Source organism: Drosophila subpulchrella, chromosome 3L (assembly GCF_014743375.2).
Source record: "Drosophila subpulchrella strain 33 F10 #4 breed RU33 chromosome 3L, RU_Dsub_v1.1 Primary Assembly, whole genome shotgun sequence".
In the NCBI taxonomy this organism is placed as follows: Eukaryota; Metazoa; Arthropoda; class Insecta; order Diptera; family Drosophilidae; genus Drosophila; species Drosophila subpulchrella.
Genome location: NC_050612.1, coordinates 704,769 through 848,947, shown reverse-complemented (window position 1 = coordinate 848,947; position 144,179 = coordinate 704,769). Strand labels below are relative to the sequence as shown.

At 40.7% G+C, this 144,179-nt stretch overlaps 1 protein-coding gene and 1 long non-coding RNA gene across 13 annotated transcripts; one reads left to right on the top strand and one right to left on the bottom strand.

Annotated features, from left to right (window-relative positions):
• Positions 1-38,906: 38,906 nt before the first annotated feature.
• LOC119553225 (poly [ADP-ribose] polymerase) lies at positions 38,907-127,337 on the bottom strand. Of its 10 annotated transcripts, none has more exons than XM_037863485.1 (6): positions 127,161-127,337; positions 107,431-107,572; positions 107,044-107,377; positions 84,420-84,950; positions 44,515-45,084; positions 38,907-40,208 (listed from the first exon to the last, which is right to left on the bottom strand). In XM_037863485.1, exons 1-6 carry the CDS (start codon positions 127,272-127,274, stop codon positions 38,918-38,920), a joined length of 2,982 nt encoding a protein of 993 aa, XP_037719413.1. In that variant the 5' UTR covers positions 127,275-127,337; the 3' UTR covers positions 38,907-38,917. The 10 variants fall into 10 exon arrangements, with proteins under 10 accessions (XP_037719413.1, XP_037719414.1, XP_037719416.1 ...); XM_037863486.1 differs by having other exon boundaries at positions 107,044-107,368; XM_037863488.1 differs by lacking the exon at positions 84,420-84,950.
• Positions 127,338-129,493: 2,156 nt separating this feature from the next.
• On the top strand, positions 129,494-131,210 carry LOC119553484. Of its 3 annotated transcripts, XR_005219770.1 has the most exons (4): positions 129,494-129,553; positions 129,610-129,854; positions 130,285-130,611; positions 130,671-131,210. It is a non-coding gene; the product is annotated as an uncharacterized LOC119553484 (long non-coding RNA). The 3 variants fall into 3 exon arrangements; XR_005219769.1 differs by having other exon boundaries at positions 129,610-130,611; XR_005219771.1 differs by having other exon boundaries at positions 129,495-129,553; positions 129,613-130,611.
• The last annotated feature ends 12,969 nt before the right edge of the window (positions 131,211-144,179 follow it).

Here is a 144,179-nt window from a genome sequence, read left to right as displayed (position 1 = left end):
CACCTGGATCCGACTTAACAATTTAAAAGCAACATTTGTCTGCAATAAAAACTGTTTTATCTCATCTTTCCGAAAGGGATCTTTTGATTGTTTTGGGTGATTTCAATCTCCCTGACATTTCTTGGTCCCTTTCCACTGACTCACTTGTCTCTACCCCCTTATCTGACCATGAATTCGTTGACGGTCTGTTAGAATTATCATTACAGCAAGTTAGCTTTATACGTAATTCTCTAAACAGACAATTAGATCTTGTATTTGCTTTAGATCCGTCTGAAGTCACGGTATCTAGAATTGACCCACTAGTTATGCCAGAAGACCGGTATCATCCCACATTAGAACTTACAATTTGTCTTCCCTGCGTTGACACCCTTTCTTCTTCTCTTTCACCAACTAAAAGTAGATGCTTTCGTAAATGTGACTTTAGTAAACTCAATAACTTGATTTCACAATATAACTGGACAAATTTATATAATTGCTTGGATATTGAAAGTGCTACGGAACTATTTTATAGTGTCCTAAACTCTTTTTTCTGTGAATGTGTTCCTGATAGTTTTGCTCCTAAGTTAGACAGGCCTCCTTGGTTTACCAATCAGTTGCAAAGACTTAGAAACCTAAAAACAAACTTCTATAAAAAGTACAAAAAGTCGGGTAGGCCATCCGATTTTTCAAGATATGTGGTGGCTCGTACTAATTTTAATGTACTTAACAGTCATTGCTATTCCATGTATTTGAACCGATGTAAATTTGAATTTTCAAAGGATCCAAGGCAGTTTTATAACTTTGTCAATGCTAAGCGAAAGTCTTTAGCATTGCCATCATCTGTACGATTAAACTCTATTGAGGCATCTACGGATCCCGAAATTGCAGATTTATTTGCTGAATTCTTCCAATCTACTTATAGTTCGGTTTCTTGGTCTAATTCTAGCTACCCTAATCACTTAAACAGGGCAAATTGTATTTTTTCTCCTGTAATCACCGAAAGTTCTCTCTTAACTGATTTAGAAACTATAACGCCAACCTATTCTCCGGGGCCAGATGGACTCCCTGGGTGTGTTCTTAAGTTTTGTGCCCGAACTATTTGTAAACCCATTCTTAAACTTTTCAATTTGTCTATCTCATCACCTGTTTTTCCTACTATCTGGAAAGATTCTTTTATTATTCCACTCCACAAAAAGGGTGCGAAGGTTAATGTTCAGAACTATAGAGGAATCTCCAAATTGTCTGCAATTCCTAAAATATTTGAACGCATTATTACCTCTCAGTTGCAACATTTGTGCTCCTCTTTAATATCGCCGTGTCAACATGGTTTTGTTAAGCGAAGATCGACCACCACTAACCTGCTCGAATTGACATCTTTTGTAATAGATGGGTTTAACGAAAAATTGCAGACAGACCTTATATATACAGATTTTAGTAAAGCCTTTGACTCTGTAAACCACTCTCTTCTTTTATTCAAATTAGATCAGCTCGGGTTTCCAAATAATCTGTTAACTTGGATTTCAAGTTATTTGAATGGTAGATCTCAGAGGGTTTTATTCAAAAACGCTGTTTCCAAGATGATCAACGTGACATCTGGAGTGCCTCAGGGCAGTCATTTAGGCCCTTTGCTGTTTACTCTGTTTATAAATGATCTTCCCTCTATAGTAACTCACTCTCGTATACTAATGTATGCTGATGATGTTAAGCTTTGTTTTTCATATAATAATATTGAGTCTGGTTTCTGCTTGCAGTCAGACATTAATAGATTCCAGGAATGGTGTTAGTACAACCTTTTGAATTTAAACTATCTTAAATGCAACGTTATGACTTTTTATAGGGGTACGCCAACGTTCATAAGTTACTCTCTTCAGAACATGTCCCTGGACCGAATATACTCAGTAAACGATTTAGGTGTTCTCCTAGATCCTAAACTTAAATTTGACTCCCACATAACCTCTACTGTAAATAAAGCTATGAGTGTTCTTGGGTTTATAAAGCGTTGGTCTAAGGAATTTGATGATCCATACACTACCAAATTATTATTTACCTCCCTTGTCCGTCCTAATTTGGAATACTGTTCTTCCGTTTGGAGTCCTCAGTATCAAGTGCACATTGACCGTATAGAGTCCGTACAGAAACAATTTCTTCTTTTTGCCTTACGTGGTTTGAACTGGGATCAAAACGTCAGGTTGCCTTCTTACTCGAGTAGATTGCTTTTAATTAATTTGCCTAGTCTAGTAAGCCGTAGAACTATGCTTGGTACTATTTTTATGAATAATCTTATCAGAGGCGATTTTGATTCTGTAGATTTGGTAAGCCGCCTTACTTTCAATGTTCCTGTTAGACTAATGCGAAACTACTATCCTATAAACTTGCCACGATGTTCATCTAATTTTAGTCAGCATGAGCCTTTTCGCGTTCTTTGTAATAATTATAACAACCTATATCATTTAATTTGTTCCTCAACCTCTATCCCTGTATTAAAAACTAAAATCTTAGCTCATTTGCTTTAGTCTTGTTGATCTATGTTTTGTCCTGTCCTTGTTTGTTCTATGTACCTTCCTCGCGAACCGTATTTGCCCGAAATAAAAATGGGCCCGCGCGTAACAAGCACGTGCTTGGTGTCGATTGGGCCACTTGTTTGTACTGCTCTTAGTGCATCAACGTTCAACAAATATTGATTCCAAATCAAGAAATTAAGCATGGTATTTATATAGCAAGTACCATAGCAACATCTAAAAACGCGTTCATAAGACTACTCAATACCACAAATAAAGATCAAGTAGTCAGTACAAATAATTTAGCTTATGAATCACTTTCGAACTACGATGTAGTCAAAACTCGAAAATAGAGAAAAGTCTGTATTATCTCAACTTTCAAAAAACTTTCCTCCACAATTCAAATCACAGCTTTCAAGTCTATGCATCCAATATATTGGTATATTCGGATTGGAAACCGAACCAATAAACACAAATAATTTTTATAAACAAAAACTGAGATTAAAGGATGATGAACCAGAAGCCCACACAGTCAGGTGAACGAAATACAGAAATAAGTCGGAAAATTGATCACCGACGGGATTGTTGAACCATCTGTATCTGAATATAATAGCCCATTGTTACTTGTTCCTAAAAAACCATCCCCAGGTTCAGAACAAAAGAAATGGCGATTAGTGATTGACTATCGTCAAATTAATAAAAAATTACTGTCCGATAAATTCCCACTCCCAAGAATTGATGATATTTTGGATCAACAGGGACGAGCAAAATATTTTTCATGCCTTGACTTAATGTCAGGATTTCATCAAATTGAACTCGAAAAAAGTTCAAGGGATATAACGTCATTTTCAACGAGCAATGGCTCGTATCGCTTCACGGGATTACCTTTCGGATTAAAAATAGCGCCTAATTCATTTCAAAGAATGATGACTATTGCATTCTCTGTATTAGAACCTACACAAGCATTCCTTTATATGGATGACCTAATAGTTATAGGTTGTTCCGAGAAACATATGCTTAAAAACTTAACAGACGTTTTTGAGAAATGCAGGAAATACAATCTAAAGTTACATCCAGAAAAGGTTCATTTCTTATGCATGAAGTGACTTTTCTCGGTCATAGATGCACAGATAAAGGAATACTTGCAGACGACAAGAAATATGACGTCATTATGAATTACCCTGCGCCGCACAATGCGGACAGCGATTTGTAGCATTTTGCAATTATTATAGACGCTTCATAAAAAATTTCGCCGAATATTCACGGCACATAACAAGATTATGTAAAAAGAATGTTCCTTTTGAATGGACAGATGAATGCCAAAACGCATTCCAATATTTAAAAACAAAACTCATGGAACCTACTTTGCTACAATATCCCGATTTCAGCAAAGAATTTTGTATAATTACTGATGCAAGTAAGCAAGCGTGTGGAGCGGTTTTAACTCAAAACCATAACGAACTCCAACTTCCCATTGCATATGCATCAAGAGCTTTCACTAAGGGAGAAAGTAATAAGTTTACAACTGAGCAGGAATTAGCTGCAATTCACTGGGGAATATTACATTTTCGACCATATATTTATGGAAATCACTTTACAATCAAAACAGATCACAGAAAATTAATATATCTATTTTCAATGATAAATCCGAGTTCCAAACTGACACGTATGAGGCTAGAGTTAGAAGAGTATGATTTCACAATTGAATACCTAAAGGGAAAAGGAAATTATGTAGCTGATGCCTTATCAAGAATAACCATTAAAGATCTACAAAACATTACTGGAAATATAAAGAAAGTCACTCTTAGATATCAAAATAGACAGAAATTCCGCGCGGAAAACAAACAAATAGACTGCCTACGCAATCTATAGAGAAAGCTTCTAAGCCCAACGTATATGAACTGTTTTGGACGTATGGCTTCAATATTTCGTTTTTTGTTTTAACACGACCCCTTCAATGGCACATAATTATTGTCCATACGAGCTAGTATTTGGTAAAACAAATAATTTACAAAAACAATTTAATAGTATAGAAAATATAGAACCCATATATAATATAGATGACTATACTAAAGGAAGTAAATATAGATTAGAAGTAGCATATAAAAGAGCTAGAATAATGATAGAAAAAAAGAAGGAAAATAATAAGATACTATATGATCAGAAAATAAACCACATAGATATATCAGTAGGTGATCAAGTTCTTTTAAGAAATGAAACAGGTCATAAGTTAGATTGTCAATATACCGGTCCTTATAAAGTAACGGAAATAGGAGAAAGAAATAACATTATAATAACGAATAACAAGAACAAAAAACGAACAGTTCATAAGGATAGATTAAAAACGTTTATTTCATAATTGCATTTAGCATGGCCATGCTTAGAAATACTTCTTCTTTAAATACGAATATTATTCCCAAATTCATTCTCTTTGTATCTAAAAAAATGTAAAAAAAATAAAAGTTAAAAAAAAAAATATTTATTCCTTTAAGTAAAATATACTAATAAAATAACTTAATAATACTACTTTATTTTTCAAAAGGAGGGAGATGTAGTATGCGCATATATTGAATATCTACTGTAGAATATCTACTGTAGATAGCCGGCTCAAGCAAAAGGTGGCGGACACAGTGGTGTGCGTGCAAAACGACAACCGTTTCTTTGCCAAAACGAAGGTCGATGGAGAAGAAATACTCGCATTACTGGACACAGGCGCCAGTGCGAACTGTATTGGCAGAGGGGCGAATGCATTCTTAAAGTACCGGACGCGGCCGATAAGGAAGCTAAGTGAAGAATGTGTACGCACAGCCAGCGGTGGTGAGACCCAAGTAACCGGAGCCATAACGTACCTGTAGAATGGGAAGGAGAAACCAAGGACCTAGAGTTTTTGATAGTGCCAGGTCTGACACAACGATTTTATTTTGGAATTAATTTCTGGGATACATTCGGCCTCACCTTCCTCGGCAAAGGTGGACGCGAAGTTGCCGTTGTCGAAACAACACCGGATTTCGACGTTATGACCGGAGACCTAGACATAAACAATACACTCAAGCCCGAGATCGCCTACACCCCACATCAGCTTACTCCAGAACAACAATCCAAGCTGCAGCAAGTGATAGACACATATCCCTCTTGTATAGAAAAAGGATTAGGAAAGACGAGCTTAGAACAACATGTAATTGAAGTGACCAACGAGGGCCTACCAATCAAACAGCTACATTACCCGATATCCCCAGCTAAACAGAAGCTGGTGTACGCCGAGCTAAATCGCATGTTAGGTCTAGGCGTGATCGAGGAGAGCAATAGTAGCTGGAGTTCACCGGTAACTCTGGTGCAAAAAGGGCCGAAAAATCGCCTTTGCCTCGATGCGCGTAAAGTAAATTATTGACTTACTGGTCTGTTCACCTACATTTGAAGCCCACATGGATATGTTGAGCCAGGTCAGTGCCTGCTTACAGCGGGCAGAGCTAACGATAAATGTAGACGAGCAAGTTTTGCTACAGCCAGGCAAGATATTTGGGATATGTAGTTGGGGGAGGATGCATCCGAACGGAAGACGCGAAAATATAATCGATCCAGGAATTTCCCCAGCCTAGTTCCACCAAACAGATGCGGAGGTTCCTGGGAATGACAGGCTGGTACAGGAGGTTCATCCAAAACTACGCCCAGACAGCGGCACCGCTTCACGATTGTTTGAAGAAAGACCGCATAAAGAAATTTGAGTTGGCCAGCATGGCCACAGCATCGTACTCGTCACCCCAGATTTTAAGAAACCATTTACCATCCAATGTGATGCCTCTACCACTGGAGTGGGGGGAGTTTTGTTCCAAACCGATGACGAGGGCGGAGAACATCCCATTGCCTATATGTCACCCAAATTGAACAAAGCACAGCGGAATTACAATTACCGAGTTGGAATGCTATGCCGCTATCTCTCAGCATTAACAAATTTCGTGCCTACGTAGATGGGATGCCCTTCAAAGTGATCACTGACCACGCTAGTCTAAAATGGGTGATGGGTCAGAAAGACTTATCAGGCAGACTCGCGATGGAGTCTGAAGCTACAAGCGTTTGACTTCACCATAGAACACAGGAAAGGGTCACTAAATGTAGTCCTAGATGCTCTCTCACGAGTTCATATGGACGAGCTACAGAAGGCTGGTGCGGAAGAACTAGACATACACATCAACCTCGATTCGACAGCGTTCCAGTCATCGGGTTATGTCAACCTAGTGCAGGCGGTGGACCAAAATTGAGGTAAAAGTCCAGACCTTCACACATCGGAAGGCTACGTCTATAAACGGATGGGATTCTGCCTAAACGACGCCGTGGATGAAACCCGAGCATAGAAGCTCTGGGTTCCCGCCGAGCTGCGACCCGATTTAGTCTGGAGAGCACATCATGCCATAACCGCAGGACATGGGGGGTTACACAAATCACTAGCCAAATTAAGAAAGTTTTACTATTGGCCAGGGATGGCTGTAGATGTCCAAAAAGTAGTGAAGGAATGCGAGGTCTGTAAGATCACCAACAAAAATAACCGGCCACCCGTGAGAGAACAGCGGGTTACGGAGCGGGCTGGCCAAAGGTTGTTCATCGACTTTATGGGACCATACCCGAGGACCAAAGCTGGGAATTCGGTGAATTTTGTATGCCTAGACCATTTCTCCAAGTTTGTCTGGCTGCAGCCGATGAGACATGCAGTAGCTGCAGAAGTCATCAAATTCCTTGAGACCAAAATTTTCCATCAACTTGGGGTCCCCGAGTTTGTACACTCGAGCGAGCTAATGACCCGCTACGGTATTCGACACGTAAGGACTGGACTTTACTCCCCGCAAGCGAACGCGGCTGAGAGGGTAAACCGATCTGTACTCCAAATTTTGCGAGCAACAATTGCCACTGATCAGCGAAATTGGGATACCCAACTAAGTCGAATAGAGTGTGCCCTTAGGAATGGCCTACACGAGTCGAAGGCATGGAACCATATTACGCAATGTTCGGAACGCGGATGGTTACCCATGGAACAGCCTATCCGATTCTACGGAAACTGGGGGGAATACAGGCAGGAGATCCACAGATAAGTCTCCCAGACAAGATGAAACTTATCCGACAAAAAGTGACCCAAGGATTAAACCGAACTCATGAACGCGCGGAAAAGGCATATAACACCCGTAGTAAGCTCGTATAGTTTTCCGTAGGACAAGTTGTCTATGGGAAAAACTACAGGCAGAGTAACAAAGCTGACGGATGTAATGCCTAGCTTGGCCCGAATCGAATTCGCTGTGTTGTACCCCAGCGTAAGGGCAAAGCGCTATATGAGCTGGGCAATGCAGTAGGGAAAAGTGTCGGGGTATTCCATGCTAAAGACCTGTATGTCGCCTGAACCTCTGAACGTAATCCGATGACTCCAAAAGGCGACAAACTCAGAACTGCGGGATTGCACGAATTGATAAAAGCTGCCGATCACATGATGGGTAGAACAGTCATCAGAACTACCCCGATTCTGCTATAAAAGCCACAACCAGGGACCGACCAGTCACCAGACATGATGCAGTCCTCAAACACGTACAACCAAGCCATCCGAGCTGCCCGCCGGCTTCGTCGGCTCATATCTGGCGCTCCTCGTCGAGTGGATGAACGGGCTTTGCCATAGCATCCACTTGAACGAGGACCATATCCAGCAATGCTGGATACAAAGATACCAGACAGAAGATGAAGAACTGGCAGCTGAACACGAGCGAGAGATCCGGAGCCGAGATCAGGAGGAGGACCAGAACCAGTTGCTCCGAGTCCAGGAGCAACTACAAAGGAGCCAAACACGCATCGCCCGGATACAACGGGAAACGTGGAAAATGAGCCGGCGCATGAACCGCGCGGTCAGAAGACTTTACATTCGAAGCCCTCAACTTGGTATCCAGGCGAGGGGAGAAGTAGCAGCCATCGTGAAAGAGCCGCAAAACTTAGTAGATTAAATCATTGTAATTAATATAAAATGTTAAACAAATAAAAATAAAAAATAAAAAAAAAACAAAATAAATTCTTATACTTTTAATATTTTTTTCTTCGGGAAATGGGAAAACTTTTCACTTTTCAGCTGAGTAGCCCCCGGTCGAAGACCGTGGTTACGGCACACTCAGCAATTTTATTCTCAACTTTTTAGCTTTTACTCACTTTTGCATTTTTTTTAACATATTATTTTTCATTTATGCTATATTATATATTTTATTATGAGTCATAACTTTTGTTTAAAGGTATAAATATGTATGTATGTACGTTTCCGTGCGAGGCCGGAAAGCTTTTTCGTTTTCAGCAATAAATATCTTTCACAAAAAAAAATAATAATAACATAATAAATAAGTACAATAATTAAATAATAAAGTAACAAGCCCGACTAGATCATCTGAGACTGGGTTAAAGTAGTGGGTCGAAGCCTCACGTAAATGGGCGCCTAAGAGAAAAAAAAGAGAAGAAAAATACATAGAAGAATGGCCGTACGAAGATTTCTTTTGCGAAGTCATTCCATGCGTAGCCACATCGATCACTTCGAGCCTGTTACGTACGTCCTCCCCATACAAAGATTAACAACTGTAGGGGCCCTAATGACTAACCACACTCCGATTGATAAGGGCAAAACAGCAAAAACAATTCGACAACTCATGGGTGTCGCGTGGCCAGAAAAACGACCACGATCGACCTGCTCGTAACCGTACTCCAGTAAGGTGGCAAAGTGCACCAGTCGGCCATTGACTCCTAAAATAGGGGAAATGGAGAAACAGTACCCCTAGGTGGGAACACCTAGTTAATTCATCCAATATGGGGGCTAGCGAAAGCTCTAGTCCGGTATAAAAGACCCCAGCCAAATAAAGAAGTCAGACAGAAATTGTTCTGATCTCTCCCTGACGGTGGTCTAGAAGTACAACTCCCATCGACACAGACCACGACTGGAAGAAAGCTGGTGTCCAGAAGGATGTCTTGACGTTTCCCTAGGATCAACTTCACCCAGGAGAAAGTCCCGATAACCGGTCCTGCGATCGACCACAATCTGGAGGAATTCAACAAGCAAAATCCCGAAGGACGAAACGAACTAGTGAACCAAGTGAATGGCCTAAGGACCCCAAGATGGGCGGCGAAACTTCCAAAGTGGCCGACAGCACCGCCAATGTGATTAATCACGTAGAGATCGTTGACCACAGGGATGATATTCAAGATGTCAACAAGACCTTGAAGCTCATAGCTGGACTACTACTGGTTATAGTGATCCTTAAAGTGGTCAAGATGTACAAGCGCTCTGTTCAGAGAAGCCGCGACCAACATCACACTCTGGAGAAAGTGGTGACCCACATCGGAGCGTAAGCCGAGCAGATACAGTGAAGTGAAACCACAAAAAGACAATAAAAGCAGAAAAAAGACAATAGAAACAATAAAATAATAATAAATAAATTGCACTCCAATTTTATAAACAAAAAGTGAATCGCCAAAACAATCAAAAACAAGGAAGAACGCTATAGTCGAGTACCTCGACTATCAGATACCCGTTACTCAGCTAAAGGGACCAAAGGGAAATGGAGATATGCAAGCAGCAAAACGAGATTTAAATGCGCCACCTACCGGCGGAAGACAGATTTAAGCATTGTGGGCGTTAGGGTAGGCGTGGCAAATTTTTTTTTGGATCAATCGATAGGCATTGACGAGACCAATACATTTCAGTTAAAATTTTTAATCCAGCATAAAAATTGTGGGCGCCACAGGCTTGGGCGGTTTGTGGGCGTTAGAGTGGGCGTGGCATATTCGCATAACAAACTTGCGCTGCGTACAAGGCTACGGAATCTAAATCTGAAATCCCAATACTCTATCTTTGATAGTTTCCGAGATATCCGCGTTCATATTTACGATTTTTTGAAGTTTGTAGGCGGTTTGTGGGCGTTAAAGTGGGCGTGGTAAACTTTTTTTTGGGTCAATCGATAGGTATTGATGAGAACAATTCATTTCAGTTTAAATTTTTACTCTAGCATCAAAACTGTAGAAGCCACAGTTTTGGGCGGTTTGTGGGCGTTAGAGTGGGCGTGGCACTCTACTGAAACAAACTTGCGCTGCGTAAGAAGCTCAGGAATCTGCTCGCCAAATCTCAATAGCCTAGCTCTCATAGTTTCCAAGATCTCAGCGTTCATCCGGACAGACGGACAGACGGACAGACGGACAGACGGACATGGCTAGATCGACTCGGCTAGTGATCCTGATCAAGAATATATATACTTTATGGGGTCGGAAACGCTTCCTTCTGCCTGTTACATACTTTCCGACGAATCTAGTATACCCTTTTAATCTACGAGTAACGGGTATAACAATTTGCGAGTACATGCAATTCTGAATGCAAGTGTAAACAGAATCCCCAATTACATACGCTGAACAAGAAATTGGAGCTGCACCGACCAGCCCCAGCCCGAGCATTGGAACTGACGTGTGCCGCAGTGGAACTCTCATACAATGCATACATACATACATATCTATACAGCGATAGTGTTTTTTTTTTGTGTAACGTAATTTTTGTGATTTGTTTTTGTAAACCGTCATCAAGTCTTGCACGTATATATATGTATAAACCAATTCTAAAATCTCCCAAAGCCCAGGATCCGGAGCGTCGAGATCTCATCGTCCAGGATTAAAAGGAGGGTAAGTTCGTCGGAACACGGTTCCTTTCTTATAATTAATATATATATATATCCGTGCACCATGATTACTTCAGAAGCTTTGGCCAAAACTATAAACAACGATCCACAGTTTAACGTAAGAATTCTATACTTGTTATCCAAAGCCAAACTGCCAATAACAGTGAGTGAATTAGAGTACTTATATATTGAGACCTTCCGTCTAGATTTCTCACCACTGGCCCATTGTAATAAAAAGGCAATCATCATCTCCACCGTACCAACGGTCATTGTCCTTTCCCGTCTGGATAGGAATTTATTTTTGGGCAATGTTAATACTTTCCTAGTTAAGACAAAGAACTAATTTGTTAGGAATACATGTAATAATATATAATATCCACATATAATAATTGTTTCATATATATAATCATTTAGATATAATTTTCTTTTTATACCTTTTTTATACATAATAATTAAATGTTAATTTTTCAGCGGCGAGTATCAGCCTTGTAATTGTATGACAATTGCAAGATCCCTCTGAGCGACGTTTGTAGTCGTGAATAGTCAGCATTTTCCTGATGTGTGCACCTTCACAGGTGGTCAAATCGATACTCTCCGCTAAAACAATAATTGTCAATTAATTTAACACCCATATGAATTAGCCAATATTATGTTACTCGACACCGGCACACGCCGCCCTAAATATTATTTAATAAATTTGTAATGTGAAAAAGTATTCGAAATCATGGTGTGCTAAAGCTTTATTAAAGGGGTGTGCTGACGCGAAAAGTGGAGTAGGTCAAGAACAATGACATAACTTCTGACGGACAACCTTGACAATAGGGGATCGTATTGCGCGGCCCGCGACGATCCATTGGCACACGAACGTGTGAAGGGGAGGGAATATGGCCAAAACACAGCCCGATCGTATTGCGATCAAGCTACAGCTAAGCTTGTGGGGCAGTGTGGACTGACGACTGACGAACTTTATGATCTAATATTATTTTCCAGGCACTTTTAATATTTATTCTCGTTATGTTGGAGAGGAGAGAGGCTTACCAAGATCCCACGACCCGAATACGACGTAGCTTATGCCGGCAAATGGTGCCAGACGCCTATCCCTCGGCCCAAGTCCCAGTCAGGACGCGGGCACTAATATGCCCACGTAACAGAATGCTAGACTTGAATTTTGGAGTCGCCCTCCCACTCGCAGCACCTTAGTATTGTCCAGAAACGGATCTTACGACCGGTAAGGATCTGATACTGCCACACAACCGTTCTTCTGCAACTGAGTTATAGTCGCCTGGAATGCTATTCCTTGTATCTGTCGCACTATTCGTTGTAACGCCTTTGTACCTTGATCTGGCGTTATTGGTCCTGATTCTTTCTGAGTGTCTGATAGACAATTGTTTCTACGGGTGGAATAAGGTAACGTGTGTTATGAGTGCTTAAATGGTCTGGCCATTTATTGTATATTGTATAATGTTTTGTACATATGATTCCTTTATCAGTTCAAAAACTATGTCGGAAGGGAGAAATGCATGCAACCTATTGGGCGTTAAGGTTTCTTTAAATAACTTTGTTATATTTTGTAGATCAAAACTTACTTTCGACCCAGTGCGTCTAAATTAATTTTTAAACAAAATACAATTTATAACTTTGTCTTTGCAAACAAATTTGAAAATGTAGTGGATTTAAGTTCGTTTAATGGTCGGATGTACTTATTGGGTCAGTATTTGTGGGTTGAGCAGGTAAATACTTAGAAATTTGTTCTTGCCTAGTTTAGCTGGACAAGGTACGGGTCACTCGCAGGACGAGGGGGTTATGGATTCTCGTCGCGGACACGGGGACGCTATGTGTTACAGTAGGATCGCGTCGCGACACGGATGACTACGAGGTAGTACGGTGCCGGACCACAGGCGGTATAGGACTGTTTGGGGGTTTTTTTGTATTCCCTTTTTTAACTTTATTACTACAACTAATAAATATACATTTAGAAAATAAATGGGCGTAAACTGCAGATGTTGTGCGGTACGGCCGCAAAGCAATGCTTCGCACAACCGCGGCAGCTTACGTGTCCAGGCCTCTCCTCTCTCTCTCAGCTATCCTGAGTTTTCGCATTACAGACGCAGCGAATTTGGTCGTCGCGTCCCACTCCGTTTGGCCTCTTAGCATGGTTGGCACTAGCGTGCTGGGGCTAGTGCTGACACCGGTCGCTATTTCCAGGGCGGTCCTGTCCTCTACGAACCGCACGCACTCGAACAAGACGTGGCGTGCGTTCTCCTCGATTCCAGAGCCGCAGGATGGGCATCCGTCACTTGTGTCTTGACCGTACTTCTTCAGGTACGACCGGAAGCATCCGTGCCCACTCAAGATCTGGGTCAGGTAGAAGTCCACCTGCCCGTGCCTCCTTTCCAGCCACGGACTCAAGACGGGAATCAGATCGTGGGTCCAGCGTCCAGAGGTTGCGGAATCCCACCTCTCCTGCCACCGAGAGATGGATCTCTCTCTAGCGGGCCGTCTTGCCTCGCGCCTAGTTTGGTCGTCCGTGGTCGTGACCGTTTCCTCCACTTCTACTGCCTCTCTTACCAGTTCTTTCACCGGAACTAGACCAGCTATGACCAGCGCAGCTTCCTCAGGGATTGTCCGGAAGGCACACGATATCCTAGTCTGTGCGTGCGAGCCACGCCACTCATGTACGAGGGCGTCGTGGCGGCTTTAGCCCATACCGGGGCGGCATAAAGTACTTGGGACGTGACGACGCTCGCTATGAGTTTCCTCCGTTCCTGCTTTGGGCCCCTTGTGTTCAGGAGAATCCGCGCGAGCGATCTGGCGGTCGCAGCGGCCTTCTTATTGGCGTACTCTAGGTGCTCTTTGTAGGACAGCCTGGTGTCTATCATGACGCCTAGGTATTTTATGGCTCTTTGAGAGACTATGTCAACCCCTCCGACCGTCAGCTTGGCCGTCTCGACGAGTTGCCAGCTGCTTATAAGAACGGCTTCTGTTTTATGTGCCGCGAGTTGGAGCCCGGAAAGTGACAGCCATGACTCCACCTTCCTCACCGCAGTGTTTGCCATGTCCTCCACTTCGGCTATCGTCTTGGCCACGATCGTGATGGCGACGTCGTCCGCGAAGCCAGTGACGTGGACGTTTGCAGGCATGGGAAGCCTCAGCACTCCGTCGTACATAGTGTTCCACAACAGGGGGCTCAGGACCGATCCTTGTGGAACCCCAGCAGTTACGAAGTACTCTTTCGGGCCGTCGCTCGTATCGAAAAGCAGCACCCTTTCGCCGAGGTTGCTGTCGACTATCCTGGTGAGGTACTCCGGAATCCGTAGCCGCCTTAGTGTCTGCATGATCCTCGTCCAGTTCGCCGTGTTGAACGCGTTTTTGATGTCGAGCGTGACCAGAAGGCAGTACTTCTTCGTGCCGCCTTTCCAACGCTTCCCGCGTATGGCTTCCGCAGCTGTCCCGGTGACCATTCGGATCGCGTCCAGCGTTGACTTTCCTGTCCGGAAACCAAACTGGGTGGTGGATAGGCCACCAGCCGCATCTACGGCCAGGTTTAGCCGTTTCGAGATGAGCTTCTCGAACACTTTGCCAACAGTGTCAAGCAGACAAATTGGCCTGTAGGAGGAAGCTTCACCAGGCGGTTTCCCAGGTTTGTTGAGTAGAAGCAGCTTCTGTACTTTCCATCTCCGGGGAAATGTTCCCTCGCGCAGGCAGGCGTTGTAGAGGTCCGCGAATGTGCCCGGCCGAAGCCCAAGCGCCAGCTTCATTGCTCTGTTGGGCACTGCGTCGGGACCTGGGGCTTTGTTGTTCTGCAGGCTGCGTCCTGCTTCAGCAACCTCGGCCTCCGTGACTTCCTCGATCTCCCACGTAGGCGCCGTTTCGTGCTGTACGCTTTCCTTGGCGCTACCCGAAGGAAACAGTGTGCGAACAATATCGCTAAGTGTTTCAGGGTCCGTTGGAGAGCGGCTGCCTGCGCTTACTCGCTTTACCACGAGTCTGTAGGCCCCACCCCACGGATCCTGTTCGGCTGCGTCGCACAGCTTCAGGAAACATTCCCGTTTGCTGTCCAGGATGGCGTGCTTCAGGGTCCTCCTGGCTTGCTTGAAGGCGATGTGTGCGGCCTCGGCCCTGTCGGTCCTTCTTGACCGTTGAAGAGCCCTTCTGGCTCTGAGGCAGATCCTTCTGAGGGTCGCTATCTCCGAGTTCCACCAAGGTACCGGCTCGTGGTCTCTACTGTATGGTTTGCGCATCAGCATCCCTGTCCTGCACGCATCCTCCAAGCTGGCTGCTATCGCGTCCGCGTTGGTGTTCGCGTCTGCTTCAGTGGAGCAGTGCATGTCGGCGAGGCACCTGCTCATCGCCTCGGCGTTTAGCGTCTCCTGGCGGTAGCCCTTGACTGCTCTGTTACGAGTTTCTGGTCCTGGCCGTGTGCCCACTGTGCATAAGATTGCTTCGTGGTCGCTGGCCGTGAAGAAGTCGCCGATTTTCCAGTGAGAGCGCCGGGCTAACGCGGAGCTCACAAATGTGAGGTCTATGATAGACCCAGCTCCAGACCGATTGAACGTCTCCTGGGTCCCTTCGTTTAGCAGCGTGACGTCTAGCGTTGCAAAGGCATTGAGTAGGGTGTGCCCCCTTATGTTGCTGCTGGGGCACCCCCATTCTTCGGCCCACTCGTTGAAGTCGCCTGCGATGATAGCGGGGTAACGGCCCCTTGCGTCAAAGGCGATCGTGTCCAAGGCATGGCTAAAGTCCGTCGTGGAGAGGCTAGGTGCTAGATAGCAGCTGTATACCCACATTTCGCCTATACGAGCTCGGACGAAACCCGAGCCCTTGTGCACGTCCAGAAAGGATTTACCGTTTCTTCTGCACAGCCATATCGCGGCCTTGCCCGAAGTGTCCGTTATCCAGTCGCCGTCGTCTTTGACTTTGTAGGGTTCACTGATGACAGCCAGGTCCGCCTTGCATTCCCTCACTGACTGCAGGAGTAAGTCCTGCGCAGCCCGGCAGTGATTCAGGTTTATCTGGATCACTTCCATTCGCGGGGCTTGGCTTCGGCTCTTTTTGCGGCGTGAGGACACCGCCTGCTTCCTGCTTGGTGGTTCCTCGACTTCGGTCCTCCTTCGGTGCATATAAAGCATACGCTCTCGTTGGGACACTGAGCGATTTTGTGCCCCGTCTTGCCGCACTTAATGCAGCACCCACTTCTGTCCTGTGTCAATTGATATACGTCGTACTCCTCTTCATCCACTAATGGTATTTTAGTGTGGAATATAAGTGTATCGTCCAATTCCTGGACCTCTGAGACCATTACCTGATAGATATCATGCATAGTCTCATGTGTAACAGGTAGACGTCTCCCCTTGGGAGATGGGCCTGTTTATAAGCTCATTTCGTAGCTGACTTACGGAGATTAATGCTGGGCTGACTATTCCCCTTTTTAATCCGGCTATAATGTTGATGACTGCTGTTTGTTGCCTCTTAATATGCCCTGCTATTAGTGTTAACTCTGATGATACCTGTGCCATGTTCCCAGTTCGTATGGTATTTTCGAGGTCTGTGACGTGTGTTTCCATGTGTCTCACCCTGCGTTCAATTTCATCATTACTGGTTCTCATCACGTTTATTGTACTATCTAAGATCGACGTCCGATTCTTGAGCAGGTGCGTGTTGTACAATTCCTTAGCCTGGATTCTGCGGATGACATCTTCCATATTCTGCGTATACTGAGAGTCTAAAACTCTAAAATTCCTACCAGATTCAGGGCTCCTCTCCGTTGTCGACGATGATTGAATAGCTGTTGACCATCATATAGCTCGCTGGCCTCTTGTTCGAGCATCTGTATTATTGTCGGACAAGACCCGCCTCGAAGGCACCACGTTGATAATTCTTCTATGTTTTTCTTAAATGCAGTGATTTCCTGCGCTAACAACCGTAGATCAAAATATGATATTAGTGTAGATTCTGCTGACATCAGAGCTATTCTATTCTTTAATTCTACATATGTTCCCGTATTGTTGGGTAATGGGCCCACCTTTACAGGAGGTTCTGCCGTGATTGGGACGGCTTGGGTGGCGTTGGCAACGACCAGCCAAACTATGAACTTGAACATAATCTTGGGGACCGTCTCACATTTTCCGTTACTTCTTCGGATGCCTTTTGAGTGTCTGTTAATAAAATCGGTAGCCGGTGAATCGCTCTCGTGCATTCTCCTGCTGAAGTCCGGATGTTAAAGACTCGGATCGCACCGTCCTTTCCTGCGAGTACTGTCACTACTCTCCCTAATGGCCACTGCAACGGTGGGATATTGTCCTTCTTTATCGCCACAAGGTCTCCTACGGCCACCGTCTTTTGTTTTCTTGTCCATTTTGATCGGTTTTGTAATTCCTGCAGGTACTCGTGGCTCCATCTTTTCAAAAAATCCTGTCTGACCTTGTCTACTTGCTTCCATCGTGTCACTAGCCCCGATCGTACCTCCTTGTTATGAATGTCGGGAGATGCGGTTATTGGTCCTCCGATCAAGAAGTGTCCTGGAGTCAATGCAGACAGATCGCGTGGGCTGGAAGAAATAGGAATGAGAGGCCGTGAGTTTAGTATTGCCTCTATGTCGATAACGACTGTTTCTAATTCTTCATATGTCAAATCTGCTGTTGACACCGTAAGGATCAACAAATGTTTTGCCAATTTCACTGCCGCCTCCCACAATCCTCCAAAGTGAGGTGCCCGTGGTGGGATTAAATGGAACTCCGTTCCTAGCTGCGAGCATGTTTTCGAAATTATTTCCCGAGCCTTATCCGAATATATTGTAGTTTTTAACTCTCGTAACTAATTTTTTGCACCGACGAAATTCGTGGCGTTGTCACAATAGATGCTTCTTGCGACTCCTCTCCTTCCATTGAATCTTTTAAGTGCTGCCAAAAACGCTTGGGTGGTTAGATCCGAAACCACTTCTAAGTTTACTGTCTTGGTGGCGAAACAACAAAAAATGGCTAAGTAGACCTTATGGGGTTTCTTTCCTCGGATTTTGTAATGCACCAAGAACGGTCCACAGTAATTCACCCCACTGATATTAAACGGTCTTGCAATTCGTACCCGATCTGTTGGTAGCGGAGTCATGATCTGATTTAATAACCTTGGCCGAGCTCGGCAACAGGTGATACAGTGTCGTACTGTCGTCAATGCAAGTTGTTTTCCCTTGATCGTCCAGAATTGCTGTCGAGTTTTTGGCCTGAGGGCCACAATGCTTAAGCTGGCGATGCTTGTTCTCAAATATGAGCCGCGTTACTTCATGACCTGCTGGCAGCAACATAGGATGTTTTTCATCGAATTGTTACGTACGCCCTCCCCCATACCAAGATTACCCCCGGCAAAACAACTGCCATAAGTTGGGGGTAGGGGCCGTAATGACTAACCACACTCCGATTGATAAAGGCAAAACAGCAAAAACAATTCGACAACTCATGGGTGTCGCGTGGCCAGAAAAACGACCACGATCGACCTGCTCGTAACCGTACTCCAGTAAGGTGGCAAAGTGCACCAGCCGGCCATTGACTCCTAAAATAGGGGAAATGGAGAAACAGTACCCCTAGGTGGGAACACCTAGTTATTTCATCCAATATGGGGGGCTAGCGAAAGCTCTAGTCCGGTATAAAAGACCCCAGCCAAATAAAGAAGTCAGACAGAAATTGTTCTGATCTCTCCCTGACGGTGGTCTAGAAGTACAACTCCCATCGACACAGACCACGACTGGAAGAAAGCTGGTGTCCAGAAGGATGTCTTGACCGTTTTCCTAGGGTCAACTTCACCCCGGGAGAAAGTCCTGATTACTGGTCCTGCGATCGACCACATTCTAGAGGAAGTCAACCTGCAAAAATCCTGAAGGACGAAAAGAACTAGTGAACCAGGTGTATGGCCTAAGGACCCCAAGATGGGTAGCAAAACGTCCAAAGTGGCCGGCAGCACCGCCAATGTGATTAACACAGTAGAGATCGTTGACCACCAAGATGATATTCAAGATGTCAGCAAGACCATCAAGCTCATCGTTGGACAACTCCTGGTTATAGTGATCCTTAAGGTTGTAAAGATCTACAAACGCTCTGTTCAGAGACGCCGCGACCAACATCATGCCCTGGAGAAAGTGGTGACCCACATCGGAGCCCAAGCAGAGCAGTTGCAGTGAAGTGAAACAACAAAAAGACAATAAAAACGAAAAAAAGGGAAATAAACTGCATTCAAAGTTAACAAAAAGTGAACCGCCAAAAACAATTACAAACAATTTGCGAGTACATGCATTTCTGAATGCAAGTGTAAACAGAACCACCAAATACATACGTGAACAAGAAATTGGAGCTGCACCGACCAGCCCCAGCTCGAGCATTGGAACTGACGTGCGCCGCAGTGAAACTCTCATACGATGCATACATACATATCTATACAGCGATAGTGTTATTTTTTTTGTGTAACGTAATTTTTGTGTTTTGTTTTTGTAAACCGCCATCAAGTCTTGCTCGTATATATATATATAAACCAATTATAAAATCTCCCAAAGCCCAGGATCCGGAGCGTCGAGATCTCATCGCCCAAGCTGCTGGCTTTTAGTTTTAGATGTACTTTCTTGTTTTCGATGTGTCTTCTCCAGGTTAGTCGTCTGTCAAGGTGGACGCCGAGATACGTTACATCGTTGACTTGGGGAATCTGCGTATTATTCAATGATAGTGGAGGGCATGTTTGCCTGTTGAGAGTTAACGTTATGTGTTTAAATTTTTGTTCATTTATTTTAATCCGCCAATCAGATAGCCACCTCTATACTACGAGGAGGTGGTTTGCTAGCTGTGTTGTGGCTCGGCCAGGGAGCTCGAATTAAAATTGTGGTGTCGTCAGCGAACGTAGATGCTGTTAGCTGCTCGTTCGTGGGAATATCCGCTGTGTATAGGAGGAACAGAGTAGACACTAGCGGGACTCCACTTTAATAATGTAAACGTTGGATTTTGTTGTGTTGCACCTTACTGCGAAGGTTCTGTTGTATAGATACGACTCAAGAAGCTTGTGAGTGTAATCAGGCAAGTGAGTTTTGATTTTGGGCATGAGGCCATCTAGCCATACTCGATCAAAGGCTTGAGATACATCGAGGAATATTGCGCTGCAGTATTCCCGATGCTCAAAGGCTGTGCGTATTTCTGATGTTATTCTGTTAACTTGTTCGATTGTTCCATGGTTTTGACGAAAGCCAAATTGGTGAGCAGGGATACCTTTGTGTGCTCCTATATAAGGTATTTTGCGAGTTAGAAGGCATTTTTCGAACAACTTAGACAGACACGATAGTAAACTAATTGGTCTGTATGAAGACGGAGTTGTGTGGTCTTTTCCGGGCTTCGGTATCATAATGATAATAGATCTTTTCCATTTTTTCGGATAGTAACCGAGAGTTATGATCACATTGAAGAGCTTACAAATAACCTCAATGGCTGAGTTTGGAAGTTCAATAAACATTTTTGGGGTTATTTGGTCACCGCCAGGGTCCTTTTTTGGTTTCAGTTCCCCAATGACTTTCGCGATCTCCTTTGGCTGAAACAATGGTGATAAGGAAATAGATTCAGATTCGATTTGTGGTAGGACAAATGAACCAGTGGCAGGGTTCGGCTGAAATACGTTTCTGAGATGTAAAGCAAAAGTTTCGGCTCTATCTTCGTCGCTGCGGACCCAGCTGCCAGATGAAATTCTTATCGGAGTGACTGTTTCGATTGGAGAGCTCAGATTTGGGTGAGCCCTCCACAGAGGATGTTTTGCACTGGTTGGCAAAAGTGTTTTAATGTACCGCAGCTGTCCATTTTCTGTTTCTTGCTTTAGAGCTCGATTTAGTGTGCGAGTGGCTTCCTTGATGACGGCGATCTGTTGGTTTGCCAGGCACGTCGCAGGCGCCCCTTTTCTAGGACTAGCCGTTCATTTGCAAATTAGTTTTGAAGTGGTTTGTTTGCACGTCCCTGCCTTGTGGGGTGTTGAGATAGTGGCTGCCTCCACGAATACTTCTTTAAGAGCATCAATAGAGCAGTCGATGTCCGCTTCCATGTTGAAGTGAGGGGTTAATTTGATGTGTGAGCCTACATACTTTTTATATTTTAACCAGTTGGTTCTGTGCGACGACAACCTGAGGGAGTGATCTGTTGTTTTTGTGCTTTGAAGAAGAGTAGAAGTTCATGAATTGTCCTTCACAAATTGTAAAGCGAGGCGGGCAGTAGTAATTAGTTGCAAACCTTTGGTGAAAGTGGTGCTTGATGCGTTCCCTTATTAGGATGCTGGTTCCGCCGTGTGCTTTACCATCTGGATGGTCTGTGCGGCACAAAGTGTAGCCTCTTATTTGGAAGTTGTATTTGTTTGTGAGGTGCGTCTCTACCAGTAGCATAATGTCGATATGAATATCATTCAGGAACTGTTTTACTTCAAGGTTGTGCCGTGAAACGCCATTGGCGTTCCACATTGTTATTCGTAGATTTGCCATCTGTAATTAGCTGCAAGTAGCTGTAACACCATGTTCTGGTTTTGAACCAGTGTTTGCATGGTCGTTTTCATGAATGACATGACTTCCATCATATTTTGTTGCATGGTGACCATCATAGATTCCAGAGTGATTTGTGACTGTACTTGGATCTGCTGAGCGCTTCCTAGATTAGACTGGAGTGGATTTTCCGTCCCTGATCGAAGGGCATCGGCGTATGACAAGCCTTTCTGAGTCATTAGTTGACCAAAATACTTCCGGCGTCGTGCGCGAGTAAATGTACGCATTTCGGGTATTCTGATGACGCGTTGCTGTCACTTTTCGCATGCGGTCCTTCATCTCCTTGTAGATCGGACAGCCCCTGTAGCTTGCCGTGTGGTTACTTTGGCAGTTAACGCATTTTTTCTTTTTGGGGTCTTCTTTGTTGGCAGGGCAGTAAGCCGAATTGTGGAAGTCTCCACAAGCTACACAGACTGTTCGAAGTGAAAAGTATGCCCTGGTGTGTCCATACTCCTGACAATTTGTGCATTGCACTGGGTCCTTCCTTTTATGTGGCTCTTCCACGTTAATTCTTCGGTGCAATAAGTATTGCAGGTTATAAATGGGGTGCACTTCATTTTTCTTCAACACTCTGCTGTCTGGCTCCAGCTCGACCCTGAAGAGTGGTTGCGGCTCTTTTTATAGCCGTTACTCGTAGAGTAAAAGGGTATACTAGATTCGTCGGAAAGTATGTAACAGGCAGAAGAAAGCGTTTCCGACCCCATAAAGTATATATACAAGGTGAGTTCCAAAGTAAACAGGACTTTAAAAAAAAAACAGAACAAATAGTTTTTTCGGCAAAATCAATTTATTTTATTCAAAATAGTCTCCTTCTGCTTTAATACTGCGTTTTGCACGGTCCAAAAGCATGTCGAACGAGTGTTTTAGCTCGTTGCCCGGTATGGCCGCCAGTATGCCGGTGCAAGCCTTTTGAATGACCTCTACGTCTGCATAACGCTTTCCTTTCATCGGCAAATGCATTTTTCCGAAGAGGTAGAAGTCGCACGGAGCCATATCAGGTGAATACGGGGAGTGGTTGATGGATAAAATGTGATCTTTGGTCAAATAGTCGGACACAAGCGTCGATCAATGAGACGGCGCATTATCGTGCAACAAACGACAACTTCCATCTTCGCGATATTCGGGCCGAACACGTCGAATACGGCGCACCAAACGCTTCAAAACTCCAAGGTAGAATACCGCATTAACGTTTTGGCCGGGTGGAACAAATTCTTTGTGGAATCATAAAAACAAATCAGCATTGTCTTCACTTTTGACTTCTCCAGGCGCGATTATTTGGGTTTCGGCTCGTCCGGCGCCTTCCATTCAGCACTCTGTCGTTTCGTTTCGGGATCATATTGAAAACACCACGTTTCGTCACCAGTCACAATCTTGTAAAGGAAGTTCGGGTCTTTTTTTGCCTCTTTAATGATGTACCTCGAATGTTGAACTCTGACCAATTTTTGGACGTCAGTCAATTTGTGCGGAACAAACCGTGCACACACCTTTTGTAAGCCCAAATGTTCGGTCAAAATGCGATAAATCGATGTTTTGGAGATGTTCAATTCTATTTCCATGAATTTCAATGATGATTTCGGCTGATTTTTTATGAATTCACGCACAGTTTCGATGGAATTTTCGGTGATCACGGATTTTGGTTGGCCCACATGTTCATCGTCATTTATGTCCTTACGACCACTTTGAAAACGTTGAAACCACTCGTGCACTCTGCTACGGGATAGGCAATCATCGCCATAAACTTGTTTCATCAATTAAAACGTTTCTGTAAAAGTTTTACCAATTTTAAAACAAAATTTAATGTTGGCTCTTTGTTCGAAGCTCATTTTCGCACCGATGACAAAAACATACTGACACTTAAAACGCAATAACCTCACTTCCAATAGATGAAATGTCATGAAATTTTTACTGGAAGTCGATAAACGATAGCACATTCTAACGAACCAGTTGACATATAGATGGCGCCACTAGAGGGCGCTAGATTCAAAAAGTCCTGTTTACTTTGGAACACACCTTGTAAGTTAACACCGGCCAAACGCCCCCTTCCCTTCACCCCCTCTCGACACCGATACCGGACACCGCATCTCTCTCATCACCCCTCTCGGCCACCCGCAAACTAGGGACCTTTGCCCTCACCCCTCTCGGCCACCCAGCAACACCAAAACATTCGAGTGGCTACAATTTCAATCGGCTACAATAATGCATCCGCTAAGTTATGGTACCGGCAGCGATGGAGCAGCAGCGATGCAGCAGCAGAGACAACGTCAGCGACGCAGTGACAGCGACGTCAAATCGACAGCGACGCAGCGGCGAGGGCGTCAGAGTGACAGCACAGCGACAGAACGTCAGCGGGAGAAGTGCAACGGCAGCAGCGCGACAATGCAAGATCGCTGACCGCCCGCTAGCTGCCTCAGCTATAGCCGCCGCTACCCCTACCCATCGCTGCGCCCTAACGGAAATGCAGCGTTAGCATATGGGACTTAGCAACACATTGGGCAAAATACCCAAAACCGCTGCCATCGGCATCGGGTTTCCGGAGCCGCTCTGCCAACGTTATACCGACGGGCAGTACCGTCCAAGCCAACCAGCGACTCGAGGAATGATTTTAGATTTACTTGAATTTGTACCCCTGACCAGCCAAGACCTATCAACTTAAGTAATAAAACCAATCGTAAAATCGTGAAATCAAATACAAAGGCTTAGAAGGAAGTCAAGACGATAAAGTCAACCAAAAGGAAGGAACCGCAATGCAACAGAACTTGACTAGGTAATATCGGGGAGAATCCTCCCCCTCTGGCCATGTCTGGCCATAACTGGCGCCCGAACAGTGTTCACTTTCTCGCGAAAGTAGGACAAAAAGAACCCCCCGAAATTCAAAAAATTAAAAAAAAACAAGGGAGAACGCTATAGTCGAGTACCTCGAATATCAGATACCCGTTACTCAGCTTAAGGGACCAAAGGGAAATGGAGATATGCAAGCAGCAAAGAGAGATTTAAGTGCGCCACCTACCGGCGGTAGACAGATTTAAGCGTTTTGGGCGTTAGAGTGGGCGTATACCAATACATTTCAGTTAAAACTTAGTATCTAGCATACAAATTGTGGGCGCCACAGGTTTGGGCGGTTTGTGGGCGTTATAGTGGGCGTGGCATATTCGCCTGACAAAATTGCGCTGCGCTCAAACCTACGGAATCTAAATCTGAAATCCCGTTTCTCCATCTTTGATATTTTCCGAGATATCCGCGTTCATATTTGGGCGTGGCAAACTTTTTGTATGTGTTGTAGGTATTGATGAGAACAATTCCTTTCAGTTAAAATTTTTACTCTAGCATCACTGTAGGAGCCACAGTTTTGGGCGGTTTGTGGGCGTTATAGTGGGCGTGGCACTCTTCTGAAACAAACTTGCGCTGCGCAGGAATCTCAGGAATCTGCATGCCTAATCCCAGTATTGTAGCTCTTATAGTTTCCGAGATCTCAGCGTTCATACGGACAGACGGATAGACGGACAGACGGACATGGCTAGATCGATTCGGCTAGTGATCCTGATCAAGAATATATATACTTTATGGGGTCGGAAACGCTTCCTTCTGCCTGTTACATACTTTCCGACAAATCTAGTATACCCTTTTACTCTACGAGTAACGGGTATAAAAATTGGTACCATAGAAACAATTTTAAGTTCCCTCTTCTTAGTCAGGGAGATGTACCTTACCGGAAAACCAGGGTCGCCTTCAATGCGTATTTCGTAGATTTTCTTTTGTAAACTGGTGTAATATGCGAGCCGCCGGTGGCAAGGTAAAGTGGTCTAAGCAGATGCAGCTCCTGCTGACCGACATTTGACAGAAAACATCGAGCAGTTGCAGGGAGCCCGGAAAATGCACATGTGTACATGGAGATGGAACAGTCCTTAATGGAAGCTGGGTTTGATGTGTCCTACAAAGATGTCAGGACATAAATTGAAAACCTAACCAAAAAGTGCACGTAACTTATATACGCGCAACAATTTATTGTAAACCTATTTCAGGATATTATTTTTTGCAGGCAGAAAAAGAATAATGTGGGGCTCCTTCCGTGTGGCTTCTTCTGTGTGGCAGCATTACGAGTTGCTCTACTCTTTCCTATGCCGCACCCACAACATGGAGCAGAACACCTTGGAGATCGAGAGTATGTGCCCAGACTTATATTTGCGGTTCAAAATTGCAGCGGAAGTCATCTCTCAGGCAGCATTGCGCCCCCTGCTAAGCGTGCAAAGGTGGACCACAAGGCAAAGCCTGTGGAGATTGCTCGAGAAAGGCTGGAGGGGCAGCGAGCACAGACAGAAAACATGTCAGGGAAGGCAGACAGCCAAGCTTGAATAAAATTGGATTTGTTGGAGTTTTTGAGAAATTCAACGAATTTATAAAATATAGAATATATAGGTTATTTTAAAAATAAAATGAAATGTGATATAACGAAACAAAACAAGGAAGAACGCTATAGTCGAGTACCTCGACTATCAGATACCCGTTACTCAGCTAAAGGGTCCAAAGGAAAATGGGGATATGCAAGCAGCAAATGCGCCACCTACCGGCGGTAGACAGATTTAAGCGTTGTGGGCGTTAGAGTGGGCGTGGCAAAGTTTTTTTTAATCAATCGATAGGTATTGACGATACCAATACATTTCAGTTACAATTTTTTATCTAGCATGAAAATTGTGGGCGCCACAGATTTGGGCGGTTTGTGGGCGTTAGAGTGGGCGTGGCATATTCGCGTAACAAACTTGCGCTGCGCTCAAGCCTACGGAATCTAAATCTGAAATCCCGTTTCTCCATCTTTGATATTTTCCGAGATGTACGCGTTCATATTTACGATTTTTTTAAGTTTGTGGGCGGTTTTTGGGCGTTAAAGTGGGCGTGGCAAACTTTTTTTTAGGTCAATCGGTAGGTATTGATGAGAGCAATACATTTCAGTTAAAATTTTTGTTTTAGCATCAAAACTGTAGAAGCCACAGTTTTGGGCGGTTTGTGAGCGTTAAAGTGGGCGTGGCACTCTTCTGAAACAAACTTGCGCTGCCCAGGAATCTCAGGAATCTGCATGCCTAATCCCAGTATTGTAGCTCTTATAGTTTCCGAGATCTCAGCGTTCATACGGACAGACGGACATGGCTAGATCGACTAGGCTAGTGATCCTGATCAAGAATATATATACTTTATGGGGTCGGAAACGCTTCCTTCTGCCTGTTACATACTTTCCGACGAATCTAGTATACCCTTTTACTCTACGAGTAACGGGTATAACTACGGGCTATGAGCTATTACTGAAATATGTCCACGAATTCAGCATGGAGAACCTGAAAAAAGTATCAGTCATGTCCAATGAGATTTTGATATCCTTCTCAGTGGAACTAGTCATAGCTCTCTCCATCATGACAGCGGTGTACCTCGTCGACCAATAAAATCGTGAAATAAAATACAAAGGCTTAGAAGGAAGTCAAGACGAAGAAGTCAACCAAAAGGAAGGAACCGCAATGCAACAGATCTTGACTAGGTAATATCGGGGAGAATCCTCCCTCCTCTGGCCATGTCTGGCCATAATTTATATTCCTGATCAGGATCACTAGCCGAGTCGATCTAGCCATGTCCGTCTGTCCGTCTGTCTGTCCGGATGAACGCTGAGATCCCGGAAACTATAAGAGCTAGGCTATTGAGATTTGGCGTGCAGATTCCTGAGCTTCTTACGCAGCGCAAGTTTGTTTCAGCAGAGTGCCACGCCAACTCTAACGCCCACAAACCGCCCAAGACTGTGGCTCCTACAGTTTTGATGCTAGAATAAAAATTTTAACTTAAATGTATTGTTCTCATCAATATCTGTCGATTGACCCAAAAAAAAGTATGCCACGCAAAAGTATGCAAAAAGTATGTTGGCGCACAAACCGCCCACAAACTTCAAAAAATCGTAAATATGAACGTGGATATTTCGGAAACTATGAAAGATACAGAATCGGGCTCTCAGATTTAGATTCCGTAGCTTTGTACGCAGCTCAATTTTGTTAAGCGAATATGCCACGCCCACTCTAACGCCCACAAACCGCCCAAGCCTGTGGCGCCCACAGTTTTCCTGCTAGATAAAAAATTTTAACTGAAATGTATTGATCTCGTCAATACCTATCGATTGATCCACTTGATCGACGCCCACTCTAACGCCCACAACGCTTAAATCTGTCTACCGCCGGTAGGTGGCGTATTAAAATCTCGCTTTGCTGCTTGCATATCTCCATTTCCCTTTGGTCCCTTAAGCTGAGTAACGGGTATCAGATAGTCGAGGTACTCGACTATAGCGTTTTCCCTTGTTTTCTGTTTATAATGTTACTGACGTTCTTTGCAGAAACCCTTTTTCCTTGAGAGCATCGATAACTTCCTTGGCGGTTACGTCGGGCTCGATTCCTTTTAGTACCACTTGCAGGCCCTTGCTGCTTTTTAGTTGGTACGTGTAATAGCTTTTCCTAGCTTCCTCCAGGTATTTGGATACTGCTCGGAAATGTTCTCCAGATTTGGTCTGAGGTTTCCGTCCCCGGTCAGCGCAACAATTTTGTTGACCAGGGCGTTCGAGAATATCTCCCTAATGTCAATTGGTGGGGGCTTAGGTTTCGGTTGGGTCTCCTGAGCCTGTTCTGTTTCATTTTATGCTAGAAGCGCAAATCTATTGATGTTGGATCTCCCGGGTAATTTATCTTCTATTTGGCCACGGTTTATTTTTGACTTGTTACCTACCGCGGTATTCTGCGGGCTAAGCTTACGCTTGACATGGATGTACCGATCTAGTCCAGTCTGTATGTCCGGACCCGCTTGCTGAATTTTGTTTTGGTTTTGATTTGTTGTCGTGGTTTTTATTGCCGTTGTATTTAGAGCTGCGGTTGCAGTCGATTCCGAAATAGTAGCCGTAGCTGTGGTTTTTGTTGGTTTTTTTTTGCCGTAGCTGTAGTTGTTGCTGAAAAATTTAGTGCGGATGCAGAAGTTTTACCGTTGCATGTTGTTGGAGCGCCGGGGGTCGAAACTGATGGTGGGCGGGTTTTGCATTGTTGATTCCACGCCGTCGGAGTAGGGGTAGCCGTAACTAAGCATGGTGAGCAAGATCGTGCTCTTTGGCTATCGACTGACAGTAGGGTCGTTTTTTGCACTTCGCTATCACGCGTTGAGACATACGAAAAGTAACCGTCTCTTCGGCCCGCGGAGCTTAGTCGCTCTTTATTTTGTTCGTAGTTCATTGAGCTTTTATTAGCGTGGCACTTATTTATTATTATAAGATATAATAATTATGTGATAGTTTAAGTCATTACACCGATTTTGTGAGTTGAAACCTAAATTTATTTGGGCTTTAGCGTCTTTTCGCTTATTTGATATTAACCAGTTTAGTTTTTGTGTTTTGTTTGCATTTAATTTATCAACTTTCTTGCACTTTTCGCGGAGCTCGCACGAGACACGTCCGCTCTCTTCAGCTGTCGCGAATTTATTTATTTCGATGTGAAGTAAAAACTTACACTCTGATTTTCAATGTGTTTGCTGTGTACGTGAGAAATATCGCACAACCAAAATATGTGAAGATTGATATATAAATCTTAGGGGAACATGTCCGATTATGTTGGGGAAATTGTGATTGTAAAACTAATTAAGAAATTAGTTGTTCACAAGCTGTCTAAAAAAGCTGTTTAGAAGCTGTTTTGATAAGCAATTTCGATTCATGCTGACAGATATTAAGAACATATAATAATATCATCCACTTTAACTAGTATATTGTAAAAATAAAACATTTCCTTTTTTCATATTCCTTAATCTTATGGTAGGTATAATAAGTATATCTTTAACTACAATAGCTAGCCTTCCACCCCATAACTATAGTTATTAGCTACAATAAAATGTCTAGAAATAACAAAATATATGAATGTCAAAAAACGATTTCAAACTAACTACAATTGGGAAAGTAATTTAAAACGCTCCGGCGTTATACAGTAAAAACAAAAAACACTGTGATTATCCCATTTTCTATCACCATAATAATTGTGTATACCCACACCTAAATGACCAATTGTATCTTTTGTCCAAAATGTCTGTGACTTTCACCTATAAATTTGTCACCGATAATTTAAATCCCATTAACCAAGCCACCCATTGCTAACCGTACCATAACACCAGAGTCATGTTGGTTACCTACAATAAGTTCGGCCAAAGAGCTAGTGGGATGGCTCGGAGGGCGCCGAGCTGAAGGCTACCGAACGGGTCGCAGGTTGCGGATAGCGAGCGCCCTGGTTCTCCAGGGTAGCTACGAATAAGCGTGAAAGTTGGACACGGCCCGGCTACCGCCAAGCCCCCAACACGAAGCGTAAATAAGTAGCCCCGGACAGTCAGCTGGTATCTGCGCCGTAGCAGTACCGACGTCGCGGTTGTGCTGCCGCCTCCGACAAATAGCTCACACATACCCCCCTTCCCACACTCTTTGAACCTACCTCTTCCCTACCCACACTACTCATCTCACCCCGGGCTGGACTAAGCTGTCACTCGTACCGTGCCGAGAGTCAATCTGGCTGGGAGCCCGAGTCATCAAAAAACTCAGTCTCAAACGGTGAGCTCAGGCAAGTGGCGACCGCCTTTTCTAAGTCGGCCTTACACGGGTACAGCGGATCTCTGCCCGGGTGGACCTGTCCCTTCTCCGCAGCTCGTGGGAATAAATATGGAGAAATTAATAAATAACAGCAACAAAAAAGATATTGACAACAAAAAAGAGCCCGACACTCTTAAAAAGTCGGAAGACGTAACCAACGACGACAAGAAGAGCAAGATCACGGCTCCGATTACCCTAGTCCCTGTGACGTCCACCCCTGCCAAGGCCAACGAACAACGCAGCCGGCTAAGCCCAGCTCACCACAACGACAAGCCCAAGCCTCCCACCAGCGTAGGTGTGGCTAACCAGCTACTCCAATCTGAGGGGATCGCCAAAGCCGGTCTCGTGGTGAGTACCAGGGCAAAGGAGTTCAAGAGGATACCACATAACCAGGCAGGACCTCTTGAACGAAAGAAAGCTTCTCGGATCCTCAAACGGCTGGCCACCAACCCGATACGTGAGGATCAGACGTCAAAATTGGATTACCTAAAAATCCAAGAGGACATAACCTGGACAAGGGCGGTAATCCCAGACTTCGACATCGCAATGACTACCAGCAACAGCAACAAGCGAGAGAGGTCGATGGAGACAGCTCTACCAGCGAGCAAGAAGGCCAAAGTAACCAACCGCGGCACATGGTCGAGATCCTTTGCTGAAGTGGTAAAGGATCGGAAGATCATTGGAGTCATCGACCAGAGCGTTGAATGGGCCCTTGCGTCAGTGGCCTAAAAAGTGCTGGACGCGAACCCAGGTCCGCCACCCGATTGCACAGATGCAGGGTGGTACCAGGGCAACGTTAAGTTGATCGCCTGTGAAGACGAGAGATCGGAAGCACTTTATAAGGCTGCCATTAACAAGGTCGGCGAGGTCTACCCCGGGGCCAAGCTGGCAGCTTGCGAGGCCGCAGACATCCCGTCTCGGCCGAGACCGAGGGTGTGGCTGCCGTCGGAACCCTCGAAGCCAGTGGCTGTTCTCAGCCTGCTGACCAGGTTCAACCCGAACCTTCCGACAGATGGTTGGAAGGTGGTTAAGGCGGAAAAAACCGAGCGCGTCACTATGAACGTGGTTATCCTCTTGAACCAGGCCTGCTTGGAACCCCTCGCAGCCCAACAAAACCGGGTGAACTACGGGTTCGATAAGGTGCAACTACGCATCTATGACACAGATAAGCTAGCCGCAGACAACCTGGCTGCCTGTGCGTCGTACGATCCCCGAGCGACGACGAATTGGAGCATGAGGAGGCCACCCTCACCGGCTACGTGTCAACCGACTCGGAGCTGACGGAGAACCTGAAGCAGCTGTGCACTCAGGACATAACCCGACCAGAGCGCACTGTTCTCCAGGGCATAGCGGTGGAAGCGGAGGGTACCCAGTCCGACCTCGGTCCCAAAGATGGTGCAGTTTCTGAAGATTAACCTGCACCACAGCAAGGCAGCATCCGCTGCCCTCCTCACCCGCCTGGCAACAGGCAACATAGACGTAGTCCTCATTCAAGAGCCATGGATTGTTGGTAACAACATCTGAATAAGTGGTCGATCCCCACCTTCCACGCTTCTAGCTGGTTAAATAGGGGATCAGATATTAGTGTAATGTCTAAAACTTCCCTCCTATTTCTGGTGATGAAAGTTGGGTCATAACGTTTGTTGCAGATGGATAGATTTGATTGGAGGAGATAGTCGTAGAGTATCTCTACGAAGTTTTAGACATTACACTAATATCTGATCCCCTATTTAACCAGCTAGAAGCGTGGAAGGTGGGGATCGACCACTTATTCTCAGACCACCGATACATAGAATTTACAATAACTCTAGACTGTCCTTCCGCCGAGAACATTACTAATCTAAGATTAACCAACTGGGGATACTACAAAAATCTGCTCAACAGGAACCTACACGCTCCACCGACGCACATACGAAACGGTCAAGAATTAGATAACCTAGTTAACACTTTTACTGACATTTGCGGTGAGGCCTTAAAAAGGGCTTGCCCAAGCAGAACAGTCAAAGCAAAGCACAAACCCCCATGGTGGAACGCAACCCTGGCGAACCTCAAAAGAGAGTGTAGAACTTACTTTAATAGAGCTAAATACAACAATAGCGAATCTTCCTGGAATTTATACCATACAAAATATCAAAACGAAGAGCTTGGGCTTATTTCTGCAGTAGCATAGAATCTACTGTGGAAGCATCCAGACTCAGAAGAATTTTAGCCAAATCTCCAGCAACCATTGGCTACCTAAAAAACAACAGCTTGACGGAAAACAGTCAGGAAACCCTTGAAATTCTGTTAGACACCCACTTCCTTAAAAGCACCCAAGTAGTGGAGGACCTCTACATAGAGGAGAACCTTGACAACCAAAGCATAGACAACATCTCAAACCCTGACCGCATTAAGTGGGCTATTAACTCTTTTAAGCCCTTCAAGTCCCCCGGCCCGTACGGGTTCTTCCCGGCCCAGCTACAACGGGCACTAGATACATCCCTACCCTGGCTGACAGCCATCTTCCACGGCTGCCTTGTTCTAAACTACATTCCAACAAGGTGGCTGGACGTTAAAGTAACCCTCCCACACCAACCCAAAGGAATTCTGCCCGATAAGTCTGTCTTCTATCTTGTTGAAGACCCTAGAAAGGCTAATTGACATCCATATCTAACCATCAACCCAAACCTACTCTCTGACGCACAGTCTGCGCAGATCAACAGATACCGCCACTCCCTAGTATCTAGTATAGAGAGAGGTTTCCGCATTAAGGAATACTGGCTGGCAGCGTTTCTAGACTTAGAAGGCGCCTTCAACAACGTCACCCCAACGGCTATCACTGGCGCTCTGACTGAACTGGGCATTGAGCGACCCATAGTGGGACTCATACACACCATGCTTACAAGCAGAGTAGTGTACTTCATTATGGGATCAGCCCACTCGACCAGGAATGTCAGCAGAGGAACCCCACAAGGGGGTGTACTCTCACCTCTACTATGGGTTATAGTGGTCAACAAACCACTATTACTTCTAGAAGAGGCGGGCACTAAAGTGGTAGCCTACGCGGATGACGTGGTTATCCTACTGCAGGGTAAATTCCCGCAAACTCTTTGCAATCTAATGGAGACAGCCCTATCCACCCTCTCTATGTGGACGGCTGTCTGTGGACTGAGAGTTAGCCCAGAAAAGACCGAACTAGTTCTCTTTACAAGGAAGTATAAGATACCAAATCGAATTCTCCCAAAACTACACCAAACGCGCCTAACCCTTAGCAACCAATCAAAGTACCTAGGTGTCACTAAAGTGGTAGCCTACGCGGATGACGTGGTTATCCTACTGCAGGGTAAATTCCCGCAAACTCTTTGCAATCTAATGGAGACAGCCCTATCCACCCTCTCTATGTGGACGGCTGTCTGTGGACTGAGAGTTAGTCCAGAAAAGACCGAGCTAGTTCTCTTTACAAGGAAGTACATGGACGGACATGGCTAGATCGACTCGGCTAGTGATCCTGATCAAGATTTAGCGTCGCTTGTGAACGGTTGTGTTTACTCTTGTGCTCTGAATTTTTGTCTATTCTGTGATTTTTTGCGAGTGTTTTGTGTTTGTTTATTAACAAAGCTCAGTCTAACCGCTGGGTAAGTGTGTTTAGTGTTTTTTTACTAGATCTCCCAGTGACTATAGTTATTTTAACATTTATATTAGATTTGTTTAATCTCCTAGCTTTGTTAGTGTAATTTTATACTCACTAAACTCTTCGATTTTCACTCTCTCTCCCGCTCTATATTACAACTGTAACTTAAACTCTCTCTGAACCTGCCAAATTTCTGGTAGACTTTTGGTGTGCTATTCTCTTGTCTCTCTCTCTCTCTCTCTCTCTTGCTTGCTTTACATTGTAACTGTTCCTGCGTAAAGTTGTCAGTGTCCCACAAGCAACGCTCAATCGATAAAAGATTTATTCTCTCGTGCTCTCTTACATTTAAAATAATACGCGATCTCGCGCTCTTATTTGTTTTCGTGTTTTGTGCCTTTGTGTATTTGGAATTTGATCCCAGTGCCAAATTTACTTGAGGTATTTTTCATATATTATTTTATTTTATTTCATTTCCTTTAAATGGCTCTTGTTTGCTCAAAGAAAAATTGTACTCTTTCGTGTTCAACTAAAGACCCTTTTATTTTCTGCTGGCTCTGCGAATCGATGATGCACGTTAAGTGCGCAGGATTTACTGGTAGAGTCAAAGACTTCATTGATCAGAATTCTGGGCTCATGTGGTCATGCGGATCCTGCAAGGAAATGGTTGTTGAGATGAGCGGCTTTATGAAGCAGACTCGAGACAGCCTTTTGAATCTCTCTGGTGCTTTTAAACAGCTCAATGAGGGGTTCAATTCCGTTTGTGCCCAATTTAATAATAAAAAATTACTTACTGAGTCGCCTAAACGTAAAAAAACCAGCTTAGCGGCAGTTAATACGGTCACGGTATCCACCCCAAATCCGAACTTGGTGGCTGCAGCAGTCTCTGTTAACACTGTGGTAAGTGAACCTACTGCGCCTATGGATACAGCTGTTCCAGGTGAAGTCACTGCTTCTCGAAGTCGGGTGGTAAAGAAACCCTCAGTGCCGGCTACGGTGCCGACCGTACCTATAGGTACAGAAGTTACCGTTTCTGGCTCTCAGCTTAGTGAGGTGCAATCTGCTGCTGGGGGACGTAAGAAATTATCGGTTGTTCCGCATAGGAAACAATTATTTGTTTCGAGATTCACCCCAGATACCACATCTGAGGATGTTTTGGAATTTATTCGTGAAAAATTCCCATCCGAGAATATTTCAGTTGAACAATTTAGATTTTCATATGCTCGTAGTATATCGTCTTTTAAAATATTTGCTCCGCCTGATGTGTTTAAGGTACTACTTTCTGAAAGCTTTTGGCTTAATGATGATTTAGTAATAAAAGAATTTGTTCCCAATAAACCGAGAACAAATAACAGACCTTCCACTGCGCCAAAAAACTAAAAAGTTTATTTTTGGCTTATCAAAATGTTAGGGGACTAAATATGAAGCTACCCAAGCTTTATGCTGACTCCTCTGCATTTACTGCTGATATTTTGGCTTTTACGGAAACTTGGCTGAAACCAGAGATATCTGACAATGAAGTTCTGTCTAACAATTTTAATGCCTATAGGACCGATCGCTCCTCACGTAGGGGAGGCGGTGTGCTGATTGCCGTTAGCACCAGCCTAACATCCGAGAGAATTCACTCTGATACTCCTAATGAAATTGAATTTGTTAGTGTGAAAGTTTCCTTGCAATCATTCTCAATATTTGTTACATGTTCCTATATTCCACCTGGCTCTGATATACTAATTTATGAGCACCACCTGACTGCGATAAAATCTGTTCTATCCCTTCTTTCTAACCGTGACCTTTTGATTGTTTTGGGTGACTTTAATCTCCCGGATATTTCTTGGTCTCCTCCTACTGACTCACTAGTCGCTATACCTCTATCCGCCCATGATTTTGTAGATGGTCTTCTAGAATTATCGTTACAGCAAGTAAGCTTTATACGGAATTCATTAAATAGACAACTAGATCTCGTGTTTGTTTCAGACCCGTCTGAAGTCACGGTATCTAGAATTGACGCTCTTGTTGTACCTGAAGACCGATATCATCCAACAATGGAATTGACAATCTGCCTCCCATGCGTTGATACCCTCTCTCCTTTAGTTTCTCAAACTAAAATGAGATGTTTCCGAAAATGCAACTATAAAAAACTTAACGACATGATTTCTCAATATAATTGGACAGAATTGTACAATTGTATGGATATTAAAAGTGCCACTGAACACTTCTATATAGTGTTAAATACCTTTTTTAATGAATGCGTTCCTGATAGGTTTCCTTCAAAGACAAACAGGCCACCTTGGTTTACCAATGCGCTTCAAAGACTTAAAAACCTTAAGACAAACACTTATAAAAAGTATAAGAAATCGGGTAAGCCATCTGATTTTTCGAAATATGTGGTGGCTCGATCGGATTTTAATGTTCTCAATAGTCATTGCTATTCTATGTATTTAAGTCGATGTAAATTTGAATTTTCAAATGATCCGAAGCAGTTTTATAACTTTGTCAATGCCAAGCGTAAGTCGTCAGCATTGCCTTCATCGGTACGTTTTAACTCAATGGAGGCATCGACGGATTCTAAAATTGCTGATTTATTTGCCGAGTTTTTCCAAACTACTTATAGTTCGGCTGCTTGGTCAAATTCTAACTACCCTAATCCCTTAAATAAGGCAAATTGTATCTTTACCCCTGAAATTACGGAAATTTCTCTCGTAAGAGACTTAGAAAAAACAACGCCAACTTATTCTCCCGGTCCTGATGGACTCCCCGGGTGTGTGCTTAAGTTTTGTGCGTCAACCATATGTAAACCGATTCTTAAACTTTTTAATTTGTCTATTTCATCGTCAGTTTTTCCTACTATCTGGAAGGACTCTTTTATCATTCCACTTCACAAAAAGGGTGCGAAGGCGGATGCCCAGAATTACAGAGGTATTTCTAAATTGTCGGCAATTCCTAAAGCATTTGAACGTATTATTACTTCTCATTTGCAACATTTATGTTCCTCGCTAATATCACCGTGTCAGCATGGTTTTGTTAAGCGAAGATCGACCACCACCAACCTTCTGGAATTGTCATCTATTGTAATAAATGGATTTAAGAATAAAATGCAGACTGACGTTATATACACAGATTTTAGTAAGGCCTTTGACTCTGTCAACCACTCTCTTCTCTTATTTAAATTAAATCAGCTTGGGTTTCCACGTAATCTATTAACTTGGATTTCAAGTTATTTGAATGGTAGGACTCAGAGGGTTATATTCAAGAACTCTGCCTCAAAACTGATCTATGTGACATCTGGAGTGCCTCAGGGTAGTCATTTGGGGCCTTTGCTGTTTACTTTGTTTATTAACGATCTTCCCTCTATCATAACACACTCTCGTGTACTAATGTATGCTGATGATGTTAAGCTTTGTTTATCACATAATGATATAGCGTCGGGTTTCAACTTACAGTCAGATATTGATTGTTTTCAGGGATGGTGTGAGTATAACCTTTTAAATTTGAACTGCCTTAAATGCAACGTTATGACTTTTCATAGGGGTACTCCTACTTTTGTTAGTTACTCTCTTCAAAATACGCCACTCGACCGCATATATTCAGTTAATGACTTAGGCGTTCTTCTGGACCCAAAACTTAAATTTGACTGCCACATAATGTCCACTGTCAGCAAGGCCATGAGTGTTCTTGGGTTTATAAAGCGTTGGTCAAAAGAATTTGATGACCCTTATACAACCAAATTATTATTTACCTCCCTTGTCCGTCCTATTTTGAAATATTGTTCTTCGGTTTGGAGTCCACAATATCAAGTGCATATTGACCGTATTGAGTCGGTACAAAAAAAATTTCTTCTTTTTGCCCTTCGTAGTTTGAACTGGGATCAAAACATAAGGCTACCTTCCTATCAGAGTAGATTACTATTGCTTAATTTACCTACCCTTGCAAATCGTAGAACAATGCTTGGTACTATTTTTATGCAAAATCTTATAAGAGGTGATATTGATTCTGTAGAACTTGTAAACCGCCTAACTTTCAATGTTCCTGTTAGACTTACACGAAATTATTATCCCCTAAATTTGCCACGATGTACATCTAATTTTTGTCTGCACGAGCCCTTTCGCGTTCTATGTAATAATTATAATAACCTTTATCATTTACTTTGCACTTCAACTTCTATCCCGGTATTAAAAACTAATATTTTAACTCATTTGCTTCTTTCATAGATGCTTCTTTTATTTTCATTTGTGTCCCGTCTCTATTTGTTTTTTGTATCTTCCTCGCGAACTCGTATTTTTGCCCAAATTGATAAAAGGGCCCCGCGCGTAACAAGCACGTGCTTGGTGTCGTTGGGCCACTTGTTTGTACTGCTCGTAGTGCATCAACGTCCATCAATATAAGAATATATACACTTTATGAGGTCGGAAACGCTTCATTTTACCTCTTACATACTTTCCGACGAATCTAGTATACCCTTTTACTCTACGAGTAACGGTTATAATTAAATTCCAATTCAAAGTTAATTAAAATAATTTATTTTAAAGTGACCCTTACACAATTTTTTTAATATGCTAGTTTATGCGTTTATCTATCATCTTTAAAAAAAATTGTATTTTACATTTTTATCAATTCTTTTATAGTAAGATATCCTTTTTTAGTAAGTGCACGCCACCTTTAAAGATGAATGGCGGAGACACTAATATTATTTTGACCACAGCTATATCGGTAGGACTATACCGGCTGTAGCTCAGTTAAAAATCCTAAAATTATTTAGAGTTCGGGGTTCGAAAGATAGGTAGTTTCACTTGTTAAATGTTTTGACCAACTAACAAGCGCTATTAATTTCGAATTAAAAATGGCTTATAACCCACCTGTTTTTGTTTCCAAAATTGCGGTTAATCTCCTTGGAATTTTCGGGTTGAAGAATACTACTAAATAAATAAATAAAATAAAATACAATTTTTTAAGTACATTTTATTTAATAATAACATCAAAATTATTTTTCTTTACACTTATTTAATAATTATACTTGAATTCCATACGAAACAAATACTGAACATTAACCTGCGCAACATCATATACTATATACTCATTGTATAATAATGATGAATCAAAATTTGAATTGGTAACTGCTTCACCTATTGGTATTTCAACACCATCATTTCTAAAATAGCTCTTACTTGGATCTGGCATCGTACGCCCATGACCAAAGCAACTATGTTTATCTTTTGGTAATTTTGTAACGTATTTTGCTGCTGTGCATTCCATCATATCTCCCAAAGCTACTTCAGAAAGAAGCATTAACCCAGTTGAGTTATGTTGATTTGTGCAACAATAATTTGCTGATTTTGACACCATATCAGCAAAATAAATACCTTTGCCAAACATATAGCCCGTTGGTGGCGCTTCTGGAGGAGCGATTTTTAAGCCGTGCGATAAAATACCAACAAAATTGGTTAAACGAGACCCATGCCATAACAACTTTCTATTATGTAGCTTCCTAAATGGTTTAAACCGCCTTGCTTCTCCTTGGCGAGCTACTTTGAACACATCTATAATCTGTAAACCATACGAGCTATGTGTAGATGCATGAGTGTTCTTAACATACTTGCTTAGAATGGAAAACTCTTCACTATTTTTATCCAGTGGGAATAATTGAGTTTTTAACTGTGCATAATGATGATCTAATGGATTAATATTATTAGTTGCATCTTCGGTTTTAATTAAGCTGTAAGCAACTTCAATCTCAGCCAATGAATCAAGCATTTGGCGCAAATCTTCGACTTGATTATGGGTTTCAATTAATGACGGAGATTGAACTCCAAAGTTATGAGGAATTAGCGTATAAAATCTATTTGTAGCATCAATTAGTTTTGCATTTGTAGATCCGGTTTCTATTAATTTAAAAATTTCGTACACCACACTATACGCAGATTTTATCTGATGGGCACTGAGCTTTCCCAACGGCATTTTATCCATATCAATATGAAACTCCATCAATGTTCTTTTCATAGAATCAACATCAAATATCAGCGTTATTAAATTTTGCAATGAAGGGTCTAACTTAGAATTATTAAAAAAGGTGCTATGGGTTAACAACTTTTGGTCTTCATCATATTGAATTTCTATTGGGTACATACATCCAGTTATTTTAACAAAGCTGTCTCGCTTATCGAATTCATTTCCAGATTTGTCGGCATATACTTCCTTAAATTTTCTTTTGGCAGAGTCACTTGTGCCAAACTCCTCGATCTTTGAGCTTCCAATACTAGTCCCGATTCGACCCCATGACCGAAAAATCCAATATCTGAAATTTATAATTCGTAGAAGTTTATTATATAATTAATAAAGAGATATCTATAGTCGAGTGGCTCGACTATCATAAGCCCTTTAAAGGTAAGCAATTTAACTTATTGATTAATGGTCCGATTTTGACGTCAAATTCCAAAGACTTGGACAATGGTATTAGATAGGCACTATTTTTTTTAGCAATGCCGTCATGTATGGAGACTGTGTTGCAGCGAAAATATTTAAGATAAGCCCAAATATGTAGCTCATTCAAAATGTCAGCAAACATCGGCTTTTTGTATTCTTAGCTATACCGCGGAACCTGAAGGAGACGAAAAAAGTTTATATGGGATTTTTTCTAAGGAGCACATAATTATCATGGAAAACTAGAAATGGATATTTCCTAAAGTTCAATTTTGTATTCCTGTGTTATAAGACCAGTTTTTATACCCGTTACTCGTAGAGTAAAAGGGTATACTAGATTCGTCGGAAAGTATGTAACAGGCAGAAGGAAGCGTTTCCGACCCCATAAAGTATATATATTCTTGATCAGGATCACTAGCCGAGTCGATCTAGCCATGTCCGTCTGTCCGTCTGTCCGTCTGTCCGTCTGTCCGTCTGTCCGTATGAACGCTGAGATCTCGGAAACTATAAGAGCTACAATACTAGGATTAGGCATGCAGATTCCTGAGATTCCTGCGCAGCGCAAGTTTGTTTCAGAAGAGTGCCACGGCCACTCTAACGCCCACAAACCGCCCAAAACTGTGGCTCCTACAGTTTTGATGCTAGAACAAAAATTTTAACTGAAATGTATTCTTCTAATCAATACCTACCGATTGACCTAAAAAAAAGTTTGCCACGCCCACTATAACGCCCACAAACCGCCCACAAACTTCAAAAAATCGTAAATATGAACGCGAATATCTCGGAAAATATTAAAGATAGAGAAACGGGATTTCAGATTTAGATTCGGTAGGCTTGAGCGCAGCGCAAGTTTGTTACGCGAATATGCCACGCCCACTCTAACGCCCACAAACCGCCCAAGTCTGTGGCGCCCACAATTTTTATGCTAGATAAAAAATTTTAACTAAAATGTATTGGTCTCTTGAATACCTATCGATTGGTCTAAAAAAAAGTTTGCCACGCCCACTCTAACGCCCACAAACCGCCCAAGCCTGTGGCGCCCACAATTTTCGTGCTAGACAAAAAATTAACTGAAATGTATTGGTCTCGTCAATACCTATCGATTGATTAAAAAAAAATTTTCGCACGCCCACTCTAACGCCCACAACACTTAAATCTGTCTACCGCCGGTAGGTGGCGCATTTGCTGCTTGCATATCTCCATTTTCCTTTGCTCCCTTTAGCTGAGTAACGGGTATCTGATAGTCGAGGTACTCGACTATAGCGTTCTTCCTATTTATTACTATTTTCTTCGGCCAGCACTTCTTAAGAAAGATAGCATTTTTCTTTATCTACTCAGTTTTTCCACATTATTATACCCTTGCAGAGGGTATTATTATTTCAGTCAGAAGTTTGCAACGCAGTGAAGGAAACGTTTCCGACCCCATAAAGTATATATATTCTTGATCAGCATTACTAGACGAGTCGATCTAGCCATGTCCGTCTGTTCGTCTGTCCGTCCGTTTCTACGCAAACTTGTCTCTCAGTTTTAAAGATATCGGGCTGAAACTTTCCCAAAAGTCGGAACCAGCCGGATCGGACAACTATATCTTATAGCTCTCATAGGAACAATCGGAAAAAATTTATATCTTTGGTGTTTTTTAACATATAATTAATCAATTAGTTCTGAATTTCGAATTTAATTTTATCAAAATCGGACGACTATATCATATAGCTGCAATAGGAACGATCGGAAAATTGGTGGGAAAATAATATGAAACAAATTATAGCTTCGGTGTTTTTTGACATATTGTCTTATACTATTCGGAATATCATTGTTTGTATTTGTAAGAATTTCGAATTAAATTTAATAATTATAACTGCAAGGGTATACAAACTTCGGCTTGACGAAGTTAACTTTCTTTCTTGTTCAAATATGAGAATCGAATGTTTCTGATAGATGAAATAAACAAAATCACATATTTTTACTGCGAAATTCTGAACCCCCAAAAATAATTGACAGTATTTTTCGCGCGAAGAGAAGAGATTACTTATCAGCCAGGTTCGTCAGTACCCAGTTCTTCGGAATCTCACGCACAAGAAACATTTAGATGTCAACGCTGTGAAGAAGATGAGTTCACTCATATGCAAGAAACTCAAATATTTAGGGAATCCTGTATTAAATATATTAGACGATCAGCAAACATCAGTTCATAAAGGGGCCTTCCAATACTATTTTAAATAGTAGTGATGACGTCCCCGAAAGGGTTGAACTCGATTTACTGTACTGACTCGCCCACTACCTCGGCATCTATTCTATTAAAGTACTCTTTGCGATCCTCACAAAGATTATAATTTAAAAGCAAGCAACATGCCGTAACATTTATTTAAACTTAAAAGTAAATACATATGTATGTATTTTAAATTCTAAATTTTTATAAGTGAAAACTCATAGGAAATATTCTGAATTTCACAAGTGATTTCACGTGGGACGTGTCACCTGTAGGTGATTTCATAAGTGAAAACTCATTGGAAATATTTTGAATTTCACTAGTGATTTCACGTGGGACGTGTCAAGTGAAGGTGACAAACCATACGACAAATGAGTATAAGAAACAAGTGAAATCAGGAGTGACTTCGAAACATTTTCATTTCAATTATCACTTGTGATAAAGTGGACATGCCATACAATTGTCTATATGGAGTATCACTGACATGTCACGCGATATTCACAAGGTGATTTACGAGTGAAACTTTATTTTCGGGACTGAAGGGACTAAAAAAGTTTTATAATAATTGTATATGGGCATTTCCAGGGGTCGCGAACGTACGTTCGTACGCACAAAGTGCAAATAAAAAAATGAAAAAAAATCTTTTCTGAATTTTTTTTTTTTATTTGATAGCAGTTTGTTAGTTCTTTGCATAGTGTAAATTATGGGATTTATTGAGCTATCGTTTTCATAATATTGGCAAAAAACATGCGGTCGCGAACGTACACAAAATGGAAGTCGACTTTGGCTTAATCTAGTAAAATGCAAATATCTGCGAATTGGGACGGAATATTCTAAAGCAATAACTTTACTTTTAAAATTGATTCATGTAGCTTTCATTCGAGTCTGTTCCCAAGGAAATATATCCATTTTTTTTTTTATTGAATTAAGTACCGGTCGCGAACGTACGATTATTCCATGTTGTTTTATTAACAGTTAATCGAACATTTTTTCGCTCTCCTTGAATTATTATCTTCTTATTAGATTGCAATAAAGAGATTTGGTAGAAAAAGTGAAAACATATCATATGTTTCCCTTGCGAAATAAATAAACATAAAAATGCCTTTAAAAGTAGCTAAAAGTGAAAAAAGTAAATTTTTTCAGTTTTCAGGAATTTTTTTTAACAAAACAAATGAAATATGCTAGGTTCCACTGTATTATAAAAATATGACCACTTATTTATGAAAATACACAAAAAATACGATGATTATGAAGATTTTTTTTCGGTCCTGGTGTACCGTTTGGCGGATATGCCAATATACAAATATAAACTACACATTTAGAAAATTGTGAGTTATGACCACTATTTTGAAAAGTGTAATATATCACACATAACAAATAAGTGCCCCCTATCGTTCATTCCTATAGGCTGTTAAAGAGACTTCACTAGCACGCCATATAACGTGAAACCCGGGCAACGCTAGTAAAATTTCGTAATCAGCCGATTTTCTGTAATATATTTTTATTTATTATTCATGGTTATACCTTTATAATGAATTGTCCAATTTGAATAATTTTTGGCTTGTATATAAGTATTGATAATAAGAACAAAATTTCAGTCAACATTTAGGAAGCATCAAAACTTGTTACTTTCCGACGAATCTAATATACCGCTTTACTCTACGGGTAACGGGTAGAAGCACAAACAATACCTTGATTTATGACTTTAACGGGAATTAGCCAAATTTTCACAAAGCATGCGAACGTTTCTATTATTTTTTCCAATTCCACAAAGGGTTACAAATATAAATATTTTTTGTACTTAAAAAAAATCCTGTCCCTCGATGAATTGAAAGATAATTCCATACACATTAAAAAAAATTAAAACAAAAAAAATATATATTTTTGATAATTTTGTTCGACTGAACGTTGATTAAGACAAGCATTTTCATATCGATGAGAAAATAGAATATAACTTCGTTGGAGTACTTACTTTGTCATTTTATCTGCCTCCAAAAGTTGCAATTTGTAGTAGGAATTTTTATTTCGCTGAATGTCAGTCAAGCCAAGCACAATACTGTAATTGTTGTTACCCTCTACATACACATGGGCAATGTCCTCTAGCCCACTATCAGGATCAACGGCAAGTCCATCTTTTACTTTTAACGTTCTTGATAATGGAATAGATTTTGTATATATACTTTTAAATTTCGAGCTTTTCCCCGTATCTTGAGGAATTCTTGATGTTGGATTTGTTCCCCAATTACAAATACTTGTGCTATTTATATAATTAATAGCTCCTTCTGCGTCAGCTTCCACAAAATCCAAATATTCAACAGGAACAATATGTATGCCAAGCTCCTGTGCAGACTCCATACGTTTCGATTTTTTGTTGACTTCTTGCTCTGTTGATATTATTGCTATTGTGTTTGCAGAGATTTTAGTTTCGCATTTTCCACCAAATTTTTCAATTCGCATTTTTAACTCAATCTTCTGATCCTTCAAGCCTATAATTGAAAAATTTAGGTTGTGTAGTGGGGGTTTTTTACGGGTAAGTTTCGGCCTGAAATCAAATATATAAAAAAAATTGTATTAATCAAGCAATTTTTGTTCATAAAAATACTATTTTTAGTCTTCTTTTTTATATAGCTAAAAACTAGAAGAATATTCACGCTTTTAGATAGTCATTGTGTAAACCGTGTAAACAATATATTTTTTTTGGTGAACCATCTCCGAAAGCAAATACGCCGTTTATTTTTTAGCGGTTTCGTGACTAATATGTTCAGGGTATTCCCCAAACTGTTGAATTGTTGAAAATTCAACAGAAAATTTCAGCAATTAAGGGAACGACCCTAAAAGTTCCCTGTTGAATTTTCAATTTTAACATGTCAGCTTATTGTCAGATTGTCAAATAGGCAGGATGTGTTTACTAAAGATTATGTTTAAAACTAAGGAAAACGCCGTAAATAAAACAAAAAACCTAGCAGATATTTATACCCGTTACTCATAGAGTAAAAGGGTATACTAGATTCGTCGGAAAGTATGTAACAGGCAGAAGGAAGCGTTTCCGACCCCATAAAGTATATATATTCTTGATCAAGACCACTAGCCGAGTCGATCTAGCGATGTCCGTCTGTCCGTCTGACCGTCTGTCAGTCCGTCCGGATGAACGCTGAGATCTCGGAAACTATAAGAGCTAGGCTACTGAGATTTGGCGTGCAGATTCCTGAGCTTCTTACGCAGCGCAAGTTTGTTTCAGCAGAGTGCCACGCCCACTCTAACGCCCACAAGCCGCCCAAAACTGTGGACAAAGCTGATCAACTCCTCTACAGCAAAAATATAAATTATTATTCGTTCCGTTCATTATATTAAGGAACTTATACTAAAAACTGTACAATAAAACGTAACAGATACACACCAATCGCAGAATTATATATAATTAAATATTTATATATCAAAAAATATTTTTTTCTGCAGAAAACATCATTATGCCCATTCTTCTCTTGAAAGATGATACGGCAAAAGACTACAGCAGCATCATCGAATTTATGTAAAAGATAGATCCTATGCACTCAGTTTGCATTTATGCCTCTGCGATGAACATAAAAAGAGTGAAACCACAGAAAAAATTACATTTGCCGTAATTTGTGCAGAACATTGCATACGGAAACCCACAGGTAAGTAAACGTTAAATAAAACAAGAAATAAAGCTAACTTCGGCAAGTCGAAGATTCTATACCCATGCAGGTCGTTCCCTTTTTATGCATTGTATGTACAGAGCTTTCTTATTTGTAGAAAACTTAAAACTAATTATATAAATATTAATTTAAAGTTCCATTTCAATTTACTACCGTATATGTTTACCAAAAACTAAGTAAAACGGTCATTGTATTATTTTGACATTAATTATCCGATTGTTGCTATGACAGTTATATGATAAGGTCGTCCGATTTTTTTTTAAATTTTTTTTTAAATTTCTTAATGTTAAAAGAATAATATTCCCAAGAGTAGAAGTTAATATTTCAAAAAAAACATTAACGTTATGTTCTTTCTTTATTAGGACATCGGCGCTGGCGACAACCGAATATTAAGATACAAGCGAGGCTGACTGCGAGGCGGATGACGAGACGGACAGTGAGTCTTATGGCGAGGCAAATGACGAGACGGCCATAACGGAACTACGTTGAAAAATCATATGACTTGAACCTGGTGTTTGATTTTCCGATGGACAACGCTCCTGAACTGATTGATTGATGGAGATAAGTGTGATGCTTCGATTGACAGGCATGGCAAGGACCTGGCGAAAAGTCTCGCGCATGATGGTCCATTTTTAGACAGTTAATGCATAATAACAATCTTTTCGCTTTCTTATGGCGAGCCCTGGGCGATAACCTCACAAAACGGGGGCATTAAAATATCACATGATCTGCGCTGTGACAACGAACGCATTACGCCGATTCAGCTCTAGTTGCAAATGCTCTTCTTTGATTTGTACTCACGGCCCTTCCAGACTTGCTAATTTGATAGCTATTGCCTTGCATTGCTCAACATTTTTCAGTGTGCAACATCTAAAGGTGGATAATTCTTCCCACGATGGTAGCACCTGATTTGATGAACCAGAACGCACCCAGAAATTTCCTCCTTAGTGGCAAGAGAATCCATTGCCCGAAGATGTGAGGTTATGTGATCCGTGTAAGCCGGCAACCGTGCCACCGAAGAGTTCACTCTCCCAAAACCAAATATCTATCTTATATAGCCTTTATAATAAGACTTTTGTTATCAAATCGTTTCTTTAGAATATCCAATGCAACTAGGTAGTTATCATCCTTATTTTTCAACATATTTATGGTCTCCAATGCTGTATCAGATAAACAGGAGGGCAAATGCTGAAACTTTTCGATTGAAGTCAACTCTTTTGCCTTATCAATGACTCCCACAAACATTGAGTAATAACTGGAGCAACCAGTGTAAGCCCCGGCGAATTTAGGAAGATTCAATTGAGGCAAGCGGGATCTTTTGAAAAATACCATAATTGACGGCGCATAAGCACCGTTCGATCCCATCGTTGAACAATGATGCTTTTCTGCTTGCCTGCCGAGCTCCCTTTGCAAAGTAGATCGCAGGGTTATTAAGATGGATTCAAACTTGATTAATATTTCGGAGCCTATGGAATTAAAATCCTGTTTCTCCAAGCTAGATTAAGCGTTGCCAGAACAAGAAGAATCTTGAGGGATTCCAGGTGAACTTTCAAATCGTTCTCATCCATCGACTGCAACCGCCATATGTCATATGCGAGCATAGGGACTTAAGTTTATTGAAGATGTCACTGATCTTGAGTGTAAGAAATTCAGCCGTAGATGGTGTCCGAGAAGTGTTAAAAACTTCTTCCGAATCTTCTCCTTGCGTTGCTGGTGTTGCTGGGAGGATACCAGATCCGCCTCCCTGAGTTTTACTATTCCCATCAGCCTTTTTTTTTTTTAAATTTATTAATTTAAGGCTCGATTGAGAAACACTCAAATCGAGAGTGAACTATTTTTGTGTCCACTGGTGTGCTACTGTTTTAAAAATCTTTTAAATCAGTTGCGATGCCTATTCCTCTTTTAATGTGAAATTCACCAACTGCAACGGCCCTTCTCCTAAGCACATTGACTTCTAGGCTGCAAAACGAACGTCCATATGTATGTGCAAGAGGGGTTGCCTTTATTTGTTACGTGAGACTGTGTATATTTATTGTTCACTTTGTACGCTAAATAACTTTTCAAATAGCTGCAAAGCTCCACGGAGATCACGTCGGGGTCAACAAAATGTTTTAAGCTACCGAGCCTTATCGACAACAATTAATTTATAAACTAACACACTCTAGGTAGTAATTTAAATTTATTCTTTATCCTCGTTAATTTACCAAATGTTTTTGTGGTAAACCGTAGAATTTCCTTTATTACGCGATAGCAGCTTCTGCGATCGCTGGAGTTCGATTTGCAACTGCTCTGCAACAGAACTTTCGATAGTAAGAAGGAGAGAGAGAGAGACTTAACAGATGATTTCGAAGGAGTGGTAGGAAGAGCGAGTTGATGCACAGAATTGGATCAGCTGCTGCTCCGAACACCTTGATTTCAGCGAATTGTGATGGAATATTTTAGTGGAACGATCTCTTTAAAATAGATTTGGATTAAACAAGAAATGGCTACAAGTTTTTTAATTTTGTTTTTAATTTACCGTTTTGGTAAGTGGTTTTCTTTGCCCTTAGACACAAATTGATGGTTGTTTTACTTTAACATGGAAATGCGGCATTGAGTATACAAATTTGTCACATATTAACGTTTCTATTGGATAAAATAACAACAGAAGTGAGGTCTGCAAAAAAACCAACCAAGTAAAAGCACTTTTTGGGTATACTGATAGGATTTGATATTAAAACAAGGAAGAACGCTATAGTCGAGTATCTCGACTATCAGATACCCGTTACTTAGCTAAGGGGACCAAAGGAATATGGAGATATGCAAGCAGCAAAGCGATATTGAAATGCGCCACCAACCGGCGGTAGACAGATTTCAGCGTTATGGGCGTTAGAGTGGGCGTGGCAACATTTTTTGGGATCAATCGATAGGTATTGACGAGACCAATACATTTCAGTTAAAATTTTTTATCTAGCATTAAAATTGTGGGCGCTATAGTCGATGACCTCGACTATTACATACCCGTTACTCAGCTAAAAAGAGTGCGAGAGGGATGCAGATATGATTGCATGTGGCTAGCGCCAGCTAGACCATAACACCAGCTAGTCTATAGCGCATCTAGCGCCTTGGTGGCGTATTAGTGGCGTTTTTATCTGATTATAAATTTTTAATGAATGTAATTATACCCGTTACTCGTAGAGTAAAAGGTTATACTAGATTCGTCGGAAAGTATGTAACAGGCAGAAGGAAGCGTTTCCGACCCCATAAAGTACATATATTCTTGATCAGGATCATTAGCCGAGTCGATCTAGCCATGTCCGTCTGTCTGTCCGGATGAACGCTGAGATCTTGGAAACTATGAGAGCTAGGCTATTGAGATTTGGCGTGCAGATTCCTGAGCTTCTTACGCAGCGCAAGTTTGTTTCAGTAGAGTGCCACGCTCACTCTAACGCCCACAAGCCGCCCAAAGCTGTGGCTCCTACAGTTTTGATGCTAGAATAAAAATTTTAACTGAAATGTATTGTTCTCATCAATACCTATCGATTGATAAGAAAAAAATGTTTGCCACGCCCACTTTAACGCCCACAAACCGCCCACAAACTTCAAAAAATCGTAAATATGAACGTAGATTTCTCGGAAACTATCAAGGGTAGAGAATTGGGATCTCAGATTTAGATTCCGTAGCCTTGTGCGCAGCGCAAGTTTGTTACGCAAATATGCCACGCCCACTCTAACGCCCACAAACCGCCCAATCCTGTGGCGCCCACAATTTTCATGCTAGATACAAAATTTTAACTGAACTGTATTGGTCTCGACCAGACCTATGAATTGACCCAACAAAAAATTTGCCACGCCCACTCTAACGCCCATAACGACGCATTTCAATCTCGCTTTGCTGCTTGCATATCTCCATTTCCCTTTGGTCCCTTTAGATGAGTAAGGGGTATCTGAAAGTCGAGGTACTCGACTATAGCGTTCTTCCTTGTTGTAATTTTAATTTTTTACATGTAAGTGGGAATTGATAATAAGAACGAACTCTCATTTTTACAAAATATTAAAATCGTGGGAGCTGGGCGGGTTTTAGTGTTATGGTGTTTTGTGGGCGTTAGAGTGGGCGTGACACCTGCCACGCTGCGCAGGAAGCCCAAGAATCTGCATGCCAAGTTCCAATATTCTAACTTGTATAGTTTCCGAGATCTCAGCGTTCATACGGACAAACGGACATGGCTAGATCGACTCGGCTAGTGATGCTGATCAAGAATATATATACCTTTTAGAGTTGGAAACTCTTTCTTCTACCTGTTACATACTTTCCGACGAATCTAGTATACCCTTTTACTCTACGAGTGACGGGTATAATTAGTAGGTGAAATCTTAGGAAAATAAACTTTTAAAAGTAAAATTTTAGATGATGAAAAGTTAGGAAAGGAAAAATTTTTTTACAATTACTAACAACAAATATTTGAAATAAATATTTAAGCAGTCGCGAAAAAGGAGAGTGTCTATAATATTGGTGAACAAGTTGGCTGTAAGGATCAAAAGAAATTAATTGAGTTAGTGGATAAAAGTTATGTCCAGGTAAAGCGACCTAAATTTCCGGGAATAAAATGTGATAATAACTGAGAGACAAGTTTGACAAGAAACGTACAGACAGACATGGCTAGATCGACTCTTCTAGTAAATACACAAACCTTATGGGGTCACTTCGTTGCAATATACTGACTAAAGTTATTATACCCTCTGCAAGGGTATAATATATAATTAAATTTAGAAGAATATTAAATGGCTTTGCTTCCTTTTTCAGACATTTATTACCCAGACGTACGCTAATAGAGGGCAAAAATGAGACTTACATTTTACTGTTCCCAAGCTCTATATTATATTTTTATATTCATTTTGCGTCATTTTTATACCCGCTACTCGTAGAGCAAAATGGTAAACTAAATTCGTCGGAAAGTATGTAACAGGTATAAGAAAGCGTTTCGACCCTACGAAGCATATGGGCATTTCCAGGGGCCGCGAACGTACGTTCGTACGCTTTTAGTGCAAATAAAAAAAAGAAAAAAAATCTTTTCTGAATTTTTTTTTTGGTATTCGATAGCATTCTGTTAGTTCTTTGCTTAGTGTAAATGATGGTATTTATTGATCTATCGTTTTCATAATATTGGCAAAAAACAAGCGGTCGCGAACGTACACAAAATGGAAGTCGACTTTGGATTAATCTAGAAAAAATCAAATATCTGCGAATTGGCACGGAATATTTTTATGCAATCTTTAATTTTAAAATGTATTCTTGTAGCTTTCTATTGAGTCTGTTCCCAAGGAAATATCTCCATTTGTTTTTTTTTATTGAATTAAGTACCGGTCGCGAACGTACGGGTCGCGATCGTACGATTTTTCCATGTTGTTTTTTTAACAGTTTATTGACCATTTGTTCGCCCTCTTTGGATTTTTATCTACTTATTAGATTGCAATAAAGAGATTTGGTACAAAAAGTGCAAACAAATCATATGTTTTCATTGCGAAATAATTAATCATAAAAATGCCTTTATAAGTAGCTAAAAATGAAAAAAAGATCCTTTTTTCAGTTTTCAGGGAAATTTCTTCAACAAAACAAATGAAATATGCTTTGGTTCCACTGTGCTAAGAAAATATGGCCATTAATTTGTGAAAATACGCCAAAAATTCGATGATTTTTAAGATTTTCTTGTTTCGGGCCTGGTTGACCATTTTCCGGATTTGCCCATATATTCTTCTTGATCGGGATCACAAGCTGAGTCGATCTAGCCATGTCCGTCTGTCTGTCTGTCCGTACGAACGCTGGGATTTCGAAAATTATAAAAGCTAGCAAGTTTGAATAAGACATGCAAATTCGGGAGATTCCTACAGCTTGAATCTTTTTTAATAAATATAAAGACCACTTAAAAATGGCAAGTAGCTCCTGCAGCAAAATCGGCTTTTAAAATATGCTTTTTATAATCCTAAGCCATACCCGCATATAAGTGAATTTAAATTTTTGAAAAGTAAGCCTGCTTAACCATTCCCATAATTTTTTTCCTATTCCGCTCTGCCCATTGTGACGTCACATCACATTTTGCTGTCTCGCTCTATGGCATATTGAAATAGGCCTGCTATACCACAAAATACCACATGGACTATTACAGTATTTTTTTTTTATTTAAATAAATGTATTTATCGAAAAATTTAAAAAGGCCTTTAATTGAACAAAGAAAATGTGCGAAAATATCTAATCCAGGTGGAAAACTAATACAAATATAAATACTGAAAACAAGATATGCTTGCGTGTGTGTGTGTGTGTGAATATATGCATTTTTAGCTGATACAAACACAAAAAATATAAATTATTATTCGTTCCGTTCATTATATTAAGGAACTTATACTAAAAACTGTACAATAAAACGTAACAGATACACACCAATCGCAGAATTATATATAATTAAATATTTATATATCAAAAAATATTTTTTTCTGCAGAAAACATCATTATGCCCATTCTTCTCTTGAAAGATGATACGGCAAAAGACTACAGCAGCATCATCGAATTTATGTAAAAGATAGATCCTATGCACTCAGTTTGCATTTATGCCTCTGCGATGAACATAAAAAGAGTGAAACCACAGAAAAAATTACATTTGCCGTAATTTGTGCAGAACATTGCATACGGAAACCCACAGGTAAGTAAACGTTAAATAATACAAGAAATGAAGCTAACTTCGGCAAGTCGAAGATTCTATACCCATGCAGGTCGTTCCCTTTTTATGCATTGTATGTACAGAGCTTTCTTATTTGTAGAAAACTTAAAACTAATTATATAAATATTAATTTAAAGTTCCATTTCAATTTACTACCGTATATGTTTACCAAAAACTAAGTAAAACGGTCATTGTATTATTTTGACATTAATTATCCGATTGTTGCTATGACAGTTATATGATAAGGTCGTCCGATTTTTTTTAAAATTTTTTTTTAAATTTCTTAATGTTAAAAGAATAATATTCCCAAGAGTAGAAGTTAATATTTCAAAAAAAAACATTAACGTTATGTTCTTTCTTTATTAGGACATCGGCGCTGGCGACAACCGAATATTAAGATACAAGCGAGGCTGACTGCGAGGCGGATGACGAGACGGACAGTGAGTCTTATGGCGAGGCAAATGACGAGACGGCCATAACGGAACTACGTTGAAAAATCATATGACTTGAACCTGGTGTTTGATTTTCCGATGGACAACGCTCCTGAACTGATTGATTGATGGAGATAAGTGTGATGCTTCGATTGACAGGCATGGCAAGGACCTGGCGAAAAGTCTCGCGCATGATGGTCCATTTTTAGACAGTTAATGCATAATAACAATCTTTTCGCTTTCTTATGGCGAGCCCTGGGCGATAACCTCACAAAACGGGGGCATTAAAATATCACATGATCTGCGCTGTGACAACGAACGCATTACGCCGATTCAGCTCTAGTTGCAAATGCTCTTCTTTGATTTGTACTCACGGCCCTTCCAGACTTGCTAATTTGATAGCTATTGCCTTGCATTGCTCAACATTTTTCAGTGTGCAACATCTAAAGGTGGATAATTCTTCCCACGATGGTAGCACCTGATTTGATGAACCAGAACGCACCCAGAAATTTCCTCCTTAGTGGCAAGAGAATCCATTGCCCGAAGATGTGAGGTTATGTGATCCGTGTAAGCCGGCAACCGTGCCACCGAAGAGTTCACTCTCCCAAAACCAAATATCTATCTTATATAGCCTTTATAATAAGACTTTTGTTATCAAATCGTTTCTTTAGAATATCCAATGCAACTAGGTAGTTATCATCCTTATTTTTCAACATATTTATGGTCTCCAATGCTGTATCAGATAAACAGGAGGGCAAATGCTGAAACTTTTCGATTGAAGTCAACTCTTTTGCCTTATCAATGACTCCCACAAACATTGAGTAATAACTGGAGCAACCAGTGTAAGCCCCGGCGAATTTAGGAAGATTCAATTGAGGCAAGCGGGATCTTTTGAAAAATACCATAATTGACGGCGCATAAGCACCGTTCGATCCCATCGTTGAACAATGATGCTTTTCTGCTTGCCTGCCGAGCTCCCTTTGCAAAGTAGATCGCAGGGTTATTAAGATGGATTCAAACTTGATTAATATTTCGGAGCCTATGGAATTAAAATCCTGTTTCTCCAAGCTAGATTAAGCGTTGCCAGAACAAGAAGAATCTTGAGGGATTCCAGGTGAACTTTCAAATCGTTCTCATCCATCGACTGCAACCGCCATATGTCATATGCGAGCATAGGGACTTAAGTTTATTGAAGATGTCACTGATCTTGAGTGTAAGAAATTCAGCCGTAGATGGTGTCCGAGAAGTGTTAAAAACTTCTTCCGAATCTTCTCCTTGCGTTGCTGGTGTTGCTGGGAGGATACCAGATCCGCCTCCCTGAGTTTTACTATTCCCATCAGCCTTTTTTTTTTTTAAATTTATTAATTTAAGGCTCGATTGAGAAACACTCAAATCGAGAGTGAACTATTTTTGTGTCCACTGGTGTGCTACTGTTTTAAAAATCTTTTAAATCAGTTGCGATGCCTATTCCTCTTTTAATGTGAAATTCACCAACTGCAACGGCCCTTCTCCTAAGCACATTGACTTCTAGGCTGCAAAACGAACGTCCATATGTATGTGCAAGAGGGGTTGCCTTTATTTGTTACGTGAGACTGTGTATATTTATTGTTCACTTTGTACGCTAAATAACTTTTCAAATAGCTGCAAAGCTCCACGGAGATCACGTCGGGGTCAACAAAATGTTTTAAGCTACCGAGCCTTATCGACAACAATTAATTTATAAACTAACACACTCTAGGTAGTAATTTAAATTTATTCTTTATCCTCGTTAATTTACCAAATGTTTTTGTGGTAAACCGTAGAATTTCCTTTATTACGCGATAGCAGCTTCTGCGATCGCTGGAGTTCGATTTGCAACTGCTCTGCGACAGAACTTTCGATAGTAAGAAGGAGAGAGAGAGAGACTTAACAGATGATTTCGAAGGAGTGGTAGGAAGAGCGAGTTGATGCACAGAATTGGATCAGCTGCTGCTCCGAACACCTTGATTTCAGCGAATTGTGATGGAATATTTTAGTGGAACGATCTCTTTAAAATAGATTTGTATTAAACAAGAAATGGCTACAAGTTTTTTAATTTTGTTTTTAATTTACCGTTTTGGTAAGTGGTTTTCTTTGCCCTTAGACACAAATTGATGGTTGTTTTACTTTAACATGGAAATGCGGCATTGAGTATACAAATTTGTCACATATTAACGTTTCTATTGGATAAAATAACAACAGAAGTAAGGTCTGCAAAAAAACCAACCAAGTAAAAGCACTTTTTGGGTATACTGATAGGATTTGATACTAAAACAAGGAAGAACGCTATAGTCGAGTATCTCGACTATCAGATACCCGTTACTTAGCTAAGGGGACCAAAGGAATATAGAGATATGCAAGCAGCAAAGCGATATTGAAATGCGCCACCAACCGGCGGTAGACAGATTTCAGCGTTATGGGCGTTAGAGTGGGCGTGGCAACATTTTTTGGGATCAATCGATAGGTATTGACGAGACCAATACATTTCAGTTAAAATTTTTTATCTAGCATTAAAATTGTGGGCGCCACAGGCTTAGGCGGTTTGTGGGCGTAACGGGTATAACAAGAAAAAACGCTATAGACGATGACCTCGACTATTACATACCCGTTACTCAGCTAAAAAGAGTGCGAGAGGGATGCAGATATGCTTGCATGTGGCTAGCGCCAGCTAGACCATAACACCAGCTAGTCTATAGCGCATCTAGCGCCTTGGTGGCGTATTAGTGGCGTTTTTATCTGATTATAAATTTTTAATGAATGTAATTATACCCGTTACTCGTAGAGTAAAAGGGTATACTAGATTCGTCGGAAAGTATGTAACAGGCAGAAGGAAGCGTTTCCGACCCCATAAAGTACATATATTCTTGATCAGGATCATTAGCCGAGTCGATCTAGCCATGTCCGTCTGTCCGTCTGTCTGTCCGGATGAACGCTGAGATCTTGGAAACTATGAGAGCTAGGCTATTGAGATTTGGCGTGCAGATTCCTGAGCTTCTTACGCAGCGCAAGTTTGTTTCAGTAGAGTGCCACGCTCACTCTAACGCCCACAAGCCGCCCAAAGCTGTGGCTCCTACAGTTTTGATGCTAGAATAAAAATTTTAACTGAAATGTATTGTTCTCATCAATACCTATCGATTGATAAGAAAAAAATGTTTGCCACGCCCACTTTTACGCCCACAAACCGCCCACAAACTTCAAAAAATCGTAAATATGAACGTAGATTTCTCGGAAACTATCAAGGGTAGAGAATTGGGATCTCAGATTTTGATTCCGTAGCCTTGTGCGCAGCGCAAGTTTGTTACGCAAATATGCCACGCCCACTCTAACGCCCACAAACCGCCCAATCCTGTGGCGCCCACAATTTTCATGCTTGATACAAAATTTTAACTGAACTGTATTGGTCTCGACCAGACCTATGGATTGACCCAACATATGCTTGCATATCTCCATTTCCCTTTGGTCCCTTTAGCTGAGTAAGGGGTATCTGAAAGTCGAGGTACTCGACTATAGCGTTCTTCCTTGTTGTAATTTTAATTTTGTACATGTAAGTGGGTATTGATAATAAGAACGAACTCTCATTTTTACAAAATATTAAAATCGTGGGAGCTGGGCGGGTTTTAGTGTTATGGTGTTTTGTGGGCGTTAGAGTGGGCGTGACACCTGCCACGCTGCGCAGGAAGCCCAAGAATCTGCATGCCAAGTTCCAATATTCTAACTTGTATAGTTTCCGAGATCTCAGCGTTCATACGGACAAACGGACATGGCTAGATCGACTCGGCTAGTGATGCTGATCAAGAATATATATACCTTTTAGAGTTGGAAACTCTTTCTTCTACCTGTTACATACTTTCCGACGAATCTAGTATACCCTTTTACTCTACGAGTGACGGGTATAATTAGTAGGTGAAATCTTAGGAAAATAAACTTTTAAAAGTAAAATTTTAGATGATGAAAAGTTAGGAAGGAAAATTTTTTTTACAATTACTAACAACAAATATTTGAAATAAATATTTAAGCAGTCGCAAAAAAGGAGAGTGTCTATAATATTGGTGAACAAGTTGGCTGTAAGGATCAAAAGAAATTAATTGAGTTAGTGGATAAAAGTTATGTCCAGGTAAAGCGACCTAAATTTCCGGGAATAAAATGTGATAATAACTGAGAGACAAGTTTGACAAGAAACGTACAGACAGACATGGCTAGATCGACTCTTCTAGTAAATACACAAACCTTATGGGGTCACTTCGTTGCAATATACTGACTAAAGTTTTTATACCCTCTGCAACGGTATAATATATAATTAAATTTAGAAGAATATTAAATGGCTTTGCTTCCTTTTTCAGACATTTATTACCCAGACGTACGCTAATAGAGGGCAAAAATGAGCCTTACATTTTACTGTTCCCAAGCTCTATATTATATTTTTATATTCATTTTGCGTCATTTTTATACCCGCTACTCGTAGAGCAAAATGGTAAACTAAATTCGTCGGAAAGTATGTAACAGGTATAAGAAAGCGTTTCGACCCTACGAAGCATATGGGCATTTCCAGGGGTCGCGAACGTACGTTCGTACGCTTTTAGTGCAAATAAAACAAGAAAGGAAGTTAGCTTCGGCAAGCCGAAGCTTATATACCCTTGCAGCTATAATTATTAAATTTAAAAACACAAAAAATGATATTCCCAATAGTATAAGATAATATGTCAAAAAACACCGAAGCTATAATTTGTTTCATATTATTTTCCTACCAATTTTCCGATCGTTCCTATGGCAGCTATATGATATAGTCGTCCGATTTTGATAAAATTAAATTCGAAACTCAGAACTAATTAAAAAATGTTATTTCCAAGCGTAGGAGGTTATATGTTAAAAAACACCGAAGCTATAATTTGTTTCATATTATTTTCCTACCAATTTTGCGATCGTTCCTATGGCAGCTATATGACATAGTCGTCCGATTTTGATAAAATTTAATTCGAAATTCAGAACTAATTAAAAAATGTTATTTCCAAGCGTTGGAGGTTATATGTTGAAAAACACAGAAGCTATAATTTTTTTCATATTATTTTTCCACAAATTTTCCGATCGTTCCTATGGCAGCTATAAGATATAGTCGTCCGATTTCGATAAAATTTAATTCAAAATTCAAAATTATTTAAAAATTGTTATTTCCAAGCTTAGGAGTTTATATGCTAACAAGAAAGGAAGTTAGCTTCGGCAAGGCGAAGCTTATATACCCTTGCAGCTATAATTATTAAATTTAAAAACACAAAAAATGATATTCCCAATAGTGTAAGATAATATGTCAAAAAACACCGAAGCTATAATTTGTTTCATATTATTTTCCTACCAATTTTCCGATCGTTCCTATGGCAGCTATATGATATAGTCGTCCGATTTTGATAAAATTAAATTCGAAACTCAGAACTAATTAAAAAATGTTATTTCCAAGCGTAGGAGGTTATATGTTAAAAAACACCGAAGCTATAATTTGTTTCATATTATTTTCCTACCAATTTTGCGATCGTTACTATGGCAGCTATATGACATAGTCGTCCGATTTTGATAAAATTTAATTCGAAATTCAGAACTAATTAAAAAATGTTATTTCCAAGCGTTGGAGGTTATATGTTGAAAAACACAGAAGCTATAATTTTTTTCATATTATTTTTCCACAAATTTTCCGATCGTTCCTATGGCAGCTATATGATATAGTCGTCCGATTTCGATAAAATTTAATTCAAAATTCAAAATTATTTAAAAATTGTTATTTCCAAGCTTAGGAGTTTATATGCTAAAAAACACCAAAGATATAATTTTTTTTCATTTTTTTGTCCGATTATTCCTATGGGAGCTATAAGATATAGTTGTCCGATCCGGCTGGTTCCGACTTATATACTACCTGCAAAAGATATAAGACTTTTGGGAAAGTTTCAGCCGGATAGCTTTAAAACTGAGAGACTAGTTTGCGTAGAAACGGACGGACAGACGGACAGACGGACAGACGGACAGACGGACAGACGGACATGGCTAGATCGACTCGTCTAGTCATGCTGATCAAGAATATATATACTTTATGGGGTCGGAAACGTCTCCTTCACTGCGTTGCAAACTTCTGACTGAAATCAATATACCCTCTGCAAGGGTATAAAAAAGAAAAAAAATCTTTTCTGAATTTTTTTTTTGGTATTCGATAGCATTCTGTTAGTTCTTTGCTTAGTGTAAATGATGGTATTTATTGATCTATCGTTTTCATAATATTGGCAAAAAACAAGCGGTCGCGAACGTACACAAAATGGAAGTCGACTTTGGATTAATCTAGAAAAAATCAAATATCTGCGAATTGGCACGGAATATTTTTATGCAATCTTTAATTTTAAAATGTATTCTTGTAGCTTTCTATTGAGTCTGTTCCCAAGGAAATATCTCCATTTGTTTTTTTTTTATTGAATTAAGTACCGGTCGCGAACGTACGGGTCGCGATCGTACGATTTTTCCATGTTTTTTTTTTAACAGTTTACTGACCATTTTTTCGCCCTCTTTGGATTTTTATCTACTTATTAGATTGCAATAAAGAGATTTGGTACAAAAAGTGCAAACAAATCATATGTTTTCCTTGCGAAATAATTAATCATAAAAATGCCTTTATAAGTAGCTAAAAATGAAAAAAAGAGCCTTTTTTCAGTTTTCAGGGAAATTTCTTCAACAAAACAAATGAAATATGCTTTGGTTCCACTGTGCTAAGAAAATATGGCCATTGATTTGTGAAAATACGCCAAAAAATTCGATGATTTTTAAGATTTTCTTGTTTCGGGCCTGGTTGACCATTTTCCGGATTTGCCCATATATTCTTCTTGATCGGGATCACAAGCTGAGTCGATCTAGCCATGTCCGTCTGTCTGTCTGTCCGTACGAACGCTGGGATTTCGAAAATTATAAAAGCTAGCAAGTTTGAATAAGACATGCAGATTCGGGAGATTCCTACAGCTTGAATCTTTTTTAATAAATATAAAGACCACTTAAAAATGGCAAGTAGCTCCTGCAGCAAAATCGGCTTTTAAAATATGCTTTTTATAATCCTAAGCCATACCCGCATATAAGTGAATTTAAATTTTTGAAAAGTAAGCCTGCTTAACCATTCCCATAATTTTTTTCCTATTCCGCTCTGCCCATTGTGACGTCACATCACATTTTGCTGTCTCGCTCTATGGCATATTGAAATAGGCCTGCTATACCACAAAATACCACATGGACTATTACAGTATTTTTTTTTTATTTAAATATATGTATTTATCGAAAAATTTAAAAAGGCCTTTAATTGAACAAAGAAAATGTGCGAAAATATCTAATCCAGGTGGAAAACTAATACAAATATAAATACTGAAAACAAGATATGCTTGCGTGTGTGTGTGTGTGTGAATATATGCATTTTTAGCTGATACAAACACTTTATATTACCCACTGACATCCTTGTTAAAAAAATTTTCATTTACAAGTTCCTATGCTTAAAGAAATACAATTAAATGTTTAAACAAATATATTCACCGTCTCCCCTAACACCTATCCGCTACATTGTTATTAAAAAAAAAGGAAGAACGCTATAGTCGAGTACGTCGACTATCAGATACCCGTTACTCAGCTAAAGGGACCAAAGGGAAATGAAGATATGCACGCAGCAAAGCGAGATTGAAATGCGCCACTTACCGGCGGTAGACAGATTTGGGCGTAAGTGTGGGCGTGGAAATTTCTTTTTTGGATCAATCGATAGGTATTGACGATACATTTCAATACATTTCAGTTAAAATTGTTTATCTAGCATGAAAATTGTGGTCGTCGCAGGCTTGGGCGGTTTGTGGGCGTTAGAGTGGGCGTGGCATAATCGCGTAACAAACTTGCGCTGCGTACAAGGCTACGGAATCTAAATCTGAGATCCCAATTCTCTATCTTTGATAGTTTCCGAGATATCCGCGTTCATATTTACGATTTTTTTTAAGTTTGAGGGCGGTTTGTGGGCGTGGCAATCTTTTTTTTTGGGTCAATCGACAGGTATTGATCAGAACAACACATTTCAGTTAACATTTTTATTCTAGCATCAAAACTATAGGAGCCACAGTTTTGGGTGGTTTGTGGGCGTGGCACTCTGCTGAAACAAACTTGTGCTGCGTAAGAAGCTCAGGAATCAGCACGCCAAATCTCAATAGTCTAGCTCTTATGTTTCCGAGATCTCAGCGTTCATCCGGACGGACAGACAGACGGATAGACGGACATGGCTAGATCGACTCGGCTATCTAGTATACCCTTTTACTCTACGAGTAACGGGTATAATTATTAAGTAGCACTAGTGGGAAAATCCAAAAAAAAATCGGTTATAGGAAAGTCTTGCAGAAATATTTGCATTGTGGATTAGGTCTTTGGGGAAAGGACAAAAAAAACGCTCCTAAACCTCTACCTCTTTGGTGGTGTGGAAATGAGGAATGTTTTAAATTTTGTTTAAGTTTGTTTAGCAAAGATAAAAAGAAGTAAAAGTTATTATATAACGATTTATTTACAAAATTTTCGCATCTGCGGTCAATACCTATCGATTGACCCAAAAAAAATTTGCCACGCCCACTCAAACCGCCTTACTAAGAAGTTAAGAAGAGCAATGACGTCAAACCCAGGCAATGACGTATGGTTTTGGGCAAGTGTCTGTGTAAGTAATTGCAAGCCAAAAAGCGCGGCAAATAACTCTTTCAAATAAAGCTATTCGACCCACTATTTAATAAAGCAACTAATACAAACGTTTAGATTTAAATATACATAATTCGCTTAAAGATTGTTATTTTGGGGAATGGAAATTTCACCGCAGGAATTAAGGCCGCGTGGTATTTTCGTCGACGGCCTAAATTCGTTTTCTTAAATGATTTATGCCGCGCGGTCTTTCTTTGCGCTACCAGATTCATAATCAGGTTCAGAAAAATTAGAGCTAAGAGAGAGCAGAGTGCGTAGCTATCTTGTTCTATTGAATAATAAACAATTTAAACTATTTGTCCTTTTTGTCTTTCTCTGTCCTCTACCAAATAAACTTATTGGTTGTTGATCGTTTATGTTTAGCAAACATAAAATAAATGTTATTAGTCTATTTTACTTATCGCGCCCTGTTTCTTGGCGCTGCCAGAAACATATGTAAAGAGGTTGACCGATTTTCAGCACTTTGTGGTCAACGTCATAGTCAAGAAATGGATTTTCACGACCATTGGGTCGGTGAGTTCTTTTTATTTCCGTGGAATTAGAGGCTCGCGGCTGCGCTGCCTACAAAATTTCGGCAGCGGCCATATATGTACATTGTACATAGGAATATCTATGCTCATACATAAGGGTGGTAAGCAGGGAGAGCGCGAGAGAAGTTGTACATGCATACATCGGCTGCTTATGCGGTCAGTTCATGTGAATATGCTTACACTTGCTTTTTCCGTATGTCTGGCTCTGAGGCGTGTTTGGGTATTAGTATTTCAGCGGGCCGCTTGAGTTCAACGGCCGGGACTTTGTGTTTACGTAAGTAAACTGTAACACAATGTTGTCATTGGTACAGTGGGTGCTCGGTATATGCATACTACATCTCCCTCCTTTTGAAAAATTACGTAATAAAATGAAGTTTTTTTAAAATTATTATGTATAATATGTGAGGTTTTTATTATTTTTAAAGTATATAAGTTTAAGTATTTATTTAAATGATTAAATATGGTATATCTTAATGTGAGTATAATTAAGACCGTCGTCGCGTCGTTTTGCTGTTCACACAAGCACGTCTTCTTTGGATCAGATCTCGTCAAATACTGTCTCTACTCGTCGTTCTCGTCTTATCGTCGTTGTTTTCGTCCTTTACTTCTTTTGGGTCGTGTTCTTATGGAATGTGTGTTTCTGCTCGTCCTTCTCGTTGTCACATTCGGCCATTCTGATCAAACATTCGCCTTGAATGTTTCGTCGTTGTCATCGTGGGTGGGCCATGGCTTGAGATATTCGGCACAGGTTGAAGAAAGTTTTGGAGTTCTGAGTTGCCGACTTTCTGGACACCGTAGGCGTTGTTGTGCTTGACTTTCGTGATTTGGTAAGGAACCAAAAACTTCGCCTTTAATTTGAGACCTCCGCCAAATTGTGTGCGCTTTATGGCTACCATGTCGCCAACGTTGCAAAGCCTTGCTGGTTTGCGGCGCAGATTGTACGTCTTTTTGTTTTCCGATTGAAGCTTTAAAATTTGTGATTTTGCTTTCAGCCTTAGATCGTTTCGAGAGTCCTGAAACAGCGCTATGGTTTCGTTGTTGATAAGCTCACGGAGCTGTTGGTCATCCTTGTTTCTCATTTTGACACCGATTAGAAGCTCAAAAGGTGTGGCGTTGATGCTTCTCGAGAAAGTAGAGTTGATGGCTTATTGAACTCGATCAACGTGTCTGTACCATTTTGTACGATCATCCACACTGAGTTTTGACAAAACTGGGATAATTATTTCATTGAGTCGCTCCACTTGTCCGTTAACCCGTGGTAGACCTGTCGTAGACTTGACTACCTTTATATTTTCATCGTCGCAATACTGGAGAAAATCTTGGCATCTATGTTTGTTTTCCGATTGAAGCTTTAAAATTTGTGATTTTGCTTTCAGCCTTAGATCGTTTCGAGAGTCCTGAAACAGCGCTATGGTTTCGTTGTTGATAAGCTCACGGAGCTGTTGGTCATCTTTGTTTCTCATTTTGACACCGATTAGAAGCTCAAAAGGTGTGGCGTTGATGCTTCTCGAGAAAGTAGAGTTGATGGCTTATTGAACTCGATCAACGTGTCTGTACCCTTTTGTACGATCATCCACACTGAGTTTTGACAAAACTGGGATAATTATGGCATTGAGTCGCTCCACTTGTCCGTTAACCCGTGGTAGGCCTGTCGTAGACTTGACTACCTTTATATATTCATCGTCGCAATACTGGAGAAAATCTTGGACTAAGAAAGCTGAACCTCGATCCGAAATGATACAAGCTGGGTTACCAAACACATTACTTTGTCCTCGTAGCTTTGTAATGACTTCGCTTGCGGTCGTGCTTTAGGTTCTGTGGCGTCTTTAATTTCGAAACTGCGTCGATCTTCTGAGGAGTCTGAGAAATGGTTTTGTTTTCGATAATATGACCTAAGAACTGGATACGGGTCTGCAGAAAATGGCATTTCTTTAGGTTAAGCTCGAGACCATATTCGCTGCAAGTTGATATAACTTCGTCCTTCGCTGAAGGAAGAGCGATTCCTCTACAGGACAGAGTTCGGAAAATCGCATTTATGTGTCTCTGAAACATACCTGGTGAGTTTGACAAACCAAAAGGCTCCTTTAGGAATTGGTATTGCCCACTCTGCGTCACGAATGAGGTGTACTTCCTGCTAGATTCGGCGACTGGCACATGGAAAAAGCCATTTCGCAAATCGATTGTGCTGAATACCAACGCTTTTTGCAGGCGGTCGAACTGGTCGTCAATCAGGGGCAACGGAAAATGATCTTCTACGATTACCTTGTTTATACGCCTGAAATCTACGCAGAGTCGTTGCGATCCGTCGTTTTTCTTCGCAAGCACTACCGGGCTTGTGAATTCGGTGTCGGACTCCTGAATTATACCGTTATCCAACCATTGGTCTGTTCGTCGATAACGTTCGTTTCAGCAAAAGCGAATCTGTGCGGGCGCGAGAAAATTGGCGATTCGTCGTTTAGAAGGATTTTCATTTCAATGTTTGTCGACTTCGATTTAAGCGGCTTGCAATTCATTATTAGTTCACTCACTTTTTGCTTCGCGCACTCACCAGCTGATTCGTTTATATCAAGTTCATCGTTGTTAATAACCGTGTCAATTTTCAGCAAGTTAGATGGGATGTTCTCTTCGCAAAAATTATTTAAATTTCGCACACGCAAACCACTTGGACCGAACGATATTTCTGCTTACAAGCACAATTCCTCGCCGATGATCATACGAGTGTCCATACAATCGAGCGGAACTATGAAGAAGTTCAATTCGTAGGCACTGCTGTCGATCCACACTGCTTGCTTGCACTGTCCAATTGGCTTGATCTTATTGGCATTGCGTTATTTTCCAAATCCAATTAGGTATACACAGCACTCCTTCAGCTTTGGCAAAGCTAGCTCATCGTAAATGTCTTCGCACAAAATATTATATTTACTGCCTGTGTCGAATAGAGCATTACAATTTTGGTTTTTGATTCAAACAACTTTGCTCGTCATGTTGCTGTGCTCACTTAAAACACGCGCGTTTGGCTTGCACTCTTCGACTGATTTGTCGCCTTGGGGGCAGTTTTTGGAGATGTGACCGAATTTATTGCATTTAAAACACTTCCTGCCTTTCTATTTGTTGTTGCAGCCACTAGACAGATGACCCTTCTCGCCACAATTGTAGCAAACGATTTCTTTCTTGCCAGTTTTCGAACCACCGTGCACCTCTTGAGCTTTCTTTTCTTTAGCACTGTTTTCGCCAAAATGGGATTTTGCACTGATCGTTTGGTAGTCCTTCAATTTGTATTTGAATTCGGTCATGTTTCTAGCTCCATAAAGCATAGACTTGTTAATTGAGAGTTCATCAATACCGTCAATCACGTATTGGATGAGAGCGTCTTCTTCAACATTTCCCCGTGAGGCAATATCTTTCATACGGTAAAAATATTCCTGTACACTTTCGTTTGCGCGTCGTTTTCTCTCTCGAAGTTGCTTGTGAATTTGTTTGCTGCTCACTCTCGATCTGAACTCGCTCAACAAACAGGATTTCAATGCACTCCACGAATTTATTCCTTTCTCGCTCAACACAAACAATTTCGCGACACCTTTGAGCGATTTTTTGGCAAAGATTAGCTTTTGCATATCGTTTCAACCCATAAGTACAGCTTGGTCTTCAAAATCACTTATCCAGACGTCGACTGGAATTTCGTCTGTGCCCTCGAATTGTTTTATAGATTCCTCTATATCGCGAAAACTTAAAGCGAAACGCGGCATTTCATTGTATTGAATTGGTACTGGTTGCGAGTTATTCTTTTGGTCTCTTTCACTCGTTGGATTTGTTCCTGCGGAATTTGCAACCATACTCTCGATCTCGTCGTCGCTTTGGTTCTCTTCGTCATCATCTCTGTCTTCATCAGATTCCTCTGGATCTTCCACTTCGTTGCCACCGAGAAGTTGGTCAAATCGAAGATTTTGAAAAATATGGAATTGCATGTTTTCGACGTCGTGGGTTATATTCAAAATTAGGCATATTGAAATTAAATCTCTTTCACGTATACACTTTTGGCTTTATAAACTGCGTCATTTTCGTCGAATTGGAAACCAGAAAATTCGCGAAGTCGTTTGCGATTATTCCTGTCTCCCTCTTTTTCAAAGACAAATTTGTGCAAAGCACAAATGCTTCCCTTTGAGGCATTTTTCAAATTGTTAGAAATTAAATCGTTTAGACACGCCATAATTGAAAAAATGAATGTTTCACGAAGGGTTTATGTGTCCACCCTTTCACCTCGTACAAAGTTTTCACTGATCACTTTCACCTTTCTCGGGTACTTCCCGGACGAGCACCCAAATGTGGGGTTTTTATTATTTTTAAGGTATATAAGTTTAAGTATTTATTTAAATGATATGATAAATATGGGGTATGTAACAATGTGAGTATAATTAAGACCGTCGTCGCGTCGTTTTGCTTTTCACATAAGCACGTCTTCTTTGAATCAGATCTCGTCAATTACTGCCTCTTCTCGTCGTTATCGTCGTTGTTCTCGTCCTTTACTTCTTTTGGGTCGTCTTCTTCTGGAATGTGTGTTACTGCTCGTCGTTCTCGTTGTCTAGATCGGGATTGTTAGGGTGCTTCTCGTAATATCACTCCCACATGTATATGTTCTGTCTGATGTTTCTTTCCCCCTTTTCTCTGATCGCGATATGCCAGTTTTAAACTATCTGACATAGTCGTCGGCTACTTTCTGTCTCAGTCTTATTAATTTATTTCTAATACTCATCATTTATATTTTATATCCATACTTAAATATGGCTATATCACAGACTTAAATCACATAAGATTTATTGTTCTTTATATCACAGATCGCAAGTCAACCCCTTTCCTAATTCGGGCTGACGTCGTGTTTGTGTTTCAAAAACATATACCCTAAATGATATGGGCTTGCCCGCCACTTCAACATTTTTGACTTTAGGGCCATCTATTAGATATCAATTTTTCGAGCAACTGCTCCCCTCTAAATTTGACCCAATAACCAGAAATATCCTTCTCTCCTTGTGGAGACTATAGTGTTGCTATTAACATTGGGCGCCATACTGTTATGATCCTTGCTGGGACCTGTGTGGATTCAATTGTTTTGGTCTCTCCGATGTCCTGGAGACCATGCATTGCCCTGCCGACCTTGCAGCCTGCTCACATTATCTTTTCCTTCTTTTTTTTTTCATTTGCAGCCGTCCCTTAAACATTAACCGGTTCAAATTTCTCCTATAAAAAATTGTCTACTCCATATTCATGTCTACTTAATTTATTTAACAATCGGTTTCATGTATGCGTTTGTATTCCTGCGTATATGTAGTTTAATTTTGCATATTCCAATTTGAATTGAAATGAATATGTAAATAAATAAAGCACAAAGAAATATAGAAAAAATAAATAAATACTCTGTTTGTGCCTAACCGAAGTAGACACTTCTGGGTCACACCGCGGGACAAGGGGGTAATGAGCACTTGTCGCTGGCACGGGGACGCTTTGCTGGCAGGACGATCGCGTCGCGGCAATGGTAACGATGGTTACTGCGATGCCGGACCACAGGCGACGCTGAGGTTGAGCTAACGTGGTTAGCTGCTAGTTGAGATAGTGTATTACGAGCCCTATTCGCAAAGGTAGGAAGTAGAACCGCGGAGTTATGGGGTGCGTTTATAACTGATTTATTCTTCATTTGATACCTGCTTATATTCTACTTGGAACACGGAAGTTTAGTGTAAGGGTTAGTGAAATAAGCTATATTCTAAAGTAGGTCAGGGAATTATGATTATGGTAGCAGTTTGCGTAGTTGGCTCGGCTGACACCGCAAATGTGCTGACTGCATTGAGGGTCAGCGTACCGTTGTGACGGTGAGACATATAATATGCTGATCAGCAATTCTCATCAGCAGTGGGTGCTACTGAGCGCCTGGTATTGTTTCCAACTTCGCTACTGCTTGATTTGTTGGGTGCTGGTCATGTTGAGCACCCTTGGGTACGAACATACTCCAATAAATGATTAAAAAAAGCAATATTATTAAAATCCTTAAAATTACAAAAAAAATTATTGAAGCCTACTGGCTCCCGGTGTCGCCAGTTGGGAGGCGTGTCGGTCTTCCACGACGAAAACCAAGACCGGATTATGCAACCGTCTTGCCAAGAAAAACTGAGGCTGCCAAGTTAGGGCCACTCCTCGTGAGACCTCGCTAATCCCTTCCAGAATTTACTGGGTCTGGTCGAGCCTTGAAGGAAAAGCCAATAAGCACGGCCTCACCCCTGGCCGTCGACCCCTATCCTCAAGGGTTTCTCGTTCCAGCTTCCCAGCTAATTAATTAATCTTCCCTGGCGCGCTGCTGCAACTGCGCAACCGACTTTGTCGTTGCAAAATAAAATTAGAATTACTCTTATTAAACTTCTAGAAAAAACTGATATAAAAAAAATGTGCAGCGCAGCAGCCAAAACGCCCTTCCTCGACTTTCAACTTCTTCGATCTGTTCTCTCTTTATCTCTTCGCTAAGCCATGGAGTCAAAACTCCGTTGTTCCAGACTCGAAAATTCCGGGACGTTGACCAAGAAGATACCCGGGAGACCATAATTCCTTGCCCCATGGATAAGTTGGAAGGTCTACAGGCACTGCTTGCAGGTCAGTTAAAAAAATGTTGGCAGGACCTAATGGATTGTTGATAACCCAATCGATTACCTAAAAGTGGCCACAACAACCACACTGATACGAATTGACCACGAAAACATTGAATTGGCAGTGAAAAACTGGCCTAAAAACAAATATAGGGCCTTATTGGATGCCTTAAGAAGCGTCCCACGAGGGAAACCGCCCACGAACCTGACCTGGAAGGACGAACATCCGTGCTGACGCTTGCCCTGTAGGAAGATTTTTACTTGTTTATGTTCATCAGAAATTCTGCGTGAGCTGCAGAACAATGCACATTATTGGTTTCGGACTTATATTTATTTTCCCTACCAGATTTTCATCGATGGTTAAACATTTCTTCCTATCCTTTCGTGTTCTGTCCTTGTTCGCCTCGGTTTCCTTTGTCATTGCTTTAGGTCCTTTGCATGTAGCACTCCTCACTACTTCCCGTTCATGTCCTCGACCTCGTACATATTGTTTCCAATCGGTCTACGGATCCTATACTTCAAAAACTTTCCAGCACATTTAACGTTAAGGTTCTTTCTAAAATCGCTCAAAACAAAGTTTCTTCGGAAAACCTCTTGTCTTGGCTTGAACTTTTCCTCTCGCGTCCTCGGGTTGAAGTATCGTGTGCTTTATGCAATTTTTCCCGGATCGTGTCTCTCAGCAAAGCAAACTAATCTTCCTGCCGTAGTGAGATACACTGTCCTCCAAGGATTGCAGCTTCCTTGCCAGTTGATAATACATGTATATATACACTTGTATACATGTGCTGTCCAAACAGTGCGAAATACAATGAAACCACTGTAGACTGATAAATCTTATCAGAGCTACTTCGATCTCCGGCAGGAACAAATTCCAGTCGCGATGATCCTCCTCCGAGTGTGCTCGTATCGCTTTGAGCACGGACTGATTCACTCTTTCCGCTGTGTTCGATGAAGGGGAATAAATCGCTGTTTTCATGTGCCTGATTTGGAATTTCACAAACTTCTTCGACATGAATTGCTTGCCATTGTCTTATTGGATTATCTCAGGGACTCCAATTGTGTTAAAGACTTCCTTAGTCAGGAATTTGATTACCGCAGCAGTCGCGGCCTCCTTCCAACACACGAATTTTGAGAAACGATCCACCGCTACAAAGATATAGGTTTCCCACACTTTGACCTGGGGTATTTTCCCAGAAAATCTATATAAATTTTCTGGAACGGGCGATACGTAACCGTTTCATCTACTATGCCGGGTCGTGGTCCCTTATTAGTGGATTTTGTCTCCGCGCACACCTTGCAATCCCTCACAAACCTACGGACTTGACCCACCATTCCGGGACAATAAAATCGCTGCCTCAAGAAATGTAGAGTTTTCGCTATCCCTCCGTGAGCTTTTGTATGGGGCGAATGTGCTTGCTCGATCAACATCGTAGTCAACGAGCTCGGCACCATCCACCACTTTTATATCCGGCAATTGCTCCTTGTTGGACTACATGTCTTTTAGCAACTCCACGTAGTCATACGATTCGAACTCAATAGTCTCAAATCCCAGTAACCAACCAATCGTCATCCTGTTCAACCCCCACTCCGTAATCCAAAGCATCGCATTGGACGAAAAATCTCTTGGTGAAGTCCGGATGTCACGCGCAGTTATAAGCGCTTTCTGCAGCCACCTCATAGCTTCATTGGCCTCCTTGGTCATCTCAAACGTTTTTCCCTTTTAAAGTGTGTCTGTCAATGGGGTTGCCATTTCTGCAAAGTTTTGGACGAACCTCCGATACCAACCTGCTGTTCCTAGGAATCGTCTAACCTCCTTGGCACTTTTGGGAATGGGCATGTTTTGGGATATCACTTTGTCCATCAGCCGACAAAGGCGCTGAGCGGCATTGGTGAGACCGAAAGGCATCACGACAAAATGATACAGAGGACCACCTGGCACGGTAAAGGCTGTATATCTCCGGCTGCTTCCTTTCATTTCGATTTGCCAGAAAGCATGCTTGAGGTTGACGCTAGATATAAATTTTGTCGTGTTTATCCTGCTCAAAATTCCCACTATGTTCTGCTGCGGATATGCATCCTTGACGGTCCTCTGATTGAGCTTCGTAGCATCCAAACATAGGCGATTTTTTCCAGGCTTCCTTACTAGTGTAATTGTATTACTCCATGGGCTGTCGCTCTCTTTTACGACCCCTAGGCGGAGCATCTCATCGATTTCCTCGTAGATTAGCTGTTGGACTGCTGGAGAAGCCGGATAGCGGCGATCTTTGAGGGGCGTGGTGCCTGGCACCAACTCTTTGGTCTGCTTCATTTTCCCAGTTCGCCACAGTCCATACTCCTCAAACGACAGAAATGATTTCCGGACCACATCCAGTTGCTGTTGTTGCTCTGCATTCGGCTACGTCGATACTTTTCCAAAAGTCCAATCCCAGATACAATTCTTGTTTCAATGTAGAACACAGGAATAAAACCATCTTCACTGTGGTGTTTTTCAACGTGATTCTTCCCAGAATATTCTGTGTAAATCCGCTTGCTGTTCTTACTTTTGCGTGGAATGGTAGCCAGGAGATGTTCAACTTATTGACCAGCTCCCTACATCCTTTTCCCAGTACATTCAGTGATGCTTCCGAGTCCAGCAATCCTCTCTCCGCGCATTCCGCCACTTCGACTACCGCATACGGACTAAGATCTTTATTGCCGTTATCCTGTGATTCGATTGCCGTCACCGTTTATTGTAGTTTTCACTTGTCCTGTTTACGCCTCCTAAATCGCTCTCTGGCCTTTCTTACCCTCCTTGTGATGACCCTCATCCCAGCCAGCTGATTCTCACCAAACAAACGATCCCGTACTTCTTTATATCGCCGTACTCTCACCTTTCGGGGCATATAAGCTTTGTTACTTGGATTTTCCTGGCCTGAATCGTTCGTTGCTGGAATCCTTTTCGCTATATTAAGCTTGGTAGACGTTTCTCTGTCTCCGCGGACTCCCTCATGGAACGCTGATTGTCCGATGACCCTTTCGTCCACCGGCAAGCCTCGGATCTCGTCGACTCTTCCAATTCTGGTTCTTGTCTTGGTCGAGGTACCGTAGGGACTCAGTCGTATCGCCTTCCATATTCCGGACCAAATGCCCTTTCCGCTTCCTTGCATTCCGCCAGCAAGTGCTCCAAAGTAAATACTCGAACCGGATATACCCATTGCTTAACTGGCTCAGCTAGATTCCTCTTTACGGTACTAATAATCCAGTCCTGATCTACCATATTGTAAACTCTGGCCACCAATCGTCTTATTGCTGCAAAATAGTCCTCAAGTAACTCACCGGGTCTCTGCTTCCGCTCGGCAATGTCCTGGATACGGTCATAGTCGCTCCGCTTGTCTCTGAAACGACGCTCCATGGCCTGCCTCAACTCTTTGACTTTGGCGGCCTGGTACGGATTAACAACCATACCATTCCGAAGCATCCTCAGTAAAGAGTCGATAAAAATCCCTCATCAGCTCCGGTCTAGGCATTGCGCATTGTTGCTGTAAAGGCTCTACCCTAAAAAGGAAGAAGGAAAAGAACTAAAGCCCCACTTCTGCCGATGTAGCATATTGACGATTGACAATTGCGGGTCGTCCATCTGGTAACTCTGGCTGGCTACCCCTGCAATGACCGTACTTAAACGGGGCTCCTGGATGGGCGCATTGTGATCGACGTCGTTAAAGCTGCATCCCAAATGTCTAATTTCTTAATCAAGTCCGCGAATACGGCCATGCATTAGTCGATCCGGAGGCCTGGATCATACCTTGGAATTCCCTGCGACTTTGGGGTCGGTGTGCTTCGGCGTTCTTCAGACTGTATTGCTTTTGAATGGGATCAAGTTGGACATGTGAAAAGGTCCCACACGGTATAGCTGTTGGGTCCAGACTTGGACTCCTCGGAACGATGTCCCGTTGCTGAACGCTCAATCGCCCCCTTTGCGACCCTGGTATCAATCCTTCAGCTCCTAGCTCTGCCTGGTTCGCCTCAAAATTATTTCCATCCGCCATGTTCGACAGAAAGATGACAAACTAAATTATTCTTGTACTCCAACGAGATAAAGAGACCGCAAGGTGAAAGCTAGTAGAATTACAAATAATTAGGGTGCTTTTAAATGACTGGCCCCTTCCAACAAATTTTATTTATAAGTATATTTATATCTACCTAAAAAAAGATGCAATGTATATTTTAACTGTGTAGATTTCCTAACCGTCCGTATGTATGTGGGGTTTTTATGATTTTTAAAGTATATAAGTTTAAGTATTTATTTAAATGATATGATAAATATGGGGTATGTAACAATGTGAGTATAATTAAGACCGTCGTCGCGTCGTTTTGCTTTTCACATAAGCACGTCTTTTTTGGATCAGATCTCGTCAAATACTGCCTCTACTCGTCGTTACCGTCTTATCGTCGTTGTTCTCGTCCTTTACTTCTTTTTGGTCGTCTTCTTCTGGAATGTGTGTTACTGCTCGTCGTTCTCGTTGTCTAGATCGGGATTGTTAGGGTGATTCTCGTAATATCACTCCCACATTCGGCCATTCTGATCAAACATTCGCCTCGAATGTTTCTTCGTTGTCATCGTGGGTGGGCCATGGCTTGAGATATTCGGCACAGGTTGAAGAAATTTTTGGACCGTCTGAGTTGCCGACTTTCTGGACATCGTAGGCGTTGTTGTGCTTGACTTTCGTAATTTGGTAAGGACCCAAAAACTTCGGCTTTAATTTGAGACCTCCGCCAAATTGTGTGCGCTTTATGGCTACCTGGTTTGCGTCGCAGATTATACGTCTTTTTGTTTTCCGTTTGAAGCTTTAAAATTTGTGATTTTGCTTTTAGCCTTAGATCGTTTCGAGAGTCCTGAAACAGCGCTATGGTTTTGTTGTTGATTAGCTCACGGAGCTGTTGGTCATCTTTGTTTCTCATTTTGACACCGATTATAAGCTTAAAAGGTGTGGCGTTGATGCTTCTCGAGAAAGTAGAGTTGATGGCTTATTGAACTCGATCAACGTGTCTGTACCATTTTGTAGGATCATCCACACTGAGTTTTGACAAAACTGGGATAATTATGGCATTGAGTCGTTAACCCGTAGTAGGCCTGTCGTAGACTTGACTACCTTTATATTTTCATCGTCGCAATACTGGAGAAAATCTTGGGCTAAGAAAGCTAAACCTCGATCCGAAATGATACAAGCTGGGTTACCAAACACATTACTTTGTCCTCGTAGCTTTGTAATGACTTCGCTTGCGGTCGTTGACTTTGTAGGATAAAGCCAGCAGAGCTTCGGGAAAGAATCGATGACGGCGAGTATGTGTTTGTAATTCTTGCTTGTAGAATCTAGTGGACCTAAGAAGTCGATGTGGTAGGTGTGCAATGGAAAGTCTTCTTTGTGCAATGGATGCAGCCAGCCCTCCTGCTTGCCACGCTTGCGGTTGCTTAAAATGCACGGAATACAGCAGTCGATGAATTTCTTGATTTTTTCGTCAATGTTTTGGATGAAATATTCATTGCAAATCATCTCCTTCGTCTTTTTGACGGCGAAATGTCCTCGGTCGTGTGCACTGGCTATGATCTGTCTTTCCATGTCTCTGGGAACAACAAGAAGTTCTGCGTCGTTGACTATCTTGTATAAGATTCCGGACTTAAGAAAATAGTCGTCATAGGGTAAGTCAGAGTCTTCGATTATTTTGCAGATAGCCTTCAAGTGTTCGTCCTTTTCTTGAGCTTGTTTAAAACCAAGGGCTACAGAGTCGTCAACGATAGTCATTATTGGGTATCTGTAGAGAGCGTCAACGTGCTTCATACGTGTACCTGAACGGTGTTCGACTTTGTAGTCGTACTCTTGAAGCAATAATACCCAACGTGCCACTCTAGTGCACAGACTTTGCTTGTCCAGCTTCTTGGTGAATGCATTGCAATCGGTGACAATCTTGAATGGGATGCCAAGGAGATAAACTCTGAACTTGGTTAAAGCTTCGATGATCGCTAGCACCTCTAACACGTAGCTGGAATATTTACGCTGCGCATCCGTGGTTTTCCTACTCATAAAGTAGACTGGGTGAAATTTGCCGTCGTCAGCTGATTTCTGCAAAAGCACGGCGCCAAACCCGTCTATGGAGGAGTCAGTGTGTACCTCGGTTTCGTACTTCGGGTTGTAAATAGCTAAAGCAGGTGTGGAAGTCAGGCATTTCCTTAGGGATTCAATAGCGTTCTCTTCACCAGGGCCAATAACAAATTCAGCTTTATTTTTGGTAAGGTCAGTCAAGGGTTTCGAAATCAGAGCATAATTTTGGATAAACTTTCTAAAGTATCCTGTGAGACCTAGAAAACTTTTTAGCTGCTTTAGGTTCCGTGGCGTCTTTAATTTCGAAACTGCGTCGATCTTCTGAGGAGTCGGAGAAATGGTTTTGTTTTCGATAATGTGACCTAAGAACTGGATACGGGTCTGCAGAAAATGGCATTTCTTTAGGTTAAGCTCGAGACCATATTCGCTGCAAGTTGATATAACTTCGGTGAGATTCGACACCGCCTCCTTTTTGTCCTTCGCTGGGATAATTATGTCGGCTACATAGGGGAGAGCGATTCCTCTACGGGACAGAGTTCGGAAAATCGCATTTATGTGTCTCTGAAACACACCTGGTGAGTTTGACAAACCAAAAGGCACCTTTAGGAATTGGTATTGCCCACTCTGCGTCACGAATGAGGTGTACTTCCTGCTAGATTCGGCAACTGGCACATGGAAAAAGCCATTTCGCAAATCGATTGTGCTGAATACCAACGCTTTTTGCAGGCGGTCGAGCTGGTCGTCAATCAGGGGCAACGGAAAATGATCTTTTACGATTGACTTGTTTATACGCCTGAAATCTACGCAGAGTCGTTGCGATCCGTCGTTTTTCTTCGCAAGCACTACCGGGCTTGTGAACTCGGAGTCGGACTCTTCGATTATACCGTTATCCAACCATTGCTCGATCTGTTCGTCGATAACGTTCGATTCAGCAAAAGCGATTCGTCGTTTAGAAGGATTTTCATTTCAATGTTTGTCGACTTCGATTTAAGCGGCTTGTAATTCGTTATTAGTTCACTCACTTCTTGCTTCGCGCACTCACCAGCTTATTCGTTTATATCAAGTTCATCGTTGTTAATAACCGTGTCAATTTTCAGCAAGTTAGATGGGATGTTCTCTTCGCAAAGATTATTAAAATTTCGCACACGCAAACCTCTTGGACCGAACGATAATTCTGCTTGCAAACACAATTCCTCGCCGATGATCATACGAGTGTCCATACAATCGAGCGGAACTATGAAGAAATTCAATTCGTACACAGAGAAAAAAACGAAACAATACCAGTTTGATATTGTCTCCTCAATTTTCACATATCACCTTTTACATATCAAATTGATACGAATTCATATCAACATGATACGGATTCAACATTTCTAATTGATATGATTTTGCATCATATTAATATAAATTCGTATTAATTTGATACGTTTTTCATATCAAACGTAACATCAAAAAGTTTTCTAAAAAAAGTATGACTGTGCTTTCGTATTTTTTGTGTATTTATGGTATTTAGTATGGTACTACGGATATTTTTTGACTGAATTGCCGCGGTCACTCTAACATTCGACGAAAAGTGAAAGTGTACAAAAGTGAAACATTTACATATGTTGTTTATTTTTTTTTGGCAAATGGTAAGCATCTCATTTTCAATTGTACTTACTTATTTATTTACTTATTTACAGCGATCTTATGGGTTGTCAATTTGTTATTTGTTTATAAGATGCAAAAAAGTTAAAACAAAATTGATTAATATTGATATAACAAACATATCAATCTGATATAAAAATATATTAGTTTGATATGAAAGCATATCAGTTTGATATGAAAGCATATCAGTTTGATATGAAAGCATATCAGTTTGATATGAAAGCATATCAGTTGGATATTAAAAAATATCACAATTTGGTCACAACTTTGATATGTGCGCATATTAATTTGGTATGAAAAATACCAAATTGACATGTTCAAAAATATTAATTTCATATGTTCGAAAGTATGAATATGATATGGCAACATAAGCGATCAAAATTGATATGCAAAAATACTCGATTGATGACCAGTTTTGGTATTTTATTTTCTCTGTTTAGGCACTGCTGTCGATCAACACTGCTTGCTTGCACTGTCCAATTGGCTTGATCTTATTGGCATTGGGATTTTTTCCAAATCCAATTAGGAATACGCTGCAATCCTTTAGCTTCGGCAAAGCTAGCTGATCGTAAATGTCTTCGCGCAAAATATTATATTTACTGTCTGTGTCGAACAGAGCAATACAATTTCTGTTTTTTGATTGAAACAACTTTGCTCGTCATGTTGTTGTGCTCACTTAAAACACGCGCGTTTGGCTTGCACTCTTCTTTTTGGAGATGTGACCGAATTTGTTGCATTTAAAACACTTTCTTCCTTTCTCTTTGTTGTTGCAGCCACTAGACAGATGTCCCTTCTCGCCACAATTGTAGCAAACGATTTCTTTCTTTCTTTTCTTTAGCACTGTTTTCGCCAAATGGGATTTTGCACTGATCGTTTGGTAGTCCTTCAATTTGTATTTGAATTCGGTCATGTTTCTAGCTCCATAAAGCATTGATCGGTTAATTGAGAGTTCATCAATACCGTCGATCACATTTCCCCGCGAGGCAATATCTTTCATACGGTAAAAATATTCCAGTACACTTTCGTTTGCGCGTCGTTTTCTCTCTCCAAGTTGCTTGTGTATTTGTTTGCTGCTCACTCTCGATCTGAACTCGCTCAACAAACACGATTTCAAAGCACTCCACGAATTTATTCCTTTCTCGTTCAACTCAAACAATTTCGCGACACCTTTGAGCGATTTTTTGGCAAGGATTAGCTTTTGCATATAGTTCCAACCCATAAGTACAGCTTGGTCTTCAAAATCACTTATCCAGACGTCGACTGGAATTTCGTCTGTGGCCTCGAATTGTTTTATAGATTCCTCTATATATATATATATATAAGCGAAACGCGGCATTTCATTGTATTGAATTGGTACTGGTTGTGAATTATTCTTTTGGTCTCTTTCACTCGTTGGATATGTTACTGCGGAATTTGCAACCATACTCTCGATTTCGTCGTCGCTTTGTTTCTCTTCGTCTGGATCTTCCACTGCGTTGCCACCGAGAAGTTGGTCAAATCGAGGATTTCGAAAAATAGGCATTTGCATGTTTTCGACGTCGTGGCTTATATTCAAAATAAGGCATGTTGAAAATAAATATCTTTCAGTCAGTTTGGCCTACACGTATACACTTTTGGCTTTATAAACTGCGTCATTCTCGTCGTATTGGAAACCAGAAAATTCGCGAAGTCTTTTGCGATTACTCCTGTCTCCCTCTTTTTCAAAGACAAATTTGTGCAAAGCACAAATGCTTCCCTTTGAAGCATTTTTCAAATTGTTAGAAATTAAATCGTTTAGACACGCCATAATTGAAAAAATTAATGTTTAACGAAGGGTTTATGTGTCCACCCTTTCACCTCGTACAAAGTTTTCACTGATCACTTTCACCTTTCTCGGATACCTCCCGGACGAGCACCCAAATGTGGGGTTTTTATTATTATACCCGTTACTCGTAGAGTAAAAGGGTATACTAGATTCGTCGGAAAGTATGTAACAGGCAGAAGGAAGCGTTTCCGACCCCATAAAGTAAATATATTCTTGATCAGGATCACTAGCCGAGTCGATCTAGCCATGTCCGTCTGTCCGTCTGTCCGTATGAACGCTGAGATCTCGGAAACTATGAGAGCTAGGCTATTGAGATTTGGCGTGCAGATTCCTGAGCTTCTTACGCAGCGCAAGTTTGTTTCAGTAGACTGCCACGCCCACTCTAACGCCCACAAACCGCCCAAAACTGTGGCTCCTACAGTTTTGATGCTAGATAGAAAATTTTAACTGAAATGTATTAGTCTTTTGCTACGCCCACTCTAACGCCCACAAACATCCCAAGAAAAAAAGCTATGACGTCAGAGCCAGACAATGCGAAATGTTTTTACACATGTATGTGTGTGTATGTAAATAGTTACCGGCCGAACTTAGCGGCAAAGAAAAAAGCATTGCCGGCGCTCAGAGAGGGCAAAATGCGCGGCTAACTTATTCTATTGAATTGAATGAATTTTTCACGCCACCCTAACGCCCACAACGCTTAAATCTGTCTTCCGCCGGTAGGTGACGCATTTAGATCTCGCTTTGCTGCTTGCATATCTCCATTTCCCTTTGGTTCCTTAAGCTGAGTAACGGGTATCTGATAGTCGAGGTACTCGACTATAGCTTTGTCCCTTGTTTTTTTTTGTTTATTAGTATTTAGCATTATTCTAGCTGTTTTATATGCCTGTTCTAATCTGAATTTGGATTATTTAGCATAATCTTCTTTATTATATAATGTATTTAATATTATATCTGTACCATTAAAATGTTTTGGCAAATTTAAAGTTTTACCAAAAACTAAATCTTATGGACAATAATCAGAGGGGGTTGAGTTAAAGCTATATACATACAATGTATTTTAGCCATACATCCCAATTTGTTTTTTCAACAAAGATTTATGAGCGGATGAACTCGTTAAGAGTTCTGAATTTTTATATTTTGTTCCCATGTCCAAAGTCAACGTCTTCATTGGGCCGTACAAATATAGCTTTCGCTAATGATTTTACACTTTGGTTCTCTATTGGGATTGCTACGAGATATTTGGTCAAATCGCAGATTAAGGTAACAGCATATTCGTTTCCTCGTTCAGATTTGGGTAGCGGACCGATCGTGTCGTCTATTACCTTTTTTTTTTTTTTGTATTCCCTTTTTTAACTTTATTACTACAACTAATAAATATACATTTAGAAAATAAATGGGCGTAAACTGCAGATGTTGTGCGGTACGGCCGCAAAGCAATGCTTCGCAACCGCGGCAGCTTACGTGTCCAGGCCTCTCCTCTCTCTCTCAGCTATCCTGAGTTTTCGCATTACATACGCAGCGAATTTGGTCGTCGCGTCCCACTCCGTTTGGCCTCTTAGCATGGTTGGCACTAGCGTGCTGGGGCTAGTGCTGACACCGGTCGCTATTTCCGCACCGCACGCACTCGAACAGGACGTGGCGTGCGTTCTCCTCGATTCCAGGGCCGCAGGATGGGCATCCGTCACTCGTGTCGTGACCGTACTTCTTCAGGTACGACCGGAAGCATCCGTGCCCACTCAAGATCTGGGTCAGGTAGAAGTCCACCTGCCCGTGCCTCCTTTCCAGCCACGGACTCAAGACGGGAATCAGATCGTGGGTCCAGCGTCCAGAGGTTGCGGAATCCCACCTCTCCTGCCACCGAGAGATGGATCTCTCTCTCGGGGGCCGTCTTGCCTCGCGCTTAGTTTGGTCGTCCGTGGTCGTGACCGTTTCCTCCACTTCTACTATTACCCTGTCAAAAGCTGTTTGGGTGTCACCGTTATTGTCAATGGAGTCTTAGTATGTTTAGTGGTTTTCGACTTGTGACAGTTTGGACACTATTTCATAATTTTTGCTTTTGTTCTAGCCATGCCTGTTTGACCTCCTTGAATTGGATCGTCATAGAATGTAAACAGTATTGCTTCTTTCTGTTTATCATCATTCGATAATAGGGTCACCGGCTTGAGTAGCGCTACTCTTAAATATGTTAATATTTTTTTGCCCATCATTTTAAAAGATTCTGTTGAGATAGACTTTTCGCTCGGTGTCAATTTAAGTTGGCTGATATTAATGCTCAAGCCTTTGGAAGAACTGACCTAAGTTAAGAGTTCCATTGGTGTACACATTGCTAACATCAATACTTTATAAACTTTTTTTCCATGCTTTAGTAAACACGGTGAATCCTTTACTCGCAATGACACTACTTTTCGTACCTCATCATTTACAATGACTTCGTATACGTCGGGCTGGGATCTTTTCCTGCGCAGGAATATTTCTGTTTACTTTGGTTTCTGGTAGTGACTTTCAGAATGTTTTTACTGGTCTGTGTGTTTTTTAAATCTTTGATAGTTATTCTAAATAGCGCGTCAGCTATATGGTTGTCTTTTCCCTTAAGATAATCTACAGTGAAATCGTATTATTTTATTGTTTACTTTAAGCTTAGATTAGTCATTGAAAATAAATAAGTTAGTGGTCTGTGGTCGGTTTAAATGTTTGCATGAATATGTGAACCGAAATGATTTATTGCCCAATGGATAGCTGCTAATTCTTGTTCAGTTGTGCTTTTGTAAAATTATAGTAATAATAAATCTGATAAAGGTTATCAGTGCACATGTGACCTAAGAAGGTTACCTGGTGTCTGAAAAACGAGCACTTTTCTGGGTGCAATTTAAGGTTGTGCTTCCTACATAAATCAATCAATCAAAATAATTAAGCTCACTTAATTTTTTTTTAAATATAAAATTGAATAAACAATAAAAAATAAGTAAATTTGACAAAAACAGTGATAACCACAATGGAACTAATCGATACTAAACTGTGGACTCCACTGCTAATGTTATTAACCAAATCGATTTAACGTTATAATTTTGTGCGCAAATATTCTTTACAAAGTGTATCTCCCGCACAATAAGTGTATAACAAAAAACGTCTTAAGCCAAGCTAACAATCTATTTTAATAAACGCACAAACAACTATCATAAAAATATATTCAAAAAAAAATAAAAAAAAATTGATGCATGTAGACGGATGACATAATTATCTAAAAGAAAAAAATTGATTAACTAAGAAAAAAAATTTTAAAGAATGAAATAAATAAAAATAACAAGGAAGAACGCTATTGTCGAGTACCTCGACTATCAGATACCCGTTACTCAGCTAAAGGGACCAAAGGGAAATGGAGATATGCAAGCAGCAAAGTCAGATTGAATTGCGCCACCTACCGTCGTTAGACAGATTTAAGCATTATGGGCGTTAGAGTGAGCGTGGCATATTCGCGTAACAAACTTGCGCTGCGATTCAGGCTACGAAATCTAAATCTGAGATCCCAATTCTCTATCTTTGATAGATTCCGAGATATCAACGTTCATACTTACGATTTTTTGAAGTTTGTGGGCGTTAAAGTAGAGAGGGCGTGGCACGCTGCTAAACAAACTTGCGCTGCGTAAGAAGCTTAGGAATCTGCACGCCAAATCCCAATAGCCTAGCTCTTATAGTTTCCGAGATCTCAGCGTTCATCCGGACGGACGGACAGACGGACAGACGGACATGGCTAGATCGACTCGGCTAGTGATCCTGATCAAGAATATATATACTTTATGGGGTCGGAAACGCTTCCTTTTGTCTGTTACATACTTTCCGACGAACCTAGTATACCCTTTTACTCTACGAGTAACGGGTATAAAAATGAAAACATACGAGTGTTAAAGAATTACATTAGAAAATGAACCAGGTTTTGACAATAGGGTATTTTCGATAATCCGAAACAGGGCTGAGACTCTTTTAATTTCCTATTTTGAATATGAATATAGGGATAGGTACGGACTAGCTTTTCCCCACTTATTCATTGCAACAGCACTCAAAAAGCAATAGTACTGTCTACCGTTAAAAATTTGTGGAGTATTGTCGGAGATAGTGTATGTCTGTTTCCGAGAATACTCCAGAATTTTTTACCAATGCTACGTCAAATTATTGTGCTACAAATTATGCACATTCAAATCAAAAACAAAACAATAAAATCTTAGTATGGAATGGGAGCAACTTACTCTCCATATCCGCGAAATAAAATTAACTTTTGATAAGTCTTACAAATGTGTAAGTCAGAATAGGGTAATACCGAAATAATAAATAAACATCTAAAGATTCTTCTCAAGACTTTTAATGAGACAAGAATATTAGTGCATGAAAATAGGAAAATAATAAATAAAACAAACTGGTCAAAATTATCAAAATTATTGATCAAGTTACGTTCGAATTTAATAACTATCAAAGAGAGGTATCATTTAGATATATCTACCAACAATAACCCTTTGGCAATTGATCCTAGAGGAGAGCAAAATTCAACAGAGCAGGCTGAAATAGATTTATTTATTTATGTATTTATATATAAGAAAAAGGTCTACAAGTTTAGACAGTTCCTGCGGTAATAACATTACCGGAGCAAGAAGAAGAAGAATAAACAAAAGAAAACATAATGGCAGAAATTAATGGACAGAAATTAATGGACAAAAGATAGATCTTCAAAGATTCGTAACGGCTTTGAAGTTTGTAAACTTAAAAAAAGGCACATTCGAAGATCTATCTGTTGAGGTTATAAAATCAAAAACAAGGGAGAACGCTTTAGTCGAGTACCTCGACTATCAGATACCCGTTACTCAGTTTAAGGGACCAAAGGGAAATGGAGATATACAAGCAGCAAAGCGAGATTTAAATGCGCCACCTACCGGCGGAAGACAGATTTAAGGCGATGTGGGCGTTAGGGTGGGCGTGGTAAATTTTTTTGGATCATTCGATAGGTATTGACGAGACCAATACATTTCAGTTAAAATTTTTTATCTAGCATGAAATTGTGGGCGCCACAGGTTTTGGCGGTTTGTGGGCGTTATAGTGGGCGTGGCATATTCGCGTAACAAACTTGCGCTGCGCTCAAGCCTACGGAATCTAAATCTGAAATCCCATTATATATATACTTTATTTTATTAAATTAAATATAATAATAAATCAGGTCATTTTTATTGGTGCGGAACACACCACAGATGCCAGCGCTACAGTATGTTCGCATGCCAAAGTCTGTTTATCTTTGCTAGACATAAGGCACTCGACTAAAGTATTCTTCCTTTTTTTAATATAAATTTACTTTAGTGTTTAAAACGCGTCTTTTTTAAAAAGTATATTTAGATATTTTACTTCACAAAACAAGAAAGAAATGACTATTAAAATTAGAATTCAGAAAAAATTGCCATGAAAACAAGACAGAAATTTTCTTCAAGAAAAGATGAGGAGTCTTTGGCAATAATTCAATCAAGACTGTTCCTTTATTGCACTTATTTTGTAGCACGAATAAAAACATGTAAATATTTATTGTGCGTGTATCCGCTTATATTATATTTTGCATTCCTTAAACTCAATTATTAAAAAATTACTTAATGTAATTATCGATTTGTAGTACTTACCCATCAAATTCGTCGGTATTCCCCTTTATCTTTGAATTTTTCAATAATGTTCTTTCACTGGGAGGAAGGTTTTGAAAAATTCGAACTGATGGTTCGTTATTCACTAAATTCAAGAACGGATATTTTTCTTTTAGTTCTGTCGGAACTTTGCATGCGGATCTGGTCGGTTTTGCTAAAAACTTGGTGCACTTGGTCCACTCAGAAATATTTCCATTACATATATAACCAGATCTATTAAAAATAAACTGAGAGCTGCCGCATTCAGAGCATGACTCGATAGCACCAAAAGTCAGTAAATCTGCGGCTTGATCTAATAATCTTTCAGAATCACCAGTTAAAGGCTGTTGATTATTGGACTCCAAAAGTTTTTCAAGGTCTGCTTTTTTAATGACACTTTTAAGTTCATCGCGATACTGAAAAAAGGCATCGTTTTGATTTTTTAAATGATTTTTTTCTTCATTTTCTTCGGTGTCTTCTGCTAATTTCATTTTACTTCTTTTGGCATCTGGTAATTCCTCAGATTTAATAGCACTGTCGAAAAAAAAAACAAGATTAAAATAGTATACAAAATAAAATTCATGGAAAGCTCCAAGTCCCCTTAAGACAGATTTTTTAAGGCATGTCTACATGTTTACACTCTTAATGCAACATCTATTTTGAATTTTTCTTCCAGCATTGAGAGTGTAATACACCCATTTTACACATGAACTCTATGGTGTTTTAAGGTCCAATGAGCTTACCACCTGAAAGAAATATAGAGAGTTTAAACCAGAGCTGGCAAATAACTGAGTTCGAAAAAAACAAGGAAGAACGCTATAGTCGAGTACATCGACTATAAGATACCCGTTACTTAGCTAAAGGGTGCGCAAGAGAGCTGGAGATATGCAAGCAGCACAGCCACGATTTTCGAGATTGCGAGGCGCCACCTAGCGGCGATTACAACATTTGGGCGTCAAACAGTAAGCGTGGAAACCTTTTCTTTAGGTCAGTCGAAAGATATTGACAAAACAAAAATATATTCCAGTTAAGATTGGTATTCTACCATCTAAACTTTGGGCCCCACAGCATTGCGCGAATTCGGAGCATTAATGTGGGCATCGCAAAGTTTTGTTTGGTCGATCTACATGTATTGACGGAACCAATATATTTCTCCTAAAATTGGTATTCTAACACAAAAACTGTGGACGCTACATTTTTTGCCGGGTTAAGGGCGTTAGAGTCGGCATACACTTTGCTGAAATAAACTTTCGATTTATATTACCCAAGGGAAGTTCGGAGTTATTTGGTAAAATATTACCGGATATTTCATAATTTTTTAAGTGGTTCGTAGTTATATAGTTAAGAATTCTGTTCTCTAATCTAGTATATAAAACTTTATAAAATGTGGTTGTACCATTTATTGTTATTGATGACGCGTTTAGTTCGGAGTTGTTGACAATATTGTAACCATTTATTACAATGGTACCATCTTACATAATGCCAGTTCTATTATTTTTCTCTCTTACTTTTTATAACCGTTCTACGAGAAAGAATGTAACAGGCAGAAGGACGCATTTTCGACCCCATAAAAAATATATATTCTTGATCAGGATCACTAGCCGAGTCGATCTAGCCATGTCCATATGTCCGTCTGAACGCTGAGATCTCGGAAACTAGAAAAGCTAGAAAGTTGAGATTTGAAATGTAGATTCCTGAGCTTCTTGCGCATCGCAAGTTTGTTTCAACAGGGTGCCACGCCCACTTTAACGCCCACAAACCACTGGTAGGTTTCTCATTTTAATCTCGCTTTGCTGCTTGCAAATCTCCATTTCTGTTTTTTTTTCCCCTTTAGCTGAGTAACGGGTATCTGATAGTCGAGGTACTCGACTATAACGTTGTTCCTTGTTTACAATTGATTTCTCACGATTTAATAATTGGATATATTGATCGTGTTTTAATATTTCTTTCTTATCTTCATTGTTAAACATTTTTGTATTATAACGATTAATTTTTGCCAGTGTGATAGTATCAATTACATTTTGTAGGTCAAATGTCAATAATCGTAAGCGATATTTTCTTAATGGTAAATCTTGAAAATGAAATGAAAACTTTTTTAAAATCTTTAGAAAGAGATTATATTTCTTTGAACAATTTGGAACTGATACTAAATTGATAATTATTATTTTCAATCAGATCATTGATTAATTTTGTACCATAATGATTCAGATATCCCGCCAACCATTTCCAAACGATGCCTAGCACATTTATTCGCTTTTTTTGATCTAGTTGATATTACCTGTGACAAAATTAATTCGATTACTTACATATACGTCGTATTTAATTTCCCAATGTGATCTCTTACTAGAATCCCTTTTTATATTATCTGATTCTATATTTATTATTTCTTTATAAAAACTTAAATTAGTTACGAGGAATAAATCGCGGTACGATTCATAAGTAAGACATCCTTGTTGTCCTTGAACAAAAAAATGTATTGTTCGAACAATCAATTACTTCTGATCTGGCCAATATTATAGTTGATAAAAGAGGTATAAGGAATGCATATTCTGTAAGATAAACAAATTATTTATTAATCCTTAATTTTATCTTTGTGTATAATTCTGACTCTACTATTGACTATTATTTTTTGAGGCATAACCTTCCTAACTTCTTGGTTTGTATACCCTTTATGCCTTATGAGAAACAATGTAACCTAGAAATGCGGTTTCTAATTTAAAGAATTTCGATTTTTCGAGAGAAATTTTCATATTTGCTCTTAGTAAAATATTGATTATTTTAATAAAATCAGCATAATGTTGTTTAACAGTGTTTGAAAAAATAATAATATCATTCATATAAACACGACAAATTTTTTTTCTTGTTCCCTTAAGATAACCCAAAAGGCATTCGTAAAAATTCAAATTTTCCGTTATTAATAGAAAATACTGTTTTTTTTCAATATCTGAATCTTCCATTAAAATTTGATGAAATTCAGATTCCAATTCTATTGTTGACAAGTATTTAGCCTTAGCTAATATTACCGTATCTGTCCGGTATAGTGTTTTCGTTTAGTTTATTGTAATCTATTACTAGTCTATGTTTGGGACTGCCATCGTCATTCTTTCCTTTCTTGGGTACCACTAACACTGGTGGATTTTATAAGGGCTTCTACTTGGTCGTATAATATTTTCCTTTAGCATTCTATTGATTTCAGTATTAACGAAATCTGAAAGTGATAAGGCATAAGGATACTGTTTACTTTAAATTGCCTTGTAATTTTCGGTGTTTATTTCACTTCGAATATCGGTTCGAAATGGAATTTGTAAATTTCTTTTAGAGTGTTCTTCCTCGATTATGTCCATTATTTTCTTCTCCAGTACTTCTGTTCGATTTGTACTTGACATATTAATATTGTTCATTTTATTTCGCTTGGATTCTTTAGATCCAATATTTTTTACTTTTTTGTTAACGGATGAATCGGGGTGTTTAGGATTTTTAAATCCTAAACAAATAACTTTTTTGTTGACGGAAATTTCAGCGTCGGCGTGTTCAAGTTTTTTTTTATCCTAAGCTTGGTAATTTTTTATTGATGTATATTTCTACGTCGGCGTGTTCATGATTTTTTCATCCCAAACTTTGCTTCTTATTGTTTTATTAGTTTCCCTGGTAATTACATTGTCCTTTCCGTATGTCAATTTGGGTGTGTTTATTAAAGTCATTTTTTGTTGACCTCATTATAGTATTCAAAAACTGTCATTCTACTTAATTCTGATATATGTATGAACTGGTCGTTTATTGTTATATAAAATCCAGACAAGATTGCTTGAATAACGGGCACATGATTTTATTTCGTAAAACGGTTAAGGCGATAAAATACTGCTGACTCTGAATTTTATAAAGACTAGTTGCAGTTTTTTCCAGCTTCCCTCCAACCTACGTATTAAGTTGGTTCACCGGTGAATTTTGGTAATGATTTTATCACTTCAAGAGTTGTTTTACATTTTATAGTTGCGTTTGGATCTGTAGTTTTTCTTTTAAGCCATCTATTTTCTTGCTCACTTCGCTAAGTATAACATTAATTAATCTTATAATTAATTAAACTGTTAAGTTGCTGGCTGTGGCCAGGCCACCTGCAGGTAAATTTGCTGAACCTCCGACGACCATTGTTAAATTTAATTCACCAAAACTATTTATTAAATTTTTTCATATTGTTCTTCGTGTTTCGCTTGTGAGTTAGATCATCGGTCCACCTTTTAATCAACTTAACATTTTTGAATGGATTATTTCATAATTTTTTTCAATTTGAAACGATCACTGTCAGTTTGTTGTGTCGTTGGTGGATGTTAGAATTTTTCCACCAAAAATTTTGAGTTCCGTTTATAAATTTAATTTATATTTTATTAAATTGTTTTTATTTTTAACTTTTAATGACGCGGCCCCTTGTTGGGCGCCAATTAGTTTTATAAATAGTCGTTGATTTAAAAAAATAATTTATATATATTTTTTTTTTATTTTATTAGTGTTAGATATTTACTTACTTAACACTCTATGTTGTGAAACTTCTTTGCTACAGTTTCATAGATAAGCATAAGATGCTCTGGCTCTGGTGCACGTGGGATCGGCAACCTACAAATCTTGGAGTCAGAACTTTTGTAAAATCCAACGTTGGTCTCAATAGACGCTACGCGAACCAAATTTCCGAGCCTGGTTGGCTTCAGTTGTTCTACCAATCTTCCATTCTGTCGGAGCAAGTCGGCCATCTTAGATTAAAACAACATCATTATCTTGAAGATTGTCTGACTCATGACCCCATTATGGGCGTGCTTGTAAGTGAGAACGCCATTCAGTGCTCCATCTCTTCCAGAATTGGCGAAGTATCTTTTGACCTTCCATAAACTGTGTGCAGAGAGAAACATCCTTTGGCGAAACATCTGGCGGTGCCAGCAGGGAGTCGCCAATCAAAAAATGTGCTGGGGTTAATACTGCCAAATCGTTTGGTTCATCAGTAAGAGGGCATAATGGTCGAGAATTTAAACAGGCTTCAATTTGCGTAGCTACCGTAGCTAGCTGCTCATAGGTCATTCGAAACCCAGAAAAAGCTCGATGTAGGTGAGCCTTTACTGAATTAACGTTGGCTTCCCAGATTCCTCAGAGTGAGACTGTGAGGTGTATTAAAATGCCATTGAATCTGCTTGCCGGTGACACGTCCCAAGTGAAATCACTTGTGAAAATCAGAATTTTTCCACGAGTTTTCACTTATGAAATCACTTGCAAGTGACACGTCCCAAGTGAAATCACTTGTAAAATTCAGAATTTTTCCATGAGTTTTCACTTATGAAAATATAGAATTTTTAATTCATACAATTTTAATTACATTTTAATTCATTTTAATTAAATCGTATTATTTAGATTTTCAATAAGGGGACAATTTTTGTAAGTATTTCTGTTTTTTTGTTTTGTTAGTTTGTTTTTCACGCTCGTCATCGCCTCTCTCAAACATTTGTCCGGGTCTTCAGAGTCCTTGGCCAACGCTCCTGAAAAACTGTATGGGCATATGATTGAAAAAAAGCGTTTTACTTGTTTATTTGTATATTTACCTTTTCGACCTGTGTATAAACCCTTTGCGGGATTTTTTTTGGCACAAAACATTTCATCATCCACTTTCGGCTAACGGAACCCATTGAATACCTTCAAAACTTACGTACTTTAAACTGGATCAATGCACAACATCTTAAACTTAATGTAGCACTTACCTGACTTTATTATATTAATTAAACGCTTAAAGTAACTCTGCTGCGCACAATTAAAATGGATGCTTCCCTTTCAATCACTCAAACAGAATGCACCAAGTGTTCTTCTCACCCCTTTACTTGATTTCTTTTGTTTTCTCTTCGCTGTTGGCGCGTGCCACTGCACCTATACCCTTTCTAAAGCGAAAAATATCCGACTACATAATTTTTACTTCTTGAGTAAAAAATATAATACGAATTTTTAAAAAATGTTAATACTAAAATGTTCTTAATATTTAAATTAATTTTAACGGACTAAATTTCTATAACGAAACTAAAAAATTATATTGTAATAAAAATTTTTAATAAGTAAACATAACATTATAAGTAAATTCAATTTACTTAATTTTACTATAATTAAATAATTTACTTTTATAAAACAATATTGGTTGCTTTTTCGATATACAATAATGCTTCTAAAATATTAGGGCATTCACATGTCGCTGCGCCACGAAAATTTTTCCGTCGAAATGTTAGTCGCCAGCCGAACATGAAGGAGAGACGCAAAAAAAAACCGGGCCGACTTCTCTGCTGACGTCAACAGCGGCACAGCGTTTTAGGCCCAAAAAAAAAGACAAAAAGCTTTTTGCCTTGAGCCATGTCACCGCGTCCCTACTGCAGAACTGAAGGGCTGCTTGCGAAATTCTCGGTGCTTACTTTGAAGTGCTCTGTCCGTTCAGATAAAGTTGGTTAGGGCGCTGTAGGAAACACTGAATGCAGCCTTTGAGTACAGTTTAACCGCTTGTCTTCCGTTGACAATCCAAAACTGATGTCTAGTCGTGGCCAATGTTCGTCCAGTTAAGTTAAATGATGCGCATTCTTAATTACGATGATGATTGAGCGGTAAGATCATTGGTTTCCTTCCACCGATAGAAAGATGGGCGGCGTTCCGAAGTCTTTCGCGAATCCTTAAGATGTTGCTGTGATCTAGCTCTGGAACAAATTGGGATAATTTGTTTTTCCGTGGTAATACTTTCTTGTTAGGCAATAAAGATATATCCGTGCCGTTAACTTCCCTTTAGACGATCCGTACGATCACGTTTCTCAATTTCTTTATGGTGAGAGGACCGACATACCGTTGCTCTGATTTTCGTTGTTCGTTGTAGATGAATCTGAAAATGTATGCTGTGACGGCCAAAACCTTGTCATAGAATGAGAGAATGAGGTAAAATTCTCTGAAGAGTCCGAAATCTGCGTAGTGTGCATCCGCATTGTTGATCTTTCCTCGGTTGTGGTTTTATCGATGTCGTTGTTTGAAAATAACCCCGCATGGAGGGTCATGCCACCAAAGCGGATGTGTGGCTTATTCCTGGGGAGTAAGACCTCGTGTAGCACAGCAGCCGGATTGGTTGAGGTGGACACGTAGCTTAACTTGCTGACTTCGAGAATCTGTCCAACTCGATTGGAGACGAATGTCTGCCATCGTGATGGTTCACCGTTCACCCAAAATAAAACGATGGTCGCATCCAACCAGAAAAATTTTGCAATTGGATGCTTATTCGTGCGCAGTTAAGTTAAGATCCATTTTGCCTAAGTGGCTGCTGGGACCGCACCTGAAAGATCTAAGCGAAGGATGGTCATTGTTGGACGGTGTCGTTACTCTGTTCTGCTGGTAGAGTGTCGATATCCTTGCTCTTAAACCCAATCCATCGTGGTATGCGCCCAATCTCGGGTAAATTTGTGAAATAGTGCTTCAGCGGTCTACAAGCGGTCCTGTGATTGTTTCGTCCCAATGTAGCGGTGGCGAGTCTCCGCCATTAAAATGCCCTTCGCTGTGGTGATAATTGGAGCGATGAATCCAACGATTACGAACGGTTAGTGTATGTAACCACATAAGTTCACACAAGTTTAAATTTAATTCTAAAATCGTAGTAATCGAAGTGAGGGTGCCAATATAATCCTAATTTCTTATGGGGTCCTGAATGTCAAATTCAAAAATTGTCTGATTTAATAAGGTTGGTATACCATGTAAGAGTGAAGGGTTATTGGCAGCTCATTCCTCTATTCCTTGATCGCGAATTTCTAATGCTCCTTCGATGGTTGAATGACCACTTTGAACATCGTCAACATGTATCTTAATCTTGAGGACATTTTTGGCTAATGGGTATCTTTCGCGATCATCTTTTTCTAGTTGTAATACTCTGATGACGGTATAGGGTGCGAATGCCGTCTTAAATGTGACCATGTTCAGGCAGTACTCAGAAACCTGGTGTTGATTGTCGCGCCATAGAATACGTTGGTGTTGAGCATCCTCCGAATGCATCTCAATACATCTGTACATTCGCTAAATATCGGCAACAAACACAAACTGATGGGTGCGCCAGTTTAAAATAACTCCAGGCAGATCGTCTTATAGGGCTGGGCCAGGGCAAATTATGTCACTAAGAGATTTCCCATTAGAAGTCTTGCTTGAGGCGTCGTAAACGACTCTGTCTTTGTTGGTTACGCTGTACTCCTTAAATACGACGTGATGAGGTAAGGTGCAAGATCGACAGTCAATGCCGGTCTCCCTTCGTTGCGAACATAGCTGCTTTTCTTTTTTTGGTCACCTTTGGTCAAGCATTTGAAAGCGATTTAGAGCGATCCGTCGCGGCTTGCCTATAGTCATCAATGGGACGAAAAGACGTTTCGTATTTCCCATTTGCCTGTCGAACGTGGGTGCGGTGATCCTCACACCACTTTTCCTCTGATGTAAGTTGTTTGAGGTCAACTATTTGTTTTGCGTCAAAGAATTTTTGCACTAGTGTTTCTCAGTGCATATGATTCGATTTTTTCGTCACAGTTGGTGCAGCCATTTTGGTAACTTAAAAAACGATCCAGCCGAGGTGCGTTCGTTGGGTGATCCTTTAATACTTTGTATATTTCTGAAAGAATGAATTGCAAGATTACAGCTACCCCCAGCAGTAGGTCGATTCAGCGTGATTGTAAAAATGTAGGATCTTTGTAGGGGCTTGTACTCCGCGTTCGGAGGCACGGATAACCGTAGATTGTCCATTTCTGTTGTTATTACGAGTGCAGTCGCGAGGAGCATAGGCCGAGTCAATTGATGCAATGCGTTTGTGGCTGCGAGTTGAGTTGTATGTATCCCTATCGACGAGACTGGAGCTGCAGACGGCGGAAGTTCATTGGAATGAGAGTTATGGTCTGTACCGGTGGAAGAGCTTCCCGGTGACATAGTCGTGTTCGCAGTGTGTTGAGAAAAGTGTAAGAGAGTATGGTGTCTTTGACCACATTGTATGCAATTTCGACTGCTCAGGCATTGCGTTAATGTATGCGCGTTGCTGAGCCAGTTAAGACAGGTTTTGCATCCGTCTACGATGGACTTCCGGGCAAAGGAATCCTTATGCTCGGTAGCGACGCAGTATGAGGCCCTCCACAGTGCAAGCAACACAGTGGTGGTGCTACTGTACCGGTCCTAGTATAAAAACTATTATCCCTATACACGGAGCTGTTGGCAGGTATGCTGCGAGTCCGTGGCGTCGATTGATGAGGCGTGGTACCAGTGAGTATCGATTTTCCTAGATCTCGATACTGACGAGCCGGTTGTTGAGAAAGGTCTCCAGTTCGGAGAACGTTGGAATGTTGACTGATTTTTTAAGATTGTACTCCCAAGATTGAACAGTTGCTGGGAGCTTTTTTACGCTCCGCCCAATCCTTCTTAAAATTTCGATGTAGATTTTGTAGTCGTAGCACAATATTGGTGCAGTTGCAGCTGTCGTCGATTTTGCCAGCATGTCGTCCACCATACTTTATGGTTGTAGATGCACTCGCTCTGATCGCCAAAAAAACAACAATGTGCCCATAATAAACACTCAACTATTTGCTCGACGTGCGAGGTTTTCCGATGTATGTTGCTGGAAGGACGCCGCTATTTCGTTATCGCCATCTTTGTGCTCGTCGTTTCGCCCCCCGCTATGTATTTTCCAGGCAATCGTTGTCCTCTTTGTGCTCGTCGTTCCAGTTCAGATCGGATGACCTTCGGCATGTTCTAGTTTAGGTTAGAATATCACACTTTTCTCCTTTTCTCAAATTAAGCAACTGGAGCACAACTTAACCATCACCGTCAGACTTTGTTATAAAAAGATTCCCCTCATGGGTCACCAAAAATGTGAAACTTCTTTGCTACAGTTTTTTCATAGATGAGCATAAGACTGCTCAGGGGACTTTTCCTTTTCACAAATTTATGAATCGGTACGTTGGATGGATTTAATGTTCTCAAATTACTTCATGATGAAATATGAATGAAATACAATTCAGTTGTACGATTCTAAAAAATTCGAAAAGAAATAAAAAACGCTACCAGCTTTTCGGGTAGTTTACCAGCACAATTCAAGATTACAACCTGATCCGCTGTAAGCTTAACATTGTCATTCACTGTGACTTGCAGTGCACCCGACACAACTGTCCAGGTCGCTTTACAGTGCACCCGACAAAACTGTTCACTCCATTTTATCAAGACCCTTTTGCGATCTAATTTTTTGTATGACCGATCGGGGCTTTAATCCGAAATAGACTGACTTTTTAATTCTAAAATCTGAAATGAACTTATGCAGATCGATGCAATTTGATTGAAAGTTGGAACGCAATATGATCTGAATGATGATTGTGTTTACTTTAAGATCGGTATATTTATCCTAGCAGGACAGCCAAATCTTAAACAAAGGCAAAGTCAACATCGCTGAAGGCAAAGGCAATATCGCTGAGATTGAATTTCAAAAATTGATTATTAGTTGCATGAGTGGAACAGTTAAAGGGGTTTGATAACTTGCATTCGTACAGGTATCTAATTGTCTGATTGGTGCAATGATTTTAGACATCTTCTGTTCAGCCTGTTCAATAAAAAGGTAGCATGCTGTGACTTGGCAGGATTAACAGCAGCATTCCTTCTGAACGCCTAGGCTATGAATTCGTTTAACATGTCCTGGACCATGTCTGTAGCCTCAGAGCACTCGTCGTCAGAAACACAGTGTCATCTCCATAAGCCAGAACATTTCTGCTTTTTCGTGAAGGAAGTTCGGAGATGTAGATTGTATACAGGACAACAGAACACAGAACAAACGCAGTCATTACCAATCTCTATAATAACTGGGAGTTTATTTGCTTAACATTTGTTACGCTCACAGGACAACCCTTTTTTGTTGTTCCGTTTGGTTCAGTCTCCTACTGACTACTTTGTTCGGACACTTTAGGCAAAATAGTCTTTTGTGTGTTTATGCGAGTGTGTAACCTGTTCGTCTCAGCACACATCAATTCTGCTTCAGTCGCATTTTCTTATGCCATGCGTGTTTATTCTTATTAAAATGGGAGTACATTTGAAAAATCCATCTAAAATGTATGTGACATGCAGCTGACTGGAAAGCTTATAGAAAATCGTATACGACATTTGACCTCAAATCACTCAGAAACATTGAAAAATTTGGAAAAAATTAAAATTAGGATTAAGACTCATCATTTATGAGTTAATAGTTCCATCGATTGTTGAAATTGTGACCCCAGACGGCAGACCTCCTTTTGGAATTGGACCTCTAATGCATCTTATTCATCTTATAGATAAAAATCAGATTGAAGTGCATAAAAACAACCAAAATCTTTTTTTAAGTAATAGAAAACCCCGCCGCGACGTAGTCGACTACAAATAAAAAGCATTGGTAGAGCTCGAAAAATAAAGCCACAAAAATGGGGCTAAAAGCGCTAAAAAAAACCGATCCAATTTAGAGAAATAAAGTAATATTGTACGATACGATTTTCCAAGCAAATTAACACAATTAACACAATAAATAAAGCGTCTATAATTTTTTTGGGCGCTTTTTTTAACCTTAAATTGGATACAATTTCGCTGCTTTAAAAGATATTTGCAAAATCTAGTCTCCAACAAGAAAGAACGCTGTTGTCGAGTACCTCGACTATCAGATTCCCGTTACTCAGCTAAAGGGACCAAAGGGAGATGGAGATATGCGAGCAGCAAAGCGAGTTTGGAATGCGCCAACTACCATGGATCTTAATATATGGTTATGTGGGCGGACTTAAGCGTTATGGGCGTTAGAGTGGGCGTGGCGGACTTTTTTTTGGGTCAGTCGATAGGTATTGGCGAGACTAATAAACTTAAGTTAAAATTTTGTTTCTAGCATGAAAATTGTGGGCGCCACAGGTTTGGGCGGTTTGTGGGCGTTAGCGTGGGCGTGGCAAACTTTTTTTGTTTCAGTTAAAATTTTATATCTAGCTTGAAAATTGTGGGCGCCACCGACTTGGGTGGTTTGTGGGCGTGGCATATTCGAGCAACAAACCTGCGCTGCGTACAAATCTACGGAATCTAAATCTGATATCTCAATTCTCCATCTTTTATAGTTTTCGAGATATCCGCGTTTCTATTTACGATTTTTGGAAGTTTGTGGGCGGTTTGTGGGCGTTAAGGTATTACCTAGATAGGTATTGATGAGAACAATACATTTCAGTTAAGATTTTTATTCTAGCATCAAAACTGTAGGAGCCACAATTTTAGGCGGTTTGTGGGCTTTAGTAGACAAACACATTTTATTTTTAATTTTTTGCTAACATGAAAATTGTAAGCGCCACTGGCTTGGGCGGGTTGTGGGTTTTAGAGTGGGCGTGACATATTCGCGTAGAAAACTTGCGCTGCGTAGAAGGCTACGGTTTCCGAGATATCAGCGTTCATATTAACGTTTTTTTTAAGTTTGTGGCCGTTACAAACTTTTTTTAGGTCAATCGATCGGTATTGATGAGAACAATACATTTCAGTTAAAATTTGTATTCTACCATAAAAACTGTAGGAGCCACAGTTTAGGGCGTTTGAAGCTCAGGAATCTACATGCCAAGTCCCAACTTTCTAGATTTTGTACTTTCCGAGATCTCAGATTTCATACGGACTGACAGACAGACGGACATGGCTAGATCGACGCGGCTCGGAAACGCTTCCATCTACCTGTTACCTACTTTCCGACGAATCTAATATACCCTCTTAAGCAATTTTATTCTAAACATTTTCAGCTTTTACACACTTCTGCATTTTTTTTTTATATTATTTTCATTTAAGCCATATCATATATCATTATGAGCCATATCTTTTGTTTACAGGTATAAATATGTATGTATGTATGTTTCCGTGCGAGGCCGGAAATCTTTTCTTTTTCAGCAATAATATTATTTAATAATATAACATTATTTAATTATTTAAAAATAAATATATATCAATAAACAGATACAATAATAACACAATAAAATAATAAGCCCAAATAGCTCATCTGAGACTGGGTTAAAGTAAAGGGTCGAAGCCACACGTAAATGGGCGCCTAAGAGAAAAAAAAAGGAGAAGAAGAAGAAATAGAGGAATGGCCGTACGAAGATTTCTTTTGCGAAGTCATTCCATGCGTAGCCGCATCGATCACTTCGAGCCTGTTACGTAAGCCCTCCCCATACAAAGATTAACTGTCTTAAGTTGAGGGTAGGGGCCGCTAATGACTAACCACACTCAGATTGATAAGGGCAAACCAGCAATACAATTCGACAACTTACGGGTGTCGCATGGCCAGAAGAACGACCACGATCGACCTACTCGTAACCATACTCCAGTAGGTGGCAAAGTGCACCAGCCGGCCGTTGACTCCTAAGATAGGGGAAATAGAGAAACAGTACCCCTAGGTGGGAACACCTAGTTAATTCATCCATTATGGGGGGCTAGCGAAAGCTCTAGTCCGGTATAAAAGACCAAATAGAGAAGATAGACAGAATTTGTCCTGATCTCCCTGACAGTAGTTTAGAAGTACAACTCCCATCAACACAGACCACGACTGAAAGAAGACTGGTGTCCAGAAGGATGTCTTGACCGTTTTCCTAGGGTCAACTTCACCCCGGGAGAAAGTCCTAATTACAGGTCCTGCGATCGACCGCATCCTAAAGGAAGTCCACCTGCAAACTCCGAAGGACGAAGAGAACTGGTGAACCAAGCGTATGGCCTAAGGACCCCAAGATGGGCAGCAAAACGTCCAAAGTGGCCGGCAGCACCGCCAATGTGATTAACACAATGGAGATCGTTGACCACCAAGATGATATTCAAGATGTTAATAAGACCATGAAGCTCATCGTTGAACTCCTCCTGGTGCACGCTAATATAAATATTACCTAATAAATTTATAATGTAAAAGAATATCAAAAACAAGGGCTTTATTAAGGGGGGAGTGCTGACGCGAGAAGTGGAGTAGGTCAAGAACAATGACATAACTTTCGACGGACAATCTTGACAATAGGCGATCGTATTGCGTAGCCCGCGACGATCCATTGGCACTCGAATGTGTGAAGGGGAGGGAATATGGCCAAAACACAGCCCGATCGTATTGCGATCAAGCGAGAGCTAAGCTTGTGGGACAGTGTGGACTGACGACTGAAGAACTTTATAAACTCATATTATTTTCCAGGCACTTTAAAAATTTATTCTCGTTATGTTGGAGAGGAGAAAGGCTTACCAAGATCCCACGACCCGAATACGACGTAGCTTATGCCGGCAAATGGTGGGCACTAATATGCCCACGTAACAACAAATCTACATACTTTCCGACGAACCTAACATACCCTTTTACTCTACGAGTACGGGTATAATTATACTCTCAGTTTTATTATTTTGCGTGACAAATTAAACTAAAGTTCGTGTTATGACGGGTTTGTGGTTCATAAAGATATACAAATAGTGTAGGTATGTTAATTGCGCTGTTGGGTATTTTAAAAAGATTTTTACCAAGTTACACTGACCACGGTAAGTATGTATAATATATAAAGATGCATCTGACAATGAATAAATTCAAGGTCGATATCGATAAACTGTGTCGATAGACTCCAAAAAATAAATCAACTGATATAAACAGAAAACTTGATTTCTTCCTTGTTAAACCATTTTTGACCCCCCAATTCTCTATCAAAACCGTTTTTGTCTTTTTTAACAATAAATAATAAAAAAAAATTCACTTCAAACTTTGCAGATTCTATGGACAAGACCACCCCTGTGGCAAAACAATTTGCTTTTGTAAGCCCGGCAGCTAAAGCTGCAGTGACAGTGCTCAGTGCTCCGTTAGCGTTGTTGTATCGCGAAAATAAGTGAATCGGAACTCTAGAGGCAACAGTTACAATTTTTGATCTCGCAATTAACAGCTATTTCGAATTCAAGTTCGAACACAAATTCGAATTCATGTTTAACAGAACTTTCGGACAAGGACACAACAGATGAACATTTAAACGTTTATCAAACAGCTAGCCAGATGAGGAACAGCCACGAAACAGAACCAGCACCAGCTTAGGCCATGGTAGCAGCAGCAACAACAACAACGTCGATCGCAGCAACAGTATCACCAACAACAGTAGTAACAATAACAAAAACTATAATATCAGTAACAATAGCCAAGACAATATTGCCAAGCACCCACCGAATCACAAGCCACCGCCAATTGTGATTAATAAATGCGAGAATCTGAACGGTCATATCCGATCTACAGATAAGATCGTTCTAAAATGCCAGCCAAACAATTCCGTTTCGATCCTTGCTGCAGATCCAGTCGCATTAACATGCCAAAAAGCTCTTTCGACAAAACAAAGTACATCTAGGTCCATCTTCTACCAACAAGGATATTCACGAAATTAAGTCTCTATGACCAGCGTGTTCAAGTCGAATTACCTTACAAATCGCCATCAATGCTTGTCAAATGTGTTAATTGTGGAGAAAATCACGCAGAAAATTATAAGGGCTGTATTGTCTACCAGCAGACAGTAAGACCTCGAAAAAATCTTCCTTCCCAGGGTAACTCTCTCCCCCTAAAATCGAAACAGGTCGACAATTCGATGTAATGCCGTGGAAGCTCCGTTGTACGCAAATGTCACCATTGGTGATTCCCGACTCAAAACTCAACAGGTTGGCCAACCCCAGTTGCAGCAACATTCGAACCAGCGTCAGAACCAATTCCCGCCCCGGAAACAAACAATAGGAAGCCTAACGAGCAACATACGATAAAGGATCACCCTCGCTCACAGCTACGAACAATACAGAAGGCAGCCCTAAACCAACAACACCCAGAGACTCACCAACAGCAAATTCACCAGCAACAGTCCTTCCAGGAGCAAAATTATTAGCATTGTAATAGACAAGAACCAATGTATATACGATCTGAAGAAAAACTGGCTGACCTCGTTGCTCGGTTGGACATAATGCTCAATGATGTCAACCTTTTACACCAAATAGCGCTAGGATCTGCACAAGCAGTCGCGGGTCTCCACACTGCTTTTACAGCCCAAACGTTAGTCAAATTGAACTCAAAATCGGTGTGTGAAACGTCGAAGGCTGGACCAACAAGGCAATCGAGATGGAACTTTTTTTAAAACAACCAGCTAAGAGGATATGACGTTCAATAGTCAAATCATCCTGCCGATCGCCATCGCGGAGGATCTGCCATTATTATCAAATCGTGCCTTTAATACTACCAGTTCTTGAGTGTGGAACACCAAACGTCTCGGTGTGTTGCAGTTAAAATTAAAACTGACCAAGAGGAAATAGTCATCGCGACTATATATTGTCCCCATAACTCTCATCACAAAGCTAACGACTATGAACAGCTTTTAAGTGGTTCGTGGTTTTCTAACCATCTCGGAAGTTCTTGAACTAAGTTCGGAGCACATCCCATTAATAACACCGAACAGAGTTTCCGCTTATAAGCTTTCCCGTAAGACGTGCATATGTCTCAGAACGCAAATATATACCGCAGATTCAGGAAGCGATTAACGGTTTAGTCAACCTCATCATGCATCTGAACATTCCTAATGGCCAAAGCCCAAACAGCCCATCTGCTCCACTCAATGCCCTTTTAAAACCGGCCTCAGGTTTCTGTTTCTGGAGAGGTTGAAAAGGATATAACATCGCAGATTAATGCACTCTCGAGAACCTGCTGACAAAAGAGAATATTGTCGTGCTGAGGACGATCTTAACTTTGCCGATTTGTCGCGCAGTGCTGATCCCACAAAGTCGTATGGATTTAACAACAACAAGGAATATAAAACTATTGCCCCCTCGCCGAATTCCAATAAAGCGTGCTGCGAAATTGGAAGGGCGCTTTTAGCCATTCAATCTATGTAGCTAGGTCTGAAGACGTCCATGAAACAATAGCATTCCTAAATGTGAGTCCGGAAGAGGTTTGTCTTTAAATACGCAAGTTGCAACACAGTAAGGCTCCAGTTACAGCAGAACTGCCAAGGCTTTACCTAAGAAGGGAATACCATTTTTAGTTTTCCTTTTCAACACCATATTACGTATCCACCATTTCAGAATACAGTGGAAGTGTGCTGCGATTTCGATGAACCACGTAAACCTTCTTGCGTCCTAGCGGCCAATAAGTTTGCTGCCCACTTTCTCTAAAATATTGGAGAGAACATTCCTTAGCAGAATGATAGCAGTAGGAAGGGTACAGAATTCCATTCCAGACCACCAGTTTGGCTTTAGAAGTGACCATGGTACGCCAATGCAAGCCCATCGGGTAACACAGCACATTAAAGCGAGTCAAATCACTCTAAACTTGGACCTGTATGGCGAATGGACCAGTAGATAGAACACCTCCATAAACGGGCATAAGTCTCAGCAATGCAAATTCTCTCTTGGAAGTCAAATCCTCCTACAGTAAAATTTCAGGACACATTTATACCGCAATCTCCACAGGATTAGTACTTGGGTTTGATATTGGACAAACAACTTACATGGAGGCAGCACATAACGAAGGTAACGTCAAAATGTCGCGCTTAGCTTCGAAAACTAAATTGGATGCTGAAAGCAACAAGCAAACTAAGCCTCAGCAAAAAGATATTGCTGTACAAGTCGATTGTGGTTCCTTCAATGACATACTGCATACAAATATGGGGTACCGCTTCAGACTCAAATGTCATGAGGGTCCGTGGTATGTAAGACGCGAGGTCCTGGCTAGCGATCTTCACATCCTCACGGTGAGTGGGCAAATCAATATGCATTCTAGCTGATGTTATGACAGTCTACTAGCCCACACCAACCAACTAGCAGCATCCTTGGCTAATCCAACAACCAGAAGGAAACTGAAGCGTCGATACCTGGCGATCTTTGGGCAGGAGGACGTCTTCAAACCCGCGTCTTGAGACAATAGTTAGTACTGTCCTTGTTATAAAATTGTTAAATTTCCTCATTATTGTTAATTTTCTTTCTTTTTCCGCGCGGGATCCCACGGCCACACCTTCCGCCAACCGACCGAGCGGCGCTGCCGTGTGTCGTCTGGCACGAATTCGCGAGATCGACGAAAAAAAAAATGATCTAAATTTGTGCTAGAAAATTAATAATAAAGAGAAGCAGAAAGTCCGATTTTGAGATAATAGGATAAAGTCTATTATAGTCAGAAAGGTTCATGCAAGTCATAGTTGGATCTACAATGATTTAAAATTAGGGGAATGTAATTTCTTGTCAATCTGCATGGAACAGAAAAGTTTAGCTGGATAACCAAGTCGGGGCTATCAATTTCGCCTCAAATAAGGTTATAAATAAAAACTGTTCCAAGCATCGTTCTGCGGTTGGCTAGGGAGGGTAAGTTAATTAGGAGTAATTTACTATAATAAGAAGGTAAAATCAGGCTTGCATCCCAGTTTAGGAGTCTTAAAGCAAATAGCATAAAGTTCTTCTGTACAGATTCGATACGATCATCATGAATTCCGTATTGAGGACTCCAGACTAGAGTTGGATTGTAAGTTGAACTGTCAAGAAGTATCCTTGTACTACATGCATAATTTAACTTCATCTGCGTACATTAGTACACGAGAATGAGTTATAACTGAGGGGAGGTCATTTATAAATAAAGTTAAAAGTAGCGGCTCCAGGTGGCTCCCTTGTAGGACACCAGACGTAATTTGGAGTATACAAGAGAAAGAATTTGTAAAAAATACTCTGTGTTTTTCAATTCAGATAACTTAAGATCCATTTTAAAAGATCAACAGGGAACCCTAATAATTCCAGTTTTCTAACCAAGGAACGTGATTAACAGAGTCAAATACTTTACTAAAGTCTGTGTAAATGGTGTCTGTTTGAAGATGATTTTTAAATCCCTTATTACAAATGATGTAAGTTCCAAAATGTTTGTGATTGTTGATCTACGTTTCATAAACCCGTGTTGACACGGAGATATAACTGACCTACAGAGGTGCTGCAAGTGGGGAGTAATAATATTTTCAAAGAGCTTTGGGATCGCTGACAATTTAAAGATACCTCTATAATAAAATGCTTCCACTTTGCTACCCTTCTTGTGGAGAGGAATTACAAACGATACCTTCCACATATTGGGAAATTGTGAAGAATCAAAGGATAAGATAAATAATTTGAGAAGGGGCTTGCATAAGGTCTCCGCGCAATACCTAAACACGGAATTCCATCAGGACCAGGTGAATATACAGGCTTGATACGATGAAAATCAACAAGCAAAGAGCTTTCATTTAAGGTGGGACAACATATTAAATTTGACCTGGATGCAGTGTAAGAACAAAATTGTGAAGAATAAGATAAAGTAGAATATGTCTTTTGAAAAAACTTGGCAAAAAGATCGGCTATTGCGTGATCAGTTGTTGCGGTAATATTTTAAAAATATAACGAGGAAGGATAACTCGTGCACTTACGCTTAGTGTTAACAAAATTATAAAACTTTCTCGGATTTTGAGAGAATTGAACTTTACAACGCTTTAAATAGTTTTTGTAACACAGAGTTAAGCACGGTAAAACTAGACCGAGCACTTAAGCATCTAGAATAAATAGATTCCTATAAAATCTGGACTTCTTTTTATTAGGTACTTCAACTCTTTACTGAACCAAGGGGGCTTGTTGGAGGCTGACGGATAGTATAACGGAACACAAGAATTGAAAAACGAATTTAATGTACTATAGAAAATATTTATAGCATCATCCATATTTTGGAATGAGTAGAGATCGGACCAATCAAAGCCTGATATATAAAGTTTTAGCCGCTGAAAGTCAGCCTTACGGAAACAATGTAATCGCTTAGTTGACTTCTCTGATTTTTCTACTAACTGTTGATTGAGACCTCGAAAGCAGGATGATATGGATCTTCGGGTTGAGTAAGTGGTCCTACTTTGGACAGAAACACGCAGTCCGCAGTCCACGTAATTCCAGGTATATTAAAGTCTCCCAGAACTACAGCTTTTTTGAGACTGCCTGTATAGCAAAAAGATGATTTAAATACTCCGGTAACTCAGATGGAGGCGGAATGTATGAGCTTGTGGGATCGACAGCTTTACACATACGAATTTATAATTATAGAATTCCTCAACAAGTATCTCTCACGACTTGAGGGTAGAGTCCACGGCAATTAAGACTCCACTTCCAAGCCTTGATGGTCGATCATGTCTATAAATGGTGTACTTACCAGAAAAAATTTCGAAGTTTAGGATCTCCGGTTTTAATCAGGTCTCAGTGAAATCAATAATATGAGATGCAAAAGAAAACTGGCTAAGATCCATTTAGTTAGCTACGCAAGCCTCTGGTATTTTGATAAGGGATAAGCTAGTTTTTAGTTTTATACTTGTTTTTTTTCAGAACCACTGATAAGGGTTTTGGTGCGGCAGATTGTGTTTCTGCAGAGCCAACCGTTATGTTAGGCTCAGTATTAACTGACGAAGTCACGATATTTAGTGAAGTAGCAACTGTTGAGTCAATTGCAGACGATTCAGATTGCAGTTTGTCTATATCTTTTTTAGCTGCTGATCTTAGTAACATTTGCGGATTTGTTGTGATCGACCGCTGCTCGTCACTTTCCGGGGGTCGCGGAGTGTTCTCACTAGGCTGCCTACGACTTTTTTACGCTTTGGAGACCCATCCAATAGCTCGAGGCCATTAAATTTTGAATCCAGCGCTAAGGGTAACTCATCTGCACGGCGAATAATATCTCTAGCTACATCGAAGCTATCAATTACTCCCTTTAAGCCACCTCTAGTATGGCGCATAAAAGATCTTATCTCGTGCGCAACTTCTAGACAAGGGTCACAACAATATAATATGTTAAGACCCTTAGCCAGGTCAACACTAGTTCGACCGGTATACCCGGCACTCTTGGTATGGACGGCAGTTTTGACTGGCCAGCTCTGCTTAACTGGTGGCATTTTTTAATAGAGCAGACAAAAGTATCCATAGTTAGTGTTATTCGGACCACTGTACCAGAGGAATACAAAGTTCCAAAATTTCAAGCAAACAGTTAAAAGTGCGGAAAGAGCACAAACTCTGCACGCGTTAGCTTTTGATTAAGGGAAACAGAAAAAAAAAGTTAAGAGAGGGAGTGCGAGAAAGCGGAAACATAATGCAGTTGATGCGCATGCAAAAACAACAACACCAGGCAGAACAGTAGCTACGACGGTCAGCGTACAAAAGAAAATAATAGAAATCACATAAACAAAATTTAGAGAAAGCGTATGCGGAAGAGCGGGAGCGTAATGCAGTTGATGTGCATGCAGAAAACAACAACACAAAAAAGCACTACAGACAACGTACAATGCAATATAAATCACAAAAACAAAAAAACAGAACACAAAATTCAAATTGGATTTACTCAGAATTTGCACAGAATAGAAAAAAAAATTCACTCGGGAAGCGAACGAAAGTGATCCTTATCAATTTAAGGACCGAATATTAAACAATTTTATTTAGGCCGTCCTAGGCAAACACAAAAACAAATAAAACATCGGAGCGCAGAAAAAAAGATGACCGTTCACTTTGAGAGTCAAGTTTGTTAATGTTGGATATTATTTTTTTTGCAATTTAAGAAATAACTTTTATTTGACAAGGTTTTTGTATATAAATCTCGTAGAATAACGAGAACTTAATGAGATCAAATATAAATAGTTGAAACTTTTATTCGTCGTAACAAAAATAAGTTATTTTCGTTTCCTGGTTTTTATGAGGACTTTTTTATTTTTTTATCTGGTTTAACTTAGTGGTGCGATAATTACAAGCTAGTTGTTTAAAATTTTTTATACTAAAAAGAAAGCAATTTTTATACCCGTTACTCGTAGAGTAACGAGCGTAACAAGAGCTAGGATATTGGGATTTGGCATGCAGATTCCTGAGCTTCTTACACAGCGCAAGTTTGTTTCAGCAGGGTGCCACGCCCACTTCAACGCCTACAAACTTCAAAACATCGTTAATAGAAACGCGGATATCTCGGAAACTATCAAAGATAGAGAATTTAGATTCCGTAGCCTCGTACGCAGCGCAAGATTGTTACGCGAATATGCCACGCCCACTCTAACGTCCACAAGCCGCCTAGGCCTGTGGCGCCCACAAGATACAAAATGTTAACTGACATTTATTAGTCTCGTCAATACCTATCGATTGACCCAAAAAAAATTTGCCACGCCCACTCTAACGCCCATAACGCTTAAATCAGTCTACCGCCCACATAACCATATATTGAGATCGCCGGTAGGTGGCGCATTTCAATCTCGCTTTGCTGCTTGCATATCTCCATTTTTCTTTGGTCCCTTAAGCTGAGTAACGGGTATCTGATAGTCGAGGTACTCGTTTATTGCGTTCTTCCTTGTTGGTTCTCGATCTTAGTATCTCGAATTTAGTATTTGGAAGATTAAGGTTTTGAAAGTTGGACTGTGTATTTTCATTTTGCAGAGAAAACCTACCGACTTGCTTTCTCTATTGTTCATCATCCAGCTAGTCGTGATCCCGTTTTGCCCCTAGGTTCGATGTTGATTTACGAAATAATCTTCAATACAAAATATTTTAATGGACCTTACAGACCTGATTTTAATTTTAAGCTAGGGTGCAACTTTTTGGCATACATACTTACGGCAGAATGTTTTTAACTTCCTTTTGATCATCACTCGTTAAGCTTGTAAAGCCAAGCATATTTTCTCCGGAATCATACCAGCCAAGCTCAGATCGCAATTGCGCAAAGCAGTCTAAATGATGCCACAGAGGCTGGCCACCATACTTCATTCCAACTTCAGTATCATACACAGTTTTACGTAAGCGAACTTGATCTTTATTTATTTTTTGTTCACATCCGCGGCATGTAGACCGGCTAGATTTTGCATATTCGATTCCAAAATCTTTCCGTACCAGGTTAGCGGATTTGGATCGTTTTTTCCCAGATTTCGAATGTATAATTCCCTCTATATTTCCTATGTAAATATTATAAAGTTTCTTATTCAAGTAAAAAAGTAAACGAGCTTACCAATAAGATCAGTCAATTCTTTTTGATCAGTAAATCGAAGATTTTCAAAATTCTGTATGTCTCCCACAGATCCAGGACGTTGATTTTTAAGAAAACAGCTTTTGTGAAACCAGTTTGGCACTTTTGCGTCATGAAAGGCAGACTAAAAAGTAAAAAAAAATAATTTTTTAAAAGCAAGGACCATAATCAATATAAGTAACTATAGGTTTTTTATTTTATTTTACTCAAAACTAATGCTTGTGTATGATCATTGCTAAAATAAAAATGTTGCATCTCTTGTGACGAACTTTATTTTTTCGTAGGCCCTAGTGAAAAAACAAAAGATTAATCTGTTGATGAGTTTAAAAGTTTAAATAACTGAACAAAATTAAATTAATAACAACACAGGGCAACAGAAATTTTATGCATGCATGACACCATTTTATTTCGATATATTAAGCTTTTCTAAGAAAAAATTTGCCACTATCCCATACTCCACCAGCTCTGGTACCTCCATTATTGATAACCGTTACTGATAGTTTAAAAACGTATATATAAATTTATATAGATTAGTCGGAAAGTATGTATCAGGTAAAAGCAATCGTTTCAGACCCTATATGGTAAATATATTTTTGATCAGGATTACTAGCCCAGTCGATCTAGTCATATCCATCTGTCCCTCTGTCTGGAGATTCTAGGGATCTTTTTGCGGAGCAAGTTAGCAAAGTGAGCCGCCCACCCACGCTGATGCGAGAAAAAAAATAATATTGACTTTCTCAATACCTTTTCCATTTTGCCACGCTCGCTCTAACTCGAAAAATCCGCTCAAAACTGCGGCGCCCACAGCTTTGATGCTAAAATAAAATGTATGTATGTAATAAATGTACATATGTAAACAGAAATGTATTGGTTTCGTCGATACCCATCGAAAAAAGTTTGCCACGCCCATAACGGTAAAATCTTTTTAAAGATTTTCTAAAAGTGTAAATTTGATTTTTTTGAATACTTTATGCTACCTCTTAAAGAAGTTTTTGAAACTCTGATGCAATAGTATTAACACCCAAATGTCGTTCGGAAACTGGCAGCTTTCTAGTACAGAAATTAGTGACAGAAGGCTAGCTGTACCAAGCCGAAGACAAGGAAAGGTAATTGTGTCCTCAAAAGGAGCGCTAAAGTATTATGCGACTTTAAAGGTTTAAACATTCAATGGTCACAAGAACAAGAGTTACGTTTGAAAATGTATGAAGAGTATGAAGACCCAATAGAAAAGGGTTAAGCAAGGGAAGCATACGGGAGGGTTAAAAAAGAAGTGCAGAGCCCACTCTGGCTGCGCCAAGCTCCTCAGCCACAATCAGCACTGATGCAACTACCAAGAATCACCATCTTAAAATTGTATGGAGATTTGTTGAGATGGAGACAGTTCTTTGGTTGTTGTTCATGTATGGTTCATGAAAAAACATGCCCGCTATAAAGCAGAATGGCTTATACGTTAATAGAACTTAATAAAAATATACCCAAGTCTGGAAAGCGCTGGTTGATTTATATGACAACGAGATATGCGGTGTATCGTTAACACGCGGAAAAGTATCTTCATGTGAATTCAGGAGCGGAGACTTCCGATTTAAGGCTTTATCCGAGTGAATAAGTTGGATACAAAATCAACGACTGTGTGTTAGCTGTTTACGCACCTACCACAAGACCAAAGACTATCAGGGTCGGACGATTTATGATGTTGCATTTAGAAATAAGCCCAAGAGAACCTACAGATCCGCATTATGCTACCGTACACGCTGCCATTACTGACCACAACATCTTACTAGCCACACATGAGGCAGTAGAGACTAAAGACTTAAGAAATTAAAACTTCAGAACATTACTCGATTTAGGAACTCAGGTAAATTTGATCTCTAAACAAATGGCATCAATGATTTCATAAATTAGAATTCATTGCCGCGAAACAAAAACATTCCGATTCCAAAAAAAAATACACTACTAAAGTCACTACACAATGACGGAAGAAACAGGTGTCTTCATGTTTATCCGGATCATGGCTTATGAGCCAGCTTTGAAACTAATTTCTTCCAGCTTTGCAATTCCTAGCGATATATCTTTGATAATCCAGGAAAAGTTTATAAGATTACACTTGTTTACAAAATAATATTTTGAAAATGCTTCAACAAGGATAACGGTATATTGTCACCCTTTAATTTTGCTGAATAAATGAGTATGCTACATTGAGTTTATTATGAGCTACAAATCGGCAATTTTTGAAAATGTAAAATTATTTAACAATTTAGTGACTGTACGGCGTCTGTTGATATCGTAAAAACAGGAGAAAATTCCACTGGAACTGGAGCAGGCTTAAATAAAACTTAGCGTAAAAGCTCTCCCCTAGCACACGGCAACAGGAAACTACTACTTTCTGAACATTTTTTATCCCTGGGGCTAACAATAGAAATCGAAAATAAAAATGCTTTGAGGTAGGACCAAGAAACTACTCCTAAGATATGGAGGGGCGACGATGAACGAGTTTAGAGTTCGTTATGGTCTTTCCGACGAATTTATTGTTCCCTTTTACTTTACGAGTAACGGGTATAAACATGTAGTATTTTATTTGAGGAAAATTGATTTGTCGCTAGTGTAGCTGCATTAAAAAGGATTGCAGAGGACACTTCGTTTAAACGTCGCCACACATTAGCTGCTGCTCATACGACCATTACATATTGCTTCAGACACTACTAGAAAGCAATTTTATTCGGGACGACAACATTTCTTCTGAAACATTTGCTGAAAGGTACTCATTTTGCCGGGAAGTTTGCAGGGTTGCCACGGATAGGACATTTAAAACCATAAGTCCCATTGGAGGCTTGAGAAAGGCTGTAGAAATCGACGAATGTAAGACTGGGATGGGATGGGAAATTTGTACTGCATGGGAAAAGCCCGCAATTTAAGATTTACTTATCTTGTTTCAGTTCAAATTGAAATTGATTTTATTATTTTTTCAAATATTTTTTTTAAAAGGTATGAATAACTAAATTATTCACGGGCCTACAGAAATCACTTCAGCACTAAGCAGTGTAAAGTTAAGATGTATAAACATAGGATACTTATGCCGATTGTTCGGCGATTTTGTGGTACCCCCGAATACGTTAAAATGAAAACTTTTGCATGATCAAGACCACTGTCCCCTGCCATTCTCTAGGAGGCGCCGTCCGGAAGGCAACGCGCCAATATAAATGCCCTGGAATTTTATTTTAAAAACATACTAGTTAATAATTTTTTCAGAGAATATTGAAATTCCTTACATTTGTCAATACCTAACTGTATGTCAAAAACCGTACAAACTAGACTAACCAACTAACGAGCATGGCTAGATCGACTTAACTAGTCGAAATTTAAGGGCGCCACCTAGCGGCGATAACAATACTTGGCTTCTAAAGTAGGTTCAGCAATGTGTCTGTTTCAAAAATCATAAATTTAAATTTTTAAATTGTTTTAGTTCATACGGAAAATGTATAGAATTATCTAAGGCAAAAAAGACGAAAGATATGGGCCCTGTTTGTAAATCGTCACTGGGAGCAAAGTAAGAAACACAATTTAATAAAAGCAAATAAGCTATATACCGTTTCAATGGGAGCAATGTATATACAAGCTTTCCCATTTTAAGAATACTAAAAAATAATTACAGAAGTAATAAGATTATGTCATACTGCAATTAACCAGCAGCTATGTGATATAGTAGTCATATTTTTATTAAATAAAAATCGTAAATTTGAAACATTAAAAAAATTCTTTACACAGGGGTAGTATTATACTATCGCTCTTATGGATTTGTAATAGATGTAATTCGAAATTCTAGAATATTAAAAGAATAATATTTCTAAGTCCAAAAACACCGAAAGAAACCTTTTTATACATTTTTTAAAAATTATTATACCCGTTACTCGTAGAGTAAAAGGGTATACTAGATTCGTCCAAAAGTATGTAACAGGCAGAAGGAAGCGTATCCGACCCCATAAAGTATATATATTCTTGATCAGGATCACTAGCCGAGCCGATCTAGCCATGTCCGTCTGTCTGTCTGACTGTCTGTCCGGATGAACGCTAAGATCTCGGAAACTATCAGAGCTAGGCTATTGAGATTTGGCATTCAGATTCCTAAGCTTCTTACGCAGCGCAATTTATTTCAACAGCGTGCCTCGCCTACTTTTACGCCCACAAACCGCCCAAAACTGTGGCTCCTACAGTGATGCTAGAGTAAAAATTTTAACTGAAAGGAATTGTTCTCATCAATATCTATCGATTGACCCAAAAAAAAGTTTGCCACGTCCACTTTAACGCCCACAAACCGCCCACAAAAATCAAAAAATCGTAAATATGAACGTGGATATCTCGGAAACTATCAAAGATAAAGAATTGGGATCTCAGATTTAGATTCCGAAGCATTGTACGCAGCGCAAGTTTGTTACGCGAATATGCCACGCCCACTCTAACGCCCACAAATCGCCCAAGCCTGTGGCGCCCACAATTTGTATGCTAGATACAAAATTTTAACTGAAATGTATTGGTCTTGTCAATACCTATCGATTGATCCAAAAATTTTCCACGCCCAGTCTAACACCCATAACGCTTAAATCTGTCTACCGCCGGTAGGTGGCGCATTTTAATCTCGCTTGGCTGCTTGCATATCTCCATTTCCCTTTGGTCCGTTTAGCTGAGTAACGGGTATATGATAGTCGAGGTACTCGACTATAGCGTTCTTCCTTGTTTTTTGATTATTTTTATAAGAGCCATAGGAGGATATAGTTCCTATAAATATTCCTGGCCTAATAATGAAAATGTGAATATTTATCATAAGAAATGTGGTTTTTTTTTAAGTATTATTCAGCAAGATTTATACTCTTTGTATGCGCACAAACCAATTGTCGAAGCTCTTTTTCACTCCTATTGAGACACGTCCAAAACATTTTGTGCGTGAACAGCATCTTCTGAAGACGAAAATCGATGACCACGCACTTTTCTTTCGATGTGCGGTGATAAAAAGAAGTCATTGGGTGCCAAGTCAGGGCTGTACGGCGGATAACCCATCAATTCGATATTTTGGCCGGTCAAAAATGCGCTGGTTTGAGCCGATGTGTGACGGTGCACAATGATCCGTCTCCTCTTGCTCGTTTTTTTAATTTTTCCGAAGACTTCAGGCAAACAAATTGTGGTGTACCACTCGGAATTGACCTCTTATGTTGTTCAGGCGGAACAGTCGCCACATAACCAGTTTAACCGAAGAAACCGCCGACCATTTCTTTGAAGTGCTTCTTTCGTTGGATTTGGCTCGTCTTCTAAGACCCACAAGGAAACACACAAGCATAGATCCATGTTTCGTCACCTGTGACGATCTTATAAATGTCATTTGAAACACCGCGGTTAATTTGTCGCCAATCCACACGAGCCTTTTTTGAGAGATTGTGAAATTGTGCGGGATCCAACGAAAAAAAAACATTTTTTGGAATGTGTTCATGCAATATTGAATGTATGCTGGTGGAATAAATGCTCAAGAATGACTCTATCTGACCCATGACGATCTTGCATTATGAGTTCACGCACGGCATTAATGTTCTCAAGCACAAAGACTGTTTTTGTACGACATTCACGACCTTCGTCTTCGACCGAGCGTCGGCCACGGTTATTTTCATTAAACCAGTTCTTCCCTGAGCTGTAGGATGGTGTTTCATCGCCATACAAAGATTTAAGTTTATCGATGCACTCTTGTCGTGTTAATCCACCTCGAAAGTTGTGAAAAAGGATTGCATGAAAATGTTCAATCGACAAAAAATAAACAAAAACAAGAATGGAAGCCGGCAAGCCGATGTTTTAATACCCTTTCGGGTCGATCCTATGGGAACATTGTATATACTGATTGCCCGATTTTTAGAAATCTAAAAACTAATGACAGAAATATTAAGATAATGTTCTATTTCAATTTACTGTCGTGTTTGTTCTACCAAAAACGAAATATAAAGGTTATTGTAAGTAGTTAGAAAATGCGGGTTGGTTGATTGAATGCAGGCTTTCAACATAATCCATGAAATGTGCTTAATTGCCCCCACCCCCACATCCCCCATGAGATTTTTTAAAAACACATTTGTGTTTTTAACAGAGCTCGCAAATAACTGTTGACCGTTTTTCTTCTCGTGCTCTCGTTGCGAGCAAAACCGAAAAAGGTCCTACTGTCTCGCTCACGCTCTGAGCAAGAGACACTTGCTGTCATCATTTATGTTTTCTGTTGAGCGCTTTTCGTTGAGCTCGTTGTATGTTGCTCCTTAATGAGCAGTGCGTAAAGAGCGAAACGAGAAACGCTCGCACAATGACAGTCAACAAAAGACCGATTGACCGAAAAACTCAACGCAAACGGTCTTCACATTTACTTTCGTTGTTGTGAAAAAGAAGTAATATAATTTGTTTAATACAGCATTTTAAATTTATTTTCAAATGTTTTGGTTAACAAGTTCCATTTCGATTCCATATTCCATATAACAAATTGATATCAAAAAGCAATAAAAAGTTTCAGAATATGCTGTTTTTACATTTTATTTTAACATTTAACATTTTTATATATTATGTGTTAAGCTTTATAACTAGTAAGGCGTTCAGATTCTCTGCACTAATCGAACTTCTTCGTTCACTTAATATAAAGTGCAAGGCTGAGAATGCCCGTTCGACGGAAACTTGCGTTGCAGGTGTCGCCAGCACAACTTGCGCTAGTGCACTTATATGAGGAAGCTTAAGCTGCAAGTCATTAAAAAATTCCAATATATTTGAATTTAATGGCAAGCGCCCAAAAGTAACGTCGAAGTTTTCGATGTCAGCATAAATTTTGACAAGTTTTGCAGAAACAGGATCTTTTTTGCTTTCTGAAACTGTCTGAAAATCGTCCAAAAATGCCGAGAACAGCGACTTCTCTTCAGATGAGGATGCGGTTGAAAGAGTTGACGAGAATGAGGAGTCAAACATCTCTTCACGCACAGGAGTTTCGAGCGCCGGAACATTTGGTGTTTGTGCCTTAAATAACAAAGCTATAATAAGTATGAAATGTTTTTTGGATTTAAGTTTAGTACAAGTATTAGTATTTGACGAAGACAATCTTAATTATTAACATAGTTTCTTAAAATTACAACATAAACAAAACAGGACTCAAATTTCAAACATTCTACGACATACAGGCTTACTTGTTTCAACTCAAATAAACGAAAAGCTATTTTTTTTAAATTAGCCTTTGCTAACGATTTCTGGTAGTTCGTCAACATACAATTTACCCGAGGATCCATGTAAATCGCTGCCAATAATGCTTCATTTTCTAACAACTTACTTTCTCTTATTTTTTTCTGTGCCGATAGTTTTTTTTTAATCAAATTGTGGCTGTTCTCGCATTTCAATTTTAGTTCCATCCATACTACGAAGAACTCACTATAAACTAAATGTTTGTCTTGTAGCTTTAGGGTTGCCTGGTATGTATCACTGAAAGCGTCAATGTACGTCTCGATCCAATCCCAATCGGGATCTACACAAATATAAGACTGCGTAGCCAGGAAATCCTTTAGGTCCAATAATCTTTTTAGCATTAAATAGGTTGAATTCCACCTTGTAGCAACGTCGAGCGATGGTATGTTTCTTTGGTTCTCAATTAAGATACGTCTGCATAGATTTTATAAATAGTATGTATATATATATACAAATATATATATATAAATATATATATACATATATAACTTATCATTACTTACCTATATGTTTCTGTGCGCAGCGATTTGCATAATGTGCGACAGGAACTTATTTTATCGGCGATCTCCTTTGCCTTGTTTACATCGAATACGCACAGTTGCAGAGTGTGTGCTGCACATCTCACAAGGTGTATATTAGCAAGTTCAATAGTATCCAGTTCATTCAGAAGATTCTCACTTTCTGTGTCTTCTTCAAAAAGGGATTCCTCTGTGGCATCATTTAACACTTGGACGGCCTTTATCATGTTTCGCCCATTATCAGACGTAACGCTGTGTGCATGAATACGAAAATTCTTAAAAAATCACATATTTTCTTAAAATTGTATGTAGTTAAATTTTTACCTGTAGATTTGATCTAGTGATATTCCATAATCATCTAAGACTTCTAGAATTTTGTTCTTCATGTATATTCCAGTGTGAGATCCCCCGAGCTCAATCATGCCTAAAGTCTTTACAATAATCTCGGTTTTAGCCAGGCTTGCGTGGATCATTTGCAAATTTATTCCCAGAATGGCTTTATCCATTCTGGTGGCAACATCGACTTTCAAGGACACCAGCTTTCCCTTCACAAGAGCCCTTATGTTTTCTTTGACAAACTGCTCTTTGACCGACACGAAATTCATAATATTTCGAGACGTTACAGGGTTCATGCCAAGTGCATTATATATTGGATCCATAATTTCTTTGAACCCTTCACTGTCCAGAAATATAAATGGTTTTCCGTCCGTGGTTACTATTTTAATCAAAGAAGAAACGATTGCTTCTTCGCTCGTTTGATACGATATTTTTCGTTTTTCTTCACATTGGGTTGATTGTGAATGTGCAGAATTGTTCCACTCATTGAAAATGTCCATATGTTTCGTTGTTAAATGCCGTCTAAGGTTTGTTGAATGATTGCCGGACAATTTAATACCACAAACACTACATATTGACTTGTTCTCTTCCAAATTAAATTTATAGAATTGGTGCACTTTTTTATTCAATTCTCTTCCCATTTTACAGAATAAAATAATTGCACAACTTCACACACTCAGTTCACGATTGCAATTAATATATTTCGGCTGCAAAACCGACGATTAACGATTTGCTTGCCTATGCGTGTGAGTGTATACCAATACATACGCAAAAGACCGTTTGCCTCACCTGAACAGGACAAAACGGTCCTGGAACAACCATAACAAAACAGAATAGAAAAAAGGGTTTTGCTCTGAGCGCGAGCGAGCTCATTCAAGAACCCATAAATCGGTTGCTCTCTGAGTCTTTTCGTAACGAGTCAGGAAAAGACACATATTTCCAGACAACGAGAAACGGTCAACAGTTATTTGCGAGCTCTGGTTTTTAACAATAACTTCAATATCCTCGTCCTATGACTGCGAAACGGATTAGGAATACAAAACAATAAATCTCACAAGTTAATGTTTCTGAGATGTGTTGGCACTTGTTTCCGTCCCAGAATCATTAACTGGAGAGAGTCATAAACATGCCATAGGATATTTTAAAAACAAACTTGTGTTTTTAACAATAACTTCAATATCCTCGTCCTATGACTGCAAAACGGATTGGAATTACAAAACAATAAATCTCACAAGGTAATGTTTCTGAGATGTGTTGGCACTTGTTTCCGTCCCAGAATCATTAACTGGAGAGAGTCATGAACATGTTACCATCATAAAGGGAAACGCTCAGGATATACGAGGCAATCCTAAGTGAACCTTTTAGGACTATTAGATCCAGCAGATCAAACAGAGAAGGCGGCTATTTGGTCGTGTGGCCAAATACAAAAATCATGTAAAGGCTGCTAAAGGATACGTAACGGCGAATTTAAACATTCAAGTACAGTGGCTACCTACCTCTTACTTGGACACTCGATGAGTTCGAGGCAATCGACAACCTTGCAGCTGATCTCCAACTAGCCTGCAATGAGTGCTGCCGATTTTAAGGCATGGACCATTGAATGGGGGTCAGCATCCACTAACGGATTGGGGGACTCATTGTGGTAGAGGCCTAGCTGGATTTGTTCCTTCTAAACGCCGGGTCTACCCCACATTTAAGAGAGCTGGAACAAAGTCGATAATCGATCTCACGCACATAGGCACACGCACGGCAGCGTCGGAATCGTGGAAGATCCGCGAGGCGTAAACCGCGAGCGAGAATAACAACGGAAAAAACGTTGAACATCCAAATGCTCAGAGCATTACTAGAAGGAATGGAAGATCCCGAACATGAAGAGGCAGTGAAGACCAAAGTCAAAGAGGTCAGTATCCGGGAGATCCACACCCACAAGCGAAAAGCCCTAAAAAAGGCCATTAAAACTATCAAACTCGATCTGTGCGATGAAGGAATACAAGGACATGAGAAAGACAAATGGGCTCAAAAATTACCCAACCAAAATCAGGCATCTATTTCCTGCGCAAGAAGCCAGGCACGAAGTGGAGGCCATAGAGGAGGCCAGAAGGGATACCAAACAGGGCACTTAAGGTGAGTACATTACAATACAGATGACGGGCGGAGTTCAGCAGGGGTCTGTACTAGGCCCTTTACTAGGAACACCATGTAAGCATCAGGGCTAAGCATCGTAGGGTTCCATAAGGGAAGTGTCGGGTACCACAACAAAGGCCATTCAAGTGCTTAAAGATTACCTAAGAGTAGCTGGACTGAAACTGGTTGAACACAAAATGGAAGCAGTGCTCATAGGCAGCTGAAAAAGGTAGAGACAATCGGAGAGGCATTTATAACATAAAAAAAACCATTAAATATCTTGGCGTCATGCTTGACACACGGCCTACCTACAAATAGCATCTACAGGAATCACACAAGAAGGCCCTCGGCGTCTCTGTGGCACTATCACGCATAATGCTTAACCACAGAGGCCCTTAATCATCGAGCAGGAAACTGCTCTTCAATTTAGGAAATTCGTCCATTCTCTACGCAGCACCAATTTGGGCTCAATCGGCGAGCACAAAAATATACCTGAGTAGCATAAATCGCGACTATAGGCTGGGAGCAGTCCAAGGAAGCTCAGCATTCCGAAAGGTCTCCACAGAGGCAATGTTGAAGCGAGAAACCTCACCAATAGATCGCACCTTGGCGAAACATAGGGCGAGTACCAAGGCCCTCGAAAGCTGGTAGCAAAGTTGAAGTAGGGCAACATCCCATATACCACATTTCAAACATAACGCCACGGGAATTAACTTTCCAACTTACCCAGATACTAAGCGGGCATGGCTGCTTTATACTCCTTTCCCATAGAGTCCATCCGTTCCAAACGGTTCTGGTTTTTGACAAATGTGAGACTCCGAATCCCACAGAGCACATCCACCATCTTCCATCCGATAAGCTGATCTGAAGACATGTGACTAATCACACCAAACCTGTTGCTTCTGCGCCTCGCATTTTTAAATGTGAAACTCCGATCCCCACAGCGCACATCCACCATCTACCATCCGATAACAGCTGATCTGGCAAATCGAACTAAACCTGTGGCTTCTGCGCCTTCCATTTTCTAACTATCGCATAAAAGAGTCGGATGGCGAACTTACTGGGAAATTTTCGGAACAGCATAACCTTATGGACCATCCGTTCAACGGATGGTAGATGGTGGGTGGATCTCTGTGGGAGGACGCTATGAAGGAGTACCTTTGCCGTTTGGTCACGAAGCAAGCCCCCTATGCAACATCTCCGAAGTTCTGGAGGACGCCAAACACGTAATGACATACTCCGTTGGGTTTGAAGAAGCACGTGGGAAAGCAGAACAAACCCAGGAAATGAGGAAGAACGGTAGAAGAGTTGGTTCCAGCCATGCTGGATAACTAATACGAGTGGACTACGGTGTAGTATGCACTTATATTGAATAGCCACTGTACCAAGAGTACTTGAAGCAAACACACTGTAACACTTTGTTGCAGTGTTTACATAAACAAAGGCCCGGTCAAAAACCTAAGTGGCCGAAACATGAGTCGATCGGCGGCGTACACAGAAAGTGCAAGTGTCAGCATTCAGTTGCACGCCGGCCGCTCAGCCAAACTCAAGTACATGCTTATACCTCCGCGCTCCAGAATAAGTGTGCATAGCTATATACTTAAGAATATATAGGTCGTCTCTCCGCTGCCGCTGTTGGCAGCGCCGCTACGAGACTTAGACCTCCTTAGCTCCTAAGTAATTAAGTTTGACAAGAAACTCTTTTGAGCTCAGAGCGGCAACAACGGCTGCTCTGCTCCTAATACAACTGAATAAAATCATTAATAAAGGATATACAATTAAAACCAAATCGGACTTATATTTTTGGGCTTAACGAGAAATCTACACAAAATAAACTATTACACCGGTCTCCCTATTCGCGGCGGAAATTGCGGCCGAACTGAAGCGTCTAGAACGCCTAACGAATGACAGTCCTTAAATTGAGCAGTCAGGAAAGTCTGGCACTTCCCCCTCCCCGACCCCTTTGTTTGTGTATGTACCTTATTTAGGCCCAGTATTCAACCTAACAAAAAGTCGTCCAAAAACCAAAAAGTTCATATAAAAACAAGGAAGAACGCTATAGTCGAGTACCTCGACTATCAGATACCCGTTACTCAGCTAAAGGGACGAAAGGAAAATGGAGATATGCAAGCAGCAAATGCGCCACCTACCGGCGGTAGACAGATTTAAGAGTTGTGGGCGTTAGAGTGGGCGTGGCAAAGTTTTTTTTAAATCAATCGATAGGTATTGACGAGACCAATACATATCAGTTAAAATTTTGTATCTAACATGAAAATTGTGGGCGCCACAGATTTGGGCGGTTTGTGGGCGTTAGAGTGGGCTTGGCATATTCGCGTAACAAACTTGCACTGCGCTCAAGCCTAGGGAATCTATATCTGAAATCCCGTTTCTCTATCTTTGATATTTTCTGAGATATCCGCGTTCATATTTACGATTTTTTGAAGTTTGTGTTCGGTTTGTGGGCGTTAAAGTGGGCGTGTCAAACTTTTTTTTAGGCCAATCGGTAGGTATTGACGAGAACAATGCATTCCAGTTAAAATTTTTGTTCTAGGATCAAAACTGTAGGAGCCACAGATTTGGGCGGTTTGTGGGCGTCTGAAACAAACTTGCGCTGCGCAGGAATCTCAGGAATCTGCATGCCTAATCCCAGTATTGTAGCTCTTATAGTTTCCGAGATCTCAGCGTTCATACGGACAGACGGACGGACGGACGGACAGACGGACATGGCTAGATCGACTCGGCTAGTGATCCTGATCAAGAATATATATACTTTATGGGGTCGGAAACGCTTCCTTCTGCCTGTTACATACTTTCCGACGAATCTAGTATACCCTTTTACTCTACGAGTAACGGGTATAAAAACGTCCCAAAATTTTTGTGACGTTTTTTTCATATACAATTTTTGGTTTTGGACGACTTTTTGTTAGGTTGAATATTAGGCCTAATCTTTGAATAAAAATAAGAGAGAAAGCTTTAGTCGGTGGAATTGACTATCAAATACCCGTTACTCAGCTAAGGGCAGTGCGAGGCAGATGGAGATATGAAAAGCTGCTGTTCCCAAAATTGCACACATTATTTGCTTATTACTTTTTAACGAATGGTCCGATTTGAATAGTTTTATTAGATAGGTATTTATTATAAGAATAAAGTCTCATTTCATTACCAAAAACTACGTACAGGCTTACAGGTTTTAGCGTTATGGGCGTTAGAGTGGGCGTGTCAAACTTTTTATGGATCTATCGATAGGTATTGACGAGACTATTACATATCAGTTAAAATTTTTTTCAAGCATGGAAATTGTGGGCGCCACAGGTTTGGGCGGTTTGTGGGCGTTAGAGTAGGCGTGGCATATTCGCGTAGCAAACTTGCGCTGCGTACAAGGCTACGGAATCTAAATCTGAAATCCCAATTCTCTATTTTTTAAGGTTTCCGAGATATCCGCGTTCATATATACGATTTTTTGAAATTTGTGGGCGTTAAAGTGGGCGTGGCAAACTATTTTTTTGAGTAAATCGATAGGTATTGATGAGAATAATACATTTCAGTTAATATTTTTATTCTAGCATCAAAACTGTAGGACCCACAAATTTGTGCGGTTTGTGGGTGTGGCACCTTGCTGAAACAAACTTGCTTTGAGTAAGAAGCTCAGGAATCTGCATGCCAAATCCCAATAGCCTAGCTCTTATAGTTTCCGAGATCTCAGCGTTCATACGGACAGACGGACATGACTAGATCGACTCGGCTAGTGATCCTGATCAAGAATATATACACTTTATGGGGTCGGAAACGATTCCTTCTGCCTGTTACATACTTTCCGACGAATCTAGTACTCCCCTTTACTCTACGAGTAACGGGTATAAATAGGATATACTTATAGCTTAACTTTTATAAAAAAATGTTTAGAAACATTATAAAAAATATAACATTTATACAAAAACACACGACTTCCTTCTTTAATAATAGAAAATATAAATACACATACACAAAAAAAAAAAAAAAACTGATCAAGCTTTAAAAAAAGCCGGGTTAGCTGAGGGTATGGGTCGAGGCCATACGTTGGGTCAAGCATAAGAGCAAAATTGTCCCATAACCGCTTACCGTAAAGATCCTTTTTGCGAGATCGTTCATTACGGCAACCGCATCGACGACATCAAACCTGTAAGAGCGCCGGTTATGGCGGACAGAGGGGAAGACAAGAAAGACGACAAAGACCGCTGTTAGGAGGCGAGAACACCAAAAATTGCACAATGCAAAGATATAAAGATATAATTTTTTTCCGATTTTTCCTATGGTAGCTATAAGATATAGTTGTCCGATCCGGCTGGTTCCGACTTATATACTACCTGCAAAAGAAAGATACTTTTAAAACTGAGAGACTAGTTTGCGTAGAAACGGACGGACATGGCTAGATCGACTCGTCTAGTGATGCTCACAAAGAATATATATACTTTATGGGGTCGGAAACGTCTCCTTCACTGCGTTGCAATCTTCTGACTGAAATCATAATACCCTCTGCAAGGGTATAAAAAAACCTAATTGTTCTGCTAAGCTGGTATCAAGTTAGAAGAACAACAATATATATAAGAAATAAACGCTAAAAATGGGGAACCAACATTTTTTCTTTAACGAATCATTTACGGATAAATAATGGCAAAGAACCAGTTAAAAATATTTTGGAAAAGTTTAAATGTTAAAGAGTTTTACTGCTAACTTAATATTAACTTAGCAGAACTAAAATTTTTTAAATATAAATGTTAAAAATGGAGGGCAAATTTTTTCTTTCACAAATAATTTACGGATAAATTACGTCAAAATACTAGGTTAAAAGATTTTAAAAAAGGTCATGTTAATGGGGCTTGTACTGCTAACTTGATATCAACTCAGCAGAACACCTCAAATTAAAACAAGGAAGAACGCTATAGTCGAGTACCTCGACTATCAGATACCCGTTACTCAGCTAAAGGGACCAAAGGGAAATGGAGATATGCAAGCAGCAAAGCGAGATTGAAATGCGCCACCTACCGGCGGTAGACAGATTTAAGCGTTAAGCGACTGTCAGATACCCGTTACTCAGCTAAAGGGACTAAAGGGAAATGGAGATATGCAAGCAGCAAAGCGAGATTGAAATGCGCCACCTACCGGCGGTAGACAGATTTAAGCGTTATGGGCGTTAGAGTGGGCGTGGCAACATTTTTTTTAGATCAATCGATAGGTATTGACGAGACCAATTCATTTCAGTTAAAATTTTTTATCTAGCATACAAATTGTGGGCGCCACAGGTTTGGGCTGTTTGTGTAAGAGTGGGCGTAGCGTATTCGCATAACAAACTTGCGCTGCGTACAAGGCAACGGAATCTAAATCTGAAATCCCAATACTCTTTCTTTGATAGTTTCCGAGATATCCGCGTTCATACTAACGATTTTTTGAAGTTTGTGGGCGGTTTGTGGGCGTTAAAGTGGGCGTGGCAAACTTTTTTTTATGTCAATCGATAGATATTGATGAGAACAATTCATTTCAGTTTAAATTTTTAATCTAGCATCAAAACTGTAGGAGCCACAGTTTTGGGCGGTTTATGGGCGTTAGAGTGGGCGTGGCACTCTACTGAAACAAACTTGCGCTGCGTAAGAAGCTCAGGAATCTGCACGCCAAATCTCAATAGCCTAGCTCTCATAGTTTCCGAGATCTCAGCGGTCATCCGGACAGACGGACATGGCTAGATCGACTCGGCTAGTGATCCTGATCAAGAATATATATACTTTATGGGGTCGGAAACGCTGTATAAAAATATATACATAGTTGGTAGTTATTGTCTAACACGAATAATTTTTGGATAAATAACCGCAAATTGTCAAAAAGAAAAAAATTTGTATGCCAAAAGGTGTACTCCTAACTTGATGCAAATTCTGTTTTAATTAGTTAACAACTCTGCGGTTTTGTAATTTCTATACAGTTCCACAATTGAGTAGTATAAGCGCCCAATCTTCACGAAGTCGACTGCGACGTCGGCAGAGCAGCCAGCGACGCCGGCAGAGTTGTGCGCAACGGCGGCAAAGAGACGCACTCTCAGTCGGGGTCCGCAAAGAGAACGCACAAAAAGTACTTTTAACCTCTCCCTGTCTCACCATGACTTAGCTGGAAAATGCGGGCAAAGGCAATTAAAGTATCTCGACTTTTGTGCACCCTTGCCTTTTAAATAATGCGACATTTTTTCGTAAGTGTAAGTACAACCAATTAAAATAATTGGTGTGGGCTTTAAAATACTTGTATTTCTTTAAAAAAATGTATGTTTATTAATATTATTTATTAATATGTGAAGCTTTAAAACAAGGAAGAACGGTATAGTCGAGTACCTCTACTATCAGTTACCCTTTACTCAGCTAAATGGACCAAAGGGAAATGGAGATATGCAAGCAGCAAAGCGAGATTGAAATGCGCCACCTACCGGCGGTAGACAGATTTAATCGTTATGGGCGTTAGAGTGGGCGTGGCAAAAAAAGGGTATACTAGATTCGTCGGAAAGTATGTAACAGGCAGAAGGAAGCGTTTCCGACCCCATAAAGTATATATATTCTTGATCAGGATCACAAACCGAGTCGATGTAGCCATGTCCGTCTGTCTGTCCGTCCGGATGAACGCTGAGGTCTCCGAAACTATAAGAGCGAGGCTATTGAGATTAGGCGTGCAGATTCCTGAGCTTCTTACGCAGTGCTACGCCCACTCTAACGCCCACAAACAGCCCAAAACTGTGACTCCTACAGTTTTGATGCTAGAACTAAAATTTTAACTGATATGTATTGGTCTCATCAATACCTATCGATTGACTCAAAAAGTTTGCCACGCTCACTATAACGCACACAAACCGCCCACAAACTTCAAAAAATCGTTAGTATGAACGCGGATATCTCGGAAACTATCAAAGATAGAGTATTGGGATTTCAGATTTAGATTCCGTAGCCTTGTACGCAGCGCAAGTTTGTTAAGCGAATATGCCACGCCCACAAGCCGCCCAAGCCTTAGGCGCCCACAATTTTTATGCTAGAGAAAAATTGTAACTGAAATATTTTGGTCTCGTCAATACCTATCGATTGATCTAAAAAAGAATTCGCCACGCCCACTCTAACGCCCAAAACGTTTAAATCTGTCTACCGCCGGTAGGTGGCGCACTTCAATCTCGCTTTGCTGCGTGCATATCTTCATTTCCCTTTGGTCCCTTTAGCTGAGTAACGGGTATCTGATAGTCTAGGTATTCGACTATAGCGTTCTTCCTTGTTTATAAATAAAACTTCCAAATAACGATTACTTCCGGTCACTCTTTTTAAGTTTTGTTTCTTTCTATTTTTAAAACTAATTTTTTTCCTAGTACTAATACTGGAGCCCTCGGTGCCTCCCGAAAAGGCGCTGCAGAAGGCAATGCGGTGCGTAAGGAATCTAAGCTGCACTAAAAAGAAGGCAACGCAGACCCCAGATGCTAGCGAGGTGGTGCCAAGAACTCCGATAGGACCGGGATCGCCCCAAGCCAGCTGGAGGAGCTATCACCAGCCATTATTGGCCAGCTCGGAGCTGAACTACAGATGGCGCGGGAAAGATGGCGGAGCATCCGTGGGACGAGAAGGAAGCCTTTAACTTCTAATTTACATAAATAAAAACATTCGTTGAAAATTTAATTAGTTTTATTTTAATTTCTTTATGCACCAGCAGACTCTTCTTTTTAAATTGCTCCAATTGATTTGTTTTCCGTTTAACAACAAGCCCAGCTGCTTGACAGTAAGACCATGCCACATGCATGGCGGGTGAACTTTGAAAACTTCGGTCACACTACAAAGAATAAGATTTTTCGACTAGTGAAACTCTTAGCCGATCTGAGTACTAGGCTTTAACGAAAAAACATACATAAACCAAAGAAAAGCTCTATATTTGCGTTACTTTAATATTCAGTATTTTTCGAAAGTCGTATAAAAATGCCCTGTGGCAACTCCAAATGGCCAAAAATTTGCGCAATTAATGTGTTTCCCCGAAAAGCCAACATCTGACCGACAAAATTTGGTGTCAAACAAGCCGCAAACATTAAGTTTTAGCCACGAATTTAAAATGGTCAGCAAAAGTAATAATTCGTCCTTGGAGCAGCGAAAACTTGTCCTCCAGTTGCATCTTGAGGGCAAGACTTACAAGGAAACTGCCGATATCCTGGAAATGAAGCCAAATACGGTCGGTGACATCGACCGGAGATTCAAAAATGAGGGAAGAGTGGAGTCAATAAAGCAGAAAGGACAACCCAAAAAATTTACTGATCTCGAAGAAGCGGAAATAGTCCGAAAGGTCAAAAAAAAATCCTCGACTAATTGCTCCCGAATTGAGGGCCGAACTCAAACCGTTCGACGTACCATAAAAAAACAAGGGTACAACGGCAGAGTCGCTCGAAAGAAGCCTTTGCTGGATGAGCGCAACCGGAAACTGAGGGAAAATTTCGCCAAGGAGTACGTGAAAAAGGATCAAAGCTGGTGGGACGATGTCATTTCCTTGGACGAGAGCAAGTTTAACCTTTTCGGCAGTGATGGCAAGACTATGGTTTGGAGGAAACCCAATACCGAGCTCCAAAAACAACACCTAAGACCAACAGTAAAACACGGCGGAGCAGGTGTTATGATTTGGGGATGCATTTCCACAAATGGAGTGTTTATAGAATGAACCAGGACCAGTACCTTAAAATTTAACAAGAACATTTGAAGCAGTCGGCAGAGAAAATGGGCATTGGCAACACCTTTAAGTTGTATCAAGACACCGACCCGAAGCACAAGGCCCATAAAGTAAGGTCCCGGTTGTTGCAAGGTTGGAGTATAGCTGCCCAAAAGTCTTGGAATCGCCTCCCCAAACACCTGATCTCAATCCAATTGAGAATTTGTGGAGTGAGTTGGACCGCCGTGTTCACAAAACGCCTATATCGTCCTTCAGAAAGAATGGGCTAAAATTGGGTCGGAATACACCAAAAAATTATAGCCAATATGCCAAAACGACTGAATGATACCCTACAAAGTAATGGCTATCATACCAAATATGAAATTAGGTAAATAGAAAAAAGTTTTTTGTAGTTTTAAAGAAAAAACCGAATATTAAAGTAACGCAAAATGTTGAGTTTTTTTTGTTTATGCATGTTTTTATTTTTAAATATAACCATAAGATATGTACCTCGATAGATTGGTAATAAAAAAGCTTTAATTTTTCATTTTAAGATTGTTTGTTATTATTTGATTTCAACATTTTATTCGCGTTTGAAGTTGAAAATATAAAAAGCCGAATATTAATGGGATCCACTGTATGTACATCAGCGGTCGGCAGCTTCCATTAAGCGGGCTTAGGAAATTGCTCTGCGAGTTCGTTGCTGCCACACAAACAGTGTAAAACAGCGGCCGGCACTCACCCAACAATAAGCTGACCCGAGAAAATTATTCACACATACATATGTATGTATGAATACATATGCAGACAACTTTAGAAACTTACTTGAACCATGACAGCAATGCGTAGGTTATCTTTGGGGATTGAACATTTACACCCTTTACAATTGGCTCGGCCAGATCTAGCATATTCGGCCATATATGGTAATTCAATATCCATAGTTACTTTTTAGCTCGTCAATATTTATTTCAATCAAAAGGATCAGAGATGCGATTCTAATAGAGGTGCAGAAACATCGATGGAAACATCGATGCATCGATGTTTTTCAAATTTCTAAAAACATCGATGTTTTTTTTTGGACCATCGATGTTTCTAGGGCCCTCACAGTTCAAAGAAGAAGGACAACAACAGCACGCTAAAGGCTTGTAATTTGTTACAACACCACGCTAAAGGCTTGTAATTTGTTACATTTTTCCTATTTTGTTAATAATAACGTTTAATTATTTACTTGCAACTATAGGAAGTAATATTGGTGGTGTAGGCGCGACGCTGCTTAAAATTTCAGCGATGGATAAGTTCTTGAATATCAGATCGCCGTACCCGGTTGAAGTCCGGTATCGTTGACCAACTTATGTTTGTTAACAAAAATTATCAAAGCTTTACAAAGTTATCCCTTTAGAATCTAAGATGATCTCAATGGACTCAACTTTTGTTTTTATTTCTTAGCATATTACTTGAATAAATGAATTGTTTTTCTAGTTTTAATACAAATTCCATCAATATTTTTTAAATTGTATTTTATAATACAATTACGGAAAACATCGATGCTTCATCGATGTTTTTTGAAAAACATCGATGTTTCTGCACCTCTAGATTCTATGGAATTTAGGCAACATTAATCGATTCATTTTGGGGGTATTACACGCGGTAAGGGCCTATTCACACTGAGGTGTTTTCGATTCAGCGACCAAATACCGCTTCAGCGACTTTTTCCTCCATAAGAAATACACGTGTAGGAAAGAGATGGTAAAAGGCCGCTACAACTCGATGCAGCGGAACGCAAATCAATTCGGTATTTCAGTGTTATATGTACACAGTATTTTTACGTGCTTAGGTGATTTTTGTATTTGGCGATTCAGTATTTTTTGTGAAGCAAATACATATAAACTGCAATGGCGCCGTTGTAAGGGAATTATTGTTGGTTCTGGCCCAAGGAGCCTTCGGTTCGGAACCCAGTAATTGTTCGCATCTTGAAAATAAATATTGCATTTTTTTTTTTAAGGAAATGACCAACCTCCAGCTTATATCCTCCCTGGCAAGACTTGGCACCTATTGCACCAAAACGTACTTTATTTATCTAAAAAATAAGCATCCACATTCCAAACTTTTTGCTTAAAGATGAATGTAGCCAAAGAACAATAAGCGAGGTGCATTCTAACTTGTTAAACTTCTCGTGGCGTCACTTTTGGCCCAGATTAGTCCCCATTCATTTAACTACGCTTGCCTAAATGAAAATTTCATGTTTGATAAATTTGCTAATAGTAATGAAATAAACATTAGGCGCTAAAGACATTCTACATGCTAGCATTCAAATTGTATTTAGTTTTTGTCGGAGCAACTGAATCTGCACGGCCTCTTCTTTCGGATACGGTTTGTTTATGCCGATTAACTGTTCGCTTCAGCGATGCTATATACTTGTATATGAACAGGAATCCGCTTAAGGACTAGACATCGACGAAAACAGCAAGCTACCCATAGGAGTGAGCAAGAGGCAAATACGTAGCTTACGCTTTTCTTCGGGTCTGTTTTTCAGCGCGGTACTCAGATGAGCTAAGGAAATACCAGAAAAAATACCAAATTTCGCGATTGAATTACGATGAACGCCCTTAGCCGCGGCCCAAGGAATAAGAAATTTTATCTTTAGCGGTGTTGCAAAAGCGGTTTGGAAACAAAATATTAAAAATGGATGGAAAACCCGAAAAACGCCTGCATGATGTTAGTGCAGATGAAAAAGGCTCTTGGATATTATTGTGGGACTTCATCGACAGGAAGCAATACCGCAAAAGGTCAAATCCGCAGAATAGTTGAAGTGCTGAAGGAGATCCACTAGAGAATCCTAGTTGGAAGAAACATGCCGAGTGGGACTTCGGTCTCTACATGGACATCGAGTGAATTTCGATGAACGCCGTTAGCCGCAGCCCAAAGAATAAGAAATTTAATCTTTGGCGGTGTTCGTGCAAGGGCGATGTGGAAACCAAACATTAAAAACGGAAGAAAGCCCCCAAAATCGGCAGCAGGAGGTTAGGACGCCTAATTCAAGCTGTTGCCCTTTATTGTGGGATTTCACCGACAGGAAGCAATACCACAACACGGGAAGATCCGCAGAATAGTTGAAGTGCTGGAGGAGATCCACTAGAGAATCCCAGTGCTAAGGAAAATGCCGAGTGGGACTTTGCTCTCCACATGGACATCCTGCCGGGCGTATCCTCGTAAAGAAAGTAAGATCTGGCCAAAAGAATTTGGTTACGTTGTACTAATAGAAGTATCTTTTTAGCAGAACCACCAGTAATGCGATATCCGACGACCTCTTCATTAGGACTCCGGACACCACCACCACCAGCTACTTGGCAGCTTAAGCGAAGCTGGAGGACCCGCTGGTTTCTATGGGGAGGAGGAAAGTAGGGCGCCCGCTAAGGAACAGTTGGAGAAGCCATAGCCAGTGACTGCCAGGATGCTGGGCGACTTCCTGCAGCATCAGCGGAACAACCCTGTTCCCAATCCTGATCCCACTTCCTCAAGGTACAATATGTCTATTGGGACTCGGAGCTGGACTGCGGTGGCGCGGGAAAGATGGCGAAGCATCCGTGGGACGAGAAGGCTTTAGACTACTAGTTTTCTTAAATCAAAAAATTCGTTGAACATTCCATTTATTTTAATTTTAGTTCCTTTGAGCACCAGTACACTCTTCTTTTTAAATTGCTCCAAATGATTTGTTTTCCGTTTGGCAACAAAAGCAGCTACTTGACAGTGAACTTTGAAAATTTCGGTCGCACTACAAAAAATACGATTTTTTGACTAGTGAAACACTTATCCGATCTGAGTACTAGGTTTTATGGTTTAAGCCTTCTAGTCACATCGACGAAAACCTCGAGCTAACAATATCAGAGAGCTAGTGGCAAATAGGTGGCTAACGCTTTTCGACGGCTTCTTTTCTCTTCGAGGTACTCAGATGAGCAAAGGAAATTAAAAAAAAATACCATATTTTTGAGTTGATTCCGATGAACGCCTTTAGCAGCGGCGCAAAGGACAAGAACTTAAACTTTCGGTGTGTTCGCGCAAAAGCGGTGTGGAGATTAAAAATTAAAAATGGAAGGAAAACCTCAAAAACGCCTGCAGGAGGTCAGTGCAAATGAAAAAGGACGCCTAGTCGAAGCTTTTGCCCAGTATTGTCGGACTTGACCCACAGGAAGCAAAACGAAAACAGAAGATTAGAAGTGCTGGAGGTGGTCTAGTGGAGCCACATTGACTTTTTTCCGGAAGTGTCCTCGCAAAGAAAGTAGGTTTTGATCAATAGAATTGGGATACGTTGTACCAATATAAGTATCATTTTATCAGAACCACCAGTAATACTATCTGCTACGAGTTCTCCATTGGGGAATTGTTGAGCTCCACCAGCACCAGCTCTTGGCAGCGAATGCGGAGCTGGAGGTCGCGCTGGCTTCTATAGGGAGGAGAAAAAAGCCCGCCCGTAAAGGGACAGCTGGAGGAGCCAGTCATTGCCAGGATGCTGGGAGACTTCCTGCAGCATCAGCGGAACAACCTCGTTCCCAATCCAGCTCATTCTCACTTAAGGTCCATGTTGGCATATTTCGAATTGGAGCTTGACTGCAGATGGCGCGGAGAAGATTGCGAAGAATCCGCGACACTAGAAGGGAGCCTTAAATTATTAGTTAACATAAACAAAAACATTCTTTGAACATTCCATATATATTTATTTATTTGTGGACCAGCAGATTCGTCTTTTTAAAATCTTCCAAAACAAGAAAGGAAGTTAACTTCGGCAAGCTGAAGTTTGTATACCCTTGCAGTTATAATTATGAAATTTAAGAATACAAGAAATGATATTCCCAATAGTATAACTTTATATGTCAAAAAACATCGAAGCTATATTTTGTTTCATATTTTCCCACCAATTTTCCGATCGTTCCTATCGCAGCTATATGATATAGTCGTCCGATTTTGATAAAATTAAATTCGAAGTCCAGAACTAATTAAAGAATGTTATTTCCAAGCGTATGAGGTTATACAAGAATGTTAAAAAACACCGAAGCTATAATTTGTTTCATATTATTTTTCCACCAATTTTTCGATCGTTCTTATGGCAGCTATATGATATAGTCGTCAAATTTCGATAAAATTTAACGAAATTCAAAACTAATTAAAAAATATTATTTCCAAGCTTAGCAGGTTATATGTTAAATAACACCAAATATATAATTTTTTAAAATTTTTTTTCCGATTATTCCTATGAAATCTATAAGACATAGTTGTCCGATCCGGCTGGTTCCGACTTATATAATGCCTGCAAAAGAAAAAAGACTTTTGGGAAAGTTTCAGCCCGATAGCTTTAAAACTGAGAGACTAGTTTGCGTAGAAAGGGACGGACAGACGGACATGGCTAGATCGACTCGTCTAGTCATGCTGATAAGAATATATATACTTCATGGGGTCGGAAACGTCTCCTTTACTGCGTTGCAAACTTCTGACTGAAATCAATATACCCTCTGCAAGGGTATAAAAACTAACCCAGCTGCTTGACAGTAAGACCATGCAGCATGCAAGTTATCGAGCTCATGATCCCAGCCTCCTTACCCAATTTATAAACAAACTCTTCTTATACAATTCTTAGCTGAGAACGCCTTCCAGCTCGAGCACCCATCCGCCTTACTCAAGTCGTATACAATTTCTTATAACCAATTCTTAGCCGGGCACCCCTTACTCAGCTTTCTCACAGAATCCCAATTAGCTCCCCCACTTCAATCGAAGTTAATTGTTAAGATTCGATTGCGCCGCGGTCCTCCTAACATAAACTAAGCTGGGTCCAGCTAATGTAAACACAAGCATCCGGTCAACAACCGCCGAGCCTAAAAACTGCAGCGTAATCCGTTTAGCAATCGAGCAGAGAACTCGATCATCCGATTTCCTGACTCTCTTGATTCCAACCCTTGTCCAACTCTAAATGAGTTACCCAATTCTCTTAAACCGACGTTTGTTTATCATATAATCGGCCTTTGGCCAGGCAGTCCGTTTTTGCATCCGAGAAGATCGGTTCAATAAAAGAATAATTGTGAACAGTTGTATAAAAGTCGATATTAAAGAAATGTTGTAAAGTTTTAACTTAGTGAATAAAAAATAAAAACAAGGAAAAACGCTATAGTCGAGTACCTCGACTATCAGATACCCGTTACTCAGCTGAAGGGACCAAAGGAAAATGGGGATATGCAAGCAGCAAATGCGCCACCTACCGGCGGTAGACAGATTTAAGCGTTGTGGGCGTTAGAGTGGGCGTGGCAAAGTTTTTTTTTAATCAATCGATAGGTATTGACGAGACCAATACATTTCAGTTATCTAGCATGAAAATTGTGGGCGCCACAGATTTGGGCGGTTTGTGGTCGTTAGAGTGGGCGTGGCATATTCGCGTAACAAACTTGCGCTGCGCTCAAGCCTATGGAATCTAAATCTGAAATCCCGTTTCTCCATCTTTGATATTTTCAGAGATATCCGCGTTCATATTTACGATTTTTTGAAGTTTGTGGGCGGTTTTTGGGCGTTAAAGTGGGCGTGGCAAACTTTTTTTAGGTCAATCGGTAGGTATTGATGAGAACAATACATTTCAGTTAAAATTTTTGTTCTAGCATCAAAACTGTAGAAGCCACAGTTTTGGGCGGTTTGTGGGCGTTAGAGTGGGCGTGGCACTCTTCTGAAACAAACTTGCGCCGCGCAGGAATCTCAGGAATCTGCATGCTTAATCCCAGTATTGTAGCTCTTATAGTTTCCGAGATCTCAGCCTTCATACGGACAGACGGACAGACGGATAGACGGACAGACGGACAGACGGACATGGCTAGATCGACTCGTCTAGTGATGATGATAAGAATATATATACTTTATGGGGTCGGAAACGCTTCCTTCTGCCTGTTACATACTTTCCGACGAATCTAGTATACCCTTTTACTCTACGAGTAACGGGTATAATTAACTTTTTTAAATAATTCACAAGGGAAATAATTAATTTGCATTGCGGGTACAAGTAATACAATTTGTGAATACGATAGTGAAACTGTTATACCCCTTTTCCATAAAGTCCATCCGTTCGAAACGGTTGTGATTTTTTGACAAATGTGAAACTCCGATTCCAAAGAGCACATCCACTTCTACCATCCGATAACGACTGATATAAACAGCTGTGGCTACTCAAAACACAAGCATATGTACATTGTTGAAGGGGATTCTGTGAGACCAAAATGAGCAATTTACCCATTTTCGTATGCAGAAGAGACCCTTTTCGTTTTTGGTGGACCGACTAGGTGTTTTGGGGAAGGACATTAACTTTCGAAATGGCATTTCTCTTGATAAAGCGGATTGCTCTAGCCTTGTACTCCTTGGGATCATCTGCGGAATATCGTTCCATCGGAAGGCTTTTTGAAGTTGCAAAAAGTACTATGTGCAAAATTTCAACGAATTTTGCCGCACACTCACCTTTGAGTTTGTCAGAGAGTTCATGTCACCGGACTATCTAACTCCAGAAAAGTGGACGGGTGTGTCAAAGGATTCGAAACAATTATATTTCCATAGCATCTAGGTGCAATTGGTAAGACATCAACTCATTAAATCATTTCATGAATTTAGCAATGTAAAATTTTAGCAGAAGCTGTTGATCACCAAAAGAACAAAGGCTGGTATTCAATAGTTCTATTCGCTCTCGTATATTACATGTAAGCTGCCTTTTTCTAAGAGCTCAACAAACTTCTAAACGCATTGCATTTTAAATTTACTATAGATACAGATTAACCTATGTAAACATCGGCTCTGCAGGGCGCTGCAACGACTCCATTATTTTTTAAAAGTCCAGCCCGGTAAGGAAAATGTTGTCTTCTACGTTCCTTCAAGCAAAAGCAATGGATATTTGTGGCGTACAAGTTCCGGTGCTGCTTATAGGGCACTTTGTCTTTCGATTTTCCCAAACGCTGATGATACCTATTTTCCACAACTGCATCCGAGGAACAATGAAATTTCAACTACGAAATTTGTACTACAAAATGTAGTAGAAAATCCATTTGGCCACTTAAAGGCAAGGTTTCGGTTTATTGGGTAAGGTCTTGACAATCTTTGCAAGAATAATAATGCAGTCATTTTAGCCTGTTGCATTTTTTTACAACATTTTAAATGAGACAACGGCACTATAAATTATACTTGGCAACAGACTGCAAGTGACTTACGCGAACAACCAAATCGGACTAACACGTATGCAGATTTTAACCAGCCTGCAAAAAATAATTACGAGCATATTTTGCCCAATATTGTTAAATAGTAAATGGTAAGGTTATTAAATATAAATACTTATGTTTGTTTTTATACCCGTTACTCGTAGAGTAAATGGGTATACTAGATTCGTCGGAAAGTATGTAACAGGCAGAAGGAAGCGTTTCCGACCCCATAAAGTATATATATTCTTGATCAGGATCACTAGCCGAGTCGATCTAGCCATGTCCGTCTGTCCGTCTGTCCGTATGAACGCTGAGATCTCGGAAACTATAAGAGCTACAATACTGGGATTAGGCATGCAGATTCCTGACATTCCTGCGCAGCGTAAGTTTGTTTCAGAAGAGTGCCACGCCCACTCTAACGCCCACAAACCGCCCAAAGCTGTGGCTTCTACAGTTTTGATGCTAGAACAAAAATTTTAACTGAAATGTATTGTTCTCATCAATACCTACCGATTGACCTAAAAAAAGTTTGCCACGCCCACTTTAACGCCCAAAAACCGCCCACAAACTTCAAAAATGGATGGAACTTAAAATTGTTTCTATGGTACCAATTTTTATACCCGTTACTCGTAGAGTAAAAGGGTATACTAGATTTGTCGGAAAGTATGTAACAGGCAGAAGCAAGCGTTTCCGACCCCATAAAGTATATATATTCTTGATCAGGATCACTAGCCGAGTCGATCTATCCATGTCCGTCTGTCCGTCTGTCCGTATGAACGCTGAGATCTCGGAAACTATAAGAGCTACAATACTGGGATTAGGCATGCAGATTCCTGAGATTCCTGCGCAGCGCAAGTTTGTTTCAGAAGAGTGCCACGCCCACTCTAACGCCCACAAACCGCCCAAAACTTTGGCTCCTACAGTGATGCTAGAGTAAAAATTTTAACTGAAAGGAATTGTTCTCATCAATACCTACAATACATAAAAAAAAGTTTGCCACACCCACTTTAACGCCCACAAGCCACCCACAAACTTCAAAAAATCGTAAATATGAACGCGGATATCTCGGAAAATATCAAAGATGGAGAAACGGGATTTCAGATTTAGATTCCGTAGGCTTGAGCGCAGCGCAATTTTGTTAGGCGAATATGCCACGCCCACTATAACGCCCACAAACCGCCCAAACCTGTGGCGCCCACAATTCTTATGCTAGATACAAAGTTTTAACTGAAATGTATTGGTATACGCCCACTCTAACGCCCATAACGCTTAAATCTGTCTACCGCCGGTAGGTGGCGCACTTAAATCTGTCTTTGCTGCTTGCTTATCTCCATTTCCCTTTGGTCCTTTAAGTTGAGTAACGGGTATCTGATATTCGAGGTACTCGACTGTAGCGTTCTCCCTTGTTTTTAAAGTGTAAAAAACGTTTTTCGCACTTTTTATTTTCTAACTCGAGTTCTGATAAACCGAATTCGGTCATCAAAGACTTATTTTACAGGTAATAGAATGCCCTTTAACTTTTAATTTCTAACACACCGCATTGAGTTCCAGTCATTAGTTTACAAGCTACACTTCGTCAAAGTTAAAAAAATTAAGGAAAAAATGAAAAAACGCTGGTATAAATTGCGTGTACTTACACGCCTAAAAACCGAAATTAGATTTATGTTGGTTTCTTGAAGGCTGAACTTTAACGGAGAATATGAGCCATTGATCACGAAAATCCGTTCGTAAATCGATTTTTTACAGATTTTTAAACGTATATTCCCAAGCTCAGTATTCGGGAGCAGCGGTCGTTAAACATTATTTAAAATTTTCAGTGTTGGGGAACTTTAGAATTTGGTGCAAGTTGTTATGCATAACGTCGGGTTCCTTGCTATTAGTGCTGGAAGCCCGGCTGTATAACCTTCGGGTAGATGTCCACGCCCAGGATCAGGGAAATGGTGGCTGGCCGATGGAACCGCTCATCCGCGAGCGGTAGCTCCCTAAACTTCTTAATTACGCTCTCCCACGTTTGTTGTCGACAAACGAAACGCGTCGGCCATGGATGCATCGTTGAAGCTTGTCGGGGTGCACGGATCGATGAGTGCAGCGGTGTCGAACGTCTTCTCCCCGGTCTCGACGATCACCAAAGCAGTCGGGAGGACGTTGACGCTATGACGTTGAAGAAGTGCCGCGAGCGACGGAGCTGGTGTCGAGGACTCTGAGCGCGGTGGAGGGGCAAGCGTTTGGCGAGTTGGCGGATCTTGCCGGCGCGAATGCTGCGGAGAAGCGGGCTGTTGCTGGGAGCCGGACTTTTTCCGGGAAACGTGTTCGTGCATGTGGAGTAGCGTGTGATGGTTCCGGTCGCACGTTCTGCACCGGTCACCGCTACGACAGCTCCCAGTGGTGTGCTCGTGTGCGATACAGTTTGCGCAGTACTTGCTTATGAGAACTGCCCGCAGCCGCTTCTCTGCGCTCAGCTTTAGGAACCTCTGACACTTCCGAAGAGGATGGATTCCGCGGCAGACTCGGCATCGGTAGGATTGAATACCTCTCGTACGTCTGCTATCCAATGCCTGAGCGCTACGTGGACGGGGAGCCATTTTTCTGGTTAGAGTGTGGATTAGGAAAAAACAAACAGGGCTGATTTTCTGTGGGAACTTGTGGAGCTCCTTAAGGTACTCATCCATCCATCGAGTGCGGAATTGTTGATGGAGAGACTTTAAGTGTTGCCACCGGTTCAGAATGGACTTGGATTCGCCCTTTGCTTCAGGTTCCACTATGGATAGAAGAGGTCCACCGACAAGAAAGTGCCCTGGTGTCAACGCTAAGAGATCAGTTCTCAGTTTTCAGTCGTTAAGTCGGATGTAGGATCTAGATGGATGGCCTTTGTAGAAAAACAAACGAAAACCAACACATACCCTTTTGTAATGAGACAAGCTCTTCGGGTATAATTTTTTATATCAGACGCGCCGGCGCAGTATATCCCTGTGTACCTGAACGGACGGGAAAAAGACACTTGCTCTTTCGGAAAACTTCCCATCATCAGGACTTGCACTCTCTTTTTGTGGATAACGCAGACCTTGAAGGAGTTAACCACTGCCTTCACCAAGTTCTTTATTCTCGTAACCCAGTATTTGGACCGGGTGAGACGCAAAAATAACTGATTAGTAGCCGCGAGAGGGCACATTCGTTCGGTAGGATTATAGGATGTCGTTCATCATACCGCAAGCTGTCGGAGGCCGTTACGCGGCCGCATGCCCCGATTAGCCCTTTCTTGTCTAGAAAGGGGTTCAGGGAGAGAATCGAACTTTCCGCGGGCACTAGACTCTTCTGACTCAAGCAGCGGTATTCTTCAGAAAAACATATTTGGAAAAGCGATCCAGGAAATCTTCTGTCGGCATACACGCCACATAGGCTTGGACGGCACGCTTTTCGATCTCGGTCACTAGCAGGTTAGTTCCCCGGGCTAGGCCAATGATCGCGTGGCCGTTGCAGCCATGCGGGTCCATGCCACCAAAGCGGGTTACCCACAAGCTCTTGAAGGGGAACTCCTCGACTAGCCAAATCAGCTAGATTGTGTTCGGAATGAACGTGGTACCAATTGGCTGCATCTGTGGACTCGGTGATCTTCGTCACCCTGTTGGCAACGAACTTTGTCCAATGACACGCTGGTTTGGCTAACCATGCTAGCACAATCGTGGAATCGGTCCAACAATGGAGTTTTGAGGCCAGCCTCGGCATATTAGGAAGGATGGCTTCGGCCATCTCGGACAAAAGGAGAGCCCCATATAACTCCAGCCTAGGAGGGGACACCGTTTTGACAGGCGCCACTCGCGTCTTGGCCGTGAGCAAGTGCACCATCGTCTTATGACCCATCTCTACGCGCACATAGATCGTAGCTCCGTATGCCTTTTGCGAGGCGTCACAGAATTCATGGTGCTCTATACGGAACTCTGGTTGGAAGGAAACCCATCTGGATATTCTGACCTGGTCTAGGACCGAATAGCTCTGGCGAAAGCCGTTCCACTTTTGGCACAGCTCAGTTGGAAGTTTATCGTCCCAACCTAGATCCTGAAGCCAAGTCTCTTGCATAAAGATTTTGGCACACACAACAAATGGAGCGAGCCAGCCTGCTGGATCAAACAGCTTGGCAATTCGGGAAAGGACTTGGCGTTTCGTGGGGGAGATTTCCGTTGCTAAATCTGGTGGGACGAAGAAGAACTCATCGGACGTCGCCTTCCATCGTACGCCGACAGTTTTGGCTGTGCTCTCAGTGTCGATCTCGAGGAAGTCTGTAGTCAGAAGATGATCGCTTTGGATATGAGCTAATATTTCTTTGTGGTTGGAGGTCCATTTTCTCAATGGAAAGCCCGCGGAATCTAGAGCACTTTGTAGCTCGCGAACAATGAGCTTAGCGTCCTCGGCGGAGTCAGCTCCCGAAAGGACATCGTCTACATACATATGATTTCGAATGACGTTGCTCGCTCTTGGATGGCTGAGCTGCACGTCAGTTGCCAGCTGTTACAGGACTCGAATGGCCAGGAATGGCGCGCAATTGACTCCAAAAGTAACCGTCTTTAATTCGAAATCCCGAATGTGCCCCTCCCTGATGCGGAATAAGATGCGCTGGAACGGGGAATGCTTCGGATCTACCCATATCTGTCGATACATTTTCTCGATATCGGCACTGTAGACGTATCGGAAATATCGCCACTTCAGGATCTGGATAGTTAGATCGGACTGTAAGACTGGGCCAGCATGAAGGATATCATTTAATCTGAGCCCATTCTCTGAAGGGCTGGAGGTATTGAAAACCACACGCAGCTTGGTGGTTGTACTTTTCGGCTTGAGCACGGCATGATGCGGAAGGTAATAACTGGAAGAATTATGGGTAGGACGGACTTCTCTCATGTGATGGAGGTCGATATCCTCTTGAATCACGGAGTCGTATTTGGTTTTCAGCTGACTGTCCCTCTTTAGGCGTTGCTCGGTTCTTAGGAACTGCGACAACGTGGAGGATCTGGAGTGACCGAGGGCGGATTTTACATTTTCAGCATCCCGAAACGGGAGACTTACGACATACCTGCTGTTATCGTTTCTCGTAGTCGTCCGGAGAAAATTTTCCTCACAAGTGAAATCGGAAGATTTTGTCACTTTTACTGGCAGATACTCCACCTCCCAAAATTTGGTGAGAAGCTTATCCAGGGACGTGTCAACTGTGTGGGAGATTCGCGTGGAAAAAGCGGAAATCTGATTTTCCCTTGGAGCTGGAACGGGTCCTGTTAGGATCCACCCGTAAATGGTATCTTGACCGAGGAGAGAGCCACAAATGTTCAGCCTGGTGCCGCTTAGGACAATGGATGGCAGTACGTCGGCCCCGACCAGAATATCTATCTGTGCGCTCTCGTAAAACTTTGGATCCGCTAGTAGCAGTTCGGGAAGATCCCGTAGAAACTGTTGCGGAGTCGGACAAGATGAGCGGTTTCCAGCTAATTGAGGAAGAACATAGGCCGTCGTGTTTATTTGCAAGCCAGGCCTGGTCGGAGAACGGATGGCCAACTGATTTTTGGATTCAGCGGATACTGTCTGGTTTAAGCCTGATACTTGGGCTCGGATTACTTGGTGAGGCAACTTAATTAATTTGAGCAGCCGCTCAGAAATAAAGGTTTCCTCTGATCCTGAATCTATCAAGGCACGAGCTTTGAAATTCGACCCCAGGTGACATATGCCAATCATGGCGGTGCCCAGCAAGACGGATCTATACCCCGTCGCAAAGTAATTTTGGACGCGGTGGCAGATGGTGTATTTGGTTTTGATCTGGGTCTCGGGGAGGGATTCAAAGGCGATGGGGAGGAGTTGCCTCTGTGTAGTAAGGTGTGATGGTGGCCACGGCACGAAAAGCAACTATGAGTGCTTTCACAATCACGCAGCTGATGCCCTCGTGCGAAGCAGTTCAGACACAGCTGCTTTCTCTTTATATATCCCGACCGCTTGTCCACCTTCATCTGGAGAAATCGTGCACATGTGTGGACAGGATGCTTTTCCTTTTCTTTGTATGTGGACTGTATTTGGAAAATCGAAAAATATGTGCAAGTATTTTAGCGGCTGCGGATATGCAGTGAGAAAATCTTGGAAAGTTGTGGAATTGGCAGAACACTGGAAATTAAATAATTCTCACTGTATGCTTGGCATATATTTGCACAATATTGTTGATGGAGAGACTTTAAGTGTTGCCACCGGTTCAGAATGGACTTGGATTCGCCCTTTGCTTCAGGTTCCACTATGGATAGAAGAGGTCCACCGACAAGAAAGTGCCCTGGTGTCAACGCTAAGAGATCAGTTGGATCCTCGGACATGGAAGATAGCGGCCTGGAATTCAGACAAGCTTCGATTCTCGCTAGGAAGGTGGACAGCTCTTCAAAGGTGTACTTCCGTGTAGCGGTGGACTTGTAAAGCAAGGTTTTAAGCTCTTGACACCAGCTTCCCTCTTTTTGGCCGAGCTCCGCTAGCTACTGACTGGCAATCTAGTCGCACTGCTGGGGTAAAGCCAGGAATATCATATGCTTCATTTGAGTATGTGGAAGCCTCAACGAAGCACAAAAGTGAAGACTAAAGCATTAGCTGATCGGAACATACATCGCTAATGTGGCAGTGCAAGCTTTCCGTATTATGGAAAAATACATGAAGGTTCGGACTATTGAGTAAGCAATAGAAATGGGTATTTAGTAACTTAGCGGAACGCAATTTTCGGAGCTCTTCTTCTGAAGCTGAGTCCTGAGCGGATCTCGGAGGGACGAAAGGTCCAATGATATAAAGACCTGCTGCACTTGTGGCTCTGCTACAGGCTACATACAGTGCAGCTCTCTGCATTCCTGGACTAGTGTGAACCACCACTTTGCTGTATGTAGCTCCTTGACTTTTGTGAATAGTAATGGCTTCTGCAGGTACCACTGGAAACTGCTTTCGGTCAATGGTAGTGGGCTGACTGGAATTAATCTGAAAGCTCTTGATAATCTTAACTACTGGGGTCCATGAAGGCTCTTGACGGTGACTGCACTTTGATCGTGCACTAACTCCTATGCTACTGGCCGCAATTGTCTAAGATCGCTGAATACGATGACCGAAATACCTCCGAAGGGAGCATCGACGTTGGAAAAAATTTGCTTAAGGCGACAGTCCAAATCGGAGAACATTGTTGCGCCGACCATAGAAATTTCGTCTATTATAAGTACTTTAAGATCAATAAGTCTAGAGCGCGGGGTATTTAACAAATCAGGGCATAAGCTCCTAAATGCAGACCCAGCCTGATTAACAGGGAGAGAGAACATGGAATGAAGAGTGGAGCCTCCGATTCCAAAAGCAGCTTTGCCTGTGGGAGCGCATCATTATACTCCTTGGAAAAGGAACTGAAATAGCGTGGAAATAAGTCTACTCTAGCCGACACCTGCTCCGCCTTCTACGAACTCATAAAAACTAGCATTTCTTCTTGCATTATGCGAAACATGCGTTAAAAAGGTTTTTTTGCTTCAAGTTAAGGGATCTTACAAAAGTTGCTAAGTTTTCAGCGGAAATAATTGGCGGGAGCTTTATTATCCGGATATTGCTATCCGGATCAATTTCTTGAGCATGATTGTTATGTTTTAAACATTTATTTGAGAAGATATTTCCGGAAAAGCTAGTGCCCTAAACTCCTCATTAACTGCGGACTCCTCATCTATATTTTCCTCATTATTTTCCTCTACTTTCATGGCCCTTCTAAGCGCGTCTTCCAAACTTTCTATGAAATTAAATCTATCAAAATTGGCTTTAATAGCCTCTTCGTTCCCTTGGTAAAACTCCTCACAATTTCTCTGTACTAAATCTGCCTGTTCGTCTCTCCACGGAGAAAAAGCATCACTAATGCTCTAAAATAATTCTGTCTATCTATATTGACATTTAAGGGGCTATACCTAATAATACTCGGCCTATTCCTTTCTCTAATAAAACCACTATCGTCGCGAAGCGCGAAATAAACTTCTCCTAAAATATCATTTTCCTTTTCAGCTTCATTGTTACTATTTGTCCCTTGACGAGTTCTTCCCCGGCTTTTTGAAAACTCATAGTTTGCAGCAAAATCGGCTAAACACAGGCCTTCATGAAAATCTGGTCTTTGTTCGTATCTGTCCAGCAAACCTTTCTGAAAGATGTCTAAGATGTCTAAGATGTCTAAGCATACGAACTCGTTTTTCTGGAGGGAAGGTGTTTACGTGAACGCATTTATTGCTAGACTCTGACAACGCCAATCCCAGACAATAATATACGGCCTCCTGAACAGAGATCTCAGTGCCCGAAATAAATGTGTGACCAAGATACTGTAGCTTTTGCCGAATGCTTGAATTGCCTCTTCGAATGTCATTAGCTGCTTCTCGCATTAACTTCGAAATACCCCTTTGGGATTTGTTAATATAAGTAATTATGTAGCTACAGCAAGCAAAAGGGTCCAAAATTAACTGGACATCCATATTTGCCCTTTGCATAGAAAGAATGTGTTTATTATAAGCATTAACTTGAATTTCTGCCAATGTTCTCTTCAGAAAAATCTGTGGTTTTTTCAAACTAGACCTAATAGCATATATGTAGTCCTCGTAACTGAGGCTCACCATATTAAGAAAAAGAAAATTTTCAAATATGCTAAGATGGCTAATCAAATCATCTGATTGATCGCGAAGCAAAAAGCTACGAATTTTTTTAAAGTTTTCGTGGTGAAGAGAAAAGTTTTGAGTTTCTTCAGGAAGTGGCTTCAATATTTCCGTTTGGGGCATTGAAGGATGTGGAATACCGAATCGACAAACAGATGCCCGTGCTTATGCTTTGGGTATTCAACATACGGAGCCAAATCTGTGTTTGTAACATCCACAGTTACAAACTGATCAATGAAGGCTATTACACTAGACATATGTTCTTCATTGATGAAATCCACTTCCGGGGCGTCTTTCAGCCAAAACATACCGTGAATATGAGGAGAGCCTCTCTGTTGAAACTCAACTCGCCAATAATAGGTAGTAACAAAATTACATCCGAAGATACCCCCAGGTTTCTTCATTAATTTAGGAACTTCCCTATATCTATAATCAAAATATCTAGCACACGTCACTGGGTCTGTCCTAATCAGGCGCGCCTTTTCCCTAAATTGTAAATTTAAAGCTCCTTCTTCATTTATTTCAACCCTATCTACATTGCGCTTGAGCAGTATTATCAGCTCTGGCCACCTAGTTTCAGCGGCCGACAGAGTTATAAAGAAAGTTGGCAAACCAAACTGGCAAATCATAGCCATGACTTTCTTCTTTTCATTTTCCCAGTGAGCAGGAGACGTGCGAATATCCTTAAGAATTCGATATCCATCATCATGGCTAATTAAGTTGCCCATTAAATCTTCTTCTACGTTCCTATAACTCTCTGAAGATGGTCTCTTGACGCCAGCATATATGCTTGGGAACGCTAATTCTTCAGAGTCAGCATCGAGAATCACGTCGAGAGGTCTTTGGCCCTCACCTGGAGCCATTGTAGTTCTCGGAATTCCTACATTGTGTGTCTGGTTATTCTCAAGCATCGTTTCTTGTCCTCCAGGATTTAGCTCTTCGGCTTCCGCATTCTCATTGCAATTAGTCGCCTCCGA

Coding starts and splice junctions, on each gene's coding strand:
- LOC119553225 (XM_037863485.1), bottom strand. CDS start 127,274: ATGGATATTGAATTACCATATATGGCCGAATATGCTAGATCTGGCCGA. Junction 107,378..107,430: donor AGAATTGACTGATCTTATTG/GTAAGCTCGTTT, acceptor ATATTTACATAG/GAAATATAGAGGGAATTATA. Junction 84,951..107,043: donor GAAGTTAAAAACATTCTGCC/GTAAGTATGTAT, acceptor TTTTTTCGACAG/TGCTATTAAATCTGAGGAAT.